Here is a 141,672-nt window from a genome sequence, read left to right on the forward strand (position 1 = left end):
TGGACTCTGCCTCAAGCAATAATTCATCAATACAACAGGAAGGTTAAAGGCTTTGATCAGGAGATCTCAACAATTAGTCCAATAGAATTGCCTTGAAGTGTGAAGCATCCCTTTCATAAATAAATAAATAAATACAATCAAGATATATTCAGCTTGTGCAATATTCTATTTTTAATAACAAGCGATGGTGTAAAACTAGACCGTGAGACCTCAAATCACGACAGGTAAGTGAATTAAGGGGGAAAATATATTAATATATTTATATTTTTATTTCTTCTGGTTGGTTTTCAGCTCTGACTGAAATAGTACCAATATGTGAAATAGGTTTATTAGCTGGAGGCCTCAAAGTCCGGCTCACCTGGAGCTGAGGAAAATGAGAACTAGAAGAATGTCTGTACGACCTGTTTTCAGTCTGACCATCAGATCAAGTAAGATAGAGATCAGGGGAGTTGGCGTTAGGAGCAAACTTGGTAAATAATGATAAAATGGGAAGAATATAACCCCAAAATGAACAAGAAAAGATGCAATAATACCAAAACGACAGTTAAAGTCCACTAAGACCCCCAACATTATCGCTAAATTTATGTAAACGTGTTCAAAACTGTGATCCAAACTGATTATAGTCTGTGAAGAGTCACAGTATCGTCAAATATAAAATCAAAACTTGTACTAAATTACCTTAAGCAATAAAAGACTACAGACAGACATTATTTATCTTGAAAAAAATCTAACTTTAAGAAATAAAATATCCATAGTGGGGGAAAAATATCAGAAAATAACAAAAACTTGGAGGTCAGAGTTACTGTGCCCTCTGTGTGACCTCAGCGGAGGTTCTGGGACAGAAAGGTGTGCAGCCACCTGAGAGAGGCTGCACACCCACCAGGAGAGCATCTCTACTCTAGAAACAAAAGCTGTGCGTATGGAGCTCTACAGCGAAGGTATTTTTATTTTATTTCCTCTCCGAGTGTGGAAACGCTGAAACTGTGTGTCTGCTTCTCTGCTGACCCGAGAACAGTTGCTGACTGCGCTTACCCCGGGTTATTTCTGGGTCAAGTAAAGTTGAGTGGCAACAGAGGGCTATAGGCACGGTCATCGGCTATAAGAGAAAAATAAATAAATCAGTGGAGCAGACATAGTCGGGGGTGACATGTACGCACCTCCTGAACTGCTGATACAAGCAGCGAGAAGTGTCACCGTTTCCTGCATAACCAATGAAAAACGGGCCGCATTCAAAGTCAGAACTGTGTCACTGCATTTTTTTTTTTAGCAAATCATGTGAAGCTTTTAAATGAAAGGCTACGGGTCGGGACACGAAGTGCTCCTGGCCGGGCAAAGCTTGGCCCTGTGGTGGAGCGACAGGAGACGGAGTGAAGCCCTGGTGCAGCCCACGCCCGTGCACCCGGAGCACCGTGTCCGGGAATACTGATGCCGTGGTGCAGGGGCGTAGCAGCCGCCTGCAGGGCCCCCGGGGGGGCACCCGGGTTCTGTGCCACCCACAGATTTATCTGATGTCCTACAACTTTGAGACAAAATAAATCAAATTAAAAAACTACAACTTGAATGTAGAAGGTCAAACCAAAGCATATCAGATGGTAATTGAGATGATGAAAGTGAGACGTTTTTTTTAATTTTGTGAAAACAATTTATCATTTTCTCAGAAGGCTGTAAAACTAGGCGGTACTTTCTTAAAGGGGACCTATTATGGCATCTAATGCCTATTTTAAACAGGCCTTGAATGTCTTAAAAACAAGCTCTTGATTGTTTTTGCTAAATAAATTAGAAATTCAGCCTCTGAGCCATGTCTTTATCATCACAGTCTCTAACCTCATTATCTATGAGGGATTCTGAGTGGGCGGGGCTATGATAATGAGGCTCTGTGCTGATTGGCTGCCTGAATGACGCGATACAACGCTACGAAAATATGGCGGAAGCTCCGGCCGGCGGAGTTACACCGTGTCCTAACTGCATGCGATGCGAGTGAGCATCAGCGACAAAATCAATTCCATTGCTTTATCTTCTATTGGACTGTCCTAACTGGCCGCAGCGACGCAGCGCTGCGCAGCGCGGCGTGCCGTTTTGAGCTGAACATTTGTCGGACGCCCTGCTTCTATTTTCTTCCTGTCGCTGGCGTTGAAAGCCGGTTGAAAGCGCTGTAGGAAACGGTCATGGATGAGGAACGGCTGATCCAGTTAGTTGAAATGAGAAGTTATCTCTATGATTCCTCCTCATTTCACTACAAAAACTTCAATAAAGTGGCAGCTGCTGGAGGGAGATGGACAGAGAGCGTCCGATGTCACGCAGTGCGACACGATAGTCGGACGCTCACATGCAGTTACACGGTGTTTAGTTGTGGGCGTGGTTTGCATTTTGGTTACGTAACGAAAATCAGCAGAATCTGAACGGCTCGTAGATCCACATCACACTGGATGGATCATCCGGGCGGCTGTACAGACACTGCAGAATTTGGTTGCTTTCCTTCTTCTCTGAGATGGCAGGCTGAGGGGAGACCACTTTATATATGTTAAAGCAAGAAAAAACATGTTTTTCATAATAGCTCCCCTTTAAGATGAAACATTTCCTCACTTTCAACACTTTCCAAAGTTGTTCTGTGAATAAAATACCTAAATATTTATCATTTATCATTGTGGGTACAACACTGACAGACAGTCATCAGGCCGAGAAACGCCCAGGGATGGACCAGTTGTCTCCCGTGGGCTCCTGGTCCCCTCCGACCTCCTGTCGGGCTCGTTGCCATGGCAGCGCCTCCTCCCATCTCCATCCCCTGCAGGCCGGACCGCTGCTGAGTCCGTGCCAGCTGGACGGCGGCAGCACCGCAAATAAAAAACACGCAGATGCACACGCACACACACGTGTGCGCAGGGCGACCGAAACACACCCGCAGCAGTCACATAAATCAAACGCTTGGCCGTCCTCTCTGCGCGCGCAGCGTCCGCCCCGGTTACCTGGCAACCGTCCCACCGACAACAGCTGCTGCCACAGCAACGGTGCACAATGCAGGCTTTCCCCTTCCCAGTCCGACTCTTGTTAGTATTTATTTGACAAGACAGAAGACGAAATAAACCAGAAACAGAGCGTCACACAATGCATTTAACACGGCATGGAATTTTAATGAATGCATGGACGTAATCAGAAGCGTTGAATGTATGGGCTCAAATTATATGGGCCATACCTGCCAACATTGGGCTGTGAAAAATAGGGAGATTTTCTGGGGTAGCGGTTGGAATGCTCCACTCACAACATCCCCGCCCTGATATAAACAAGGCGACTTTTAATTAGCTTTAAATCCATAGCTACAATGAAATGTGCTAAAATGTAACTCCCAAAATTATTCTACAGCCTTCTTGGAGCCAAATAAGTTTAGTATTAATAACAATAAAATACAATATTTGTAGAATTTTCCAGGTTCCCTTTGTCACCCAAGGACCTGTTGTAGTTGTAGTTGCAGACTTTGCAGCTTCAATCACTTTCTTGGAGGAACATACTTGTGGCCAGGGCTGGTATGGTTAATCTTGCAAGAAAGGAGTGCGCAAAGAGTAGAATTATCCATACTCAATGTGTTTTCTGTGAGGATCTTTTTCACCATGCTGAATGACCTCTCTGAGCTTGCATTGCTGTGAGGGATGCAGAGCATTGCCTTCATCAGTGATGCCAGATTTGTAAAGCTCTCCTCTTTCCCTAGAAGAACCCAGAACCTTCAACTCTCTCTTCCTGTGGGAGATCCTTGCTTGCTATGACTTGATACTCCACCAACTCTTCCCTCAGCTTTTTTTCAAAGCATTTTCTCAAACAAAACAAATTTTCAAATTTTCAAATAACAAAATAACATATTTTAACCATTTTCCAAACAATAAAATCTGAAAAATGGTTCAAATATGTTATTTTGTAACTTGAAAATTTTAAAATATGTTTATGTAATGCTTTGCTGATGAGAAAATATGTTTCTCTATTTTTCTTATTTTTGTGAGGGGGGATATATATTGTTTTTCGGCACTACCTTGTTCTCTATAGCTGATATAACATGAATTACTGTGGGATCGATAAAGTTCTTATTTTTGCCATCTGAGAAAATTAAACATATTATTTTTGGTGCCTAACTGTTTCCCAAGTATATTAGTGCGTGTGTGAATGAATAAATGAGACGTAAAACGTAAATTTCTTTGTAGAAAGGCGCTTTATGAAAATAAGTCCATTCACTTGTATTAGTTTACAGCGCAGTCTTGCCACATCCAATATGGCGGCGACGTTGACGTATTGGCAGCTCCATGGGGCGGAGCTTGGACGTAGGCAGTGCTTTTGCGTTGGGTTGCCAGGTTTGTCAGGAACCCGTTAATATAATACATCCATGCAGGAACCCCGACACGCGAAACACCATTGACTCATTTCACTTTAAAATCGGGAGATAAGCGGGAGAAATTACAAATCGGGAGCAGGGCGGGAGAAATGGTTGAAAATCGGGAGACTCCCGCTTAAATCGGGAGTGTTGGCAGGTATGATATGGGCTCAAATTAAAGCCATAAATATTTTGTATCTGTAAATAAACTTTGTACTTGTAGAAATATTTTGTGCATGTACAAAATATATTTGTACTTGAAGAAATATTTTGTACATGTGCAAAAAATATTTGTACTTGTAGAAATATTTTGTGCATGTGCAAAACATATTTGTACTTGTAGAAATATTTTGTGCATGTGCAAAAAAAATTGGTACTTGTAGAAATATTTTGTGCACGTGCACAAAATATTTCTCAAATTATATGGGCTCAAATTAAAGCCATAAATATTTTGAATCTGTAAATAAACTTTGTACTTGTAGAAATATTTTGTGCATGTGCAAAACATATTTGTACTTGTAGAAATATTTTGTACATGTGCAAAAAATATTTGTACTTGTAGAAATATTTTGTGCATGTGCAAAAAATATTTGTACTTGTAGAAATATTTTGTGCATGTGCAAAAAATATTTGTACTTGTAGAAATATTTTGTGCATGTGCAAAGAAAATTGGTACTTGTACAAATATTTTTTGCACATGCACAAAATATTTCTACAAGTACAAAGCTTATTTACAGATACAAAATATGTATGGCTTTAATTTGAGCCCATATGAATGTAAAGTAAATAATGTAAAATGTGTGAGTATAAAATGTCAAGGGCAGGCTACAAGAATGAATAAAACATGTTTTGAAAGTATTGTAGTGATAGCAGAAAACTATTTTGCAACGTGAAACTGCAGTTCTGAAAGCAGACCAGGCGTCGTCTGCCCCCTACTGGCGTGGGGGTGTAACAGTTGTGAAATGAAGAAGAAGTGAACTTTTTAGTTGTGAAAATTGTTTTATTGATAGAATCGTGTTTTTTTTGTTTTTCTTTTGTTTTTATTTTTATCCCCGATTTTTTTCCCATTTGTATCACCCAGTGCTCCTGTCGTGCCAAAAAGTGATTGCCTGCCAGAATCTGATTTCTCCCCTGAAAATGGGTCTTTTTACCTGCCAAAAATTGATTGAAGGCCAAATACAATTAATGAAAGGTTGTTTCTACCTAAATATGATTTGATCTCATTCTTGAGCTTCATAATATAAACACTAGAGCTCACAGGATTGCTTTTAACTCTTTTAAAGGACCATTACAACACAAAATAGGCATTTTCACCTGCCAAAAATTGATTGAAGACCAAATACAGTTAATGAAAGGTTGTTTCTGACTAAATATGACTTGATCTCATTCTTGAGTTTCATAATCTGAAAATCTGATATTTTAGCGCTATCGTTCAACGGGCTGCTGTGCGCGCTCCCGCGGCCAGAAATCAGATTCTGGCAGGAAATCACTTCTTGGCACGACACTCCTACCTAAGTCAGTCCTGGACATAGATTTGTGTTTTAATCATTTTCACTTCGTACGGTTACAGAACTGAAATCAAGCACAAAAGTATTGTTTTTACCAAAATTGATATCAGTCTAAAAATAAATATTATCCTACTATGCTGCTTATTTTAACTAGATTTTATAAAGCAATCATCTTTAGTGATTGTTCAAGTGACTGCAAACCTTTTATATGCTGGGCCTAAAACTTAATCAGAGCTACATGTTGCACTCAGAACAACCAAAAACAACCTCAAGAGAACGTTTCAGTTGGTTGGTTCGAAATAACCTTTAGAAAACCGTAAATGTTCCCTAAACGTTTGGTGTTAGTGGGGTAGCACTCAGTAAAGGCCCTGGCACAAGCTTGGCTGTAAACCTGTGACCAGAGGGTGACTCTAGAACCAGATTTTTAGGAGACCTAAGCACCCGGAGTCCTGGCCCGCAAGGCAAGATAAACTTCACTTACATTTTAATGCAAGTTTAGACCATCATTCCCTCATGTGTGAAAGAAAACATATTTTGGTTAGAGAACACTGAGTAAACCAATAAATCTAAGAAAGGTTATTTAAATGCTGAGCTACAGCAAGAGAGGAATGGATAGTAACCATAAAAGAAATGAATATCGTATTTCACCAATTAACAGCCCAGGCGTTTGATTACCATAATCAACTTTAGAAGAACCCGGCAGTTATTCACTGTCTTTATTTTTACACAGACCTGCACCACGACATTATGTGCAAAGTACAAAAGTACTGTTAGGTATAAGGTAAACAAATCTGTAAATACAAATGTTGCAAACCGTATGTATCTATCTAAACAATCGGTAGCCGAGGCTTTAAAAATCTAAAATTTAAACTTTAAGAAATTGATTTCCATAGTGGGGGGGAAAAAAATCATAAAATGACAAAAAAAAAATGTACAAGACATTAAAAAAAGTGCATAGGCAAAAATAAATAGCCACAATCTGAAAGAAAATAATGAAATAAAGAGAAGAAAATAACCAAAGTGATACAAAACAATCTCAATATGAGGAAATCATCTAGAAATGGCCAAGAAATGTCACAAATTGATGCACACTGGCATAAAAGCAATGGAAGATGTACTAAATAGTCACAAGCGGATGCAACAAAACAAATATAGAATAGATCTCTTTATTGTTGCTAAACATGTTTAGTGAAATTAACAGCAACAATACAATAAAATACAATAAAAAACACTTTAAAATACAATACAATGCCTTACAATACTTAAAAATACAGTACAATATTATATTGTGAAATGAAGAGGTGGTCCCAGGAGGTGATTAGTGTCACTAATCAGTGAAGCAAAAGTGTAATGTGACCACTGCATGATGAAAAATGAGACAAAAGGGAAACAAACCCACCAAAAAGACAAAATTAATACAAAACAATCTAAATCTGCTAGAAAAGAGAGAGGCCTAAAATGATAAATGAAAATTATTCAAAATTACGATAATTTGGGGAGATAATCGGCTCCTGAACCTTCTACAACTCTTCGGTTACACATGAAACAGTTTACTGCATCATATTTGGCATCGACTCCTCTTACTCGTTACCACTTCTACACGTCATCACCCCCCCCCCCCCCGCTCTAACGACCGAGTGCTCACTTGAGATGGAGACTTTGACTAATGGGGTGAAAAGTGCATGGAGATGCTGTCGTGGCCCGTGCACCGGCCGGGTCGTGAGGACAGCACCTGCTGGGACATTTAACCTCACCTGGACACGGCCGAGGGGGCAATTAGCAGCAGAACTGTGGGCCGACAACGCTCACATCCAGGAGGGAGGGGGCATTATGTAAAGCCGGGCTCTGCTGGTGCAGCGGAGGGAGGGCAGGGGTCAGGGCCCCTGCAGGCCGTTATGCAACAGCAGAGGCATCTCCACGACTGTCCTCCGGCCACGGCTTCACCCGGTCACAGCATTATCACAAGTGTCCTTTAGAGCAGCGGTTCTCCAATGGGGGTACGTGAAGGCACTACAGGGGGTACGTGAGATTTTAAAATATACATATATTTAAAAAGCAGAGGTGTCAAGTAACAAAGTACAAATACTTTGTTACCTTAAGTAGAAATTTTGGTTATCTATACTTCACTGGAGTAATTATTTTTCAGACGACTTTTTACTTTTACTCCTTACATTTTCACACAATCATCTGTACTTTTTACTCCTTACATTTTAAAAACAGCCTTGTTACTCTATTTCATTTCGGCCTTTAAAAAAATAACTATCCAGTTAAATTGCTCCATCCGGATAGAGTGAATTTGGTTGTGGTTGTTTCAGATGTTCTTGTCCAGTTTTGTTCTTACATCCGTTCCCTCAGATTCCTGCAACTAAACTTGGATGTACATTCCAATAAAGGTTAGGATAAATGATAACATGCCTCTGAAGTTTGACTTTTTGCACCATTACAATACTTATAGGCAATTAGTCATCATATCTCCTGCTCTCTGAAACACATGTTAATGCTCAATAGTACACATATATGGTTCTTTAATATATTTGTATTTGTATATATACTAAGATGCATATTTGTATTTGTATATATACTAAGATGCATTCATTTTCAATGGCTTTTGTCCTTAATGGCTTTTTCCCCCTTACATTACTTTTACTTTTACACTTTAAGTAGTTTTTGAAACCAGTACTTTTATACTTTTACTTGAGTAAAAAAACTTGAGTTGATACTTCAACTTCTACAGGAGTATTTTTAAACTCTAGTATCTATACTTCTACCTGAGTAATGAATGTGAATAATTTTGACACCTCTGTTAAAAAGTAGCATCCATGCAAAAATCCTTTAAAAATAAATATTTCATAAATAATTGAGGAAAATATAAGTCTAAATTCATAAAATTAATTTTATCTTCAGGAGTAGGCTATTCAACTTATTATCCTAAAACTGCAGAGTATCCCCCACACCAGGATGGTTCCACCTAACCTGTCAAATGCCACCTGGCTTCACCTGTCAATCACTTGGACCAACGATGGAGTCGTGGTTGAAGCATAGCAGCAATATTTTTATGTTTAATAAATCAGTTACTGATGGCACAGTGCTCTGTTTTAGGTCTTTTTTTTTTTTACAACCAAAAGTGCTTTGAATGAATGGTTTATTTCGGACAGAATACATTGAAACATTTACATGTTCATTTCACAAATAAAATAAAAGGTAAATAGAAATGTCCGAAAAAGGAGTAGGCTGAGGCCAAGGGCTTATTATAACCTATCCTGTGCAGTGTATATCATTCACACAATATGGCATCCGGTGCATGATATTACACAAATAAGAAAAGAAATATATATATAAAAAAAGAGAGAAACTGTCATTGCATTATATTATATAAAAATAGTAATACCAATAATGCAAAAAGGGGTATATAGTGGTGCTATTTTCATGTTAATCTATAATAGGCTACACCAACATGATTAACAGATTTCTTTACAACTGTTTATCGTTTTATATTTAAACATTTTTTTGAAAACATAAATTGAGGTACACATTCTTAAATCCTTATCACAGCAATTCCACTTTGCGCTGGTTAAGGGGTACTTGGCTGAAAAAATATTTCACAGGGGGTACATCAGTGAAAAAAGGTTGAGGACCACTGATTTAGAGGATGCTTCCCTTTCTGCGTTGGGAACTTTGGCAGAATAAAGCCTCAAAAATGCTCCTCCACAGAGAACAATTGTCCTTGAGCTGCAGATGAGGGAGGTGGGTCCTTGAAAATCCTCCCAGTAATCCACATTTCTGCCAAGAGAGCTGAATATTATGCAGATGTGAGAGGAGCGTCGCGGGACATCTAACTGGCCTGCAGACCCTTCGGGGTGTTCCTCATTACCTGCTGAAGCAGGGGCTTTACTCCTGGCAGTGATGAGTCAGAACAGACGACGCCGGGGCTTAATTACCGTCCTGCGACCACTCCAGCTCCGTCGTCAGCCAATTGCAAGACTTAACAGCTCAAGGACACAGAACCGGCTGAAACATGCAGTTAGCTGAACGCCTCTCTGTCCATCAGTTCTGCGAAGGTGGCTGGTCCTCTCACTGCTGAGGAGAAACTTTTCAGCTGCGGTGCACAAGACCGAGCACCTCGGAGCTCAGGGGAACACATAAGAATACTGTCCTGGTCCTGTCCACCATGAAGGCTGTTAGACCTGGGGCCGGATTCACATTAAACATTACGAAAAAAAATCTAATTTTTTTCTTAAGTTCAGTCTTAAGAAAGTCATATTCTCCAAAAATTCAGTATTTTCTCAACTTTAAGAAAAAAAGGAATAAAATTGTATTCTTGAAATAAGTTCTCAAAATTTCTTTTTTCCTCAACTCTGACAATCTTGACCTGTCTTAAAATTTCTGTGAAAAGGTAATCCTCAAATATGACCTTCCACATTTTAGACAAGGTCATAGTTTGGGTATATACTTTGTAATCAATTACACAAAGAGCCTGTTAACTGTTTAGCATGTTAGTTTCTTAATTTTCCCCAATAGTTTTCGCACATCAAGCTCCTGCATCTTTTTCTTTCCATGTTTAGTGAGTGACTTGACGGTTAAGATGCAAACTACCTGTATATATGTTTGTTGGCACATGCAATGCAATGACATTAAGAAGTTCTTAAGTAGGAAAAATAAAAGAAATCCCTTAGAAATGACAGTTAAGAAAATATTGAGGAATTGCACTTAAGAACTTTATTTTAGATCTTAGACATTTTACATATTGGTGAATCCAACCCCTGGCTTTTACACTAATGAGAATTCTAAAAGGTTCCTTTAACCAGCATTTGGAGCATCAGTTCTCAAAATGAGCAATATTTCATGCCACAGTCAAGATTAACTAGTTTAACAATCCCTTTCTGTATTTTACCACATTTACAAAAAACACACAACACATGATCTGATTTTTTTTAGGGGTTTTATTAAACAACTCTGCACAACAGCGGATGTGGTGACTGTTAACGCAGCAGAGACGGCGCTGGAAGGCCGGGACTTCAGGCAGTCTCTTCCTTGGTAACGCGATCCTTCTTGAGCGGTCCCTGTGGATGAAAGAGGACGCCGTCAGTAACGCGGCAATACTCGACTACTTGGCTGTTTAAATTATTAGATTCAACTGATATGTTAAAGTACAGGGCAACGGATTGCAGTTTATTTAAATGATGGTTATATTTTGATTGTTGTACAGTGACCTTGAGAGCCAATACATTTTATTTGTTATCGTTGTTCCCAGATTGTGAACAGAGAGCCACCACAGACAGGCCGTGCCCCCATGCCTAGCTGGACTTCAATATAGCACTGGAATGGAACCCGGAGTCCAGACTGAAGCTGGACCAGGTTACGATCAGTGCAGGACGACGTCAAAGTCTCTCGTTTGGAGGTTTTGATTGAACATTTGAGTTGTTTGAAAAAGCATTTTACCATGAATGCTTTCTTTTCCTCGATGGTCTGGAAGCGTCCGTGACCGAACTTGGAGGTGGTGTCGATGAACTTCAGGTCGATCTTCTCCAGAGCACGCCGGCTGCTCTGCACCAGCAGAGACTGGAGAGGAAAAGATTTAAAAACTGAGTTTGGGTTCAGGATTACAGAGTTGTTAAGCCAGAAGTGTTGCTGCCATCGGTTCTCACCTTGCGCAGAGTCAGCACCCTCTTCTTGGTTCCCACGACGCATCCCTTCACCATGACGAAGTCGTTGGTCACATCTCCGTAGTGGACAAATCCACCCTGAGGTTTAAAGAAAAGGGTTAAGTCACTTGTGCTTTCCAGCGTTACTGAAGCCTACGTGTCCCGGCCGGGCGTGTCCCTCACCAGGGGGTTGATGCTCTTGTTGGACAGATCGTACTCCGTGGACGCATTGTTCTTGATCAGCTTGCCGTCCTTGGTGTGGTAGCCCTGGCCGATCTTGTAGATCTTCTTGTTGATCTCCGTCCGGTGGTGGTATCCCTTCTGACCGGCGCGGGCCACGGAGAAGGCCACGCGGGCAGGATGCCAGGCGCCGATGCAGGCCACCTTACGCAGACCACGATGGGTCTTACGGGGAAGCTTCTTTGTGTGCCAACGGCTGGTGACGCCTGAGAAAACACCACAGTTGGTCAGAATCACAATATCAGTTTGTTTATACTCTTAATACTGCAGTTAAGAGGTCAGAAAGAGGCCACACCTTTGTATCCGTGACCCTTGGTGACGCCAATGACGTCGATCATCTCGTCCTGGGAGAAGACGGTGTTCACGGGCACGGCCTGCTCCAGCTTCTCGCGGGCCCAGTCCACCTTATCGGAGATGGAGCCGCCGTTCAGCTGCACCTCCATGAGGTGAGCCTTCTTCTGCCTCAGCGGCAGCAGACGCATCTAAACGCAAAAATAAGAAAGGTCAAAACGTGCAACACCAATTACAGAAATGAGAAAAATCATTCTGGCTCTAGTCTCAGAAGGAAGGCAGCATGGAAGATATCCTCATAGAAATCGGGCGCCATGCCTGACGCAGGATCCGTGGTCTCATCAGTGACAGCGCAGAAAGCTAACGACCGGCCGGGTCGGCCACATACCTGTGTGTGGGTGATGATGCGGACGACCTGGCAGTACTTCTTCATGGCGGCGAAGTCCTTCTCCAGCTGCTTCTTGCCCTCGTCGTCCTGCCATTTCTTGGAGTATTTGGTGTAAGCCTTCTTCTTGGACTTGTACCTGAGAGCATGAAGCAGTGCGAAAGTTGGCACGGGTCCCTCATGGCCCCCAGGGGGTCAGCGGAGGAACCCAGCGCTTGGCTGCGAGCGCTCCCTCCAGCAGGAGGAGCAGTACGTCAGCGTCAGGAGGATTTCGGCTCATGGCGCGGTTTCTAAGAAGCACTTTCCACCGGCCAGAGGAGCCCGGAGCTCATCAGGGCACGTGGCGCCTGAGCGGAGCTGCCAGAGGCCACCGGGATGTTAGACGATGTTTCATTTCATCCACCAACTAACATCTGCTTCAAAATACTTCACACACAAATTGTTAACTACAAACACTCACCAGTTCTGGTAGAAGCGGCGCTTGCACTCGTCGCTGATGTGCTCAGCAAAGATGGTCTTGAAGGAGCGGAGGCCACGCGGGGTGTTGACGTAACCGACTACTCCAACCACCATCATGGGAGGGGTCTCCACGATGGTCACGGCCTCCACCACTTCCTTCTTGTTGACCTCTGCACGAAGAAAAAGCACAATACTCAGACCCAGTTCTTCACCGTTAAATCTGCAGCGGTCATTTTAAGGTACAGGGTGCGCTCAGTGCTCGACATGTCAGCATCATGGGTTGTAAAGCCATTCTGTCCGCCCGTCGAGTGTCTCATCACAGGCAGATCACTGTACTGTAGACCTCATATTTTACAAGATGTCGATCCATTTAAATGCAAATGATATAAAGTCTCATTCTAGTGATGCACCGATTGTTCGGCCGAAAAAAAAAACCACTTTCGGTGTTCGATGGAATAAGTGGGGAGGGGGGGGGGGAATTAACAAACAGCGTTGTAATATAAGGAAATAGACTGGCCGCTCACCACAAACATAAATCGTTGGCCAACCAAAAAGTAACCACATAAGAATTTTACCTAACATTCACCAGGAGGTGGAACCAAAACAACATAATGCTGGGAAATTTAAAAAAATGTTTTTTTATGTTCAATAAATATTTTCTACCTTGTAATTTTGTAAAAAAAAAAAAAATCTTTGAAAAGCATGCATAAATCAAATTGATTTGATTTATGCAATGATGAAAAAAATTGGCAAAATAAATGAAAAACTGCCATGTTCGGTATCTGGCCAAGTGTTTATTATTATTTTCGGTTTCGGGCACAAATTTTCATTTCGGTGCATCACTATCATTCATACTCAGCCATGTGGTTTTTACAGATCTCGCAGCACTTACTTGAGCCGGGTCTGTCGACCTCGCGGACGATGTGCGTCATGCCGGCCTTGTAGCCCAGGAAGGCCGTCAGGTGAACCGGCTTGCTGGGGTCATCCTTGGGGAAGCTCTTGGCCTTTCCCCGGTGGCGACGACTCCTTTTGCGGGGCAGGAAGCCCAGGGACCCGTGGCGGGGGGCCGAAAACTTACGGTGGGACTGTTGAGCGAAAGAGATGTCAGTTAGTTAGTGTGTCATCTGTCTGATCACAGTAGTAAATGTACAAAAAAAAGAACCTTGAGTGCCATGAAAGGGACCCAACGCATTTTATTTGTTATCGTTGTTCCCAGATTGTGAACAGAGAGCCACCACAAACAGGCCGTGCCCCCATGCCTAGCTGGACTTCAATATAGCACTGGAATGGAACCCGGAGTCCAGACTGAAGCTGGACCAGGTTACGATCAGTGCAGGACAACGTCAAAGTCTTTCGTTTGGAGGTTTTGATCGAACATTTGAGTTGTTTGAAAAGGCATTTTACCATGAATGTTTTCTTTTCCTCGATGTACAGTAGTAAATGTACAAAAATAAAAGTGCAATATCTCCCAACCTCATACAGGACTGTCTCAGAAAATTAGAATATTGTGAGTTATTTATGTAATGCAATTAAAAAAATAAATAATATCTGATCATGGTTTACAGTTTAAGATTCCCAGAATATTCCAATTTTTTGATAGGATATTGGAGTTTTCTTAAGCTGTAAGCCATGATCAGCAATATTAAAATAAGGCTTGCAATATTTCAGTTGATTTGTAATGAATCCAGAATGTATGACATTTTTGTAATTGCATTACAGAAAATCACAATATTCTAATTTTCTGAGACAGTCCTGTACACATCCTACCTCAATGAATTTCCCCATTGAGGGCAAAATAAAGGATAATCTTATTACTTATTTTCATTCCAATGAAAATACTGTTTATATTTTGTAATTATACATTTTTTACTTTCCTACCCCAGTACACACAAATGTGTGTTGTGCATACTGCTGCTGCAAAAAAAGAATTTCCTTAAAGAGGGAGGAATAAAAGACAATCTAATCCTAACCACCACGTGTAACTGCTTCCTAAAATATATATTTAATTGTTCCTAAACGCATCAGAGTCTGCGTTATATGAGCGTGGGAGTTGAGCCGTGGGCCCAAGGTGGCTGCAATCACAAGCCAACCTCATTACCCGGTAATAATTACTATTTACCGGTAACTGAAAAATAAAAACAGCTGCAGGTTTGAATAATAAGCTTTGTTATTTAACAAGAAGTGGCCTGGTTAAAGCAGCCATTTTGGACCTCGAGTTGCCGGTGTGGTTACTGTCATCTGTTAAAAATAACACTTAAATATCTCAGAAATATTCGTGAAAATCACCTTAAAAGGCTCTGAGATAACAAACTGAGTAATCTATACTAGTTAATTGTAAGGGATGCAACAGATGATGTTGGATTTGCCGATGATGGAGTATCAGACGTGAGCAGTTCAACTCACCATTTTGAGTCCAGTCCGATGAAAGAGGCCTTACAGCGGGTTGACTCTCAATTTATAAGGTGGCAAATATCGCGAGAGTCGGCCCGGGTATTCTTCAGTAAGTCCCGCCCCCGCTCGGACTTTCTCCTGAAGTATTAAAAACTACCACTAGATGGCGCTGCTTGATCAAAAATGAGAGTTAAGTCACAGCAAGCTTCATGAAAGCAGTATTAATAAATATATGAATATATTTTATTATATATTTGGATAAAGTGCTTCGTGCAACTTATAAATATGGTTTTATAACTCATTCATCGGCGAGTGTGAGTGTTTAAGATGTGTAAGAGTGTGTGTGTGTGTATCTTTATGTGTACGGGTATAAGAATAACTTGTTTTGGTGATATTGATATATATATATATCAATTTACATATATACATACATAAACATAAACATATATATATATATATATATATATATATATATATATATATATACATATATATATATACACACACATATTTATTATTTGCTATTTGCTCTTTTGTATTGCACCAATCACCACAACAAACTCCTTGTGTGTGTTAAACTACTTGGCAATAAACTTCTTTCCGATTCTATACACATACATGTGTGTGTGTGTGTGTGTGTGTGTGTGTGTGTGTGTGTATATATATATATATATATATATATATATACACACATACATTATATATATATATATATATATATATATATATATATATATACACACACATACATACTATATATATATATATAGACTGTCTCAGAAAATTAGAATAGTGATTTTCTGTAATGCAATTACAAAAACAAAAATGTCATACATTCTGGATTCATTACAAATCAACTGAAATATTGCAAGCCTTTTATTATTTTAATATTGCTGATCATGGTTTACAGCTTAAGCAAACTCAAATATCCTATCTCAAAAAATTTGAATGTTCTGGGAATCTTAATCTTAACCTGTAAGCCATAATCAGCAGTATTAAAATAATAAAAGGCTTGCAATATTTCAGTTGATTTGTAATGAATCCAGAATGTATGTTGTTTTTTTAATTGCATTACAGAAAATAAAGAACTTTATCACAATATTCTAAATTTCTGAGTCCTGTACTTATGCGCGCGCGCGCGCGCACACACACACACACACACACACACACACACACACACACACACACACACACACACACACACACACACACACACACACACACACACACACACACACACACACACACACACACACACACACACACACACACACACACACACACACACACACACACACACACACACACACACAATAGATGGAATAATTTCATAAATATCTAATTTGATAATTTTAATACAATTTCATTAATACAAAACAAAAGGACACATATTTACATCTTTCAAATTAAGGCAGAAATTGCTTTTGTTTTCATCCAGTGTTCTGGTTTGTTTTTTTATTGTCAATAGAGGAAACAAGCATTTCACCATCAAGAGCCCAACCCGATAACATTTTGACGATAGTTCTGGCTAATTCAGATTTTCCACCGAAATCCATAGTTTTGTGAAACGCTAAACGTGTCATGCACCAACAAAGACGTCGTATAGATTCCAGCAAGGCTTTCCTGAATTTTCTCCCTCTCAAGAGAGGATATCCTCATTAATTAAGACATTATAAGCCATAAACTCTGCCTTTACCCAAAGGCAGAGTTTATGACACAGAAACAAACTATGAGAACAAAACAGAATTATGCATCCAATAAAGAAACAAACAAGTTGTGGATGCCATTTAATTTCACAGCTCATGTGATGCAAATGTACAAAAAAAACAACCCAAAATGTAACACTTCCACCATAAAAAACGGAATTCATTCATCTACCCAGCAGATAGTTGCTCAAACTGTCATGCTCGACTGTAACGGCTTCAGCTGATGCGGTAACGTAAGTGCAGCAGAAGATAGCTGGTCTGGTCTCTGTACTAATCAGGTGTAGATGCACCATGCAGCCCGCTGATGCAGAATGCAGGAATGAGCTCACACACTCTGATTCATGCTACAGTACAGATTCAAATGCAGTATTGAACAGTTTTAACCACTAAAGCGGTGGGAGGACTGAGGTCATGGTTGGACTGAATATGTGACTTCTTTCCCATCACCTGAAAATCTGGAATAATTGAGTGAATGTCTCTTCACTTGAGAAGTTTTTTTTTTTTTGGTTTTATTCCATAATAAACTCTTAAAAACACACATGACGGCTGAAATTCTTCAGTTTCCAAGCATATTCCCGCTCCTCGCTGGGCGTCAAGTCTCTTGTTGCAACGAAGAGCACATTTTTGGGGAGAGGTGCCCCTGCAAAGAGTGTGAATCCTCATCTTGTATTAGGGAAATGGCATGCAGGTCCACCTGTTCACATAGCTTGTGTCTGAGGAGACTCACTCTGGATAATAAAGCCTGAATATCTTTCATATGTAATCACACTGGTGAACAACCACCGTCACACCGACGGCTTCAGGTGACCAGCCGCTGTCGATCAAGGTTCACCTTCTGGAAGAAGGCCTTCCCAAACTCATAGCTGCTTATCATCACAGCGCAGGCCGGGGCCACTTTGATCACTCGGGGCATGAAACCTGGACGAAAAAAAGAAAGAAGCTTTTGCTTTCAAGCAAAACAAACACCATATTTAATTCTTCAGAAGAGACAGAATGTGTGTGTACCTGCAAAGAGGCCTCTGTAGCCCAGTTCAGCGCAGATTTCCTTCATTATGTGCCATGTGGATGCGGCTTTCTTTAAGGGAGCTTTAAGGAATAACAAAAAGGTCACTATGAGTACACTGCACGCCACATAACCGCATAGATTAAACGTGTATAAGCTAGGGGTGTAACGATACACTAATCTCACGATACGGTACGATACACGATATTGAAGTCACGATGACGATACGATATTATAGCAGTATTTTTTTAACAACCTTGAATGAGGAACATAGGACTGGAAAAAATAGTCTTTTATTTGAAAGACACAAAATACAAAACAATACTGTACATTTGTCCTATTGTTACAGTTTGTAATGCTTTATAACTGTTTAAGTTTTAAAGAGAAAGCCAGGCCAACCATTTTCCACAAACTGAACTAAAAGTAAATGTCAGGTTTGCATTATGCATCTTCAGTTTCATACAAGTACAAATATTTTGCCAAAAAAAATAGTTTCTCTCATGTATGATTTTATTTCTTTCTTTTCCAGAAATTTAAAAACTAAAATTAAATAAATAAATACAAGTAAATAAATACATATAATTTTACAACATAAAAAATATTGATTCATGCTAACCTTATAAGTGTAAGAGGAGATTTATTTTTGTTAAGGTTATTTTGGTAATTCAGGGTTCATTATTTTATAAATTCTGATGTAAATCAGGGACTATAATTACACTATTCAGTTTATCTGTAGTGATTAGTCTGTTTTAGATTGGGCGGAGTGATACTCCACAGTACGGCACTAGGTGCTGTGTTGATGTTCTAAAATCCTACACTGTTGAGCAGACATTAAAGTACACTCGAACTCGGAAGAAGTTGTCCCCGTGTTTATCCTACTAAAAAGGTTTAACTTAATAAGGTATGGCTTAACTCTACACCAGCCTTACACAAGTAAAGGTTCAGAGATCAGAACGGGACCGCAAAACGGTACTAAGTTCTTCTGAGCGGAGGAAGATTTTGGTCCGCGGGTCGAGGCGCGGTCGGATGTGCGTTACTAGTCAACACAATAGATTAATATTAATAACCCAATATCGCGATACAGTTTGTCACCTCCACGACACGTTTCGTGATGTTTTTGTATCGCGAAATTTCGTGGAACGATATATTGTTACACCCGTAGTATAAGAACACACCTCCGAGAGTATCCATCTCTCCCAGCTGGATCTGCCTCCGGGTCTTGACCACGTCAAACGGCAGCGTCAAGATCGCAGCAATCTAAACACAGAAACAAGGAGTCAGAACATAAACACCCGGCCAGTTCTTGATAAACATTCATACCGGAAGCTGTTCGATTATTGTTTTAGCTTTGATATATTTAATAACTGCAGTTACTTTTAGTCAGTAACCAAATAAAATATAAAAGTTTCTGAGGCTAAATGGATTGTTTTTAGTTTAAGGCTTCCTTTCAATTTATGTGTGTAAAGAAACAGTATGATGTTTGGGAAAATCATTAAATTAAATAAAGTGGAAAACTTTGTACATGGATAATAAAGTTTCACTGCTGTTCTCTGGATTTGACAATTTCTTCACAATAATAATAATAATAAACTTTATTTCTATAGCACCTTTCATACGAAAATCGCAACTCAAAGTGCTTCACAGTAGCAATACAAACATGTCAAGAACAATGAGAAATAGAGAAACAAACAGCAAATAAAAACAAAAAACACAATTATTTAAGTGCAGCGATATAATACATAACCCTGACAAAATTTCAGTTCCAAATTCCTCCACAGAACAACTACTAAGATAGGATAAAAGCAATGTTGAATATAAAAAGATAAAAATACTGCACTGAGTCGTAGGCAAATGAAAAATAAAAAGATAAAAATATCAACAAATATGAGTACAAGATAAAAATGATCATATAAAAACATTTAAAAGTATAAAAGTAATGCAGACAGTAAAAATCAATTATATATAGATAAAAGGAAAGTGGCAACTAAGGCGCGGTTTGTCACCCGGATATCTCATGCTTGAGTGAAAAGATTTTAGTTTTTTTAGTTTTTTTAAGTTGTCTTTTGAAGTTTAATGTTGATGTTTTTAAAAAGAGGCCCAAGACCCATCTCTTTAATCAGGCTTTTAACTGACTCATTTAACTCTTTTAAATTTTTTATGCTCACCCTTATTTTTATTGGATCTTACTACTCTGTTTTATATTTAGTTTATCCTTTTTTTATCATAATTTATTTTCATTGTTTTGTCTTAATGTTTTATCTAAATATTTTAGTTGTTATTTATGGTCTATTTTATACATTTTACTGTCTTATTCCTTTAGTTTTTAATGTCTTGCTTTTTAGACATACTTTTAGGATTTTACGTTATGTTATACTTTTTAAACTCTATTAGTGTATTTTATCCTGCTTTCTTGTAGCTTTTAGCTCCAGTGTTTCCTCATGGGGGGGGGGGGGGGGATTTGATTTGATTTGATTTGATATCTAAAATCTTAAACTCTGGGTGGATAATTAGCGCCACCTGCTGCTTGTTGCAGCAAAAACAGCTGTGAATAAAAACGTGCCTGTTTAATTTTATTTTTCTAATTTCCAGGAAATTAAATTCATAGTAGAGTTAAATGGAAATACAGTTTCCAACTGTTCATGAGGTCCGATCACCACAGTTATCAAATGTGCAACTATAGAAGTTATGCTAAATAATATATAATAAAATTAAAAGAGTGAGTAAATGATCTTCTGCTGCGGAGCAAAGGGTGGTGTGTGTTTGTGAATACTCACAGCTCCAGAGACGGCGCCCGCAGTAAAGCTGATGGAAAAGTTGGCCTGAGACATTTGATACCGCTCACACAGCCGGGCCTTCACCAGTTCATAATTAAACCAGTACAGCGCTGCAGGGACAAAGATCAACACCACTGTGGCAAACTGCTATCCAATAACAAGAAATAAACCAGTCGTGAAGCGAAGGAGAAAAGGTGGATGGAGCAACGGACATTATTTCACTTTTACAGGACTGAAAACTGGGTGTCACAGCAGGACAATATGGCATAAAAGTTAAATCTTATGTTTTTAGATTTTATTAAATTGTGCTATTAAAAAAAAGACACACAAGTATTATAACCAGTACTGGAGTTGAGGGGGGATGATCTGGGATGGCATCCCTCCTGAAATAAAAACGGTCAAAATCATCCCCCCTGTAAAACTGCCATCCCCCCTTTCCATCCCTTATGTGTCATTTCATCAATGAATGTGGTTTTACTGCTATTTCAACATTTAGAGTCATCACCAGAAAAATAACTTATTTGACAATTTTCACCTGTTTCAAGTAAATTTTCACTTGAAATAAGTAGAAAAATCTGCCAGTGGGACAAGATTTATCTTCTTATTACAAGCAAAAAAATCTCTGGTTCCATTGGCAGATTTTTCTACTTATTTTAAGTGTCAAAAACCAGGAGCCAGTCACCGTACTCACGACCAAAATATGCCAAAGTGCCAGAAAACCATGTATAAACTATGTAAAAAAGAGGATCTGCACACCTGGATCAATGCAAGTATCTTTAATTAACCAAGCTTTCGGTCAGAAGACCTTCATCAGGGTTATGGGACTATTACCGTTACTTATTTTAAGTGAAAATCTACTTGAAACAGGTGAAAATTGTTGTTTTTTCCAGTGATGAGTCTTGTTTTTAGTGTAATGAGATTTTTTTTACTAAAATGAGGCATTTCAACTAGAAATTAAAGCTGCAAGCAGCGATGAACGGGCCCTCGCACTCACCGCCACCGCCCCCCATAAGCATATCAGAAACGATACCACCCACGACTTCCTATGTCAAACCATTCAAAAGTTATAGCAGAAAAAAGGGACAACCAATCAGAAGAAGGGGCGGGGCTAATTCAGGCCAATTATGGTCAAGGACTCAATACCGAGTCCCATGACACCACCCACGACTCTCTATGTCAAACCATTCAAAAGTTATGGCAGAGAAAAGTATTCTAGGGGGCGCTGTTGAGCCGTTAGGCCACGCCCATTAATGCAAACCATGAAATATCAAATTTATCACCAGGCCTGGCTTGCATGCAAAATTCGATGACTTTTGGAGAATTATCAAATATGGACCAATCAGATGAAGGGGGGCACGCTTTTTGGCGTCTAGCGTCGCCACGGTAACACTTTTAAAAGAGAAAAGTAATGCGCGTAGTTGCAAGATGAAGACGCACATTTTGATGTATAACACATCTGGGTTCACGTTACGGTTCGGGCCGTATTAATTCTCGAAGGATTGGCTCATATTGCTCCAAAATTACGCGATTAATTCAGAATGTTCGAAATGGCCGACTTCCTGTTTGGTTTTGGCCATGGCGCCAAGAGACTTTTCTTTAAGTTGCGACATGATACAGGTGTGTACAGATTTTCGTTCATGTACGTCACACCGTATTCTGGGGCTTGAGGCGCAAAGTTTTTTCGGTCTGAACCAACCAGATGAAGGGTGGGCGCGCTTTTTGGCGTCTAGCGTCGCCACGGTAACGCTTTTGAAAGAGAAAAGTAATGCGTGTTGTCGCAGGATGGAGACGCACATTTTGATGTATGTAACACACTTGGGGGCACGTTACGGTTCGGGCTGAATTAACTGCCGAAGGAATGGCATACATTTCGTCAAAATGACACGATTAATTCAAAATGGCCGACTTCCTGTTCGGTTTCTCGACATGACGCCCAGAGACTTTTCTTTAAGTTGCGCCATGATACAGGTGTGTACCGATTTTCGTGCATGTACGACAAACCGCATTGTGGGGCTTGAGGCACAAAGTTTTCAAGGGGGCGCTGTTGAGCCATTTTGCCATGCCCATTAATGCAAACCATTAAATATCAAATTTTTCGCCAGGCCTGACTTGCATGCAAAATTTGGTGACTTTTTGGGCACGTTTAGGGGGGCAAAAAGGCCTTCCTTTTGTCAGAAAAATAATAATAATAACGCGAAGAATTCCTACAGATACAATAGGGCCTTCGCACTGTAAGTGCTCGGGCCCTAATAAGACAAATATTCTTGTTAAGATTTTGAGTTTTTGCAGTGATCCATTTTACTTATCCTGTGAAGGACAGAGTCATATTGATAAGTTCAGAAAACTGTTTTTTATTGTTGTGTTTTGATGTATTTGATGTAAGCCCAGTGGATATTTAAAGCTTACAAAAGGCTGCATTTAACTGCTGCTATGTCATTCCTGCAGTATTTCTGCAGGTGTTTTGGTCACTGCTATTATTTGTAATATATTATATTATTTGTAATCAGCACAAATTATCTGTCCCCATATGATAAAATCCACCATCCCCCCTGATTCTTTTTTACAACTCGAGTACTGATTATAACAAGTAATATCCTCCAGTGTAGTGCAGAAACCAACGAGAGGTTAAGGAAAGAGCACTTTTCCCCCCCTCTGAGATGTTTCCTCAACATATCGGTGTATCTCACCAGAAAAGGGGACATCTCTGAGGACGGTGGGGCCCCAGCCGCGCCACAGCGACAGCAGACCGTCCTGGGCCACGGCGGAGCGGATGCACACCTGCAGCTCGCGGTAGGACAACCGTCTGGCCTGCATCTTGGTCCGGACCAGCTCCAGGGGGCTGATCACCGTCACCGCTCCCACTGCCAAACACACGGTCGTTGCAGTTAAAGAGACGTCGTGAAACAGCCGGGCCGTCGGCGCGGGTGTTCGTATTCTTACATCGGGCGAGAGCTCCAGCCAGGAGAGGGACGTGGCTGCCGTGAAGACCCACGCCGAACCTCAGGAAGTCCCGCAACTGGTCGTAGCAGGTGAAGTAGATGACTGTGGCTGGTACCGCCATGACCCTAAAAACACACCCATAAGTAAAGACCTCAGTGATCACGCCTGCTATATGGGACATAACGGCTTTTAAAGGAATATGTAAATAAAGATGGACCAAGACGTCAGCTCTGTGCTCATGCATGTGTGCACAATGTTCAAAACATCAGTTTAGTGCAGGGGTGTCAAACTCATTTTGCTTGGCGGGCCGGATTTGACAATTTTTTTTCTCGCGGGCCGCGCGCTCAAAATAACAAAAACGGTTCAAAAAGATTTTTTCCAATTCTTTTTTTTTTTTTACTATTGTTATCTAATCCAATATCAGTTTAGTTCATTTTAAAGGAAATATGCACTTTGTTTACACTCTAATTATGTAAATTATATTTCTTCAGGATCTTTTCTTGAAATTTCTCGTTTTTTTTCAAATTATGTTAGATACTTTTAATATCATTTTACAAAGATAAACAGAAACAAGTATGTTTTTTTTATATTTTGCTTTTTTATAGGAAATTTAATTAAAAGCAAAATCTCTCTTATTACATCCGAGAGTGTTTCTTTGTGATTTAGAGATTTTTCCAGTACAACTAAGTGTATTTATTTTTAAAAATTGGCGCGGATATTTACGCCAGTGTGCCGAAAAAGTCAGCACTTCTCTTTTAACTGTTTTACTTTGTCACTCACTATCCTCGTATTCAAAACTGAAATTCTCCGAATAAATATCTTCTATCATCTTTTTTAGCAGTGATATTTTTTCCTGCGAAAATATATAATAGTGGTCAGTTAATAAAAATAAACGACCGTTTACGAAGAAATAAAATCGGCAAATGCATTCTAGAAAACTAAAAAAATGTCGAAAACTGCTCTATTTGTGGAATAACGATGGATTTGTAGAAGAAATATATTATCGGATATGCTGCGATTCATGGCAATTATTTATGCCTTCCTTTTTAGTAAATTAACATTTCGTTTTTTTGCGTTGGAAACTTCTCGCGGGCCGCATGAAAATCTCTCTCGGGCCGCATGCGGCCCACGGACCGCTCATTTGACACCCCTGATCTAGTGTGATGACTGTACTCCTGACAGTAACAGCCAATATTTCTGGCTTCTGTGTTTGTGAGAGCAGATCAATCTCAAAAAGTCAACAGGAAGCGATATTGTCTCTGGAAGACAGGCCATGGTTTTGAGATTGATTTTAGCCAACGTGCTGCTCTCCACACGACTCTTTCAGTTCATGCAGCCAAAGCCCAATCAGATGTGGCTCGTCAGCACGAGTCAACGCACAGAAATGATGATTCTTCCAAAATAAAAACACAAACGCACTGTAACTTCTTGTGGCAGATACCAACTGCGGCTCTCCGGATGTTCAGCCTGCTCTAAACCTGCTGATCAGCAGCTCATGACAATGAAAAACCATCTTGATGAGAAATTCAGCTTAGAAAAAGACATGATAGCTGCCACGAGCGCTTGACCACGATGCCACAAGGGTGTCATGCATTCCTGCGGCAGCTGAACTACAAAGGCTCCAAAGACTGAACACAACAAAACACATTAAATCATTTGCCCCCACGAGGTATTAAACGTGGACAACAGTAAAAATAAGCCTTCATGACCGCAGATGCTCCTTTAAAATTATTAAAAAGGAAAGAAGAAGCTTCAAATGTGTAGTTGCTTGTAGTCTTCCTCCATATTCGTGTACATGAATCCCTCCAAGACCGACCGAATGTGAGTGAGAACAACTTATTTTGCAGACCCAAGGACTTTTGGGATAAGATAAGATAATCCTTTATTTCTCCCTCAATGGGGAAACTCACTTTGTTCCGCAGCAGTACACTTAACACACATGCAGGGGAGGGGGTAAAAAAGTAAAAAATATATAGCAGTCTCCAAAAAAGTAATGGAAGCCATAGAGGCTCACAAAAACGGGACTTTTAACGTCCAGAAACCTGGACATGAAAACAGTGGAAAATAAAGCAGGTGATTAGATAAAAGACTAAAACGGTCATCTTTGTCTCCAAAAAAGTAATGGAAGAAACTCATTATATATCAAATCAAGATGGGAACAAGAATTCTGTCAGAGAGTGATTGGCTTTCCATGTGCAACACACAGCAATCTTCAACTAGTTCGAGAAGATGGCGAGAATTCAGATGGAAAAATCTCATACGCTTTTTTTTAATCACTCCACACATTAAGATTAAACAAACACAACAGAATTGTTGGCGAGGGTGTGTTCATGTAGTAGCCAATCATTCTCATATCTTTTGGACATGTCCAAAAATACAATTATTCTGGCACAATGTTATCCAAACAATGGAGGAAATTCTAAATCTAAGAATACTTAAAGACCCAAGGACTGTATATCTGGGACTTATCCCTGTTGAAGTATTTGAAAAGAGAGACAGAGGTAGATGTCTCAAAATATTCAAAATATTGACTGTTGCTGCTAAAAAGTCCCTGACAAGACTCTGGATGAGAAGCGATCCCCCAGGACTGAGACAATGGCTAGACATTGTTGAAGAAATATACGCCATGGAAAAATTTACTTTTTGTTTGAGAATTAGAGGAAGGGATTTTGCTCAAAAGTGGCAAAAATGGTCTACATTTAAGGTCAAATCCCAGCCGTGCCCTTAAAGAAGGGAAAGAAAAGAATGGCAAAATGTTACATCTCCCCCAGGAAGTTATGATGTTATAATTGTTACTATCATTTTTTGTTTTTATTTATTTTTATTATTTTATATCTTTCCTTTCTGTGAAACTTGAAAAAGACCAAATAAAAAGTATTAAAAAAAAGTAAAAAATATAATAACATTAGATTTTCCTCACCATGCAGGAAGTTCCAGTAAATCTTAACAATAAAGACATAAAACAGATCATTTGACCTGGTTTTAGGGCTGGGCGATAAATCGAGATTTTAATATATATCGATATATTTTCAAATGCGATATGGTACGAGACAATATCGTTTATATCGAAAAAAATAAATAAATATTTTTTTTTTTAATGATTTTGATATAGCTTATTTTGTGACAAATTGACTTGAATGTTTTATTTGAGATTTGCACAAATGTTTTGTTATTTGCACAACTGTCAACCTCAGTGGAAAAGTCTGCCTGTTACTGTCTACATTGTATTAATTGCACAGTGTATTTGAATGTAATTGTTATGCAAAAAAGGGATATTTGTTTTATTTTATTCAAGAAGCATTTTTATTCTATATATGCAGGCAGTTTATTTTTATCTCATTTGTTTTATACATTTTGATATTGTGCAGACCTCTGTTAATAAAGGTACCTGTGTGACATTTGGCATGAGGCTTTGTATTAAAACTGACTGTTTTTTAAGAGTTTGCCTCAGAAAAAAATGAAGCTAACAGAGATGCTATGCTATAATGCTTTGGGGGAAACCCCAATTATGGCACAGAAAAAATATCGATATATATCATGTATCGCCATTCAGCTAGAAAATATCCAGATATGACTTTTGGTCCATATCGCCCAGCCCTACCTGGTTTCTTCTATTTTTCCAGAGAATATGAGGCTTTTAAAGTTTGAGAGACTGGACCCCATCACCTAATCGTCCCTGGTCATGGGGAACAGCCTGAAAGCTGCAAACAGTCTTGAGAGGAAACTCACAGTGTTGGCGGCAGCCCACTCCACAGAGACCGGACTCCCTCATGGCGGGTGATCTTCACAAAGGCGTCCTGCGGCACAAACAACACATCCTGGCTCGTCTTTTGCGTAAAAGTACTGAAACAAATAAAACCAAAACCGGCCAACGTGCTGCTACTCACGAGAGTCCCGCTGAAATGTGTGGGTTTTTTGTACCAGCTGCTGCAGCTGGTGCCATTCTGACAAACGTAGATGTGATCCATCAGGCCGTTGCAATACAAGAAGCATTTCCCTGCGGAGGAGAAGAAGCAGCAGCAGGGGTCAGAAAACAGCCACAAAGCCTGACCTGGGTGTTCGGGACTCCCAGCTGTCTATTAACTAATGAAGGCACCGACAACTCGGTGTGGTTATGTGCACATTTAAATCCAGCTAAAGGCAACAATCTAGCTCAGGATAAGAGATCAGAGAAATCCAAACAAACATGCACGAGGGGGGGTCCCGGGGCAGTCACAAGCTCGGCTAAGCGCGGGTTGCATATACACGCTGGAATAACCCGGATTAGGACGCATTATCTGGTACTAAAAGCTCCATCTCAAGAGCTTCTGTTCTGTTTGACTACAGACAGACTAAGGTGTAAAAATTAGGCCTGTGTTGAAAAAAATCGATTTCCCAATTCTAAATCGATTCTCATATTAATTCCTAAAAATCGATTCATATGTCTAAAGATCGATTTTTTTTAAATATTTTATATATGTTTTTTTTTAAATCCCCAAAAAAGGAATGTTTTGTTGAACACGAGAATAACTGATGTTTTTGCCTTTAAATATGTTTAAAGTTATGAAAACATTAAAGTGTTAGGTTATAATTGCATAAATTGTCGATATTTCATTACTTTATATACTGTCTTGGGGTTACATTTGCAAAAAATGCTAAAAACCAAATGCTCAAAAATTGAAAACCAAAATAGACCGAAAATGGAACAAATAAACAAATAAAACCGATTTCATCCGTCTCCGTTTCCTCCCTGGATCTGTTTGGTAATTCTGACCCACATGATGTTTCTGAAAGCAGTTCTATCAGCATTCTGGGAGCTGATTGGTCCTTACAGCATCATTAGCTGCCAGTACTTGCTGTTCAATCTCAATGTAATACTAGTAGTAATATTTTGCATAACTACAGTCATATAATTCATGCAACAGCTGAAAAACAGTTTTAATAACACTAACCCAAATCAATATCGGAATCGAATCAAATCTTGATAATCGATTCTGAATCTTAAGAATCGGAATCGAATCGATTCTTGACATTTGAATCGATCTCCAGCCCTAGTAAACATGGCTGTTAAACTTCGATATCGGTCGGATTAAGGCAACAATCCGACTTTTTGTTAGTATGTAAACGTACTGAGACGAGTCATTCAGAAGATAACATCAGGGCTATCCCATCACGGCTCACTGACATCATTTCACAACAAGCTGAGAACATGTCTAAGAGGAAAGATGACGAGTGGGCCCAGTGGTGTTTTGTGGTGAAGATGACGCAAATATATATTTTTCTAAAAGCAAATTATTTCAGCATTGCTGGCAGAAGCTGTTTGTTAATCTAGCACAAAACCTTGCACAGAAAGATGTGCCAAGAGTCAGCACGCTGCGGCAGCGGGTGAATAATACTCACACTTGGAAGGGCGGCTGACACCAGCCCATGGAGCAGATTCACAGGCTAAAGCTGGCGGGGGGGCAGAAGCAGACGGGAGGCAGGACATTAATGCACAAGACGACAAGAGTCGTGAGGTTAGTTTCAAGAACCAAAGCTTTGACATAAAGGCAAACTGTACGTGATGTAAAAAGCAAGGCAAGTTTATTTATATAGCAAAATTCAACACAAGGTAATTCAAAGTGTTTTACATCAACGTTAAAAGCAGCAAGACACAATTAAACAGTAACAAGTCAATTAAAAAGAGAAATACAAATAAGAAATAATAATACAATACAATGAAATAACATAGAATAAATAAATAAAATGAAATAAAATGATAAGAAAAGAGGAAAAACAATAAAAAGCACAAGTTGTTAAGAAGTAAGGGCAGCAGAGTACAGCAGGTGAGTATTTTCCTACACTTCAGTAAACAATAATGTTTTTAGGCCTGATTTAAAGGAGCTGACAGTTGGAGCAGACCTTTTAAACGATTTTAAACTCTATCCTTTGACTCACTGGAAGCCAGTGTAGTGATTTCCTGACCGGTGTAATGTGCTGCAGTAAGCAGGAGTAAGCTTTGTTTTCTTACCTTGGTGCAGCGGCCTTTGCTGAGCCTGCAGCCTTATCTTCACAACGTCCAGCGGCGTGACTGTAAACGAACGCACAAGATCAATTACTACAACGACACAAGAGTCACGTAACAAACAAAAGGACAGTGGTTGAGAGATCATTTAAAAAAACATCTGTTAAAAAGTTTGGTTTTGTCTAGTCTTTGTTTCTATAATCTGACCAAATAGAGATGTGAGGAGGGCTCCAGTGCCAGAGGCCAGCATCTGCTGCACTGGAGAGATGGCAGCCGCGGGGCCGCCGACGGTCCGCTCCCCCATCCTGCACACCTGTCAACACCCAAGCAAATGGAAAAAAATAAAACAGCAGGTCATGCCACTTCACCCACTGATCCTGCAGAGCTCTGTTCAGGCCTGGGTGTCCGTGTGTCCGTGTTACGTAAAAAACCCTTCAGAGGGAAACGTCCCAACGGATCAGCAACACACCTGTCAAGTCTCCAGGTTTGGCCGGGAAACTAGCGTATTTCACCCCTCTTTCCCACCGCCCTCCCGTATTAGTATTTTCCCGTTTTATAATATAATAATTTTTGAAAAGTATTCATGTGCCTCTCCAAACTGAATTGTCACTAACCTCGTGAGAACTGCCGCCTGGTGTAGCCTGGGTGGCAGTTCTGGTGAGGTTAGTGGTGACAAGGGGAGCAAACTCTGAACAACAAATCAGAGAGATGGATGGGTGTCACGAGAGAAGACATGTCTGCCAAAAAAGCGAAGAATTCATGTAATTATCTCTAAAAATTGGATAAAAAAAACGCTACTTTTTAAGAGAAGCAAGATGGAGCTCTGAAAGATTCGTAACTGCGATGTTACTGTGTCACACGGGGGAAGGACCGATGTCCGTCAGTGAATGCCAGAGAGCCACATGAGTGAAAATGACAAGTTAAAAGAAATTCTAAATGTTTTACTTGAAGGCCATCAATGTGAATATAAACTGAAAATATTTAAAATAAATAAATGTGCTTTATTTCACTTTTGTGTACAAACACAGAAATATCCACAGCATTTGAGTGTCAAAAAAGGTAGAACTATCAGATTGTGCTCACATAATTGTATTTGGTAAGTGGTTGACAGGTAAATATTTTAGATTTCTTGTAAACCTTTCTTAAAATGTAAGATACTGGACCTTGGATTAGCTGTTGGAGAATGCCTCTTATTTTTAAATCCAAACCTTGACAGGTCTGCTCAGCAGCAACCGTATCCATTTAGAGCGGTTACGCAAGGACAGGTGCGCGTTAAGGCTGATTTATGGTTCTGCGTTACACCGACGCAGAGCCTACGCCGTCGATTTAACGCGGAACCATAAATCAGCCTTTACCTGCTCATAGGGCCGATTATTTCCCTGCAGGCCCAATGACGTAGAGCTGAAAGAGGCTAAACCCGAAGGACTCACAAATAACTGCTCTCTCCCTGAAGTCTGACACGTCCAACGCTGAAATGAGCTTTGGTGAGTCTAGGTCAGGGGTCGGCAACCCGTGGCTCTAGAGCCGCATGCGGCTGTTTAGCGCCTCCCTAGTGGCTCCTGGAGCTTTTTCAAAAATGTTTGACCTTTTTTTTTTCCTTTTTTCTTCCTTATTCCTTTCCTTTTTAATCTTGACATTTCAACTTTTTTGTCGAAATTTCGACTTTTTTCTCGACATTTCAACTTTTTTCTCAAAATTGTGACTGTTTTCTCGACATTTCGACTTTGTTCTCGAAATTTTGACTTTTTTCTCCACATTTTCACGAATTTTTGACTATTTCCTCGACATTTTGACTTTTTTCTCAACATTTCAACTTTTTTCTCAACATTTTGACTTTTTTCTCAAAATTGTACTTCATTATTAATCTCGACATTTCGACTTTTCTCGACATATCGACTTTTTTCTCAACATTTCGACTTTTTTCTTGACATTTCAACTATTATCTCAACATTTCGACTTTTTTCTCAAGATTGTACTTCAACATTAATCTTGACATTTCGACTTTTTTCTCAAAATGCATAATAAAAAAAAAAAATCTTCCCCCAGTCATAACTAATATAGATACATGCAGCATGTGTTAGTTATACAAGACTTTTCATTTTTTGTGGCTCCAGACATATTTGTTTTTTGTGCTTTTGGTCCAATATGGTTCTTTCAACATTTTGGGTTGCCGACCCCTGATCTAGGTGGAGTTGTTGAAACAAACTCCTGGAAACATTTCGATAGCTTATCTGGTGCGTGCAGAGCCTCGCCTGCAACAACACTCTCTCTCACACTGGGGGCCTTTTTGTGTTTCCCACAGCTCGTCCAGTCTCAACACCTTATTATTTTCATGCTTTCAGGGTTTGTCTGGTAGATAAACTGCTTTTTTCAGTGCAAAAAGCCAAAAAATGACCAGAATCTATAATAAAAAACATGTGAAGGCCATTAAAACTGGTCATGTGTCCATCGGAATAAACATTGCTCTCCGGGTGATAGAAACAAAATACACAACAATTGTCGTTTATTTAAGTTATAAATAAAATAAAATAAAATAATAAACAGGAATCTGCACTTTTAAAAGACAAAACGTTCACGTTGGTACATTCTGTCCTTTCATTGCTGTGACTAAACTAAATACATGTTATGCCGCGTTCCATTTGTCCTCGGAAGTCGGAATTTCCCAGTTCACAGTCGGAATTTTCAACTGGAACGCCCCTTGAAGTGGGATTTCCTACTGGGAAAGTGGGAGAAGCTTCACCAACCCCCGAGTTACCATTCCGAGATGGCTGCCATTCCCAGTTCCCAGTTCCGATTTCCGAGGTAAATGGAACGCAGCATTAGACCTCACTAGAGATCTTGAGATCTAGAGCAGGATCTTGATTAAGGATTTAAATGGTTATTTTACTAAATGCACGGATTAAAATGCGTTAAAAACATTTTAAACGGCAAGCATCAGAACGCAAATTGGTAGGCCGTTTAGCTGACGAGCTGCGTCGCCCAACACGTGAATATAACGTTACTCACCTCTATTGTAGCTGCCAGCTTTCTTCAGCACCCATGTTATGTTAGAGATGTGTTACTGTGCTCCCAGTCACACGGGCTGTCCATCCTGGACACGACCCGTAACGTGTTATCGAACAAGGGTCCACCTTTTCTCCGTCAAGGTTGTTCAGTGGTACAAAAACACGCAGCCGTTCGCATGTTATTCAAGCAGACTTCCTCAACATCTGCGCTCAGACTTCCCCGTTCACAACCAACTGAAACGGCCCATCCCGATGGTTTGGAGATCAGCGGTTGCACTTCTTTGGCTCCGCCCACTGCGTCTTTCGCCTCGGTGGCTGCAGCGCCGCCTTCTGGGCGCCAGCATGTAAAACTCGCAGCTGTGTAGTTAATAAATGAACAAGAAGTTAATGAATGAGGTCTATCCATCCATGTAATGATTTTTTACATAAAAGGTTTAATTTAGATTTGAATATTTGTACTAGAGCATCTTTTTTTCTCTTGTAGCCTAACTAGGACCTTTTGGGATGCTTTCCAGTACTGGATAACCTATAATGATCAAACCATTCCTATTCTTACATTTGAAAACATTACATTTGGTTTACAAGTGGAGGACAAAAACATAGACTTTGGAATCAATCATTTAATTATATTGGTTACATTTTTTATTCATAAATGTCGCTTTTTTTTGAATTAATCCAATCTTTATTGCATATCTAAACGAAATAATTCAGTACAACAATTTTTTTTTTAAATCTTGCATGATTGAAAAAGCCCAGCATCTTACTAAGTATCTTTGTACCCTAATTCCTGACTGATCACTTGCATTTTTTTATTTTATTTTATTTTATTTTATTTTATTGTTTATTCCTTTTCTTTCTTTTTCGCTCTGTATCTTCTTTATTTTGTTTTACTCATTGGTCGCTCAGTGTTCTTTGATGCAAATGTTCTTCTGTAATGTATAATGTGCCTTGTTTTTTTATGTAAAATCAATAAAGAGATTGGAAAAAAAACAAAAAAAAAGTTAATAAATGAACAAATGAAGAACTGAAGCAAAGTCAATCTGGTTAAATATCTAATAATATGATTTCATTGACGGGGCAGAGAGTGGCGGGTGAAATTAAACTACCTTGTAACTCTCCCTCGCTCTCTCTCTAGTGGGCGTGGTCTGGACGGCTACAGTACAGTATATGTGTTGAGTGTGTTGAGGTGAGAGTCAGGACTTTCCTACACCTGACAGCGCACAACAGCTCTTCAGTCTTTCACTAAGGTAAGAACAATATGCACTTTGTACTTTATACTCCAGTATCTCACAAAATATGTCAAGGTAATAAAATAATAATAATACTTCCCACTACTGTATGGTCGTAATTAATAAAAAGGAACACGTTTGATTCATTATTTTAGGCTTTCCATGTTTTAGTTTGCAATGATTTAAACACTTAGATAAAGCAGGCTTTTTACTTTTGTGTAAAATATCCCGTTTATTCTGAAAAGTGTCAAATGCAAATTCGGCAAAAGTGAAAGTGTTCACTTACATAAACTTTCAAACTTTGTAGATTGCAGATAAAGATACTGCAAATCATTACAGGAAGCGCTGTAGTGCATCAGACACAACACAATAAGAACTGAAGATGACAAAAGAAAATAACTTTTTAAAACACTTAATTAAGTGCACTTTATTTAATGACCATGGTGCGACCAGGGAATAATATAATAAGGTCCTTATTGATGGACAGTTAAGTCAAGTGAATTTTACAGGACACAATCACATCTCCAATCGTGTCTCAAGCTGTATAAAAAATGCTGGTTCTATTATTTTGGTTTCTTTATATGGTGTCTTTGCTCATGAGGTTTTAAGCTAGTATCTTTTCACAAATAGACTTTTTTTTCAAAGTTTGTTATCTTAAAAATCATTTTGATAGCAGATGTTTTAAGCAGTTCACTGATCTGAAGCATTTGGGTGTAGGTTACTACAGTAGTGAGGGGAAAAAGACATCAGCAATGACCTTTGAAGAATAATTTTTTGCTATCTTTCGATCTTGGAAAGATTATAATACCAACTCCAAGCAACTGGCATTACATAAGAAACATACCGGTAGTTCGAGCTCAATTGGAGTTACAAGTTAGTTTATCTCTTTCCACACATCAGAATTAGTTGAAGTTCTGCAGGAAAGTCTGAGGCGGGTACATTTAAGCTTTGTTTTTTTTTTTGATAACCACCAAACTGTCATGCATAAGTTTCACTTTATGTTTCCAAAGCCTTCTCTGTGTGATTCCCTCCTCCTGCAGATGCAGAGGTGGGTTGTGATCTGTTGGGCTCTCCTTGCCCTGGTGGCTGCTGATGAATGTCCAGATGGCGGGAGCTGTGAAGACGGTCAAACTTGCTGCAACAGTCCAGCTAAAGGCTATGAATGTTGTCCGCTGGATAAGGTAAATACAGTCAAGTGTAATCATTAACCTACCAATTGTAATTAGATATTGATTGAGGATTTTTCATCTCAAAACACTGAGTTGTCTCTAAACCCTAAATGTCAAATAGTTATTAACATAAAACAATATTCAACATTTTATTAAGCCAACGCACCACAGCTGACTGAAGTCGCCATCATATTCATGTTCTGGATCACTTTCGGTAACTCAGATCTGGTTCATTTAAGACATCGAGAGGTCGTTAATGATGTCTGGGCAGAGAATGGACATATTGTTAAGTTACACTTAGATAAAACAGGAAATGACTATGCTAAATGAGCTACATTCATGAGATATCTGTCTTGGATGCTCTACCTGCCCTAGATGAGCTTTTATTGGGGCAATTTATCCGCTGCAAGGGGGGGGGGTGACTCATTTTGTGACTCTGATGAAGGCAAAAGGATCGCCGAAATATGTTGGTAATTAAAAAACCTAAAATGTATTTGTCAGACAAAAAGAATTAGCAAATTAAATTGTAAATCCATAGACAAAATTAACTTTATTAAATCATTTATTGGGCAATTCAGGGGAGTCATTTATCCTGCACCAGGAACAAGATATTTCATCTGGCATGCTGGTTTGAAGTCATTAATCAGGCCAACCGTTTTGGTTTATTACAGGACCCAGGAGGTAAAATATTCATCAATCCAAAGGCTTCTTGATTGATCCCTGACTTCTTTACTTTATGTGTCAAACTGTTTTTGGGCAACACACCAAGAACACTCATAACTTCTGCATGTTTTGTAAGTTGTTTTGGATTAAAGCATGTGCTTAATGAAGTTGGTGAGGAACTTTAAATTATCAGTCACAGCAAAGCACAAAGTAAATGGACTGTAACGGTAAAAGCTCAGCAGAAGTGCAGACTGTAGAAAACAATGGATGAAACATTCGGTCACGTGACCCACGGGTTTCCCAGGGCCAGTTTTGAAGCCTGTTTTTCTTCGTACGGGGTGCTGCCAGGTTACTGCTATTACTACTGTCATTTAGCAGATACCTTTATTCAAAGAGATTCACATGTGAGAGAACAACACAAGCAAGATCACACAGGAGGGTCCAGCATGGATAAGTGCTGGTGCTGCAACATGTCAATCAAAGTTGGCTTAGCTCCCAGCTCCTCCAGCCGAACCTGCATGACAATTATGGTTGAAGAAGTGATGATGGCCAGCCATTGGCTGAGCTGACTGTCAATCGTAGCAGAAATAAATGTGATGCTTTATATTAACTCTCCTGGCGTGGTACAAAAAAATTCAGAGTTGTCGTGGGTGTGAAATCAAACGATTGAGACCAAAAGAATTTTTTGAAACCCCTAAATCTCAGTAATAATAATAATAATGACAATTCGTTTAATTCGTTTAATTATTTATTCAAACAGGTTAAAACAAAGAAAATAATGAGAATACATAAAATTTATATATATAAAAAAAAACATAAGCAAAAACAAAGCAAATTAAAGAGACAAATCTAGATGTAAATAAATATTTCCTGTTTGAAAGGGTGTAGGATGAAGTTTCAAAAAACTTTTCTAGTCCTAGCCCTTCTAATGTTCTGTTTTTACCATTTCTTCATTTCGCAGAACTTATAAAAGAAAAGCATAAAAGAAAAGAAAAAGTGGTTCAGCTGAGCAAGGCACTTTGGTCATTGGCTGTCAGTTCATGTGTCCATTTCCGTTTTGTATCCGTTTTGTAATAATGCAATAATAAGTTGCATAAACATAAATGGATCTAGTCATTGAGACTAAAAAATATAATTAATCCTCTGAATTTGAAATGATCATTAACATGACTCAGCTTTAAGTGTGGTCATTTATCTTTACAACGCTGTACGTTTGTCCAGGTATAGTAATTCAGCCCAGCAGTTCTTTTGCCATATCCTAATTTAAATGAACATACAAGATAAAGTTTCTCTCTCATTTTACATTTAAAGTTGTTCTACAGTCATCCTTGTCATCCCTGCCTCCCTTTTTTTTTTTACTATTTTACAAACCAGATAAAGGAACCAGCCTCATTCAGCCCGTGTGATAGCCGTTCTGAAACTTTGCTAGTCAAAGTGTGTCTACTACCCTTTGTCTCGTCTCTGCAGGCTGAATGCTGCGGGGATCACATCCACTGCTGTCCTGCAGACACACTCTGCAATGTGCAAACATCCCTCTGTGAGAACGCCACCGTGGCCTTGCCGTGGGTGGAAAGGACTCCTGCAGAAAAAGCCACAACCTCCAAAGTAAGATGCGACGCAGATCCCCCTTATTTTCTGTGTGAAAACAGACAGCAGATATTCAGGGAGATGTCTCTGTGCAGTCTTTCAGGATGATCAAGTCCTACATGGGTGAGGACGATGATAACATCTGTCCGGATCAGTCACGGTGCCCTGCTGAGTTTTCCTGCCTCAAAGCTTTGACAAAGTATGGCTGTTGCCCGCTACCCCAGGTAACCTCAAGCACACAGACACAGACATGCAGCTTTCCAAAAATGGACATAAAGGTACTGATTGTATTTTGCTGCTGGTATCTGGGATGAAGAGAGAAGATTTCCTGTCAATGAATTATTGTTAACTTGTGGTTTGACTTTCCCTATTCTACCAAAATTTAAGCATTTCACTTTCTCTTTAAACATTCTTGCCTTAGACTCAAGATTATTTTAATCATGTTGCAACATGGAGCGTCTGTGTATTGCATCACACACAGTCTTTGAGTCATTTTCTTCTGGTCTAAATCCAAATATCGTATGTGCCCCAGGACTTTTCATGTGGTTCTGAATTTCCTCATCAAGAAGCAGGGGAACTCTGCTTCATACATGTTTTTTCAGTCATGCAAAGCAACTTGTCTCCAAAAGCCCACTCACTTCCTGTCACAAAGCATTTATGTTTCCTTTGTTTAGTTTTAGTTTAGTTTATTTTGTTTTGGTCATTTACATTTTAAGATGTTTGCATATACACACTGTATATGTATACACACAGGTATAAATATATATATATATATATATATATATATATATATATATATATATATATATATATATATATATATATATATATATTATATATATGTACACATTTCCTTTTTTTTTTTTTGACCAAAAAGGTATAGGCTGAAGCCTCATGGCTTATTTTGCCTATCCTTTTCAACAAAAGGCAAACTTCAGAAACAAAAGATACTAATAAGAAGAAAACGAAACGAACGAACAAAACAAAGAAAATGAACAAAGAAGAGAAGAAAATAAATGTGGTCACTCACGATTGAGGACAGCTGCACGATTGAGGACGCTTTGCATGTTACATTTAAAAAAAAAAAGGCTGTTTCCCTTCACTGAAGACTACCCTTCAGTACATATGCAATGATAGTCTCAGTTGTGGGAAAAGTCAGATTAGTTTGGCCTCAGTGAGGCTTTTATTCACTGTAAATTAATCTACCAGTTTGTTTTAAAGCGATCAGTTTTATAAACGGTAGAGTTCAGTGATTGAAGCATTGTTTTAACGTTTCTCGGCCACCGACAGGGAGTCTCCTGCTCTGATGGCAAACACTGCTGTCCCGAGGGCCACCAGTGCAGCATGGACAGCCGCTCCTGCATGAAAAAAGGTCCGCCTTCTAATATGTGCCGAAATCTCATCCCTCTATGACTATTTTTTTTTTTTTAATGTTATAATTGTTTTCTATTGCGGCAGAGCTCATGGCTACAGTTCTGTGCAAGGACGGGGTGTCTGAGTGTCCAGATGACAACACGTGCTGTGAAACCCCTGAAGGCACGTGGGGATGCTGTCCACTGCCCAAGGTACAGACGGCTCTATCATTGACAGTCGTTACGCGCTGATACAATTCCATTACATACATGACATTTTTAAAAGAGGTAAAAGTCAAATGATGGATTTGCAAGTCCTGTCTTGATGTCCAGTTATCACTTCCTTATTGTTCCTTATCTATTGTGGTTCTAAGGCCATGTGTGACTTTATTGTCTGAACAGGCCGTATGCTGCGAGGATAAGAAAAGCTGCTGCCCAGAAGGGACCACGTGTGATGTCCAACACTTGAAATGCATTTCCTTATCTACCAAAAAAGAGCTGCCGATGTGGGCCAAGTTCCCCGCCAGAATAAGGGCTGACTGGGAGAACCAGAAAGGTCGGCTCTTCTTGTGTTTAGCTGCAAACGTGCCAGAGCACTTCCTCGTACTGGATAACCATTGTCTGAATTGTTTGTGCTCTCAGATGGTGGGAATGTGACGGCGAAGGCGGTTGATGATAATGACACTGGGAAAGTCCCTGAAGTCACCACAGCCAGTAGCATTCCTCCTCCTAAGACAGAAGTGCCTGTGTCATCTGTTACTAAGGCAGCTGGAGGTGAGATTACAACATTAGAGCATGTCAACAATCAAATGGACATTCAAATGTCTTAATCATACTACAGGCATACACAGTTGCTAACATTTTTTCCAACAGTTCTTGCTTTTGTACTTTATAACATTAATACTGACATGATATTCCATAAAATGCACAAATGGGAAGAAAACTGAAACATAAAGTGTCTTAATTAGATATTGGACTTTAAAAATAGACCATATTAGCGGCTAAAAAGGGAGATTTTGGGCCTTAAAACAAACATCAACAGACTCCCTGGAAAAATAAAAACAAAAAGTCCACAAGTGACGTTGCTCTACTGTTGTCTGAATTAATGCCCTTGTTTGGGGCGCACAGTGACCCCTCGAGCCCTCCGGGGTAAACGGAGCACACGATGGAGGAACCAACAGCCCTCTGGATTGTTGTCCCCACAGCCATCAGGCCATCAGGTTGGACCTGAACGTTTGCAGCCACAGGTCCAAGCACTGGCTGTAATATCTGCCTCCCTGCTTGGGATCCGGGCTTAAAGGAAGCTGGCGGGGCCACAGACTGATTAATTCGGTGTACCCTGTCCTAGCTGATTAATGGACTAGCCCCCCATTATCTGACTGAGCCCCTGCCAGCTCATTGAGATCCTGAAATTAGCTGCTACTGGTCGGCCCCAAAACACGACTGAGGACCAAAGGTGACCTTTCACTTGAGGTTTTTAAATCAGCTCTAAAAACACTTTTTCTCCCTGCTTTTGATTAGTTTTAGTGGATTTTGGCAAAATGTTATTACAAGATTCAAGATTGTTTATTGTCATTGTTCATATTTCATAACAACGAAATCACAGGTGCTTCATCGCAGGTATTTCAAACATATTCAAATTTTTGAATATTATTACTCTTATTTTTTATTTCATTGTATTCTTGTATTTTGTACTCATCTTATTTTATTAGGGCCCGAGCACTTACAGTGCGAAGGCCCTATTGTATCTGTAGGAGATGTCGTTTTTATTTTTATTTTTATTCCGACGAAAGGAGGGCCTTTTTTCCCCCTAAACGTGGCCCAAAAGTCACCAAATTTTGCACGCAAGTCAGGCCTGGTGAAAAATTTGATATTTAATGGTTTGCATTAATGGGCGTGGCCTAATGGCTCAACAGCGCCCCCTAGAAAACTTTGTGCCTCAAGCCCCACAATATGGTTTGACGTACATGCACGAAAATCGGTACACACCTGTATCATGTAGCAACTTAAAGAAAAGTCTCTCGGCGGCATGGCCGAAACCGAACAGGAAGTCAGCCATTTTGAATGAATCATGTAATTTTGCCGCAATTTATGCCATTTCTTCGGCAGTTAATATGGCCCGAACGAACCGTAACGTGCACCCAGGTGTGTTATAGCTCAAAATGTGCGTCTCCATCCTGCGACGATGCACATTACTTTTCTCTTTCAAAATCGTTACTGTGGCGATGATAGATGCCAAAAAGCACGCCCCCCCTTCATCTGGTTGGTCCATATTTGATAATTCCTACTTTCTGCAATAACTTTTGAATGGTTTGATATAAAGACTCATGGGTGGTGTCATCGGACTCAGTATTGAGTCCTTGAACATAATTGGTGCAAATTAGCCCCGCCCCTTCTTCTGATTGGTCAATATTTGATAGTTCCTACTCTCTGCCATAACTTTTGAATGGTTTGACATACAGAGTCATGGGTGGTGTCATCGGACTCGGTTTTGACTCCTTCGCCTTAATTGGTGCAAATCAGCCCCGCCCCTTCTTCTGATTGCTTGATATGTGATAGTTCCGATTTTCTGCAATAACTTTTGAATGGTTTGACATAAAGACTTGTGGGTGGTGTCATCGGACTCAGTTTTGAGTCCTTGAACATAATTGCTGCAAATGTGCCCCGCCCCTTCATCTGATTGGTCGATATCTGATAGTTCCTACTTTCTGCCATAACTTTTGAATGGTTTGATATAGAGAGTCGTGGCTGGTTTCATCCGCTAAATGTCCAGGCCTGAAGAATCTACATGCAAGTCATACAAGCTTCCACTGCAGCCTGAACGTGCACAAGGGTGCGAGGGCCCGTTCATCGCTGCTTGCAGCACTAATTTATTTTATCATTGTAATATAAGCCTATTATTCAGCTGTTTTTAACTGTACAGCACTTTGGTCAACCTCGGTTGTTTTAAACTGTGCTCTATGAATAAATGGCATATAAAATGGGATATTAATGGCAAAATACAGTTGCAGTCCTTAAACATACTTTTCTTCTTCTAGTGAACGATGTCCCGTGCAACGATACCGTGGGTTGTGCGGATAACACCACCTGCTGTAAAACCGCAACTGGAGACTGGGCGTGCTGTCCTATGCCAGAGGTGCGCGTTTGGCTCTCATCCGTCTTTAAAAAAACAATAAAAGTAGTTTTTGTAATAGGTGAAGCCCTAATATTGCCCTGTCATGTCGCCGCAGGCGGTCTGTTGTTCGGACTTCATACACTGCTGTCCAAAGGGGAAGAAGTGCAACCTGGCGGCGCAGACCTGCGACGACAGCACGTGCTCCGTGCCCTGGAAAGACAAGCTGCCCTCCATCCCCAGGCGGAGAGTCGAGACGCGAGAGAAGAACGTCACATGTGACGCAACCACCAGCTGCCCCGACGGCTCCACCTGCTGTAAAACCAAAGAGGGTGGTTGGGCCTGCTGTCCGTTACCGCAGGTCAATAATCAAACCAACATACAGAGCCTGGTTTAAGACAGCATTATCCAGAATTTTCAACTTTGAGGCTTTTACAGTTTATAGTAATATAGTTATATGCACACCCGCCGATAGGGCTGGACAAAGGGGTCTGTTGTCCCGGGCCCAGGGTAGGGGGGGGGGCCAGAACTAAAAAAAAAAAAAAAAAAAAAAAAAAAAAAATTACATTTTTCTTTCTCATTCTCATTAAATTATGGAATTATTTTTCAAAATGTTTCAAAATATGCCTATTTGTGGAAAGAATATGTAGTATTTGAGTTACATAAAAGCTTGTTATTAGTTTTCTGCCTAATTGTCCTTGTGGTCAAGAACACCCAACACAAAAATGGTTTGGCCGCTGATCAAAATTTGATGTTATCATTTAATTCAACCATTAGAATGGTCAAAATGTCCGGTCAGCACAAGTCCGGTGCTCAGAAAAGAAGAGAAAAGAGAAGAAGAAAATAGAGGCCTCAAAGATTCTCTACACAAATATTTTAAAAAGGTGGTGACTAGAATTGGCTGGAATTAATAAAGTCAGCGTAGAGCAAGGTGATAAAACAGCGAAGCCAACGTTTACCAACCTTGTAACTTAACCTAACTGTCTAGCTCTAATGTTAACGTCCATTAGCTTGTATAAAAACCTGAAGAGCAGAGGGAGAGGAGAGGAAGAGGGAGAAGGAGAGATCCGGGTGCAGGGGGGCCCATCTTAGATTATTTTGTCCGGGGCCCCGGCAAGACTGTCAGCTGGCATGGTTATATGTTTTAAGTAGTAAAGACAGCTTTGTACTGAGATGAGTTATGTGTCAGGAAACATGAATGCTGGATGAAAACACTGGTTTCTCCCACGTTTATGTGGCGAGCATGGAGCATATCGCTAATACCCATTCGTATCTTCTTTAATGCAACGAATTAAGTTTAATTAACATAAGAAACTAACTCTGGACACCATTGGTGAGGCACAAACCAAAGGAAGGAAGCAGTTGATGTAGGCAGAGTGACAAAGGTTAAAGGTTTCGGTAGTGTGTGCAGCGGTGAAGGAGCACTGCTTAAGGACTGTTGTTGCTTTGGCAGTAAAGAAGTTGATGATCTGAGGCGTTATTAGGAATTTTGGTTGGTCATTTTGAGTTGTGAATATTCGTATAAAGCCTGCCCTATTAGTTTGGTACGTTTTGTACCGATAGAAATCCCTGTGAACGGGAGGGGTACGAAACCTATTTCAGAGGTTTATTCCAAAGTGAGTGGGTATTGCTGGCCTGGATAGATCACTAGTAGCCTCTCAGGCGACGTTGGCATCAAAGGTTATCTCAGCAAACCACAAAGAATGGAAACATGTATTGTTTTCTGAGTTTTAGGTAATGGTAGATATACAATGGACCTTTTCTAAAAAAAAATTTTTTTATTGAGATCAATAGCCAAAGTAACAATGGTACATACATCTTCATAACTATTTTGATGAAAAAAAAACAATAGAAAGATCACTACATTCAGTGACCGTAGTGTACAAAGTATCACTAAAAGAAAATCACGAGTCAAAGATTTTTTTTCCCTTTTTTTTTTTAACCCCTCCAACATAGAAACATTAAAATAAAATAAAAATAAATGGATATAAAATTATAGCAGGATAAGAATTAATTACGCAAAAAAAGAATAGAAAATTAATAAATAAAAAGAAAATATAAATAAATACATAAATTAAAAAATATATATAAAATAAAATAAAAAAATAAATAAAAAAAAACAAAAAAAAAACAGCTCACTAAACTATTACTCTAAACACCATAATGCAAATACACACCGACACATAAATAAAATTGCAAAAAGGAAAGAAAAAGTATATGAAAACACCTGAATGAGTGCCAAGCACTAACAGGCACCTCTAAGTGGGTAACACTTTTAAGTTTGAAACATACAATGGACCTTTTTAACAATGCTGGTGACTGAAAGTGCTGCTGTCATTTTGTACGAAAAGGCGGTCTGTTGCGACGACCACGAGCACTGCTGCCCCTCGGGCACCACCTGCGACCTGGCGACCTTGACCTGTGATGAAGCGTCAGGATCCACACCCATGGCCCGGAAGATCCCTGCAAATACCACCCCCAGCCCGGTTACCACGACGACAGCGACCACCACCACCACGGCGACCACCACCGCGAGCGCACTTACCATGACGTCAACTACCACCCCGATCCCGGTCACCACCACGACGGTGGCTGCCTTGGACGAGGAGACGACAACGCAAGGGGCGGATGCCGCAGACGCTGGGATGGTGAAGTGCGACAGCCAAACCAGCTGCCCTCCGGACTCCACCTGCTGCCTCATGGCCTCCACCAAAAAGTGGGGATGTTGCCCGGTGCCGGAGGTGAGTTCTGCATCCTCACAACATCTCTGACATCCAGCAATTCATCCGTCACAGACGGGTTCTAATTTCACAAGTGTGCACGGCAGATAAATGCTCCAAATATCCCACGCCAGCATCCCATTGTACGCTAGTTGATCACAAGGACAGTGACTGCGTTTACATGCATCAATAACCCTTTTAAAACCTGAATATTGACAATAACCCGAATTTGCACGGCCATGTAAACACCAATAACCCCTTTGAATAACCCAAATTTGCTCATATTCAGGTTTTTAAAAACCTGAATATGACCCCTGGGTTACTCCTTTTAAAACCAGAATATTGGGTCATGTAAACACCAAACGGAATATCCCCATCAAACGGAACAGGAATTTGTTTTCTGCGCATGCTCTGTTCACAAGGAATCCTGGTCTTTTGAGTCCAGGAAGTTCTTATAAATACAGAGAAACGTAAGACCAGGCCACACTTTTGGAGTGAGGAGGAGATTAATCACTTCATAAATGTAATGAACGATATGAACATTTCTGCATTTGTAGACGGTAGAAAGTACCGGGATAGCCAGATTTACAAGAAGGTGAGCGAAAAGTTGCGCGAAGCAGCATTTGTTTTGAATTTGGATACAGGAAGAAGAAGCGGAAATGACGTTTTCCACGCGTCGCTGTTTTGATCCAGATATCCCGAATGATTAATAACCATGTTTACAGGGATAACCCTGTTTGCTCACGCATGTAAAAGGAATATTCCGAATGTTTCAGTAACCGGAATATTAGCAATAACCCGAATTTTGACTGCATGTAAATGTAGTCAGTGTCACCTGCGAGGTGCTAATCAGTCAAGACAGGATGGATGAATGATAATCACCTGCTTGTGGTTACGACTATGAAAGTATGTTTTTAGTTTGTGGAAGTCGGGGTGGCTCTTATTTGGTCGCATAGTAACATAGCGACCAAAAATAAGTCAGTCAAGCACCTAAAACTCTCATTTCCTTCGAGAGAACCACCTTTTTTGGTCTGATGTGGATGTCAGAACGTTACCTGGAGAGAAATGCAAGAGCTAAAATAAAGGCTAGGTGTTGGTCTGAAGACAAAAACAGGGGAATAAGTCGCTTTAAATTTTAAAATCCCTGCTTGCTTTTAAAGGGAGTGAATAAAAAACTAATAGCTGTGCATTAAAGGTTATGGAAGACAGAGTCAGAACCAATGCAGATGAAAGTATTTTAAGACAAAACAAGAGGTGAACAAACAAAATGAAGTGCATCTGCATCTGCTGAGTGTTTGTCATGAAACCAGTCCGTTACCAAAAACATTATTATTAATAATAATAATAATAATAATAATAATAATAATAATAATAATAATAATAATAATAATAATAATAATAATAATAATAATAATAATAAGTTAGAAAATGAATCTGGAATATTATTTAGCTTTATTAGTTCCAGCCCACAGTAATGCGAGTGAGTGGTGTTCCTTCTTTTTAAAACATTGAATACATTTAATTACTGGAGAAGCATAAAGTCTGCACTTCCCTTTTTCTTCTGAGTCTAAAGTGCAACCGTTCAATGAACATAGAAGCAGAAGTGAAGACAGGATGATGATGTGAAAGCGCCACTTCCCCTCTCACTTCTCCACAGGCGGTGTGCTGCGCCGATGGAAGCCACTGCTGTCCGACGCACTACAAGTGCGACGAGAGCCGGACCTCGTGCATCAAAGGAGAAGTGGTGATTCCCTGGTACACCAAGATCCCGGCCCCCTCGAGCCTGCAGGCCGAGCCCAGCTCCGGGCCGGACGACGACTCGGCTCTGTGTCCCGAGGGCTCCTCCTGCTGCCAGCTCTTCACAGGCGACATGGGCTGCTGCCCGTTGGAAAACGTGAGACGAGTGAAAGAAGTTTTGACGTGACGTTTATTAAGGAGCGATAGCTTCATCAGAGTTGTGGTTTTGTGCAGGCCGTGTGCTGCCCAGACATGGAGCACTGCTGCCCGCAGGGTTACACCTGCGACATCGTCTCCAGGTCCTGCCACAAGCTCATGGAGCTGCAGCTGGAGACCGTCCCGCTGACACCGGTGTACCTACCCGAGTACCAGCAGCTGCCCCCCCCCGGGACACAACTAAGCGTGCAGTGTGACGAGCAGTTCAGCTGCAAAGACGAGGAGACCTGCTGCAAGACGTCTGCAACCGACTGGGGCTGCTGTCCGTCTCCTAATGTATGAAATACTTTATTGTGATCACCGTTGCCATGGAACCAACTTCCAATCTGGGTTAAGGAAGCTGACACCATTTCCACCTTTAAAACCAAACCTACAGTAAAACGTTTCTGTCTAGTAAAGCCTCTAGTTAGTGTTAGGGCAAATCCCAATACACCCCCTACTTTCTACCACTACCCCTAAAAAAGAAGCCACAGATTTTAGGGTACTTGAAATCTTCCCAGGGCCCTGTCCCAATACTCCCACTACTCCTACTTTTCAGCACCACCCCTTAATTTTCCTTTATCCAAATAACGCCTGTTAAGAAATTTGATCCGATGTTTTCGGAGAAAAGCCGCCGGTCCGGGGCGCAGGCACAGCAGCAACTCACGGCCGGGTCAACCTGCGCCGTCGTACCGGGGAGAAACCTGCTCTGTGGAGAATTACCGCTGGCTGAAATAAATCATTTAGGAAAATAAATGTTGGTTTAATAGATGAAATCTAACAGTTGTAGCTACGCCTGTTAAGAAATTTGCTCCGAAAATTTCGGGATCAAAAAATGCCTGCCGGCTCGGGAGCTGATTTATGTTTCCACGTTAAATCGACGCAGAGCCTACGGCGTAGGGTACGGCGTAGGGTACGGCGTAGGGTACGGCGTAGGTTACGGCGTAGGTTACAGCGTAGGTTACGGCGTGCGTCGCTGCATAACCTACGCCGTAGGCTCTGCATTGGTGTAACGCGGAACCATAAATCAGCCTTTATTCTGGCGAGGTTTGAAAAAGACTTCGCAACAACGGGCAAGCGAGTGAATATTATGAAAGTAAAATATATATTTCTCGCTAGAAATGTAACAAAACGCATTTTTATGCAGAAACTAACTCAAAATATTGATTTTATTCACTAAAAAATAAGAAATGTCCGCCATGTTTTTTTTTATTCAGTCCGCAAATGACGACGAAAAGCATTCCGGGAATTTTTTCTGGCCCTAGGTCAGCTAGTCAGCATCGGAAAACCCTCGATCCGTAGGGACAGATTCATAACCACTACGCTCGTTTAAGCCACTACCACTAGGTGAAAAGAGGAATTGGGACACCACTACCCTCACGGAAACACGCAAAATTTAGGGGTAGGGCTGAAAAGTAGAGGTAGTGGGAGTATTGGGACAAGGCCTTAGTAAACACACAAACAGGGGGGCACCAACATGATCCACTGAGCGGTGCGGTGCCCATCACCCCTCCTTCTTTTCCTTTCTCAGTTATTAATTAGAAGTATTTCATAACCAGCATTGTTCTCCATTGTTCTTGTAGTTTGTTGTGCTGGTCTGTCCCCTCCTTTTCTCTTCTGCGCATGTTTGCAGGCCAGAGCTTCATGAGCTGCATGCTCCCCTGCAGTCCCCCCCACTGATCATCCCACTGCTGCTTCCACCTGTCTGTATGGATGTCTGGTAGATTCCTGTTGCCCCCCCCCCCCCCCGACCACCTCAGTGTCTGCTGTCTACATCTGCTTATATTGTCATCCCTGTAGTTCACCAGTTAGCCATTGTGTCTGTGTCTCTCCTTTCTCTGTTCTTCATTCTCTCTGTCTGTTTTCTCTTTTCCTGCTTGGTTTGTTTATGTTTATGAAATAACTGCTCGGGGGTCGTGTTCTGGGTCTCTGGAAAATGCCTAGAGACAACTTCTGTTGTAATAGATGCTATATAAATAAAATTGAATTGAATTAACGTTCAGATAGAACTGAGGATGGGGGGGGGACAAGAGGAAACCGCATCACTCATGAAAATGGGCTAAATGTTAATTTATTTATAGCTATGAAAGTCTTCTTATCGTGGTTTAAAAGGCACGATGCAGTTTCATAGCTGTGCATGTTTTGTCGTAGGTGCAGCGCCGTTCAACCATGTTGTTCACTCCCGGTTTCACTCATGATGTGACTTGTGTGTAAATTACCCCACCTGAACATGTAAAAAAGAAACACTGCGCTGGAAACAGTCCAGAAGCAAAAACATACATGTGCTGCTGAGATCTGAGATCAAAATTCTGATAATGGGAGAAAATGGATGTCCTGCACATGATGCTCGTGTTGGAGATGAGTTCTTCTTCCCTTGTTGTGCTGCTGTGTACAGTAGTAAATACTGCAACTGTGTCCAGTGTTTTGAACTTTTAATACATATGTATCTGCATTTATTACTAAAACACACCATGAGTTCTGAGACTTTCAAATTAGGATTCGAAACGTGCTGAAGGTTTTGAAGGGTTAACTGAAGGTTTGCTGTGTCTCCTCTGCAGGCGGTGTGCTGCAGCGACATGAAGCACTGCTGCCCCACCGGCTACACGTGCACGGCCGAGGGCTCCTGCATCCAGAGCAGGGGGCCGCACTGGCATAGCTGGCACGTTTTCCTGCCCTACAAGAAGAGAGCTCTGACCGTGTGAAACATCACTGGGCACTTACCTCCGGAGGCAACGCACTAATGAAAGTGGAAAAAAGGGATATAAAAAATGATTTTTAAATGCTTAGTCTTAGAGAAATGTGGTTAATGTTCAGGGGAGACACTGTAAAGCTGAAGCACACTCAAGTTTCTGTCTGCATGCATCTAATTTACATCCAATATAAATGAATACATAGATGCCTGTTATTCCAAGCACATGATAAGAATAAAACACTTCCTATTAAACTTGATTATAGTTACGGTCAATCATCTCTCTCTGTATGTCTTGCCAGCTGCCTTGTGTTTAAAATGCACCTCCTTTTCAAATACACCTATAGCTTTGGGTGTAGTTTTACATATCTGTGATGATTTTCAATACGTGACAACACGATGTGAGTGTGTCTGTTGTGGAAACTGTTACATCTTCACTCTTTCATAAAATGACATCACTTGTGTTTACAATAAATCAGTCTGATGGTAGACGACACGAGGCACAGAGAAGAGTTTTATGCTTGAAGTAGCTTAACTCTTTCACAATCACTTATAAAAACATATTTCACTTCTTCTTTTCATTCACTCCAGTCTATGAACCTATTTCTGTCCCCAGGTTACATTAATTTAGATGTTACAAAATATAAATCATGATCACAAGGCACACAGAGAACATCTGCTACTTATGCAACTGTTAAATAATTCTAAAATAAATCAATGATAAATAACAACATAAATAACTATTTCTCCACTATCATACATTGTCACATTTCCAGAATAGTTGAGTAATATCATTTTGGGATTCACACAAGTAACTTTCCACATCAATGTCATTCTAGGATTTAAAAATAAAAGATATAACTGAATAATATACATTTTTAAAAGAAACGTCTTCAACCTGATATTAAAAAAGTATATGGCAAAGATTATTCATATAACAAACTGATTTACTTCCCGAGTCATGCATTTTTTTAGGCTGACGTCAAACTGTAGGTGGATTATTTATTTATTTATTCAGTTCTGGCTTCATTTCTTCTTTTCAAAATAGTGACGTTTTGGTGAGAATGTGGGGATTCTTTCCAGTTGCGAGCAGCAATTTATTAAATTATAGTGGTCGCACACACATTTCCGGTTACTTGTTTCAAAATAAAATTATGTTAAACGCGTAACACTTTTCCCTGATAAGACTGAATATAGGACACTTTACCGTGAGGGAGATAAGACCATAGAAGAGCATCACAACATCACAGGAAATAAGTAAATGAATGAATGAATGAATGAATGAATGAATGAATGAATGAATGAATGAATGAATGAATGAATGAATGAATGAATGAATGAATGAATGAATGAATGAATGAAAAATAGTAAATCCGCTTTGGCAAGTTTCCCATGTGTGCTCTGTTAATACACATAATTGTGATTAAAAAAAAACGGAATTAAAGCACAATTCCAGTGCTTCAACACAGTGTATGTAATATTAAATGCCAAGGTGTATAAACCAGGTGCCATAAAGTAAAAATCCAGTCCAGCAGTTGTTCCAACTGAAGACTTCCATGAGTAAATAGAAAAGTAACAAAAGTATTATGCAAAAAAGCACTTATTCTGAGGTATCTGCACTTTCATACAATAAGTTAGACAGTAACAAGATATTACTTGTTACTGGAGGAAAAGGTATCAGGGAGCCACCCACGCCCGGAGGTCTCATTACTCGCAACCACAAGGGGGGCATCCACAGAGACCATCCCGGCCCAGACGGGTAGAGGAGTCCACACCACAGCGGTGAAGCCGTGGTGCAGAGCTCCACAACCATCCAGGCCAGAACCACCCCCAGGACGACCCCCAGGAGGACGACCCCCAGGAGGACGACCCCCAGGAGAACGACCCCCAGGACGACCCCCTGCAGGCCAGAGTCAGTCCCAGCATGGAAGCTCCCCATGAGGAAACACTGGAGCTAAAAGCTAAAAGAAAGCAGGATAAGATAGGCTATGAATTAAAAATGCACACTAAAAGAGTTTAAAAGTATAACATAAAATCCTAAAAGTAGGTCTAAAAAGCAAGACCTGCTAAAACAAACATAAGAAAGACTAAAAGGAATCTGCTGAAAGCCAATTTAAAAAGGTGAGTCTTGAGCCTGCTTGTAAAAGCATCAACAGTCTCTGCGGCCCTGAGGTTCTCCAGCAGGCTGTTCCACAGACGTGGGCCGTGGTAGTGAAATGATGCCTCACCGTGGGTTACGGTTCTAACTTTGGGAATTATTAAAAGGATAAATTATTGTGGTCAAATGTTTTTAGTTTGCTCCTACTTTGATAATACTACACTGATATTATATATATATACAGGACTGTCTCAGAAAATTAGAATATTGTGATAAAGTCCTTTATTTTCTGTAATGCAAAAATGTCATACATTCTGGATTCATTACAAATCAACTGAAATATAAAAGCCTTTTATTATTTTAATATTACTGATCATGGCTTAGAGCTTATGAAAACTCAAATATCCTATCTCAAAAAATTTGAATATTCTGGGAATCTTAATCTTAAACTGTAAACCATAATCAGCAATATTAAAATAATAAAAGGCTTGCAATATTTCAGTTGATTTGTAATGAATCCAGAATGTATGACATTTTTGTTTTTTTAATTGCATTACAGAAAATGAAGAACTTTATCACAATATTCTAATTTTCTGAGACAGTCCTGTGTATATATATATATATATATATATATATATATATATATATATATATATATATATATATATATATATACACATCTAATGTGATAATAGGATGCTTTTTTTAAACAACATCAAAATTGACCCTCTTAAATATCTTTAGAAATTCTAAACAGATTTAGAATCATTATTATCTTATCCTGGTAAGTGTTTGTGATTTTTTAAAGTGTTTAAATTCAATTTTAATAGCTCTTTTACATAGGGAAAGTGTGCGTGTGTTTACTAATGCGCCCCGCTCAGCTGTGCTTGACGCTTTTATTTTGAAGGCAGACGTGTAGCATATCCGGTATTCCCTCTGGTCCGCTCTCCTCCGCTGTGACGTAGGAATCATCTTCCCCAAGATGGCGAAGCACCTGTCCCTCCACTGTTAGGATACCGAAACAGCTGACGTTTAAGCGATGTCGACGGACGAGCTGTCGGCGTCGGACAGCGAGGCCGCGCTGGCCGGGGCCGGGGAGCGGTGGGCGCCGGTGGGCGCCGTGGCGAGCCCCGAGGAGGAGAGCCGGAGCGCGGCTCCACGGAGCCGGGCGGCGCCGCCACTGGCCCTGGCCGGCCAGGAGGAGATGGCGTCCCGGCTGAGGAAGCTGGAGGCGGAGCAGGACTCGCTGAACTCGTCCCTGCTCGCTCTCACGTCTCACTTCGCGCAGGTCCAGTTCCGGCTGAAGCAGGTGGTGCATGTGCCGGGGGAGGATAAGGAGAGGATGCTGTTGGAGCTGGAGGAGTTCGCCTTCAGGGGCTGCCCGCATGTGCTGGGCTGCAGGGCGGAGGAGCAGCTGCACAGCTCGGTGGGTCCAAAACATGCACACCTGTCAACTCTGGGATTTAAAAATACGGCCCACCGAGGTCCAGTATCTTGCATTTTAAGACAGATTTACGAGAAATACAAAAAAAACTACCTGTCAACCACTTACACATCCCCTCTGTAAAACTGCCATCCCCCCTTTCCATCCCTTATGTCATTTCATCAATGATTGTGGTTTTACTGATATTTCAACATTTAGAGTCATCACCAGAAAAATAACACCAGAAAAATAACTTATTTGACAATTTTCACCTGTTTCAAGTAAATTTTCACTTGAAATAAGTAGAAAAATCTGCCAATGGGACAAGATTTATCTTCTTATTACAAGCAAAAAAATCTTGTTCCACTGGCAGATTTTTCTACTTATTTCAAGTGAAAATCTACTTGAAACAGCTGAAAATTGTTGTTTTTTCCAGTGATGAGTCTTGTTTTAAGTGTAATGAGATATTTTTACTAAAATGAGACATTTTAACTAGAAATAAGACAAATATTCTTGTTGTGATTTTGAGTTTTTGCAGTGATCCATGTTACTTATCCTGTGAAGGACAGAGTCATATTGATAAGTTCAGAAAACTGTTTTTTATTTGTGTGTTTTGATGTATTTGATGTAAGCCCAGTGGATATTTAAAGCTTACAGAAGGCTGCATTTAACTGCTGCTATGTCATTCCTGCAGTATTTCTGCAGGTGCTTTGGTCAGTGCTATTATTTGTAATATATTATATTATTTGTAATCAGCACAAATTATCTGTCCCCATATGATAAAATCCACCATCCCCCCTGATTTTTCTTTTTACAACTCGAGTACTGCTTACGCACTACAATTATGTGCTCAGAATCTAGTTCCACCTTTAGTCCATGGGCCAGACCAGATATCAGTACCACCCAAGGTGACAAAACTAAAGCTTATAATTTTTGAAAAGATCCATGTCTATAGATGATATTTTGGTATGATAACCTTCCTGAGTGGCAGCTGTATCATAGTTATCAGCTCATGAAGTTACCCATCCTCTTCAGAAAATTACATTTTAGATGCTGCTGCATATCCCGGTTTAGACTCATGTACAGGATATCTGTCAATGTTTCACAATATTGTCTTTGGTATCATTTTAAGCATTCATTCAAGCTAAGATGTGAATCTTTCTGACCGACATAGAGGTCACTGCAGCTCTTTAAACTATAAACAACACACATTTTTACACAATTTTTGCCAAAAGATCTACTATCTTCTAGCTCTGTGTCATCTAGGAACAACAGAGACACACAATACAAAGATGGAAATACTCACAGGACCATAAAGATTCAGGAAATGTATAATATACCCGATACTATATCATTGTTGCAGATCATTATGAGCCTTAAACTAGAAGAGCATCATTAGGCTCCTATGAAACTATAACAGCCGCTAGGCCAGTGTTTCCCAACCCTGGTCCTCGTGGGCTCCTGTCCTGCATGTTTTAGATGTTTCCCTGCACAAACACACCTCATTCTAACTAATGGTCCTCATTAGCTTGTCACCAAGGTCTGCACAACTCTGTTGATGACACAGGTACTTGTATCACGGTGTGCTGAAGCAGGGTAGCCTAGTGATTCATGTCCGACTTGTGACACAAGGCTGGTCTGGAGAGGTTTCCAGAGCAGGTGGTTGTGTTGCTTTCTGTTAGTGATGTGCGATCGATATCCATACTTCTGATACCAGATCTGTATGCTCTAGAATCGCTAAAATACGCTCTGTATGCTTCTCAAATGAAAATATCGATACTTTTGATACTTCAGTCATCTGTGGTAATGTATAACATTAACAGGAATACAATGGAAATATTTTGTCTAAATGACACGCTGCTGGTAGGAACTACTTTTTTTCATTTACATTTTTATAGTAGTTCTTATTTTAGTTTATTATTCCCTTATTTATTTTAATGGTTTTATTATTTTGCTTAGGATCTTTTTTTAGTTATGGAAACACCTTTTTCAAACACTCAGTTATATTTTAAATGAGGCCGCTACCTCAGTATACTTCTGACTTTACAATACAGTAAATACCTAAATAAGTTACTCTGATGTTTTGTATTCTTAAGCTATCTAAAATACACACATTTTTTTTAGATTTTCCGGGCACATTAGGTGTATTTGCACAATGTATCGGTATTGCCGATGCCTGCCTGAATTTTATTCAATATCGGATTGGAAAGGAAAGGAAATCAGTATAATTGGCGTCACACACCAGGTTGCTGCGTTCACCCAGCAGCGTGTTTATTTTCTGTGTGGCTCATGGAAAACACCTGCAGCAGATCACTATCTGCGTAATTAAGGCTCCCTGTACTCACATTTACACGAGCTGCGTCCTGTATGATTCCTAAAAGGCCTTTTTTATCTTATTTCTCCCTTGTCAATGCTTCTCCTGCAGGAGGATCTGGTGAGTATGAGAGCCCTAGATGTTTGTGTTTGCGCTCATTCATCAGCCGTGAATGTGTTTTGATTGTGAAAGCCTCTTCAGACGTAAACATTAACCACATCTCCTGTAGAGCCCTAATGAAATTACTGATGTCAGATGAGCTGTACAAATTTAGGAGCCTGTGTTTTGTTTTTCTCCTGTCAGAGCGAGAGAGAGAAGAGAGAGCGTCTGGAGGCTCAGAGGGAAAAACAAAAGGACCTCATCTTCCAGCTGAAGACGCAGCTGGACGATCTGGAGCGCTTCGCCTACCAGGAGGGCAGCTACGACTCCCTGCCGCAGTCTGTTGTCATGGAGAGACAGAAGGTGGGAGCATGCACATGCAACGTTGCTTTCAACCCCTCCACATTTTTTTTTGGAACTTAATTTTTATTTAGTTTTCAACAACAATACACCACACACATTTTCTTCTTTCTTTTCCCCTTTTTCAGCTGCATACAACATTTGTACACATTATACTTACAGGACTGTCTCAGAAAATTAGAATATTGTGATAAAGTTCTTTATTTTCTGTAATGCAATTATAAAAACAAAAATGTCATACATTCTGGATTCATTACAAATCAACTGAAATATTGCAAGCCTTTTATTATTTTAATATTGCTGATTATGGCTTACAGTTTAAGATTAAGATTCCCAGAATATTCAAATTTTTTGAGATAGGATATTTGAGTTTTCTTAAACTGTAAGCCATGATCAGCAATATTAAAATAATAAAAGGCTTGCAATATTTCAGTTGATTTGTAATGAATCCAGAATGTAGGACATTTTTGTTTTTGTAATTGCATTACAGAAAATCACAATATTCTAATTTTCTGAGACAGTCCTGTAAGTATTAAGCAAATAAAACAAGAGAAAACAACAAAATAATTATTCACTCCAAAATATACGTATATAATAACAAACCCATACATTTAAAAAAATAAATAGTAAAGTCAATAATAATAATTGTCCACTCCAAGGTAAACGGTGTGTATAGAAAAGCAGGCACCATATTTACTCTTACTCTACTATTTACTTTAGGAAAAATTGGCATGTGTATAAAATATGTGTAGCCCCTCCACATTTTGATTCAAAATATAGAAGCAGCAGGTTTTAATCAACAGTTTGACTTTTTTTTTTGTTTGTTTTTAATTTCACAGCCTCATAAGTGCACGTGTAATGTGCAGCTACTGAAACAGCTGAGGTTTTCCCACTTTCTGGACTGTTCAGCAAATAACGTGGTGTTTATTTAAGATCGGGTGTCACAAGTCAAACATTTATTCTTACAATTTCTCAGCCCTTGCAGTGATGTCATATACCGACGGCCTTTCCCTTTATTTCAAAACATTTTAATTGGCTGGAGAGCGTTCATCAGCACCACGTCTGCCAGGAAGTTAGAGGTGAACTGTAGAAGTTGTTACCTGCATACACCTTGCTTTGTCTTTGTTCTCTCTTCCCAGCAGGAAGTGATGCTTCCTTGTTTGCGTAACTGAGACGTTCAAGGACATTTTTGTGTTTTTCGGGGTTTTATTCAGCTAAAGGTCAAAGGAAGTCCTAGAAATAGCTGTAGACGTGTTTGTCCGCAATCTTTTTTGACATCTGTTAATCTGACAAATCAGTTAGAGATGTGAGAGAACTCGGCAAGCAAAAGCTCTTATTCACGATGTGTTCCAGGTCATCATTGACGAGTTGATCAAAAAGCTGGATGTGAATCTGAACGAGGACATCGGGAATTTGACGCCCGAGGAACTGAGGCAGAGAGTGGACGCTGCCATCGCTCAGATCGTGAACCCTGCCAGGGTCAAGGAGCAGCTGGTGGACCAGCTCAAAACCCAGATCAGAGACCTGGAGATGTTTATCAACTTCATCCAGGGTATGTAGGCCTGTAAACTGGTGGTTGGTAACTTGTAAGTTGTCCGTATCTCTTGATTTTACAAGTTTTTGTTCACGATTGTGCCCTTTTTTCTCCCAAAAGATGAGGTGGGGAACCCTCTCCTACCAGATGGATGCAGTCAGCAGCCTCAAGCAGCAGGGACCAATACCAAAGCTTCAGGTGTTCAAAGGAAAGGTCGGGCACTTTCTCTAATTGGATTTGTTTGATTAACCTTAGAAAAAAGAAGCACTCAAATCAATTCCTTGTTGTATGTAACATTACAGCCTGTCCTAACTGCACGCGAGCGTCCGACTATCGCGTCGCACTGCGTGGCATCGGACGCTCTCTGTCCACACTGAAAGCGTTATGGGTCCCCACGTTATTTCGACAGCTGAAACTCGCTCTTTAAAAGGCTGATTTATGGTTCCACGTTACACCAACGCGTACCCTACGGCGTAGGGTACGCGTTTACGCAGAACCATAAATCAGCCTTTATTCACCGCACTACCCGCCCGTGCGCTCTTGAAAGAAACTCCTTAGATAACTCCTAAAAGAGTAAGGAGACAAGTTAAAGATGGGTGAGTGCTTGTAATCTTCCTACGTTTGTAATTTCTAAACAGAAAACAAGCTTGATATTGTGATATTTAAATGTTCTTCTATTTTGTACCTGCCGCTCGCATTGAAAGCCGGTTGAAAGCACTGTAGGAAACAGTCACGGATGAGGAACGGCTGATCCAGTTAGTTGAAATGAGAAGTTATCTCTATGATACCTCCTCATTTCACTACAAAAACCTCAATAAAGTGTCATAAAGAAATATTATCTTATTATTATTATTATTATTATTATTATTATTATTATTATTATTATTATTATTATTATTATTATTATTATTATATATTATCTTATTATCTTATCAGAACCTTCCAGCTCCCTGGCGATCTCCCTCCAGCCAGCTGCCACTTTATTGAGGTTCTTGTATTGAAATTACTGTTTCCTACAGCGCTTTCAACTGGCTTTCAACGCGAGCGACAGGAAGAAAATTGAAACGGGCGTTCGACAAATGTTCAGCTCAAAACGGCGCGCCGCGTCACTCACAGCCAGTTTGGACAGTCCAATAGAAAATAAAGGAATGGAATTGTTTTTGTCGCTGACGCTCGCTCGCGTCGCATGCAGTTATTAGGACACGGTGTTAGAAACTATTTCTCTGATTTCCAACATGCTCTGCGTTGCGGTTGTCCCCCTTCACCCCACAGTGGACCCGCAGCAGGCCCAGAGGATGCGTGAGACCGGCCTGCAGCTGATCCAGAAGGCTCTGGCCGTGCTGCAGATCTTCGCCGCCAGCCAGTTCGGCTGCGCCGCCGGCCACGTCCCCCCGAACCTGTGGTCCCAGGAGGCGGCGGGGCAGGACTACGGACCCCTGCTGCAGCGCCTGGAGGCGGCCGTGGAGAAAGTTCGAGTGTTGGGCTCGCGCAGACATCCCTCCGTGGAACACGTGGTCAGCTACACCAGCACCGCCACGCTGGGGGCTCGAGACGAGCTGACCACGGCCGTGAGGAGGGAGCTAGCCATCGCTCTGAAAGACCTGCTGGCTCACGGCCTCTTCTCGCCCTCCCAGACCATGACGCTGGTGCTGGCCCCCATCTCCTGCCTCCTGCCTTACAGACCGGCCGCGCACACCATGCACCCGTGGGAACTCTTTGTAAAGTACTACCACTCCAAAAACGGGAAGGCCTTTGTGGAGACGCCGGCCCGCCAGCTCTCACAGTCCTTCAGTCTGCACGTGGGCGCCGGCCCGGTGACGGTCACCCCGAAGCAGTCGCTGCTGTGGGCCATCCACAGCGTGCTGAAGGAGCACGGGCGCTACAAGCGGGGGCCGGACTCGGAGCTCAAGGCGCTGGTGTGCATGGCTCTGAACGAGCAGCGCCTGGTGTCGTGGCTCAACCTGCTGTGCAAGTCTGGGACGCTGATCCACCCGCACTACCAGGCCTGGAGCTACATGGCCCAGACCGGCTTCGAGGGAGCCCTGCGCATCCTGGGCCGCATCAGCCACCTTAGATTCAACCTCCCGGTGGACTTGGCTGTCCGGCAGCTCAAGAACATTAAGGACGCTTTCTGATAGGACCAAAAAACTGGAAAATTGCATTTCTCGGCATAAAAGTATTTTATCAGCGAAACCATACTGCTCTTACTAAAGTATTCAGGACCAAAAGCATGACTTTGTTTCAAGTATGTCACTTTTTTTTGTTTTTAAACATTACATGAGAAACATCCCATCTGAAGTAAAAGTGCAAGTTTGTGATGTCAGCGATTCGTGCGTCGAGTTTGCGTTAATCTGCATATTCCACTAAGTTTTAAGATGCCAAATATCCAGAAGACTACTTGTACTTGCAAACATGCCTTAGAGTTGAGACTGAGATTACCTCTCCTTTAGCAAAGCCTTCCTAATCTCTGTGAGCCGTTTCCAGCAGTCGTACCTGAGAAGTGCCCTGAGCTATGCAGCCAACGTGGCGAGAGCCAGACTTGTGTAGGAGGCGGTTCTGTAAAGGTTCTGTAACGCCGGGTCCAGTTGGCTGCAGGAGGAAAATTCACTGCTGCTCTTTCCTTCATGCAGAGACCAAGGAGCCGGCATCGGTTATATGTTTATATAAATGCATTTGTCTGCTGTTAGAGAAGAATTTATCCAGCAGGTAAATCAACAAATTGGTTCATGGCAACTAGGGATGGGCGGTATGGACTAAAGAATGTATCACGATAATTTCTGGCATTTATCCCGATAACGATAAAAATTATGATAAAAATTATGATAAAAAAAAAATACCAATTAAACTCCACCTTTGTAACTATAAATCTATCACCACATTCAGTCTTTGGAGCCCCCAAAATACTGCTCTAAAAGATACTAAATACTACTAAACTACACCAATAAATTGAATTAATAAAAAACAATTAAATGAGTTACACCTGTACTGCAAAACTGGAATGAGTCCTCGCTCTCAGTTCTTTCTTTCTTTCTTTCTTTCTTTCTTTCTTTCTTTCTTTCTTTCTTTCTTTCTTTCTTTCTTTCTTTCTTTCTTTCTTTCTTTCTTTCTTTCTTTCTTTCTTTCTTTCTTTCTTTCTTTCTTTACGTACGTTGTACGTGGATTTAACGCAGTACCATAAATCCGGCTTTACACAAAAATGTCATCAACGGGAATTTATCGTTTTTACTGCGAGATGACAAATTCTTACCGTGGGGAATTTTTTTGACGGTATATTATGAACGGTAAAATATCGCCCATTCCTAATGGCAACACTAAACAGAAGCACTCAGGCTGAATTGAAAGGAGTGCATAGAAGGAACCGGGGAAACTTTAAATGTTTGCGTGACTTTTATCACAAATAAGCGGCTTTCAACTATAGCAAACGAAGCTTGTCTTGACTCTTTTTTTTTTTTTTAAAGCGCCTCAGCTGTTCTCGTGTCCGAGGCGTGCGAGCGTTTCAACCCTGTTAGAGCTGCTGCTTTTCTCCTCTTCGGAGGGATCCAGTGTGATATGAATATATCTCATACCTGACGTGACTGTGGGATGTAAAAGTTGTATTCCAGATGTTCTCTGTCTTGAACAGCTGCACGAATCATATCCTTAAGACCTGAATGTATAATCCATTGATGCTGTTTCTGACGTGTTGATGTGGCCACACGCGTGCAACCAATCTCAGACTGTGTTTGTACTTTATTAATTGAAATTCTGATTCCATAGTTGTGCACTTTGTTAAATTTTCATTCTTTTCCACTCGTTTTTCTCCCGTTTGCTTCCACTATTTATTCATTGGATGGTGACGTAACTGCAGGACACATCAGGACGTTTGAAATTGCTGCTGTGTTGTAACTGTAGCAGTCAGTTTGGGAGCAAGACACTGTGTCATTTAAACTGTGCTATTTATGTTATTTTATTTGATCACAGATAATATATTGGGAGATATGAACTTGTGTTAGTTTTGCTTTTTATTGTAATTAATGTATACATGCAGATAAACAAGATAATATAAATAAGCCTCTTGGTTCTTTATTTCTTCATTGTATAAAAGCATCGCGGGAAAGTTCATCCTTGTCTTCTAAACACATGCGAGTGGACTTTAATGTCCAAGCAGGGACACGAAGAACGTGCAACCTGCACAATGAGTTTTAGTCTAGGACAGGGGTCTGCAACCCGCGGCTCCAGAGCCGCATGCGGCTCTTTAGTGCCGCCCTAGTGGCTCCTGGAGCTTTTTCAAAAATGTTTGACCTTTTTTTTCCTTTTTTTTTCTCTTTTTCCCCTCTCTTTTTTTCTTTTTTTCTTCCTTTTTCCTTTCCTTTTTAATCTCGACATTTCGACTTTTTTCTCGAAATTTTGACTTTTTTCTCGAGATTGTTCTTCAACATTAATCTCGGCATTTCGACTTTTTCTCAACATTTCGACTTTTTTCTCAACATTTCAACTTTTTTCTCGACATTTCGCCTTTCGCCATTTGCCTTCATTTTAAGGCTTATACATACAAGACTTTTCATTTTTTGCGGCTCCAGACATATTTGTTGTTTGTGTGTTTGGTCCAATATGGCTCTTTCAACATTTTGGGTTGCTGACCCCTGGTCTAGGAGATGCTTTAATGTGAGGCTGCTAAGATGGACCACGTCATCACTGCCTCCACTTCTACACCAGTAACTTATTGTTTATAATGTATTAAAACCCTCCAAAGCGCAACTGAAAGTCTGATCCGGACAACTTTTAAGGTGTTTGCTAATATAAGGGTGTTAACTGTGGCGGCTGTGGAGGGACAAATAAGTCTTATTTAACACATTTATTAGTAGCTAATTGAGGCCCAATGTATTCTCAGGTAAACAATTATAATTTCACTGCTGTTTCATAGAAAATGTTTCACTTAGCAACAGCTGGCAAAGATGCAGTTTTTCCAGTTTCATCCTCTTAGTGGACTTCCTGAAACTCCAACTCTCTGCTTTGACTGTGGATTTGATGTTCTGTCTTATATTATTAATTGTTTTTGTACATTTTTCAATTATATACACTGATTTATAAAGGACTGAGATGCTTTGTTTGGAAAGTTCTTATCCAAAAAGAATATGTACTACAAATGAGACACTCATGAAGATCTTGCACTGATACTCTGAAAGAGTTTATAATGAATGGATATAATTTGAGAATATACAAAAGATGCCTAAAAATTAACTTAAAGTTTGGATCATCTTCTGGATTATGGCCTTGATAAAGAAAATCAATAGTTGTGTTATGGCATCATGTTGCCGGATACAGAAATCCAGTCGGACAGCATTTTTTTCCCCCTTAGTTTGGTTTGAAATAGAAAAGAAACAACGTATCCATCCTTGTTACATCTTAAGTGTGTGTGGAACAAATTATCTGACGTTTATGCGTTTTATCTGTTTTATAGTGCAGGGATACCAAAATCCAGACCACCAAAATAGTTTTAATTTCCTATCAGTGGTGTGATATTTCTACAATATTTGTTGATTTGCTGCAGTGATTATATGTACAGGTAATGTTGGGATTTCATCGGTCTTTTTTGCAGAGCCCCACACAGCAAGCTCTCCTTATGAGTGGTATATGTTTGATCTCAAATATGTATGAAACAATGTCACATGCAATTTAAGGAAGCCTGTGTAGCCTTGTATATTGTATTTGTATATATTCCAAATATATCAAAACTTGGTGAAGAGCATAATTTAATTGCAGGTAGTATCTGAAGTTATTGCCGACTAAAATCAATAACTTGTGAATGTTGAGCGCTTGTTGTTTATCGGTTTAGTTGAACGTAATTAAAGACGACTTTAACCGTATCACTTTACCAGCTCCAGAATTAGTGTTATATGTTAATTGATAAAATAAAATAAAATATATATATATATTTTATTTTATTTTATTTAACATTTTCAAAAAGTACAATGATTACATATCTTCATATATCTTCACATTATGCAGTGTCAAGTTGAACTATAACATATAAAGAGTATAAGTCAAATAAAATACAAAACAAAAAGCACAACACATTATAATGTCTTAAAATGTAAGATTCTGGATCTCGGTTTGGACTGGTGGGACAGCGGCGGAAATTTAATAATTTATAATAGAGCCTAAATGAAAACACAAGTGAATTAAAGCACATGTATTAATTTTAATTGTTTTCAGTTTATATACGCATTGATTGTCTTCAGGCTTTCCTCTGAACTCTTCCCTTGACCCCTTTTATTAAAATGTTTTATTTTTTTTATTGTTTATCTTTTTGCTGCCCACAACTTTGCATCTTACTTAGTAGCTAGGTTTTGTCTTAGTTTCTTAGTCTTGTTTTTAGTCTTCTTTGTAAAGCGCTCTGAGATCTGTCGTTTCAGGTGAAAAGTGCTATATAAATTGAAATTATTATTATTATTATTATTATTATTATTATTATTATTATTATTATTATTATTATTATTATTATTATTATAACCAGCCAGGGGGGATGAAATTATAACAAAAAGCCAAAACATTTACATACATTTATGGTTTTGATTGCTTTTGAATTTGTAGGAAACTTAATAGAGTCCAGATACTGATTGAATTCAAAATGAAAAGGAGAAAAAAAGAGGGTTTTTTGTGTAAGAATTTGGATTTGTGGATGTGGAAAAACAAAACAAAAAAATAAAATGAGATGCGAACTACTCCCGGATGTGACGTATGCGTTTTCGCGGGTCAAAGGTGACAAAGACCTGACGAACTTCCTTTCCTGTTAGCGGTGGCGTAGAGCAGCATCAGTGAGTGAGATTTCCCTTCAACAATCTTCATCCATCGGCCCTTATCCGATTTATTCTGCAGTATTTATCACCATATATCGTCAAAGAAACATCCCTTGTCTAATATTCGCCATTTATTGTGGAAAGATTATGTTAATTATTGAAGAAAATGAGCAGTTAATAAGCGTTGTTGTCCCGCGTAGCTCCATTCAACATGGCAGCTCCCGCTAACGCATGTATTATTGTCGAAACCACTGGTTTATAATTAAGATTCACAATCAGTCCGTGGGGGTGAAGATCTCCCGAGTATGTTTGAAGGTTACAGTAGCCTCTGAAACGCTGGTGTTTGTTTTTCTTCAGCTAAAGCTGAACTCTGGTAGTTTTAACTTCCAGCCTGAGTCTCGCAAAGTCTCGTGGAATCTCGTGTCTGGTGTCCAGGTCTCGTACTGTTTTGCAGTGATACCTTTTTCTAACAGTGTGTTTTTTGTGTGGCAGACATGGGCAAGTTTATGAAGCCTGGGAAGGTGGTGATGGTGCTTGCCGGACGTTATGCTGGTCGCAAAGCTGTCATCGTAAAGGTAAGAACCTGCATTTGCTCACCTGAAATAAGGGACATTTTCCACCATCCACCCTTCCAGTATCCCTGACATAGTCAGACAGGTAGCTGTGCTCACCCTGCCCCTCCTGTCCCTTTTATTGAGATGTTCACACATAGTCTTTGCTTTTACTTTTGGCAGAAATGCCGTTACATCCATCCATCTCTTACGGTGGCCGAGACCTGCCATTGCTGAAAATAAATGTAACGCTGCAAACAGAAACAAATGCTGTTGCAAATAAAATAAACGCTGCTGCAAATATAAAGAAACCCCGCTGCAAATAAAACGACGCAAATAAAAAAGCCACAACGGAAGTGAATTACCGGTGACTATTTTTTCCGATGCACCGGTGTTGCACATTAAAAACTACACGTAGCGACGTTTAACACTAACCTTTTCACTTATTTTCTTGTTTGTTCTTATTCCTCGCTCTTCTTATTTCTTCCATTTCACTTACGTCGTCTTCTTCTCCTCTCACATAAAAACACCGGTGCATCAGCAAAAATAATCCCCGACAATTCACATCCGCTGTGGCTTTTTTATTTGCGTCGTTTTTTTTTATTTGCGTCGTTTTTTTTTATTTGCGTCGTTTCTCTTATTTGCAGCGGCGTTTCTTTATATTTGCAGCGGCGTTTCTTTATATTTGCAGCGGCGTTTCTTTATATTTGCAGCGGCGTTTCTTTATATTTGCAGCGGCGTTTCTTTATATTTTCATCACTGGCGGGTCTCGGCCACCGTAATCTCTGACCTGTTCTGAGTTTCTAGGTCACCTCTGTACAGACTCATTACTCCGGCACTTTAAAACCAACATGTTGTAAAAAATTTTTTCTTTTAATATTTGTTCTTTTGTATTGCACCAATCACCACAACAAATTCCTTGTGTGTGTTAAACTACTTGGCAATAAACTTCTTTCTGATTCCTGTTGTCACTCCTAACCTCGAAAGAATAGTGACAATTAGGTTTGGATAGGCACAGGAATGCTTTTTAAAAATTATTACATTATAATACGGGAGGATGTAAAAGAGGTGTAAAATAATGGCGTTACCCGGCCGAAACGGGACGCTTGACAAGTACAGCGCTTATTATCAGTGCTCTCAGGTGTGCCAGGTGTTCATTAACCAACGGACGAGTGGGGGTTCTGTGTTATCTTGGGCGTGATTGTAATTGGGTTTCTGCCGTCTCCTGCAGAACGTCGATGATGGCACCGCCGACCGTCCTTACAGCCACGCCCTGGTCGCCGGCATCGACCGCTACCCCCGTAAAGTGACAACCACCATGGGCAAGAAGAAGATTGCCAAGAGGTCCAAAATCAAGGCTTTCGTCAAGGTTTTCAACTACAACCACCTCATGCCCACCAGGTCAGTGTCCCAGACGGGTGTTTAACCATGTGTGGTGTTTTTGTTTTGCCCAAAATGCGATAAAATGACAATACTTACTAACAGCAAAAAGTAAACACGCTTTCTCCATAATCATTTTGCCTTGTCTATACTTTTTATATATACATTGAACATTTGGGTAACATTGGATAAGGAAAACAAACGTGGTCATTCTGTAGCAAGAGATGCTGCTTTAAAAATAAAAGATTTAGTGAGGAAAACGTAGCAGTTCTGCTTCTTGCAGGAAATATCATTAGTTAGTCAAAGGCCATATGACGGGCATCTCTTGTGTATCGACCGTGTCAGTCGACAGAGCGGTGAAATGCTCCTCATCACACAAACATGATCAATTACTTTTAGCAAGCACAGAAATAATACCATGTTTATTTTGCAGTAAAGTGTCTTCACTACCACCACTTACATGTGAGCTTAAGTTGTGCAAAGGGCTGGGGATTAATTTGATTCCGCTTCTGAAGATACAGAATCGATTATTGTGATTTGATCCGATATCGATTTGGGTTAGTGTTTTTAAAAATGTTTTTTGAGCTGTTAACTGATTACATGACCGTGTAGTTATGCAACATATTAAAACTAGTACTAAACTTGACACCATGTTGAATGTTTGATAGTTTCGCACTATGCGCATGCATGAATTAAATGATGTGAATACTGGGATTAACATTCACTGGGCAAAAATTTAGTAATAAAAAAACGATCTTTAGACATAAGAATCGATTTTTAGGAAATTATGAAAATCGATTTAGAATCGGAAAAAAAAAAATTTTTTCAACACAGGCCTAGTTGTGCAGTGTTATACTGTATACTTGATTATAAGTGCAGGATCTTGTATGCTATCTCAACACTGGCACGGACACGTGGAGGATTTGACAAGTTGAATGTTGTCGTTGGATCTGGAGGTCGCAAGTTATTTAGTCAGTGGGGAAAGAAGCAGCTTTGAGAAACAAACGCCTCTTCTTAACCCCCCAGACTGATGGGTGTTGTGATTTGTAAGTATTTAGTCTGCTGTCACCGACAAAGTATGGTTGATGTTCCTCAGATATGTACAGTAGAGCTGCAGCTAATGATCATCCAGATAGATAACTGATTAGTGTTTTGATTAGTTGATTTGAGGAGGAGAGACCTGACATTGCCTGTATCTGCTTGATACTAAAATTCCTTGTCGACCAAATTTCATAATCAGTGTAATGTCAGCTGATTGTCGCAGCACCGGCCCACAGGTCCGATTTGCACGTTGTGGAGAAGTTTGACCACCACGCTTTGTTTTTCCTCATGCACTTTTTTTTTGTGCATGTAGACTGCAGACTCGCATTTGGTCAAATCTTGAGGGAAATGGTTGAATCGGATATTGGTCTCGTCAGAAACGTGTACACTGCTTTGGAAATGTCCTCTTGCAGATTTATTTGTTATTTTCAATTAAATGTTTAATTTCGTCAGTGAAAATGTGATTTGAATACATTTGTTTTTGCTATGTTGGCAGTTAGGGCTTTAATTATTGTTAACCGCTGTGCTTCTCCTCCCTCAGATACTCTGTCGATATTCCTCTGGACAAAACTGTCGTCAACAAGGACGTCTTCAGGGATCCTGCCCTCAAACGCAAAGCCAGGCGGGAGGCTAAGGTCAAGTTTGAGGAGAGGTAAGTTGTTAGTGTAGTTGTGTTAACACTGGACTTTAGTCCAGATGTGAATAAGTGCAGTTGAGCTGGAACGTTACTAATGTGTTGGATAAATCCTTCCTGAAACTCAAATTCTGTCTTTCGTTCAGATTTTCTAAGTGTCTCTTTTTGTCGTTTGCAGGTACAAGACGGGCAAGAACAAGTGGTTCTTCCAGAAGCTCAGATTCTAACTTCACCCAATTTCACAAATAAATGTTTAAAAAAGGATATTCTTGACTTTTGTCCCTTTTTTTTTTTTTTTTTTTTATTTATTTCTTAAATCTTCATGGAGGTGATGAGGGAAGGGTCTTGTCTTCATGTCCATCAGTGTCCTCGCATCTTTCGCAGGGGTCAGAGCGTCAGGACTGGACTTATATAAACATACATTTAAAATCAATGGATATGTTTTCTTATGGACGTTTTTATTTTTTCTCAACTTGTGGATTTAATTATATTCCGTTTATACATATTTGATAACCTGCTGCAGAGTAAATCAGTTAAAATTGCATTTTCTCCAATACTTAATGGGGAGTTTGAGTACTTTAGTGTTCTGCTTCTTTTAACAAACTATTGTAGTTTTTAATGGTCTCACTGATTTGTGACGGCAAAGTCAAATGCATTATAAACTTTGTCCTGTACTTTTGGATATTGATCGTATTTATCTTTGGTATAGTATTTGACTCTGAACAACAGTCATGTTCAGGTCTCTGAACAACAATAAAAAAACTGATCGAGACATTTGCATTGGAAAAAGCAAAACCAAGTTATTCTGTACATGCTGAAAAAATCTGTTTTAAGGTCATTTGTGACCTTTTTTAAAGTGTTTTTTGGGAGGAAAGTGCATCAGAACCACTGCTGTCTTTAATCAATCCATTATTATTATCCATTTTTAATTTGAATTTATACCTTTTAATAAAATGTTGCCACAGCCTGCAAACATGATATCCAAGCACTTGTGCAGCTTTTCCTTCAAACATTGTGATAAACTGGGAATTTACATCAAAGCTTACATGGTTCTTGGGATGAAAAAACAAACATCGGATCGCAGCTGCTTGAAAAAGCGTTCATGGAAAATATAAAATGTAGATGACGGGTAGCTTTCAATACAGGACTGTCTCAGAAAATTTGAATATTGTGATAAAGTCCTTTTATTTTCTGTAATGCAATTAAAGAAACAAATGTCACATTCTGGATTCACTACAAATCAACTGAAATATTGCAAGCCTTTTAATATTTGCTGATTATGGCTTACAGTTTAAGATTAAGATTCCCAGAATATTCACATTTTTTGAGATAGAATATTTGAGTTTTCTTAAGCTGTAAACCATGATCAGCAATATTAAAATAAAAGGTTTGCAATATTGCAGTTGATTTGTAATGAATCCAGAATGTATGACATTTTTGTTTTTGTAAATGCATTACAGAAAATCACAATATTCTAATTTTCTGAGAGTCCTGTATACTCGCTTAAAATTAATAATTTAGCAGGAAAAAAGCATCCTCTGGGTCCTGCTGTCCTATGTAAATCAATTATTGTGATTCCTGAACCGAAGATGAAGTGTAGTGTTCAAATCAAAAACCATTTTATATGTTAATTTAATTGTATTGCAAAATACTTTTAAAAAGAAAAAAAAGGCTTAAATGTCGAGACTGAAGGCTGATTTATGGTTCCGCGTTACAGCAACGCAGACGATACTGCGTAGGCCTGCGTCGATTTAACGCAGAAGCATAAATCAGCCTTCATGGATTTGAAAGAGAAGCACGTCGGCTCAACGCGCCTGCGCAGCGCCCCCTGCTGGACAGAAGCGGGGCGTGCAGGTCTCCACTTATGAGAAAGAGAAACTGAAACATAAAAGTCACTTCAGAGATCGAGGAGTAGAGGTAAGTCCGCAACAAACTGTGTTTCTTAAAATCTCATTTCACTACATTTAGCTGAACACTTTATTATAAGTCGAAGTGTAACAATGTACGTTTTCATCTGGTATTTGTTTCCGAGGACCAGGAAGTTCAGCTGTTATCAGAAATTACTTTCTCGCAGGCAGCTCAGGCCTGCCACAGATTTCTTTGTTTTCTTTGCTGACACTCAGTTTTGTAACATATTTTTGTTTATATGTGATACTTTCATGCTGGGTGACAAAGTGCGCAACTATTTCTGTCTGATCTGTTTTTATCTGGATGGATTATCTGTTTTTATTATTTTTCGTTTCAGATCATTTTCAGTATGTCATCAGAGGAGGTGAGACGTCATTTTTTCCTATCAACATAGTTTGCAACACTTTAATCTTGTGAACTGTAACCTTTTGCTGAAACACACCTGATCACTTACCATATTGTAGACTTGTAGTCAAGACCAGTACTCGAGTTGTAAAAAAAGATCAGGGGGGGTGGTGGATTTTATCATATGGGGACAGATAATTTGTGCTGATTACAAATAATATAATATATTACAAATAATAGCAGTGACAAAAACACCTGCAGAAATACTGCAGGAATGACATAGCAGCAGTTAAATGCAGCCTTCTGTAAGCTTTAAATATCCACTGGGCTTACATCAAATACATCAAAACACAACAATAAAAAACAGTTTTCTGAACTTATCAATATGATTCTGTCCTTCACAGGATAAGTAAAATGGATCACTGCAAAGACTCAAAATAAGAATATTTGTCCTATTTGTAGTTGAAATGTCTCATTTTAGTAAAAAAAAATCTTATTACACTTAAAACAAGACTCGTCACTGGAAAAAAACACAATTTTCACCTGTTTCAAGTAGTTTTTCACTTAAAATAAGTAGAAAAATCTGCCAGTGGAACAAAATTTTTTTGCTTGTAATGAGAAGATAAATCTTGTCCCACTGGCAGATTTTTCTACTTATTTCAAGTGAAAATTTACTTGAAACAAGTGAAAATTGTCAAATAAGTTATTTTTCTAGTGATGACTCTAAATGTTGAAATAGCAGTAAAACCACATTCATTGATGAAATGACATAAGGGATGGAAAGGGGGGATGGCAGTTTTACAGGGGGATGATTTGGACCGTTTTTATTTCAGGGGGGGATGCCAACCCCCCTCAACTCCAGTACTGGTCAAGACCACTTAAACCCAGACAAAGTCAAGACCAAGTCTAGTTCAGCTCAAGGAGACCAAAAACAAACGTAGTTATTTCCTGATCCTGCGTGATTGTAGAACATCATCCTGGTTTCCATATGAGGCTGTATTGAACTGCAGTACAATAACACAGAGAAGTGGATGATGATGTTGAACTCACTATAAATGTTTCCATCCATCAGCTGAGATCAGATATGTGTGGCGACTGCACTACCGCTATTTCTACACTATTGGAGGATTGACTCCAGTGCTTTTAAGGATTGACACGACTACTAACTAGTCCCAAAGTCCTCTAGCAGAATAACCAGCTCCAACACCCCCCTCCACCTCAGAAAAGGAATGAATAGTAAATGATACTGATTTAAATTGGACTTAATTTGGAGATGAAACGTGAATTTTAAATATTAAAGATAAACACAATTATCGACTTGAACTTGCATTATTTACAATTATAGTCATCAGATTACACCGTATATCAGCATAACTGAAATAGACCTGATGCTTAATCTATCACAACAATATGCAAATATTATTCATATACAGGACTGTCTCAGAAAATTACAATATTGTGATTTTCTGTAATGCAATTACAAAAACAAAAATGTCATACATTCTGGATTCATTACAAATCAACTGAAATATTGCAAGCCTTTTATTATTTTAATATTGCTGATCATGGTTTACAACTTAAGAAAACTCAAATATCCTATCTCAAAAAAATTAGAATATTCTGGGAATCTTAATCTTAAACTGTAAGCCATAATCAGCTAAATTAAAATAATAAAAGGCTTGCAATATTTCAGTTGATTTGTAATGAATCCAGAATGTATGACATTTTTGTTTTTTTAATTGCATTACAGAAAATAAAGAACTTTATCACAATATTCTAATTTTCTGAGACAGTCCTGTATTTATTTAAACAAGGCCGTTATAAACACAAAACTGTAATTAAATACAGACACACATGCAGATGCACCAACACATGAAATCAGATACAAAATACAAATAGTTTACAAAACTGTACATTAACAAGAGGAAGAACTGCTGATCATCACCTTGGTGTGCAACGGCATCTCAATTATCCGAGACAAGACCGTAGACTGTCGACAAAAAAGTGGTCTTTACACCAAGACCGGTGTCTACCAGATTGTAATAGAAGCTGTCTGTGTTGTAGGATTTCTCTTTGGTGGTGGAGCCACTGATGTCCGAGGACACCTTGGAGGGAGTCGTGGGCTTAATCAACAAATACAAGGTGCACAATTCCACCTTCCACTCTCAGATTGTCCAAAAGCTGCCCGCGGATGGTGCTTCAACAGGCCAAGAGTGCACAGAAACTCTGCTTGTGTCCACAGAAAGACTATGAGCGGCTGCAGGCGGAGCAGAAGGAGCTGGTGGCCTCCAGAGATGAAAGCCGGGATCGGACCGAGGAGTTCAGGCTTCGATGTGAAACACTGAGCAAGAGTCAGAGCACGGACGAGGACTCTCAGAGACAGAGGCTTGCAAATGAAAAGGTGTGTACGGATGACAGAGTCAGAACAAGAGCAGATGTTATTGGGCAGTTTTTTAATTTTGTTGCTGTCTGACCTTCTAGGGCAGGGGTCGGCAACCCGCGGCTCTAGAGCCGAATGTGGCTCTTTAGCATTGCCCTAGTGGCTCCTGGAGCTTTTTCAAAAATGTTTGACCTTTTTTTTCCTTTTTTTCGTCTGTTTTTCTTTTTTTCTTCTTTTTTTCTTCTTTTTTCTTATTTTTTTTCTTTTTTTTCTAACTTTTTCCTTTCCTTTTTAATCTCGACATTTTGACTTTTTTCTCGATATTTTGACTTTTTTCTTGACATTTCCACTTTTTTCTCGACATTTTTACTTTTTTCTCGACATTTCCACTTTTTTCTCGAAATCTTGACTATTTTCTCGACATTTCGACTTTATTCTCGACATTTTGACTTTTTTCTCGAAGTGCACAAGATGTCCCTCTTCTATAACTAAGACTTTTCATTCTTTTTTTCGTCTGTTTTTCTTTTTTCTCTTTTTCTCTTTCTTTTTCTTTTTTTCTTCTTTTTTTCTCTTTTTTTCTTCCCTTTTCCTTTCTTTTTTAATCTCGACATTTTGACTTTTTTCTCGATATTTTGACTTTTTTCCTGACATTTTCACTTTTTTCTCGACATTTTGACTTTTTTCTTGACATTTCGACTTTTTTCTCGACATTTCGCCTTTTTTTCGAAATCTTGACTATTTTCTCGACATTTTGACTTTTTTCTCGAAATTTCGACTTTTTTCTCGACATTTCGACTTTTTTCTCGAAGTGCACGATGATGCCCCTCTTCTATAACTAATATAGAAACATGCAGCATGTGTTGCCTTCAGACATATTTGTTTTTTGTGTTTTTGGTCCAATATGGCTCTTTCAACATTTTGGGTTGCCGACTTCTGTTCTAGGGGAAGCTGGATGTGCTGAAGCAGGAGGAGACGGTTCTGAGGGAGGAGATTCAGAAAGTGCAGGATGCTGTGAGGGAACAAGAGGCCCAGAACGCCGGCCTGAGAGAGAAGGCAGACGTACGTTGACCCTGACCCCGCGGGCCAGATCCAGAACATTCCTCCCGTGAAACCCGCGCTTGTCTGTTCCAGGTGTTCTCCTCCATGCCGCAGAAGAAGTTTGTCTTCAGAGGCGCGACACAAGACGCAGACGACTGGCAGACGCTGGAGATGAAGCCGCACGTCATTTATCCGATGGAGGGAGGAACGGCGCTGATCACGTTTGAGGAGGAGGACGGTGAGTTTGTATCCCAGGATGCATCATGTTTTGTTACGCTGTGAGTTACAGCCGCGCAAAAAATACAGGTTCAGACTTCATCTACTTAAATAAAATTAAAAAAAAACAACCTCTATTTAAAAAAAAACAAAAAAAAACAAACATTTTCATTTCATAATATGACCTAATAAGGCACCTTTTTAAACATAAAATTGCAGAACTTGATAATTTGCTGCCTCCTCTGGATCCGACTATACTTGTTCTACCATTTTTTGAATTTGTAGAATGACTGTAAACTTTTATTTTGACGTTCGGATTTGCGCTTAAACCGGAAGCAGGTCTAGAAAGAATGAAAAGTACAGTTCTGATAAATTAAAATGTGATATTATCTATGGAAGTCATCAGTGCTGTTTCAACAAATACATACTTGGCCATTAAAGCTGATTCTGGTTCTGAAGTGCAACGTCACCGGGCTGCAGGCCACTGATCGGCCACTGATCGGCCAGAGAGTCTCGTAACTCCATCACACCCAACATTTGTTCTTTTATTTGTGATCATTTGTTGTGTTGACCCCGTCGTGCTGGACGAGCTATAGTTGAAACATGAATTTGTGGGACCTCTGCACTGATACCATGTGAACATTTTTATTTTATTTTTCACATAATGATACAACTAATAACAAAACATTGTTTAGAAACTGATAAGACAGAATTGGGGGCATTTATAATTTCAACATAAAAGTATGATTCTCTGTGTATTATTTCTCATGGCAGACATTAAATGGTTAAAAAACTACCATAAATCTCTATCCTTTTTCATTAGTTTTCGTCTAAAATGATGCTGGAACATATTAGATCTTATTAGGGCTAGGGATGGGCGGTATGGACTAAAAAATGTATCACGATAATTTGTGGCATTTATCCTGATAACGATAAAAATGACGATAGAAAAAATACCAATTCAACTCCACCTTTTTATCTATAAATCTATCACCACATTCAGTCTTTGGAGCCCCCAAAACACTGCTCTAAAAGAATATTAAATACTACTAAACTACACCAATTAAATTGAATTAATAAAAACCAATTAAATGAGTACACCTGTACTGCAAAACTGACTCAAATGACTCAAATGAAACAAGTTTGAAATGTAAGAACAGATTCAACATTTATTCAAACTGTATGGCTTAAACAGTGGGATAACAGTGCAAACAGCAAAAGTACCATTGTCCTTCAAGTAAAATATCACCCATTCCTAATTAGGGCCAGATTAAAGTATTACAGGGGTCAAATCAGTTTATTTGTTGTGAAACCAGGTGGAAAACCGATTCTATGTGGACGTAGCGTCGGGTTAGGTTGAACCAGCAGGGGGCAGAGAGGAGCCACAGGCCTCGGTTCCTTCTCTCCATCACTTCACAGTTGTTGTGTTCATGTTTCCTCAGTGGCAACAAAGATCCTGGACATGAAGACACACAAAGTGGATCTGGGAGGCGAATGCAGCATCAGCGTGGAGGCGAGACCAGTTCACCTGATGCTTCCCAGTCTGGTGGAGGTAACAATAATAATAATAATAATAATAATAATAATAATAATGGTGGAGGTAACAACACTCAGGCCGAGAGAGACTAAACACACGTTCAAGCACCCAGAGGTGTCTTCAGTATTCACATTCATGACTCAGGTAGAAGTATAGACACTAGAGTTTAAAAATACTCCTGTAGAAGTTGAAGTATCAACTCAAGTTTTTTACTCAAGTAAAAGTATAAAAGTACTGGTTTCAAAACTACTTAAAGTATAAAAGTAAAAGTAATGTAAGGGGGAAAAAAGCCATTAAGGACAAAAGCCATTGAAAATGAATGCATCTTAGTATAATGCAAATATATTAAAGAACCATATATGTGTACTATTGAGCATTAATATGTGTTTCAGAGAGCAGGAGATATGATGACTAGTTGCCTATAAGTATTGTAATGGTGCAAAAAGTCAAACTTCAGAGGCATGTTATCATTTATCCTAACCTTTATTGGAATGTACATCCAAGTTTAGTTGCAGGAATCTGAGGGAACGGATGTAAGAACAAAACTGGACAAGAACATCTTAAACAACCACAACCAAATTCACTCTATCCGGATGGAGCAATTTAACTGGATAGTTTTTATTTAAAGGCTGAAATGAAATAGAGTAACGAGGCTGTTTTTAAAATGTAAGGAGAAAAAGTACAGATAATTGCGTGAAAATGTAAGGAGTAAAAGTAAAAAGTCGTCTGAAAAATAATTACTCCAGTGAAGTATAGATAACCAAAATTTCTACTTAAGTAAGGTAACAAAGTATTTGTACTTCTTTACTTGACACCTCTGCAAGCGCCCCCTCGTAATCTGTGCTGGTCTGCTTTCCAGATCGACTCCGATGTCTGTCATCGGCGCATTTTAGTGTCCGACCTGCCGGCGATGGACACGGACACCCTGCTGAACAAGCTGGAGATCCACTTCTCCAAGAGCAAGCACGGCGGCGGGGAGGTGGACTCCTGCGAGTTCCTGGCCGACTCTGGCACGGCTGCCATCGCGTTTGTCGGGGACGGCAGTGAGTGTTAGGAAAATGCTTGAAGATGGGACTTATTTTGAACATTGTGTTGCTTTTTCTTTTTTTATATATTTTTATCAGGGGGTAAGGCACAGTAGAACATACAGTCATACAACATACAGAATATACAGCCTACCTCCTAGGATGTGTTTTTTTTTTTTTTTTATTCAACAGAACAAAAAATCCACACAAAATAATGACAAATAAATGAAAATTATTCCAAGTAATATTCCAAGTAATATTTAAGTAATATTTAAGTATCAATCGGAACTGGGAACTGGGAATGGCAGCCATCTTGGAATGGTAACTCGGGGGTGGTGAAGCTTCTCCCACTTTCCCAGTTGGAAATCCCACTTCGAGGGGCGTTCCAGTTGAAAATTCCGACTGGGAACTGGGAAATTCCGACTTCCGAGGACAAATGGAACGCGGCCCAAAGCTGCACAGTATAAATTAAAAAATAGATGAATAAAAAGGGGGAGAGAAAAAAAAACCCCAAAGCAAAAAAAAAAAAAAAACCCCAAAAAACAAAGGGAAAGTAAATAAATAGATAAAAAGGAGGAAGAAAGAGAGGAATGAGAGAAGAGAGGGATGGGGGATCCGTCAATCAGGAGGCAGGGACTGGAGAGAGTGGAAGAATGTAAGAAAGGGAAGCCACTTATTATAACATTTGTTACAACTAGCCTTCAGTGAATATCTAATCTTTTCCAGCTTCAGAAAAAACATGTTAACATTGTGTTCCTTGTACGTGTGAAAAGTTTAAAGAGAAATCTCTCTCTTTCAGTTGCCAAACGTCTCGCAGAAGTCGAGTACCACGAAGTGAAGCTACAGAAGAAAAAGCACAGAGTTCGAGTTACTGCTTTCCTGAATGGACAGATTACGAACCTAAAGGTGAGTTTATTTGTCAGAAGAAACGACTGATAGCGTTTACTTTGATGAAGGATGTCTGACTTCTGTCTGTGGCGTTTTCCCCGTCAGACCAAGATGACCACGTGCCCTCGGACGGTGCTGCTGACGGGGATACCCAACGTCATGGAGGAGGAAACCATGCAGGACCTGCTGGAAATCAACTTCCAGAAAAACGCCAACGGCGGCGGGGAGATCGAAGCGTTCCTGTACAACCCGCTGGGCCAGCAGGCCTCGGCCGTGTTCGGCGGCGCCTCCGACCGCACGGAGGAGTAACGTAACTAACGTAACACTCAGATCAAGTGTTTTAACTTCTTCTTTCGGGCATCGATTGAATCAGAGATGGTTTTGGGTTGTTTTTAACACAATTTTTGAAAATGGATCATGTATTATTCAATCAAAGAGGAAACCATTCAACCTGCATGTTTTCTGCCTGAATGTGGTGTAACTTGTTAAAACTTGTTAATTTAGTTAAACTAAATTATTGACAGGTATCAGATTATCATGTGACACAATCAAATCTAACATCTGTAGCAACTCTGGATTATTTCCAGCCAACTGTGCTAAATGTGAGGCGAGCATCGTGGGCTGACCTCGTCTTCCACTCTTGTGCCTTTTCTTCTCCCTCTTTCTTTTTAATCACCAACTCTGATATCAAAGTTGAGGTGCTACGTTGAGTTGCGACAAACAAGCTCTGCCTCATGACCCTGTCAGGTTTCACCCCAATAAAATCAGAGTAAATGTTTATTATTTAACTATATTCAGTTCATTTCTGTTATATCGATTGTCAATATGGCAAAGGCTGTGCTAAATGGTGAAAGATGAAGGTTCAAGTGTTGCACTTTTCATCATCAGAGCCTGTGAAATAAAGATCTCAGTGAACAGCAAAAAGTTTTGCCTTTTTTTTTTGGTGCTCTTAGACAATGTTGATGTTTAATTTAGAGGACAAACCTTCCAACCTCCATCCACCAGACTGAACAATACACCGCGTGGCCACACGGGGGCGCCGTTTCCAACGTTTCTAATCAAAGTCGGTTTGAACATTTATGGCCCCTTCACATGTCTTTTGCATTTCTGGAAATGTTTCGAGTGTTAGGGCCAAACTAAGACAAAAAAAAATGGAAATTACGAGAATAAAGTCGTAAAATTACGAGAATAAAGTCGTAATATTAAATATATTATAAATATAACTTCACAAGATGCTCAATATTCCTCATTTTTACACAGGGAAAAGAGTTCTCATAAATTATATTATATATATAAGATTTCATTCTTGTAATATTATGACTTTATTCTCGTAATATTACGACTTTAATGTCATATAACAACTTTATTCTCATAATACGACTTTATTCTATTACGACCTTATTCTCGCAACATTATGACTTTATTCTCATAATTTTACGACTTTATTCTCATTATATTATGACTTTATTCTCTTAATTTCCCATTTTTTTTGTCTTAGTTTGGCCCTAATACTCCGTCGTAGTTTCCTGATTAAGGTTAAGAAAAAAAAAATAACAGCAAGAATCACAGAACTCAAATCAAATTTATTGTAAAAAAAAAAAAAGTAAAAGTAACAGCACATATAAAATAACCACAACCAGATTGATTTTAATATCCGGCTATATTCACTAGCGTACTAACAAATCACCACCTGCATAAGACGAGAAGTCCGAGTTAATCGACAGGATTTAGGCACTTGGAAGACGGGACAGGAGTAATGTTTACGTGGAAATAAAATACATTCAAAGAGGAGGAAAAACAACAACATCAAGGGGTATGAAGTGAGAACACAGCAAGACAGAACTTCGGAAGACAGTCGGCCAAATTTCACACCAACACATGGTTAAAAGAATAATTTAGAAACCTCTACAATAAAATCTATTTAGTAACTATACATTGTTCTCATGTTAACACACAAGCGTGTGCAGTAACAGCCTGCTCCTAACAGTCTCTCCTCGTTCATGGAGGCTCCCCGTCCGTCCGTGCGTGCTGCTGTCCGACCTCCGACCTCCGGATTCAGTTTTTGTGCATTAATCACGAAGAAAACCGACAAACAAGATAATAACAATAAAGAGAATAACGCTGGTGTTTCTTTCCTGGCGACGTTAAGCGACGTCAGTGCAGACGCTGGTGAGGAGGCCCCGGCGGGAACCGCAGCAGTTCATTAGTGCACGGGCGGAGACGAAACTCGCCATGGACCAACGCGTTTAACGTCCAGGAGAAAAACACCGCCGGCTGTGCTACGTGGCGTCGGTTAATCATTTGCTGATGAGAAACGGTGCCTGAGGCTGCTGCATCCTGCCGGGAGACTAAGCGTCTAATATTAAAGTCCTACACAGCGAACATGTAAAATCTCCCCTAAAGCGCCACAGACGCGCCGGGTTGTGCCTACTTTCACCTCGGAATGATGAAAATAGATGTTTGTGCCACTAAAACATGAGCTGACTAACGCTTGAATGTCTGTATTGATAGTGTCGTACGTGTAATATCTGTTTCGTCGACGTTCGATCTCCCCGTTTCTTGTATTTGCGCGTATTTCTCTCTCTGTCTCTCTCTCCCCTGCGTGAACATGTGTAGAACATTGCATGTTGTTGTTAATATTACTTTCCAAGTCAAACTGTTACATTCAAACCAGCAAACGTTGTCCGGTGAGAGTCTGCAGAGAAGGAGGAAGTTGTGAAAGCCGCCCGAGAGGTTGGTGCGGCTGCTGGTCGTCCGACCGTCGAGGTAAAAGCAGCTCTTTAGACGACCAGCGGCGCCCAGTCGTTCAGCTTGCGTCCGTACTGGTGGAGGCGAGAGGAGAGAAGAGGAAAGAGGAAATAATGAGTCAACAAGCAGGACACGAAGGCTTTTCACCAGATGTTGTGAGGTCTCGTATGAAAGAACGTTACAGCTTAGAGACACTAAGCACAGCGAAAGCGTCACGGCATACGGCTGCCATTAACTTTCTATGAAAGCTGCAAGAGGAGGTGTCCAGAGCATCAATTTGAAGTTTCTACCTGAACTAAATGTTTTAACCTGAACTAAATGTTTTACCTGAACTAAATGTTTTCACCTCAACTAAATGTTTTCACCGCAACTAAATGTTTTTTTACCTGAACTAAATGTTTCTACGGGTCTATTTGATGGTGATGAGGGTAAACCTTTGTCAGAGAAGAAAACAATATGAATCAAACTAAATTGTGAAAAGAATACGTGTTTGCAGCAACAAATATAACTGATGTAACAAATATAACTGATGTAACTAACGTTAACTGATGTAGTAAGTCGTAGTAACTAATGTAATTGAAGTTACTAATGTAACTGATGATACTAACGTAACCAATGTAACTGAAGTTGAGTGATGTAACTACTGTAACTGTTGTAACTAATGTACAGGGGCCTCATTTAAAATGGAGTGCGTAGGATTCATACTAAAAGTGCACGTACGCCCAAAAGCCGAAAATGGCGGGCGCAAAAAAAAATCTGGATCTATAAAACCGCGTGCACGCAGACTTCCACGCAATGTTCCCTTTATGAATCACAGTCCACCTGGAAAGCTGCGCAGCTGACTCCGCCCCATATCCCGCCCTCAACACGCCCATAAATCCATATGGATGAGCCTACTGAGCATGCGCAGTGGCTTCCTGCAGCCTGTTAGGGATGAATCCGGATGAATGCGTCAGAATGAATGAACGTGTCGAGCCACCGTGCCACTGAATTTCGCTGAGATCTGAGATCTAGATGTTGTGGATGATGTGGAGAGAGGACAGTGAAACGAGATTATTTGGTGGTCACAGTAAAAGTAGGAAAAGTATATAAATAGTATAAAATAAAGCGAGTGAGTGGCAGCACGTCATTGCTGCCCGTTAGTGCCACGATCGCACGACGCAATTTCCACTGGGGGCAGGGGGAACATGTCCCCCCCACTTTTCAAAATGATGTATTTGTCCCCCCCACTTTTTACAGTTTAAAAATTAACGGTAGGCTCAGCAAATCATCAAGACACTCGGGACGGCGGCCCGGCAGCCCCCGCTCCCCCTCCTCCCTCCCGTCTCCCCTCAGAGCTGCTCTAGGCTGTTTTATGGTTCCGCGTTACACCAACGTAGAGCCTACGGCGTAGGGTACGCGGCGACGCGCACCTACGCCGGAGCCTACGGCGTAGGCTCTGCGTTGGTGTAACGCAGAACCATAATTCCGGCTTAAAAGTAAACAACATGAGCGCACGTACCTGTGCATGACAGGCAGACACACATGGGGAGAAGAGACTATTTCTTTAATTTTAATTTTTTTTAAAACTTTATCCTTATGAACGCAATTGTTATATAGTCCAACTTTCCTTATTTTAATCAGAACACGTTCTTTTTTCCTCTTCGGCGTGGAGTAGTGGGTTCGGAGCGGCAGCCCCCCCCCCTCCCCGCCGCCGCCTGCTCCGTTATCAGCACTATTTTATTATAAGTCTGATATGTTGTGATATGTGATGACATTATTAAGAGTATGACATGAATCTGACTTCATTTCACCACCTCACAGCCTGCGTGGCCAGTTCCCCGTGTCTTAAGTAAATTCTTACGGGAGGGTCGGGGTTGCCGTAAAGATAAGCAGATTTTTCGGTTAGTTTTTTCTTTTTAGATCCGAGGATTTGCGTAGAAGGTGGTTCCGCAACTTTCAGGCGCTTTTTCTGCGCAAGCAAGCTTTATAGATGAGGCCCCAGAATATTATGTAGTAATTCTACAGAATGATTTAAAGGAATGCACAAATTTACTTAGGTTCAAAAAAATGTATAAAGATAAAATATTTAAGTTATATGATCATGAATAGGCTGGGACTTAAACAGTATTATTGATATATGTGGTTGGTTTCTATTTAAGTGTATATTTTAGTGTAAATATTGGTTACATTGACTGTTCTTTTTGTTTTGGTATTGAATAAGGGGCAGGTAAAATAAGACTTGTCTTCATCCTGCTCCTTTTCAGTCATGGGTGTGTAGATTGACCACCATGCACAAAATAAATAAATAAATAAATAAATGTAACCGATGTAACCGATGGCAGCACTCGGCTCAGTCAATCTGCACCAAAATAAATTCTTATCTTACAAAACTCAAAAATGTTATTGCACTTAAATGACGGACAGACAAACCAACTTTAACTATTAAAGCGTAAAGAACGTGTATAAAATAAACTGTTAAACGGATGCATAAACATCTCTTTCTGCTTCATCCAAGTCAACGAGTGAACGATCTATCACCAATCGATACAGACGGAGGAGAGTTCATCATCTCTGCTTCCATCACCTGCTTGTGTGGTTATAAATATCTATAATATGACACGCGGTTGTTAAATGGTCGACTTACGTGATCCTTTGTGGTCCATTTATAACAAGTGGTTCAACATTAATGATTCAACTACAAGCCGTTTAAAGTTGACTTATTGCAGCTCTGCTGCAGCTTTACAGGCTGCAGACTGGACTGGACTCTCACCTGAATGTCAGTCAGCTCTTTGTAGAACCTTTTTGCCAGATCTGGACCGTTCTTCATGGTGGGGATCTGGTACGTCTGAGGGAAACAGAACAGTGTTTTCAGTCGGGACACTTTCAGTGAAAAGTGTCGTCTGTGAGAGATTGGTTAGAAAAGACATATTTCTCCAGTAAGAAGGGAGTTGTCTTTAGCAACGGCGGCCTCTTTGCAGGGTTCCACCGGCCCCCTCTCGACACCAAGAACAAAAGAGCTGTTGGGTGAATAGCTCGGTAATACCCAGCAGCTGGAGCCGGGCGGCAGCTCTGGGCTGCAACCAGGTCCAGTCCGGAGCTGGATAAACCCGCTAAGAGCGGCAGAGCCACGTCATTAACTCTCTTATGAAGCTCTCTCTCCATTACGTTATATTTTCAACAAAATAAAAGTGTCTCTTTTCTATTTCCAGAAACTTAGTTGCATATAATGATGCTATGAGAATCTTACTCAAAAGGCCTAGATCAGGGGTCGGCAACCCAAAATGTTGAAAGAGCCATATTGGACCAAAAACACAAAAAACAAATATGTCTGGAGCCGCAAAAAATTAAAAGTCTTGTATCAGCCTTAGAATGAAGACAATGCATGTTTCTATATTAGTTATAACTGGGGGAAGATTTTTTTTTAATTTTGCACTTCGAGAAAAAAGTCGAAATGTCAAAAAAAAAGTCGAAATGTCGAGAAAAAAGTGGAAATATTGAGAAAAAAGTCGAAAATTTGAGAAAAAAAGTCGAAATTTTGAGGAAAACAGTCGAAATATCGAGAAAAAGAGAAAAAAAAGGAAAAAAGAAGAAAAAAAGAAGAAAAAAAGGGAAAAAAGGTCAAACATTTTTTAAAAAGCTCCAGGGAGCCACTAGGGCGGCGCTAAAGAGCTGCGGGTTGCCGATCCCTGGCCTAGATGGTGCAGTGCAAGTGAGATGTTTGTGGCTGCAAGAGTCAATACTCTTCAAGCTGTTCTTAGAAATGTAATGCACAGTTTCATGTGCCGTTTGGATTTATTAAATGTTTTGTATGTATTTTGTTCTATGTAATTGGTTTGTTTTTTTATGGACCACGAGTCTGCAATAAAACTTCTACTACTAGTACTACTACTATTTACCTTTTTACACAGCGCCCAAACCTGCAGTCGCTACCAAAGACTGAGACGTCAGTGTGACGCACACAAGAAATGTTTCATACTCTAAAACATGTCCAGCTCTACGGCGACGGGAGTCAGATGACTGATTAGGTTTTCATAACCGACCTTTCCCTGGTAGAGGAGGCTGCCGACCGGACAGACGACGCAGGCCGTCCCCGCTCCAAACACCTCCAGGACTCTTCCAGCATCCAGGGCGCCCAGAAACTCCTTCATGCCCATCGTTCGCTCCGTCACCTTAAACTCCCCCTGTGATGGAGCACGGAGGCAAACAATAAGTGCTTATGTGCAGTACTCGAGTTGTAAAAGAAAATCAGGGGGGATGGTGGATTTTATCATATGGGGACAGATAATTTGTGCTGATTACAAATAATATAATATATTACAAATAATAACAGTGACCAAAACACCTGCAGAAATACTGCAGGAATGACATAGCAGCAGTTAAATGCAGCCTTCTGTAAGCTTTAAATATAAAGTAAAATGGATCACTGCAAAAACTCAAAATCTTAACAAGAATATTTGTCTTATTTCCAGTTAAAATGTCTCATTTTAGTAAAAAAAATCTCATTACACTTAAAACAAGACTCATCACTTGAAAAAAACAACAATTTTCATCTGTTTCAAGTAGATTTTCACTTGAAATAAGTAGAAAAATCTGCCATTGGAACAAGATTTCTTTGCATGTAATGAGAAGATAAATCTTGTCCCACTGGCAGATTTTCCTACTTATTTCGAGTGAAAATTTACTTGAAACAGGTGAAAATTGTCAAATAATTATATATTATAATAATTATTATTTTTCTGGTGTTATTTTTCTGGTGATGAATCTAAATGTTGAAATAGCAGTAAAACCACATTCATTGATGAAATGACATAAGGGATGGAAAGGGGGGATGGCAGTTTTACAGGGGGGATGATTTGGACCGTTTTTATTTTAACTCCAGTACTGGTTATGTGACATCTACATCTGTTGAGTCAAACAAATAAAAACCAACACAACAGTGGGAGACTGGTGAGGTGACTCGTCTCAGTTCGCACGTCCTAACTTATTTAAGTCTGGATCATCTTACCCAGGCTCTGCCCAAGTCCAGCAGGGACTGCCGGGTCACTCCGGGGAGAATAATGCCGTCCAGGGGCGGAGTCATCAGCTCTCTCTCTGCAAACACGCAACCACACGACTAATCAAATATTTCCGCACCAGCGCTTTCATAAATCCCACACAGAGGGAAAGCAAATGTCCGACCTCCGTCCTTGTTGTTCCAGAGGATGAAGAGGTTCATGGTGCCGACCTCGGTGATCTCCTCGTCCGGTCCGTACAGCCAGAGCACCTGCTGGCAGCCCTGCTTCAGCGCCTCGTTCTGCAGCGCTATCGTCGGCCCGTAGTTGCTGAGGAGAGACAAAGAGGACCGTTGTTTTGTTTTTTTTATACTTTTCATTTTGTCTTTTTCAAGTTTCACAGAAAGGAAAGAGAAAAGGCAATAAAAATAATAATAATAAAAAAAAAGATAGTAATAATTATAACATAACTTCCTGGGGGAGATGTAACATTTTGCCATTCTTTTCTTTCCCTTCTTTAAGGGCATGGCTGCGATTTGACCTTAAATGTAGACCATTTTTGCCACTTTTGAGCAAAATCTACGTTGGCCGAGACTCGCCATTGCTGAAAATTAAAGAAACGCTGCAAATATAAAAGAAAACGCCCCTGCAAATAAAAGAAACGCTGCAAATATAAAAGAAACGCCCCTGCAAATAAAAGAAACGCTGCAAATAAAAAGAAACGCCGCTACAAATAAAAAGAAACGCTGCTGCAAATAAAAGAAACGCTGCAAATAAAAAGAAACGCCGCTGCAAATAAAAGAAACGCCGCTGCAAATAAAAGAAACGCCGCTGCAAATAAAAGAAACGCCGCTGCAAATAAAAGAAACGCCGCTGCAAATAAAAAGAAACGCCGCTGCAAATAAAATAAAAAAACTACGCAAATAAAAAAGCCACAACGGAAGTGAATTACCGGGGACTATTTTTGCCGATGCACCGGGGTTTTTATGTGAGAGGAGAAGAAGAAGACGAAGAGGACGTAAGTGAAAAGGAAGAAATAAGAAGAGCGAGGAATAAGAAGAACAACGAAGGAGAAAATAAGTGAAAAGGTTAGTGTTCAACGTCGCTACGTGTAATTTTGAATGTGCAAAGTTTCCAATAAGTGATGTCGGGCCACAAAATATAAGATGACTTTATTTAAACTATATTTATGCATTAGGCTGACAACAACAACATCTGGAAATGAAACGCTCCACATGCACACAGCTGCGTGGGAGGTTCTGAAACTCAAATATACGTTAAATAAACACCATAATAGAGCAGATATAGATATAAAGCTAAAAAACACTTGGCGGCTGCTGTATTACACTATTACACTCAGCGACCCTGGAGTCTGGAGACCGGTGCCAAAGGCTCGCTGGCTGAAACGTCCCAGCCAGCGTTTTGGTGAGAGAGCAGCAGATTTTTGTCGGCTTAGGGGCTTAGCGGGTCTTCGTTGTGGTTATGCAATTGCACGGGAGGCGAGCAGGTGTTACTTTAGGTCAAGCAGAGTCACGTGGCTGATCCCCGACCATGTGGAACGATTACGGTAGCGTAGAAGAATCTGTGGTGCAATGAACCGAAGGGGCCCCACACCTTTCCCTCCTGCACCGTTAATACTTATGCACTTCAACTTTGTTTCTTTCTTTTAACTCCTAACAGTCTGAAACGCCCGTTCTTGACTCACCACGGCAGGACGCATGTATCTGGGCGACTCCACTGACACACTGGGGTCAACAACGGGCTGATTTAAACGCAGATGTGTCTCATTTGTCTTAAAGGAAACCGAGAACCTCCCCAACCTCCTGAGAAGTCACATTTAAACCAAACAGGACAGTCCAAATAGTTGTAATTGTTTAGGATCAAAGGCTGAATGAAAACTTTACCCAACATTTACTCCAGCTACACTGTCTCTACCCCCCCGGAACATGTCTTCCTAAATGTAAATTTATAGAAGGTAATTTTAATTTGAAACTAAAATTCAGGCATCTTTTTACAGATTTAATGGTGTTGCTGGGCAGAACAGGGACTTGCTGGTTCCCGGTTTGACTCCAGGGGGAGTTTGCAGGTAGCCCCCCCATCCCCCCGACCTTAAAGTCCTCCCACACTCCAAAAGCATGCATGTCAGGTTGCTAAGGTTCCCACCGACGTGAGTGAGTGTGAATGTTTGTCTGACGACCCGTCTCCTGTAACTGGCCGGCTCCAGCAGATGCCCCCCCCGGCCCCGGACCCTGAATAGGAATAAGTGGGTATGGATAATGGCTGGGTGGATAACTATGTTGCAGTTACATCACAACTATGCATTCAAAGTTTTGTACTTACAGTGAGTGCTGTCGGATTTGGATTTTTTGACATGGTTTTTTGGACTGGTACCCAGTGACACACTTTTGGTCTTTTTGAGTGAGCACGCCAAGTCTGCCAGTTACATCACATGCCACGTGGTGACTACACTCCCCTGCCTGAGCAGCAGGACAATGAGCACAGCCACGCCACAAAAACCTTTCAGGAACAGTTGGAAGAACATTCAAACTTCAAACTCTCAGTGATTCAGAGCCTGCAGGACTTTAAGCAGCCTCCGCCAACACCCCAGTGAGGTCCTGTGTCCTCGCTCAACCAGTCACCGGCGTTACAGGGTCACAACCACGGACGGTACCCCTCCCTCAGCGTCCCTATGCAGGTTAGCTGCATCCACCGTCACTGACTGAATACACGCTACCGTCCCATCACAGTCTTTCGGATCCCCCGAAGCTATTAAAACATGATTTGTAATGTGAATTTGCAACACTTTAAACTAAAAATAATAGTTTTTTGACGTGACATCAGAGATTGCGCATGCTCTCTGTGAAAGGATGAGGCAAATCGGGTCGTAGCTGCTTCAACTGTGCGATACCTTCACGAGGAGCGACCAGGATTTCAAACATGTTTGATTTTCTTGCGAGCACACGATTCGTGATGGGGAGCTCGTCGTGAGGTGTTACTCTCTCGTCGTTACCCCACGTTTACTGAGGTGTTAATCTCTCGTCGGTCGCGTATACTGCACGAAGCACGACAAACGGTTGGGTCGAAATCCAACCCGATCAAAAAAATAGTTGCACAAGTGGAAAATCGGTTCAAAACGAGCCGACAATCGCACAGTGTATGCCCGGGTTAAATTCTGTTTTTGTCTGCTAATTTGGACGTGACGGATAACGATTGCAGCTGGCAACAAAAAAGAAAAACCTCACAAAAGAAAATACATGAAGTCAAGGATGAGAGATCCACAAACACCAAAGAGGACGCTGATGGGGATGTTTTCACACCGACGGGAGCAGATTGTTTAAGCACGGTATCAACAGACGAAAGACACAAACTCACCCTCCCATTTTGTACGCCCCGACGCCTCCTTTCCAAGCTCTGACAAACGAAGGGTCTGCAAACAGAGAAACGGGGTTGAAGGATCCTGTGGCAAAGTAGGGTCCCACTGGGCCGATGATGACAAAGATTAGTGCACTTCCGGCTCGAGAGACACCGAGAGATGGCTGGACGAGGGGGGAGAAGGAAAAAGAGGAGGTCATCATTGCATGGCACCACAGGTTTGTAACGCTTGACCCTCTCGGCTGAGGGGGAGACCTGCACGGGCCGTGGGGCCGCAGCTCACCTCGGTGCCGATGAAGGTGGGTCTGATGTAGAGGCTGGCGTCCTGGGAGTACGGGACCCACTCCTGGTCGACCTCCACCAGCTTCCTGATGCACTCCAGCAGCTCGCCTTTATCAAACAGCTGCACAGGAAACAAGAACAAGACGGGTAGCAGGTGAACATTTAGTAGTATTATTATTATTATTATTATTATTATTATTATTCTGTGACAAGGTTCTTGTGTGTATCTGCAGCTCTATTTCAGATAATTTTGTCTGTATTAGGTTTTTTTTTATCTTTATTTTAAACAATTATAACACAAATAAACAATACCACAAGCACAGAACTGCCCAGTATGGGGGAACATTTCAACAGGGCACAAAAAACTGAGAAATACTAATATTGAAAAACAAAAAAAAAGTTATAAATTAAAAGTATACACAACATACAGATACACACATACACCAACATATAAGACGAGACAGACAAGACAGAGGGAACCAGACAACGGGGAACACAAAAAAACGAGAAAATGATGAGGAAATCACATTAGGTCTTTTAGCAAATCAGCAGTACAACGGCAAGAATCAATTTTTTTTTTTTACTTCTTTATACCAGATGATGTTGCGGTTTTGTTCTCTAAACCTCTTCGTCTGATTGGACGATCCACCACAGTGTCAGATTCAGATGAATAAGGCTGCTGTGTCTGTCCTAGTGTGCTGCAGTCAGTTTGGACAAGGTCTCTGTGTCCCTTCACCCTCTAAAGAGCTTGCTGCCCAGATTACATTCATAGGCACCAACAATAACAACAAAATGCGGTATTCAACATCAACTATAGCCAGTACTCGAGTTGTAAAAAAAAAATCAGGGGGGATGGTGGATTTTATCATATGGGGACAGATAATTTGTGCTGATTACAAATAATATAATATATTACAAATAATAGCACTGACCAAAACACCTGCAGAAATACTGCAGGAATGACATAGCAGCAGTTAAATGCAGCCTTCTGTAAGCTTTAAATATCCACTGGGCTTACATCAAATACATCAAAACACAACAATAAAAAACAGTTTTCTGAACTTATCAATATGACTCTGTCCTTCACAGGATAAGTAAAATGGATCACTGCAAAAACTCAAAATCTTAACAAGAATATTTGTCTTATTTCTAGTTAAAATGTCTCATTTTAGTAAAAAAAAAATCTCATTGCACTTAAAACGAGACTCATCACTGGAAAAAACAACAATTTTCACCTGTTTCAAGTGGATTTTCACTTGAAATAAGTAGAAAAATCTGCCAGTGGAACAAGATTTTTTTGCTTGTAATGACAAGATAAATCTTGTCCCACTGGCAGATTTTTCTACTTATTTTAAGTGAAAATGTACTTGAAACAGGTGAAAATTGTCAAATAAGTTATTTTTCTGGTGATGACTCTAAATGTTGAAATAGCAGTAAAACCACATTCATTGATGAAATGACATAAGGGATGGAAAGGAGGGATGGCAGTTTTACAGGGGGGATGATTTTGACCGTTTTTATTCCAGGGGGGATGCCATCCCCCCTCATCCCCCCTCAACTCCAGTACTGCCTACAGCGGTGCGGGACACAGACTCACAGGAAGGCAGCTTCTTTCTGCACTCCGATGCATCCGCTCCATGTTGTGCATAGGCCTGAACAGACGGACGTGGTTGTCGACTCCACGGAAAGCCTTCATGCCTTCGAACAGCTGGGCAGACAAATACAACGCTTGTTTTCATTTGTTTATTTAACTGCAAAGTAAATAGCTTGTGAAGGCCCAGAGCAAACGCGTTACCTCTATGGAGTAGTGCAGGGCAGAGGTGGCCGGGTGCAGCGACAGGTTCTGGAAAGGCTTGATCTGCGGCGCGTCCCAGCCGCTCTTCTCCGACCAGCTGATGGTCAACATGTGGTCAGAGAACTGTTTGCCGAAAAGCAGCGTGGAGGGGTCGGGCTTCGGCTTGCATGCTGAGTTGCGTTCGACGGTGAGGTCTGCCGCCTGGGGTGGAGACGGACAAGCGAGGCGGAGAGAAAGAAAGTGGACGATACAAGAGCAGAGCGAGCCACGAATACAGTGATTGTTTGTAAATCATAGCTGTTGTAAGGGCATGCGTTGGAACATTTAGTGGAGTGTTACACAGAGTCAGTTGAGGTGCTGACCGGTCAATTAAACGTAATTAAATAATTACAACAGGAAGACAGGGAGGAAAAGACAGAGGAGGGAAAAAAAATGTAAATACAAGGTAATGTGTCCCAATTCTACGTCCCTCTCTCCATCCTGCTTTATAAACATCTTGTGCATTACAAAACAGCAAAGTATGTACAGTCACACCAACGTGTAAGCCAAGCTGAGCAGTGATGATGCAGGTCTTATCTGATACGACTCACACACACACAAAACTTACCTTAAAGGAGCTGGCGAACCGCAGTGAGCCAAAGGAGAAAGGGAGGGCCTGAACAACTCGTGCATGGAGTGCCTGCAAAATAAAATATGTCAAAGCTCCTTGCACAACCTGGGACAGTTTAAAAAAAACAAACTTTACCAGATGACTTGCAATAATAATTAAGAAGCTCAACCTTCTTTAACTTATCAAACATTGCAAAGCTACACCGTTTAGTGTCTGTGGGGTGTGCCCCCAAGCACCAATCAGTTTGTCTGGACGTCACATTGAAAGTTGGTGCCAAGCGGTGGACCATAAATAGAATCATGCAGGCTATTCTGAAGAAAGGGGAATGCAAGGTGAGAGACTAGTTGACAAAGGACATGCATAATTTTAATTAGAAATGTGCAGCCAGGTGTTGGTTTTTTTTCACGCCAGTAGTTCCAGAGAGTTTTCTTTAATCCTGTGCAGCTCTATGATGCTGATAACATATAATAAACAAGTAATTCTGCTCCTTATTTCTCTGAAAAAGGCAGATGGAGCGTGCAATATGCATTTCCTACTTGGGTATGAATAAAGTTAGGGTTTAAGTTTACACTTCCAACATGTTGCTTAGCTAACTGCAACATTCATGTCTGCAAAAAAGCTGCAGTAACCCAGGAGTACTTTTGTTTTTTGTTTCTGTTTTTAAATGGATGATGCAAATGCTTTCATTATTGCATCATGACTGTGTGTGTAGCTGAACATAACGTGACAATTGTACATTTTTTTTAATGACAAAGGTTTGCAAATATGATTTTATTCTTTGTGATTTCTTGTCTATGACTGAAACTGGGCAGATATTGCATCAGCAGTTGCTTTGACTTGAAAAAAAAAAAACAGGGAGAAATTATATGAAATTATACAGATATAAACATGAAATCTAGGCATTGAGGGTCAAGACGGCTAAAAGCGACAATTTAAACACTTCTTGTTTTATGTGCAGCCATAGAAACAGACGATTGATGATTTTTCCATTTGGACAAAGTCACATTTCATATACTTTACCAAAAAAAAATCGTTATTATTAACATACCACCATTAACCATTAAGATGAACCGAATGTGCAAAGTATAAACCATTAAATTGTATAAATTATGATCTAAATATTTAGCCTAACTGTCTGCCGAATGTGTTGCCAACAGTTTAGGATTTATATTCTGATATCCGTCGTGTTTTGCGATGCTTCAATTTTCGGGAATTGGAAAATACAATCTAAATGCCCCTATTTTTGCATGAGGTTTGGTTCCGTCGGTCCCTGGCTGCAGCGCCGGTGCTGGCGGGGCAGAGTCCGGGCGATTATGCACTAAACCTTATCTTAGTTCCTCACTCGCGGGTGTTTTATCGATAAGATGTATGAATCATTAACTCGGACAATCACTGTAAACAGATAATACACAGCAGACAGCCAGTCAATGAACTCACCGTCCGGAGGGCTGCCATCTCCTCTACGTAGCGCCGATTAACCGGGATTATTTGCTCGTGTGGAAACAAACACTCAAAGTTTACTTGAGTTCCGCTTAGCCGGAGCGAAATGAAGAACTAAAACAAACACAAAAAACCTCACTAGGAGGCACTTTATATTAAAACTTGACTTAGTTACTTATTAATCTTTTTTTTTTAACAATCAATGACGGGTCTTATTGCTTTTATTTAAAATCCCTTTAATGTACTGTAAAAACCGCTGTGACTTTGACTGTTCTGTGACAAAAATATTAATGGTTTACAAGAGCAGCAAAATACATGTAAATAAAATTGTTGAGTAGTTATATTGACTGTTTTTATTACCCAGTATTAGTATTTAGGCGTAATAAAAGCCTTACTTTTGTCTGGTGAAAAAAGACAAGGGGTTATTGTAAATCGAGGAAGTGGATGGTGATTGGTGGATCAGAGGGGAGTGGTACAGGTCATCCTACAATTGGCCCAGAGGGCAAAAATGTCACTTCAACCAGCAAATCTACAGAAATATCTAAATTAAATGACATTTAGTTTAACTTCCTAAGCAACTTCCTTGTTTTTATAAGCGGTTAATATCAAATCTAGTCACGTAACCAGTACACATCCGGCGACCTTGAGTGCCATGAAAGGCGCCTAACAAATAAAATGTATTATTATCATATATGCGAAGTTAATCTCTTAAACCAACAGTTTTAAAACCAAAGGAAACTTTAGAGAACCAGGCCTCTTGATCGTCTGTGGTATAGAGGACCAAAACTGACATAATTGAAAATAAAAGTAGAAATATAAATGTTTTGTTTTTCCTTTTCCTTATACGTGCATTCCTTGTTTTTACATTCCCTCATCTCCTCTTTTTACTTATCTTATGCATTTCAAACAGCTCTCAATTAAGATATTTATTATTGGAGATTCATAGCAAACGTACACACAGACCTTTTCTGTTCAGCAGAAAACCTCCTAGAAAAGACCTGATGAAGAATGTGCATTTTTATTTTTTACTGACAAAAAAGCAAATATTTAGATATAGGATTATAATATCATTGGCTAAACTGATGGAGAGGAAACGTGGTTTACACTTAGCCCTTCCTTCATTGGAGCCTTGATTGGTCCCAATCACTTGTCTATCTTTGTCTTCTTTCGCTCCCCAAACATCGTGGGTTTGACCTTGTACTCAACCACTCTACACTGTTTTTTTTTAGATAAAGGAACTTCTTCAAAGTATTAAGAATTAACCTACGCAAGCCTGTGTGATACCTTCATATGAGAAAGATTTAGCCTGCATAACAATGTGAGCAAGGTCACACATCTCAATTGATGTTTGGAACCTTTTTAATCTATGTTTTAGTTCTTTGTAACTGCTGCAAAAGCTAAAATATATTCCCAACACTCTTCTGCAGTCATTCCACAGCCTCATTGGCTAAACTGATGGAGAGGAACCGTGGTTTACACTTAGCCCTTCCTGTGTGACGTGTTAAGATCTGACTGAACAGGTTACTTCAAGGTCCAGTCAGATGTAAGGAATGGCATCCAAAATAAAACATAAGACAAATCAAATGGATCGTTGTAAAAACTGAACATGTTAAAATATCAAACTTGGACTAACATCAGAAACGGAGCAGATGGAGATTTTAACAACATGGAGCTGGAGATTAACTTTACAAAGAGAGATGAAGAAAGAAACGGGAAAAAGGACGTGTGAGAGAGGCTTTGTAGATGAACGAAATAAACTGACACGTTTAAAGAAACTTCAACACATACTAACAGCTCTTTATTTGCACCGTGGAGACGGCAAGTTACCAACAGCAACAAATAATACGATTTTAAAAAGGAGCAGAGATTCAAACAACTTCAATGCAGAACTTTAAAAAAATTACAGAACCACATAGTTCCCTTTGCGTCAAGTTGATGGAGAAGCATAAATCCGGGTTGAACTTCTAACCCTTGTGGGGAGGGGATTAGGCTCATCAGCCACAGCAGGTGGTGGTTGGATTTCTTCGTCTCTTCTTCTGTGGGTCAGACAGGAGTGGACAGCTGCCCCCGGAGGACAACATGAGCTCCATTTATCACAAATCACCAGACTTCTCCTCCTGGTGATTTTTCATGTGACTCAGCAAATTATATTTGCAGCTAAAACCTTTGTTGCACGTCTTGCACAAATACGGCATCTCTCGTGTGCGTGGTTATGTGGCGTTTAAGATGTGTTGATTTAGTAAAGCTTTTGCCGCAGGTGTTGCACAGGTAGGGCCTTTCTCCGGTGTGGGTCCTTGAGTGAATCACCAGGTTGGAACGATCTGTGTAACTTTTTCCACATGTTTTGCAGATGTAGGGCTTCTCGCCCGTGTGCGTGGTTATGTGGCTTTTAAGATGTGACAAGTTAGTAAAGGTTTTTCCGCAGGTGTTGCACAGGAACGGCTTTTCGCCGGTGTGGGTCCTTGAATGAACCAGCAGGGTGGAACGTCGCCCGTAACTTTTTCCACATGTTTTGCAGACGTAGGGCTTCTCGCCCGTGTGCGAGGTTATGTGGCGTTTAAGATGTGATAATTGAGTAAAGGTTTTGTTGCAGGTGTTGCACAGGTATGGCCTTTCTCCGGTGTGGGTCCTTGAGTGAACCACCAGGCCGCAACGTTGCCTGTAACTTTTTCCACATGTTTTGCAGACGTAGGGCTTTCCACCCATGTGGATCATTTTCTGCTTTGTGAATGTTGATGAATTTCTAAACAATATTTGGGTGCTGGTCAGCTCTGATTTACAGTTGCTGTCTGACGGGACAGCAGTGTCTTCGTGGTCACCGTGTCGTCTCATTGGCTCCAGACCTGCAGTTTTACTGGAGTCTAAGTGTAAACTTTCAGTTCCTTGCTCATCTTTGTTTTGAGATTCAGGAGAAGTGTGAAACAGCAGCTGGTCAAAGTTTGGTCCGGGTTCACCATTTTCAACTTTCACATCAGCGAGATTGACCAATGAGACATCCACCTCTACGTCCTCCTGCTTCATCTCCTGACCGCTGGAGTCTTCCTCCAGTTCTGTAGTCTGTGGATTCCCTGGTTCCTCCTGGTCCGGGCTGCAGCTCCTCTCCAGGTTATCGAGGTGCTGGTCACTGAAAACCCCGTCCTCGTCCACCATACAAACATTTTCTTCTGGGAGGTCTGGAATTGCAAAAAGGGACAAAAAGATAAGGATTTTAACAAGTCAAAAGTGCAGTTTTGATTGTTTGGTTGTATTTGTGAGGTTTAAAGTTGGTCCTGAACCTTCGGTCTTCCCTTCATCCAACTACAAGTACTGCATATGAACTCCTATATAAACATCCTCCAACGATGATTATCATCGGGGTTTTTTGCCAGTGTCATCTCATGATTAAGTGTAAAGCATGAAATAAGAACATGGTCCAGAATAGGGATGGGCGGTATGGACTAAAAAATGTATCACGATAATTTCTGGCATTTATCCCGATAACGATAAAAATGATGATAAAACTGCAAAAAGGAATGTATCCTTTTTCTTTCTTTCTCTTTCTTTCTTTCTTTCTTTCTTTCTTTCTTTCTTTCTTTCTTTCTTTCTTTCTTTCTTTCTTTCTTTCTTTCTTTCTTTCTTTCTTTCTTTCTTTCTTTCTTTCTTTCTTTCTTTCTGGCTCATTTCTATTTCTTTCTTTCTTTCTGGCTCATTTCTATTTCTTTCTTTCTTTCTGGCTCATTTCTTTCTTTCTTTCTTTCTTTCTTTCTTTCTTTCTTTCTTTCTTTCTTTCTTTCTGGCTCATTTCTTTCTTTCTTTCTTTCAGGCTCATTTATTTCTTTCTCTTTCTTTCTTGCTCATTTCTTCCTTCCTTCCATCATCAACGGGAATTTATCGTTTTTAGCGCGAGATGACAAATTCTTACCGTGGAGAATTTTTTTGACTGTATATCGTGAACGGTAAAATATCGCCCATTCCTAGTCCAGAGTCTGAATCTACCATGAAAGGCAGCAACAAGTAAACAGAACAAGTTAGTTCAGGATGTTTCCTAAGTTTCCTTTAGTTTGTTTGCTTCATCACCACGGCTTTTAACTCCAAATAAACTCTAAATCAGGGGTGTCAAACATACGGCCCCCAAGGAGGTTCGATCAGGCCCGCGGGATAATTTAAAAGTGAAAAAATGCATAAAAGACATGGAATTAAAATTTTTAATAAGATGCATTTCATGTATTATCCGCTAGGGGGCGCACTGTTTTGATCAGAGTAGAAGACAACAGCGGTATCAATGTGCCATCTGCTTCTTTATAAATCTCATTTAATCTTAAAGTGCATTACTATATTTTTCAATAACAATTCATTGTTAAAGTTTTGTGCCTTTGCACAATCAGTGGGATCAGTTGCAATGCATATATGTGAATGATAAAAGTAAATTCAATGAACTGGTGGACTTCAAAACTGCACAGCTCATGTTCAAAATCAACAATAACATGCTGCCAGACTGTATCCAAAATATGTTCAATTTAAGACAAAGCCATTACAACCTCAGAGGCGAGAGCATATACAGAAAATCAACAATCAGAACCAACACTAAACTGAGATGCACTACAGTGGCAGCGGTGGATGTATGGAATAAATTAGATATAGATTTGAAATTATGTAGAACTTTAACTTTATTTAAAAAAAACATTGAAAAGAAGGATGATTTCCTTATATTCAATTAATGAGTGGCTTGATGTTGATTTGGGTATTTGTTTAATTGGTGATTTGCTTTGATTTTTTTAAGGATGAAGGTAACATGTAGACTGCACCTTTATTTTAAAAATCTTTTTTATTTTTTTGAGGAATTTTTGTTATCCCCACAGAGGCAATTTGTTTACCGGCAGTATTTCTCTTACTTTTTGCTTTTATTTTATTAATTTAATTAATCTTTTTGAGGGTAGGCAAATAATAAGCTTTGCTTCAGCCTACACCTTTTTCGGTCTAGATGTTATTTGTTTATTTGTATACTGGAAACTTTTTTGTTATGTTTTCTTTGAACAGTTGAACGTTTTCTTGTTGTCAGTTTTATCCTTTGTTTTTTTATTTATTTTTTTGTGTCATGACCGAAAATAAACTAAACTAAACTTAAAAAAAAATTGCACATTTGTCTAAGGAAATATGAGGTGTTCCATGAAATCTTTTATAAAAGGAATGTTCATTAAATTTCAACATTTTTCTTCAACATATTCTTGCGCTTTTTTACACCAAAACAAAGCAAAGACATGATATTTTGAGTGCGACTTCTATGCATATATTATATAGCATGTATGGTATAATTTTAATGGTCCGGCCCACTTGACATCTACCGAGGCCGTATGTGGCCCACGATGTGAAATGAGTTTGACACCCCTGCTCTAAATAAAGGGATCCTGTAGGAGTCATACTGATGTGTTCATTCATTCATCTTTACAGAGTTACATACCGATTCTGTTTAGTTTTATTTCAGGTTTCCAGGCGAGGTCCAACAGTCTGCGCTGACGGTCCAGCTCTTCTTCATACTCCAAGATGGTTTTTTCAAACTCTGAGAATATTTCTACAGCAGCTGCTGTTAGTCGCTGACCGATAAACTCTCTCAGATGATTAACTTTAGACATTGTTGAAGAGAAAAAAGAAAGTAAACAACAGAACCGTCCCCCACAAAGGAATCTCTGCTCACGTGATCCGTTCGCGCAAAACTTCCGCTCTTCCGCCGGTGTTACAATCTGGAGTTCCGGTAGAGCTCACGGTTCTTTTTTTTTTTTTTCTTTATTGAAAATATATTCATATACAAACAACAAGGCGTCCCTTTTTTTTTCAACATGTATCAGGGAAAAAGTGCATAAAGAGAGAACAGAAGGAAAAGAAATAAAATAAAAAAAGGAAAATAACTTAAGGGGTTAGGGCTTATCCAATAAATTATATTCTTCAATTGTGTTCCAAAGTTGTATTGCATTTCTTTTTGTCATGAGTTTAAGGGCTTTAAAAAAATGGAGGAATTCGTTGTGGAATACACAAAAACGAGGTTTCACCTTCATATACTTAGATTTGTGGATGTGGAATTTACCTAGAATTATAATATTATTGATAAGGAAATCATCGATGTTATTGTCCATTGAAAGTCCAAAAATAATAGCTTCACGTGAGAAGTCCTGCAGGTCAAAAACCTTTGGGTGAAGCCAGTCATGTACATCCTGCCAAAGGGTTTTAGAATACATACAATCAAAAAATAAATGATCAGTAGTTTCACATCCATCACAGAACATACAGTTATTAGTTTCAATACCAAATCGTTGTCGCAACAGATCACTGGATGGATATATACACTATTTAAGGTTTTAAAATTGAGTTCTTTTGCTTTGGGAGCGATTGGAAATTTTAAATATTTTGTTCGTAACATGGTGATGATATGTTTGGGGTAAAATTGTAAGATTGAATTTCTATAGGATACCAAGGGGTATGAAATTAAATTAAACATATTTCTAATTGATTTGTTTGGAATTTTACCGTCGTTAAAGTCACAGCCACCAACCAAAAGTTGTGGAAAAAGAGGGCTAATAGGAGCAGGGTTAGTTACAATAATACCCTTTATTAAAATCAAAATAGATTTGGGGATGGCCTTGTTGATAGATTTAAATGTCGTACGGTTGCAGCCTAGGTCATATTTAAGGCAAAAGTTCTCGTATGATAACAAATCACCACCACTGTCAACTAAGTGAAGGACAGACCAAATATCCTTTTCCATCCAGTTCTTGTTGTACAACGACTTGTTTCTGACTGTGATATATCGATTGTTCCATATTAGACTATTGTGGGGGGTAAAGTTATGATTATACAATAGTTTCCAATACAAAAGTACCTGCTGAGAGCTCACGGTTCTACGGATAGTTCCTACTCGCAGTGACAGTATTTAATTTACCCTGTCATTACCCGATGTGAGTCGCTACCCGATTTGAGTCACACATGCGCAGTTGCATTATGAATGTAAAATGATTGTAATGTAATGTTAAAAATGTGTTAGTTTATACCATTCCCAACTGAAAAAATATGAACATATCTATGCATCTCTCTCTATCTCTATATATTATTTTTATTGTCTACATTTTTGGGGTAATATTAAACTAATGAAAATGGTGTTTCTTCTCATTCATCATTAGTAATATATCAAAGGGAACTTTTACTTATTTCATTAAAATTCAGACCAAATAGGAAAAGCAATCATGTAAATAATAATATCCCTAACTTATTGTGAGAAGTGTATATCAAAACAAGTGTGTGTTTAGATCTTGTCTATCAAGTCTGGCAACGTAACTGTAGTTTGTCCAAGCGACTGCGCATGTGTGACTCAAATCGGGTGCGACTCACATCGGGTAATGACATACCCATGAAAATAATTAGAACAAAATGCATACAACATTTTTTTCATCACTGGTTTACTACTACTTTAGTCATTTTACGCTTTTATCCAAAGCAACTTGAGAAAACAACACAAGCAAGAAGGTTTAAACAGAGTTTTATTTTTTCCGATGACGCAATTTAAACGATAAGCCTCTGATTATTAATATCAATAAATAAAAGAAAAATATTTTTTAATTCATGTGTACTTTATTATTTGTCATAAAACATTTATGTTGTTAAGAAACTTTTATTGCAATGGGCTTCAAAATAATACACATGATAAGTCTTTGAGACATTAAAACATTTAAATATCCAACTTAGTTTACTTCAGCTCTTCCAGAAAGTGGATTTATCATTGACGTGCACATGCAGGACTCATGAGTCACCGTTTGGCATTAAAATAAAAAAGTAAGTTAAGTCAGAGGGAAGGTAAACTTCAGATGGTACGACCAGAGGGAACACAGGAAATGGAATGAGGATCAATTAACATGATTTTGATCTGAAATATATAGATATACAAAACACATTTAAAGCTGCAGTTTCCAAGATTTGACCACTAGAGGACATAAAGATCCCAAACTAACCACAAACTCTTTTTTTCCAAACTTTATTGATAGCCTGCCAGCATACAGACATTTATTTTGTATGTAAAATAAAATCTTTCTCAGTGTAGATATTTACTATTGGATAAAACATATATAAAAACACAAGAAAACATATAAATTAAAATAAAGCACAAAATATCTCCTTATTCTGGAGTTACTGAAAGTAAGTTATTGAAGTACAGCAGTGTTCGTTCACTTTTCTTATTTGACATTAGCTTTAAAGTGTTTATATAAAAGTTTAATTCCACTGTAAATATATCAACGTAACTTAATCTTATGAATATGAAATTTACCCATCAGAAGCATAAGATTTGTTATAAAGCATATTGGTTTGTCATCAATTTCAATATCTTTGGGTGTGATTTTGATGGACAGTCCAGTTTTATCACAGATACATTTTTCCCTGTTTCCTCCAAAATACAGTTGACGATGGGCCAACACAAAACAAATCTTCTCTGGCTCATCTACACAAAAAAAATGCACATTTCATCCACTTCATCAAACCTAGAAATTAACTTGTTACAAAAGTAAATACAATGCAAAATTTTCAAATGAACCTCTCTAATTTTATTTGAAATACAAAATTGAGAGGGACACAGCCATGTCTTGCACCAGTTTATACCGACCAACTGTGAATCCCAAAAACACTTCCCTCTGGGCAAAATCTTATGTCCCTGTAATGATTTCTTTATATGTTTGTTTTTACATTTTCTGTCTTTTATGCCAATCCCTTCGACCTTTAAAGAAGGTGTCTGAACAACAACTTTATAATAACTTAAATTACATTTTATTAATTTAATCATACCAATGGGAATAGCCTTTACAATGTAAGCAAACTCTCTGTATTTGACTGGAAAGGTTTTAGCTTTTAAGAAGTCTTCATAACTATAAAGATTTCCATTATCGTCAAACAAGGCCACCACAAAGATTATGTCCCTCTCAAACCAGCTCTCTTTATATACACTTCTGTTGTTTATAGTGATATGCCCATTGTTCCAGAGTATTTCTATGTGTGGAAAAAAGTTGTGGACATAACATATTGGAGAGTAAAGCCTGTTAAGATTTAGAAAATTTTAGTGGTAAACTTTAGTGGTTAAACTGCACCTTTTAAAGCTTAAATCAAAGGTTTGGGTTTATTCTTCCCATAAATGGACATGAATGCACACCATTATTTATTGCAAGTGTGTGGTTAAAAAAATAAAATAATTCAGTATATGTTTAAATTAGATACTGGTCTAAATTTTAAATTTAACATTATGGTAAATGTGTAGAATCATAAAAGGATTAACGAAAAGAAAAACTGAGCTCATGATATTGCTTTGACTCAGTTTTTCCCATGAATTATCACGATTATCTGATATACGTGCAGCTCAGATTTTAAGATGCCTAAAGACTTTTACAGTTTTCAGCGAACTATGTATAACATAGCAGTATACTGCAAAATTTGGATACGCTATATCGTATTGTGACTCAAGTATCGTGATGTGTATCCCACATCACTCATTTCCTCATTCAAATGCAAACCAAATGTTCTTGTTTTCTAAATAAAGGCATTTTAAAGGCAAGGCAAATTTATTAATATAGCACAATTCAACACAAGGTGATTCAAAGTGCTTTATATCGACATTAAAAGCAGCAAGACATAATTGTACAGTAAATAGCAAATAAAATGAAATAATGAGAAAAGAAGGTAAAATAATAGTAAAAAAAAATAAGGGGAACTAAAAGCAAACCGTATCTGACTGCACTGACTTCTGAAATTGTCAAGGTTTTTTGTTGAATGTTGCAAACATTAAAGTTTATAAAATGGTGACAAATGGTTGGCTGTTCTGTTTTCTGATTTGTTAATGGTTCCGTTTCTTCTTCTGTCCTCGTTTCTCTGCAGTTTCTTCATGTTTTTCAGAGGAACGTTGTAAAAACTGAACATGTAAAAATATCAAACTTGGACTAACCTCTGAACGGAGCAGATGGAGAGAGTTTAACAACATGGAGCTGCAGATTAACTTTACAAAGAGAGACGAAGTAAGAGACGGGAAAAAGGACGTGTGAGAGAGGCTTTGTAGATTAACGAAATAAACCGACACGTTTAATGAAACTTCAGCACATACTAACAGTTCTTTATTTGCACCGTGGAGACGGCAAGTTACCAACAGCAACAAATAATACGATTATAAAAAACAAAACCACATCGTTCCCTCTGCGTCAAGTTGATGGAGAAGCATAAATCCGGGATGAACCTGCAACCCTTGTGGGGAGGGGATTAGGCTCATCAGCCACAGCAGGTGGTGGTCGGACTTCTTCGTCTCTTCTTCTGTGGGTCAGACAGGAGTGGACAGCTGCCCCCGGAGGACAACATGAGCTTTATTTGTCACGAGTCACCAGACTTCTTCTCCAGGTGAACTTTCATGTGACTCAGTAAATCAATTCTGCGGCTAAAACCTTTGTTGCACGTCCTGCACAAATACCGCCTGCACGTCTGCGTGGTTATGTGGGTTTTAAGATGTGCTGATTGAGTAAAGGTTTTGCCACAGGTGTTGCACAGGTACGGCCTTTCTCCGGTGTGGGTCCTCGAGTGAATCACCAGGATGGAACTTCGCTTGTAACTTTTTCCACATGTTTTGCAGACGTAGGGCTTCTCTTCCATGTGTGTGGTTATGTGAGTTTTAAGATGTGATAAAGTAGTAAAGGTTTTGTTGCAGGTGTTGCACAGGTACGGCCTTTCGCCTGTGTGGGTCCTTGAGTGAATCCACAGGGTGGAACGTAGACTGTAACTTTTTCCACATGTTTTGCAGATGTAGGGCTTCTCGCCCATGTGTGTGGTTATGTGGCGTTTCAGATTTGATGAATTAGTAAAGGTTTTGCCACAGGTGTTGCACAGGTACGGCTTTTTGCCAATGTGGGTCCTCGAGTGAACCAGCAGGCTGGAATTATACCTGTAACTTTTTCCACATGCTGTACAGACGTAGGGCTTTTTGCCCATGTGGATCATTTTATGCTTCTCGACTGTTGAGGATTTTCTAAACCATTTTCCGCAGGTGTTACACAGGTACGGCCTTTCGCCAGTGTGGATCTTCATGTGTTCCACTAAAATACTACTTTTACTGAACTCTTTCCTGCAAGTTCTGCAAGAAAATGCCTTCTTCCCCGTGTGGGTGCTGGTCAGTTTCGATTTACAGTTGCCGACTGACGGGACAGCAGTGTCTTCGTGGTCACCGTGTTGTCTCATTGGCTCCAGATCTGCAGTTTTACTGGAGTCTGAGCGTAAACTTTCAGTTCTTTCCTCATCTTTGTTTTGAGCTTCAGGAGAAGTATGCAACAGCAGCTGGTCACAGTTTGGTCCTGGTTCACCATTTTCAACTTTCACATCAGCGAGATTGACCAATGAGACATCCACCTCTACGTCCTCCTGCTTCCTCTCCTGACCGCTGGAGTCTTCCTCCAGTTCTGTAGTCTGTGGATTCCCTGATTCCTCCTGGTCCGGGCTGCAGCTCCTCTCCAGGTTATCGAGGTGCTGGTCACTGAAAACCCCGTACTCCTCCACCTTACAAACATTTTCTTGTGGGAGGTCTGGAATTACAAAAAGGGACACAAAGATAAGGATTTTAACAAGTCAAAACTGCTTCCCAGTGTTGATTGGTTGTATTTGTGAGGTTTAAAATGTGTCCTGAACCCAGAGCCGGCCCGTGGCATAGGCAGTATAGGCAAATGCTAAGGGCGCCGTCCATCCAGGGGGCGCCACAAATGGGGGAAGAAAAAAATTAATTTCCACTATTCTTAAAACTAGTTGGTATTATGTCTTAATATGAAGATAATGAGCCCACATCAATTTAACTGCATAGCAAAGCCTATTAAATAGGAATAATAATAATAATGATGACACTTTCCTTAAACACCCCCCCCCCGACTAATTTGACTGTACCTGCTACCTGGGGGAGGCGGGGCTTTTTTTGATGTGACACAAAGGCAAGCTCGTAAACAAAATGTCAAAACGTCCTAAACTCTCTGGCGCCCAGGGGAGGAAAAGAAGAAAAGAAGAGGAGGAAAAAAGAGACAAAGACAGAGGTAACCTTACAATAAGGATGATGTCATGAGTCATGACATTATTTGTCTGTTGCAGAACGATGATAACGTCGTTAACTATTAGCATAACATGGTTTGCTAATCAATAAATAGCTAGCGTTAATTGTTCGTTTTGACGTCAGTTAATGTTATGGAAGGGCCTAAGCTGTTATGGAAAACAGTAATGTAACTACTCCCACCTTACTTTCCTCAGGGAAATATGTAAATAGCAGATCTATTCAGCAGGTGTTATAATCTAAAATGTGTTTATTTTGTACATTTTTATTGACATCTGGTTAGCTCACGTTTTCTTAGCTTGTAATAATCAAAATGTTATTCCTTTTCCACCCTTTTATTATAGTTGTGAGCCTAGCTGTATGTTGTGTTACAGTTCATATTGTCTAAAGTGTGTTTATAGTGTTAAACTTTACATCAGTGTTAAAGTCCACATCTTTGATGTTATAGCATAACTTAGTATTCCCGCATTCTGTATTATACTGCAGTTTACTACTTCTTTGCATTCTGCTAATCAGCATTTCGTTGTAATGACAATAAAATTGAATCTTATATAATTTGCATATCAGAAAAAGTACATTGTATATTATACATGTACACTATAGTGAACATCATGCATGTATCTCTTAGATTTTTCATTTCATTTTAATCTTGAAATCATATTATGTATCATATATTTATTATTAGACTGGTGTCATATATTCCTCTTCTCTCTTCAGATGCACTGTTGAGGTTTCTCAGTCCAACCCCTGCAGATCTTGGGCCAACTACATCAAGCACTCCTCCTGTCGCCTCCACCTCAGGTCTTTCTAAGATCCCCTTTTTTCCCCCTTTTTATTTAAATACTTGTAATTTTTTTGACAATACTGGTTTCTTTAATATCTTTTTGTGTGCAGTGCCTTATTTATTTATTATATTATTTATTTGTTTATTGTATTTATAATTTATTTTATGTCACTTGTTTACACTTTATTTTGTGGGTATTTAAATCTTATACTTTATGTAAGCTATCTATATTGTATTTTTCATATATTCATTTAATATTTTTTTGTATTTCTTTCTAATTCTAAAAGTATTTTGATTGAGCAATTGCTTTCTTTAAATAAAAGAATGTCCAAGATAAAGCTATTCAGTTTCTTGTGAGTATATACACCAGCAGTGGAATTTACTGCGATGCAAGAGGGGCGCCACCTAAAATCTTGCCTAGGGCGCCAAATTGGTTAGGGCCGGTGTCGTGCCAAAAAGTGATTGCCTGACAGAATCTGATTTCTCCTCTGAAAATTGGGTCTTTTTACCTGCCAAAAATTGATTGAAGGCCAAATACAGTTAATGAAAGGTTGTTTCTACCTAAATATGATTTGATCTCATTCTTGAGCTTCATAATATAAACACTAGAGCTCACATGATTGCTTTTAACTCTTTTAAAGGACCATTACAACACAAAATAGGCATTTTCACCTGCCAAAAATTGATTGAAGGCCAAATACAGTTAATGAAAGGTTGTTTCTGCCTAAATATGACTTGATTTCATTCTTGAGCTTCATAATCTGAAAATCTGACGTTTTAACGCTATCGCTCAACGGGCTGCTGTGCGCGCTCCCGCGGCCAGAAATCAGATTCTGGCAGGCAATCACTTTTTGGCACGACACCGGGTCTGCCTGAACCTTCGGTCTTCCGTTTCATCCAACTACAAGTACTGCATATGAACTCCTATATGAACATCCTCCAACGATGCTCATCATCGGGTTTTTTGTCAGTGTCATCTCATATCTTACACGGAGCCACTGTTATCTGCATCTTTTCTACAAAATAAATGATTAAGTGTAACGCATGAAATAACAATATGGTCCAGAGTCTGAATAGACCATGAAAGGCAGCACTAAGTAAACAGAACAACAAGTTAGTTAGGGATGTTTCCTAATCCACATCAGCAGCTGGTTGAGCTGGGGAGCGTCCCATTTAGTTTGTTTGCTTCATCACCACGGCTTTTAACTCCAAATAAACTCTAAATAAAGGGATCCTGTAGGAGTCATACTCATGTGTTCATTCATTCATATTCTGTCCTCGCAGTACGTTTCAGCTTGTACAACTAGACAGATAGCTAACATTCTGAAGAAAAGGAGAGGTTGAAGAAATTATTTTGTTTGAGGATTTCTTCTCTTTTGGTCCTCAGTTTTATTTCTTGTATTTCTCTCCAGTTCAGTCAGTTATTTTTTGTAAGACTGCAAACAAATAAACAAAGATAAACATTACTACAAATAATGTCTGTTATATCTGGATGCTTTTCACACAAACATATTTACATAGTAAAATGGAAACAAACATAAGCAGTAATAACATTAATGTCACTTTTTCTAACGCTATTACTTAACTATTAAACTATTACTATTAAACAGATAAATAAAGCCAGCTAAATCGGCTGTGACGGACTAACTGGCGCCCTCTGGTGGACAAATAAAAACAGTGCGCTGTCACGATAAAACGATAAAGGTGACAAACTACGTTAAGAAATAACAACCAAACTTGAACTGTAAGTAAGATTGTACACTACAAATCATAATATACTTAACAATATAACATGTCATTACTTACAGACAAAGATTTACCAAGCTCCGTTTGAGAGACAACTTGTAACTGTTTTCATGCTGCGTTTTCCAGCCCCGTTGGCATGGTAACTGTTAACGTCGCCGGAGCTGCACGGGTCTGTCTCAGAAAACGGTCAGACTAGGAACGTTACTAGTTCACCGCATGGCGGAACAATTCAACTTTACAGAGTTACGTACCGATTCTGTTTAGTCTGATTTCAGGTTTCCAGGCGAGGTCCAACAGTCTGCGCTGACGGTCCAGCTCTTCTTCATACTCCAAGATGTTTTTTTCAAAAACTGAGAATATTTCTACAGCAGCTGCTGTTAGTCGCTGACCGATAAACTCTCTCAGGTGATTAACTTTAGACATTGTTGAAGAGGAAAAAGAAAGTAAACAACAGAACCGTCCTCCTCAAAGGAATCTCTGCTCAAGTATTACGTGTTCGCTCAAAACCACCGCTCTTCCGCCGGTGTTACAATCTAGAGTTCCGGTAGAGCTCACGGTTCTACGGATAGTTCCTTCTCGCTGTTATTTTAAGTATTTAATTTACCAACGAAAATAATTAGAACAAAATGCATACAACATTTTTTCATCACTGGTTTCTTCTTCTTCTTCTCTAGGTTTAATGGCGGATCACAACCAACGTTATTAGGTTATACCGCCACCTGCTGTACCGGAGTGTGTAACTTCAGGATAATTAGTACATAAGGTTACAATCTAACTTAAAAGGGGCAAAAAAAGGAAATGCATAAATAAAATAAGATAACCACATTTATATCCTATTATCTATCCCTGCATCTTTGAGAAAGACAAGGATTTCCTTATAACAATCCCTCATCATCTCACTCCTCCCTAATAACCCGACTAATCTCCATTCCCTTCCCAGCTCGTACATCCTGTCTCTTAAAGCGTTCCTTTCTACCTCATACTTGCCACATTTAAGAATCACATGCTCTACACTCTCTATGACATCACACTCATCACATTTATCAGACACAGCCTTTGACATTAAATACAGAGTTGATTTTAAACTAGTATGACCTAATCTTAATCTAGAAATGATTGCTTCCTCTCTCCTACACTTTCCTTTGAAAACCTTCACGTTAATTGACTTCTGTATGCTATAAAAAAATGTCTCTCTTTTACACCGTTGTCCCACACTGGTGGTAGACTGGAAGGACAGGAAAAGACAAAGAAAAATAAGGTTTTGTATATAAATGTATAGTTTTTTATAATTTGTATATAGTTTGTTTTTATTTTGTATATATTTGTTTATCATGTGTGTATTGTTTTTCTTTTTGTATTAATAAATGTGCTTTGTTTTTCTTGAAAACTTCGAAGCTTTGTCTCATTCCTTGTTAAACTATAGATAAATATAGTTTGATTATCCATTTGAAATGATTGTTAATTACATGATTGGAACAGATGAGATCCCATTGAAAAAAAACTCAGGGAATATCTTTAATTGTTCTTGTTATAAATGACATAAATAACAAGAAGAACTGGAGTAAGTAGCCAAAACAGGATCTGGTTTATTTATATATACTATTTATTTTTGCAGCTTTACTACCCAGAGGGGACAGATTCTTGGCAGGTATGTCGCCTGGTTGTTCTCCGGGCCCACGCACATGAAAGAGAAACACATTTAATATAAACCATGCTATGGTTTTAAATATTTAAACATGTTATGGTTTTATCTATCTTTATCCTCGGGGCAGGCAGGGCACACTGTCCTGCATGTTTTAGTTATTTCCCTTCATAATCACACACCTGATTCTAATTAATGATTGATTGACTGATTCTAATTTCAATCTAATCTAATTAATTGTCATCCGTTGTTGACAAAATTGGGAACCGCTGAGACATAAGACATAATTGTACAGTAAATAGCAAATAAAATGAAATAATGAGAAAATAAGGTAAAATAATAGTAAAAAAAAATAAGGGGAAATAAAAGCAAACCGTATCTGACTGACTTCTGAAATTGTCAAGGTTTTTTGTTGAATGCTGCAAACATTAAAGTTTATAAAATGGTGACAGATGGTTGGCTGTTCTGTTTCTGATTTGTTAATGGTTGCGTTTCTTCTTTTGTCCTCGGTTCTCTGCAGTTTCTTCATGTTTTTCAGAGGAACGTTGTAAAAACTGAACATGTAAAAATATCAAACTTGGACTAACCTCTGAACGGAGCAGATAGAGAGAGTTTAACAACATGGAGCTGGAGATTAATTTTACAAAGAGAGACGAAGTAAGAGATGGGAAAAAGGACGTGTGAGAAAGGCTTTCGTTTACGAAATAAACCGACACGTTTAAAGAAACTTCAGCACATACTAACAGTTCTTTATTTGCACCGTGGAGCCGGCAAGTTACCAACAACAAATAATGCGATTATAAAAAGGAGCAGGGATTCAAACAACTCAATGCAGAACTATAATAAAATTACACAACCACATCGTTCCCTCTGCGTCAAGTTGATGGAGAAGCATAAATCCGGGTTGAACGTGCAACCCTTGTGGGGAGGGGATTAGGCTCATCAGCCACAGCAGGTGGTGGTTGGACTTCTTCGTCTCTTCTTCTGTGGGTCAGACAGGAGTGGACAGCTGCCCCCGGAGGACAACATGAGCTTCATTCATCACGAATCACCAGACTTCTCCTATGGGTGAATTTTCATGTGACTCAGTAAATCAATTCTGCGGCTAAAACCTTTGTTGCACGTCCTGCACAAATACCGCCTGCACGTCTGCGTGGTTATGTGGCTTTTAAGATGTGATGATTGAATAAAGGTTTTGCCACAGGTGTTGCACTGGTACGGCCTTTCTCCGGTGTGGGTCTTCGAGTGAACCCAAAGGATGGAACTTCGCTTGTAACTTTTTCCACATGTTTTGCAGACGTAGGGCTTCTCTTCCGTGTGCGTGGTTTTGTGCTGTTTAAGAGCTGATAATTTATTAAAGGTTTTGTTGCAGGTGTTGCACAGGTACGGCCTTTCTCCGGTGTGGGTCCTTGAGTGAATCACCAGGTTGCAACGTAGACTGTAACTTTTTCCACATGTTTTGCAGATGTAGGGCTTCTCGCCCGTGTGCATGATTTTGTGCTGTTTAAGAGCTGATAAATTATTAAAGGTTTTGCCACAGGTGTTGCACAGGTACGGCCTTTCGCCTGTGTGGGTCCTCGAGTGAATCACCAGGTTCCAACGTTGCGTGTAACTTTTTCCACATGTTTTGCAGATGTAGGGCTTCTCGCCCATGTGTGTGGTTATGTGCTGTTTAAGAGCTGATAATTGATTAAAGGTTTTGTTGCAGGTGTTGCAAGTTCTGCAAGAAAATGCCTTCTTCCCCGTGTGGGTGCTGGTCAGTTTTGATTTACAGTTGCTGTCTGACGGGACAGCAGAGTCTTCGTGGTCACCGTGTCGTCTCATTGGCTCCAGATCTGCAGTTTTACTGGAGTCTGAGCGTAAACTTTCAGTTCTTTCCTCATCTTTGTTTTGAGCTTCAGGAGAAGTGTGCAACAGCAGCTGGTCACAGTTTGGTCCTGGTTCACCATTTTCAAATTTCCCATCAGCGAGATTGACCAATAAGACATCCACCTCTACGTCCTCCTGCTTCATCTCCTGACCGCTGAAGTCTTCCTCCAGTTTTATAGTCTGTGGATTCCCTGGTTCCTCCTGGTCCGGGCTGCAGCTCCTCTCCAGGTTATCGAGGTGCTGGTCACTGAAAACCCCGTACTCCTCCACCTTACAAACATTTTCTTGTGGGAGGTCTGGAATTACAAAAAGGGACACAAGGATTTTAACAAGTCAAAACTGCTTCCCAGTGTTGATTGGTTGTATTTGTGAGGTTTAAAATGTGTCCTGAACCCAGAGCCGGCCCGTGGCATAGGCAGTATAGGCAAATGCTAAGGGCGCCATCCATCCAGGGGCGCCACAAATGGGGGAAGAAAAAAATTAACTTCCACTATTCTTAAAACTAGTGCATAGCAAAACTTTGCATAGCAAAGCCTATTAAATAGGAATAATAATAATAATAATAATGATGACACTTTCCTTAGATGCCGCCCCCCCCCCCCCCCAGCATTTCATTGTAATGACAATAAAATTTAATCTTATATAATTTGCATATCAGAAAAAGTACATTGTATATTATACATGTACAGTATAGTGAACTGTTGAGGTTTATCAGTCCAACCCCTGCAGATCTTGGGCCAACTACATCAAGCACTCCTCCTGTCGCCTCCACCTCAGGTCTTTCTAAGATCCCCCTTTTTCCCCCTTTTTATTTAAATACTTGTAATTTTTTTGACAATACTGGTTTTTTTAATATCTTTTTGTGTGCAGTGCCTTATTTATTTATTATATTATTTATTAGTTTATTGTATTTATAATTTATTTTATGTCACTTGTTTACACTTTATTTTGTGGGTATTTAAATCTTATACTTTATGTAAGCTATCTATATTGTATTTTTCATATATTCATTTCATATTTTTTTGTATTTCTTTCTAATTCTAAAAGTATTTTGATTGAGCAATTGCTTTCTTTAAATAAAAGAATGTCCAAGATAAAGCTATTCAGTTTCTTGTGAGTATATACACCAGCAGTGGAATTTACTGCGATGCAAGAGGGGCGCCACCTAAAATCTTGCCTAGGGCGCCAAATTGGTTAGGGCCGGGTCTGCCTGAACCTTCGGTCTTCCCCTTCATCCAACTACAAGTACGGCATATGAACTCCTATATGAACATCCTCCAACGATGCTCAACCGCGGTTGAATTGGTTTGATATTGGATATTGGATATTCAACATTCAAAGACATCCATTTAACTTGTGATATATACTACCGATTTTGGTCATATTGCTTGTGATGTGTTCATGGTCATCTAGACTATATATCACAAGAGAGTAATTATTATAAAATCATCTTGTGGGCTGATTTAATGTGGTTTTATGATTTCAACACCCAGATTTAATGTGGTTTTATGAATTCAACACCCATATAACTTGTGATACATACCACTGATTTTGGTCAAACCACTTGTGATGTGTTCATGGTATACATCAGCCCATAGTATGATTTTATAATAATTACAGTCTTGTGATATATAGTCTAGAATCTAGACTCTAGATGACCATGAACACATCACAAGCAATATGACCAAAATCAGTGGTATGTATCACAAGTTTTATGGGTGTTGAATTCATTAAACCACATTAAATCAGCCCATATATATGATTTTTTAATAATTACTGTTTTGTGATATATAGTCTAGATGACCATGAACACATCACAAATGGTTTGACCAAAATCAGTGGTATGTATCACAAGTTTTATGGGTGTTGAATTCATAAAACCACACTTGTGATACATACCACTGATTTTGGTCAAACCACTTGTGATGTGTTCATGGTCATCTAGACTATATATCACAAAACAGTAATTATTTAAAATATGGGCTGATTTAAAAATCATATATATTGGCATATATATGGGCTGATTTAAAAATCATATGGGCTGATTTAATGAGGTTTAATGAATTCAACACCCATAAAACAATCGGTGTTATGTATCACAAGTTTTATGGGTGTTGAATTCATAAAACCCCATTAAATCAGCCCATAAGATGATTTTATAATAATTACTCTGTTGTGATATATAGTCTAGATGACCATGAACACATCACAAGCAATATGACCAAAATCGGTGGTATGTATCACAAGTTTTATGGGTGTTGAATGTCGAATATTAAACCAATTCAACCGCGGGGTGTTTCCTAATCCACATCAGCAGCTGGTTGAGCTGGGGAGCGTCCCATTTAGTTCGTTTGCTTCATCACCACGGCTTTTAACTCCAAATAAACTCTAAATAAAGGGATCCTGTAGGAGTCATACTCATGTGTTCATTCATTCATCTTTACAGAGTTACGTACCGATTCTGTTTAGTCTGATTTCAGGTTTCCAGGCGAGGTCCAACAGTCTGCGCTGACGGTCCAGCTCTTCTTCATACTCCAAGATGGTTTTTTCAAACTCTGAGAATATTTCTACAGCAGCTGCTGTTAGTCGCTGACCGATAAACTCTCTCAGATGATTAACTTTAGACATTGTTGAAGAGAAAAAAGGAAGTAAACAACAGAACCGCCCTCAAAGGAATCACTGCTCAGGTGTTCCGTTCGTTCAAAACTTCCGCTCTTCCGCCGGGTGTTACAATCTGAAGTTCCGGTAGAGCTCACAGTTCTACGGATAGTTCCTTCTCGCTGTTATTTTAAGTATTAAATGTACTACCAACGAAAATAATTGGAACAAAATGCATACAACATTTTTTCATCACTGGTTTCTTCTTCTTCTCTAGGTCTATTGGCGGATCACAACCAACGTTATTAGGTGCATACCGCCACCTGCTTTACCGGAGTGTGTAACTTCAGGATAATTAGTAAAAGAATATGGGCAGAAATATGTGCCACTAGAAACTGAATTTGAATAATTTATATTTGAATTTGAATTGCTCAACTTGAATAATTGCATTAAAAAACTGAATCTGAATCACATAATTTGAATTTGCATTGTTTAATTTGAATCATTGCATTGAAAAACTGAATCTACATTCAGTTCTCACAATTCAAATTCAGTTCTTGCAATTCAATTTCAATTTCACTGTGCCAGACATCCCCATGTTTAAATATCTTATTAAAGCCGTGTTTTGTTCTGTGTGTGTGTGTGTGTGTCTTTTTAAGGTTGAGTCGGCCACAGAAGCTACAATGACTGAAATGATTGAGGAAATTTTCAACGAACAGTTTGCTATGTTCAGAAAATTGCATTCCTTTAATATGAAACAGTATTTAAATCCAGGAAAAGACAACACTATAACACATTAAGATATCCATCACAGCCAATATCTATTCTCATATCACTATATTGGTGTAATAGTGATATATTGCTCAGCCCTATCTGTGAATATATATATATATATATATATATATATATATATATATATATATATATATATATATATATATATATATATATATATATATATATATATATATATATATATATATATATATATATATATATATGAGGGATGATGAGGGACCAGCGGGTCTTCATGATCCTCGCATGTGTGTGGCGGCAGGATGGAGTCAGCGGAGCCGGCTGCAAACGGCCTCCACCAGGCGGCTGCATCTGGGTGAGATGCTGTTAAAATACCGCAGAGGGCAAAAGGAGGACCAGATTTGTTTGAAATGAAACTCACCGCTGGAGACTTTCTTTCCCAGGACAGGAAGTGATCTTCCCCTTTGCTGCCTTGAACCCTTGTACCCTCTGTTCTGGTGTCTGGACGTGTAGACGACTCGCCGCTTGTCGCCATCTCACCTTCGCTCACTGAGCCCACACAACTTACGATCATTTTGGCTGCCATCATACAGTTTAGACTGGAAACGAGCAGAAAACAGTGATGTCACAATCAAGTATTTATCAGTGATCAGACAATAATGGCAGGATGAGCATGTTACAATCATGTGATCACAGTGAAATTAAACAAATCTCACGTCACATACAGTCATCAATGGGTAGACGACTCTCTGTCGACGCGATGAGTCTGTCTACCCTTCTCTCTCCGAGCCCCTGGAGAATCCTGGCTTCCACCATCTTCCATCTGCCCTTGCCAGTTTCAGGACATGCTGAAATCCTGACTGGCCATCAGGACCCTGGACCTCCTCCAAAATGCAGACGCACGTCTGGTCTTCAACCAACCCGCTGCTAATCTCCCTGCTCTGGCTTCCAGTCGCAGCACCAAGTTCAAAGCTCCGGCTTACCAAACAATTACCCCAACGGCTCCTTCCTACCTTCACTCCTTCATCCAGTGCTACTCTCCCTCTACCTTCACTCCTTCATCCAGAGCTACTCTCCCTCTACCTTCACTCCTTCATCCAGAGCTACTCTCCCTCTACCTTCACTCCTTCATCCAGAGCTACTCTCCCTCTACTTTCACTCCTTCATCCAGAGCTACTCTACCTTCACTCCTTCATCCAGAGCTACACTCCCTCTACCTTCACTCCTTCATCCAGAGCTACACTCCCTCTACCTTCACTCCTTCATCCAGAGCTACACTCCCTCTACTTTCACTCCTTCATCCAGAGCTACACTCCCTCTACCTTCACTCCTTCATCCAGAGCTACTCTCCCTCTACCTTCACTCCTTCATCCAGAGCTACACTCCCTCTACTTTCACTCCTTCATCCAGAGCTACACTCCCTCTACCTTCACTCCTTCATCCAGAGCTACTCTCCCTCTACCTTCACTCCTTCATCCAGAGCTACTCTCCCTCTACCTTCACTCCTTCATCCAGAGCTACTCTCCCTCTACCTTCACTCCTTCATCCAGAGCTACACTCCCTCTACTTTCACTCCTTCATCCAGAGCTACTCTACCTTCACCCCTTCATCCAGAGCTACTCTCCCTCTACCTTCACTCCTTCATCCAGAGCTACTCTACCTTCACCCCTTCATCCAGAGCTACTCTCCCTCTACCTTCACTCCTTCATCCAGAGCTACACTCCCTCTACCTTCACTCCTTCATCCAGAGCTACTCTACCTTAAACACGGGCAGGTAAAAACTCCCCTGGACGTAATACATGGTCATATTTGAAAAAGTTGCATAAAGTTAAATTATTTATAATAACAGTGTTTAAAATGTCAGGTTAATAGGTTCATATCACATTTTTAAAAGTTAGAATCATAACTGACAAATATTTGTAATTGTCGAACAATGTTATGATAATTTGCTGGTTGCACTGCACATGCGTGCGATGTAAACCAACCATGCTCAGCGTACTATCCAAGCAGGTGAAACCATAGACATACGCATACGTATATGTCTATGGGTGAAACTATGTAGATGCCCCATCAAGCTGCTGCAATACGTCAACGTCGCCGCCATATTGGATGTGGCAAGACTGCGCTGTAAACTAATACAAGTAAATTGACTTATTTTCATAAAGCGCCTTTCTACAAAGAAATGTATGTTTTACGTCTCATTTATTCATTCACACACGCACTAATATAGTTGGGAAACAGTTAGCACCAAATATAATATATTTAATTTTCTTAGATGGCAAAAATAAGAACTTTATTGATCCCACATAGGAGTAATTCATGTTGTATCAGCTATAGAGAACAAGGTAGCGCCAAAAAACACACATATATATATATATATATATATATATATATATATATATATATATATATATATATATATATATATATATATATATATGGTATATACTGTATATATATATATACAGTGTATATATACAGTGTGTATATATATATATATATATATATATATATATATATATATATATATATATATATATATATATATATATATATATATATATATATATATATATTTTGTGAGGGGGGATATATAATATATAAAAATAGAGAAACATATTTTCTCATCAACAAAACAAATATTATTTTTTTCAAGTAACAAAATAACATATTTGAACCATTTTTCAGACAATAAAATAACTGAAAAAATCAGAAAAATTGTTCAAATATGTTATTTTGTTACTTGAAATTTTAAAAATATGTTTATGTAAAATATGCTTTGTTGATATATATTGTTTTTCGGCGCTACCTTGTTCACTATAGCTGATATAATATGAATTACTCCTATGTGGGATCAATAAAGTTCTTATTTTTGCCATCTGAGAAAATTAAATATATTATATTTGGTGCCTAACTGTTTCCCAGGTATATTGAGAGGGGTCTGGCTGCAGACCTCTGGCGTCAGGCCTCTCCCTGTGCAGGCCTCTCGTCTCAGGCCTACCTCCTGCGTGAGGCCCGGAAATTAAAAAAAATGCCACGCCTCCAGTGAGAGTCAAACATTTTGACCGACCACCAACGCCAGAGAAAACATCGCTTACGACCTTTCAGTAATACCCGAGCTACAGTTGTGACAGTAAGTGAAACTTTAAAAAAATGAAGGTGCATGAGTTATGTTTGCACGTAACTACCTAATTAAGTTTATTAGTGAGCTGTGTTAAGCACAGTAAGGAATAATTGGTGAGGACGTTGTTGTGGATAATTAAACCCTGATATAATTAATGGAGGGGGTTTATTTGTAATGCGTTAAATAATTAATTTGAGACATAGCTAAAAGTTGAACAAAATACGAGTTTTATTGACCGCGGTGAAGTTAGCTTTACGTTGGATATTCGTTGGATATTCGACAGACATTCGCTCTGGGTAAACCTCTCATGGGTCCAGGGCGGCTCTGAGCGGCTCTGAGCGAACATTTCAAATGCGCACGTATTACAGACTTTACAGTAAACACAGGCACGCAGAAAAGGGCTGAAGCTGTCCTGACTTCATGTTTTCAAAATGAGATGTGAGATATAAGCATAGATACTGTGTTTAGAGTTGATTAGGAGCTAACAAGCTATATTTAATAAATATCATAATGTATACAAAAATTATGAACATATTTGAAATAAAAAATAAAGAGGCGTATCTTATGCAGCCAGAGTAGTACTATGATCCAACACTGATTTTGAGTCAATAAACCAAATTCCTTTGAAACTATTGCGCTAAAAGGCTAATATTGTATATGAAATACACCTCTATACATATAAAAAAAAATAAGAATTATGACAAGGTTTGAAATATGAAACCAGGGGGCGTATCTTATGCAGCCAGAGTGGTACTACGATCCAACACTGATTTTGAGTCAATTGACCAAATTACCTGGAAGCTATTGAGCTAAAATGCTAATATTGTATATGAAATACCCCTCAATACATATGAATATTAATAAAAATTATGAACAGATTTGAAATATGAAACCAGGGGGCGTATCTCATGCAACCAGAGTAGTACTATGATCCAACAGGGGTGTTTCTTGGGACTGAGAACATTGGGGGCTGAGCCCACACCCTTATAGGGAAGCCTATGGGATCCTACCTGGGGAAAAAAGCTCAATGCTTTCTTGAGCCTTATTGCGTCTTGTCTACAGCCAAACACTGCCAAAATGTACCAGAATAAAACATATTATATTGATAGAAACAGGATGATTCACTTATAGATAACACAGGAATTAAAGCAAAAAAAGTCAATATTTTGACTGAAGCCAAGTCATATTATATTACCCCTCATTTATTTTTTGTTTTAAATGTTAGGTTACATGATTTGCGATTTTTGCTTTTTTTCTTTAAACACCACACCATGTGAAAAAGTTGATTGATGATGCCTACACACTAGGGCTGCACGATTCTGGACAAAATGAGAATCACGATTTTTTTGCTTAGAATTGAGATCACGATTCTCTCACGATTTTTTTCCAATATAACATTTATTGCACTTATTGCTTTAACTTTGCAACAGCTGAACAAAAATATAATAACAATAAACATCTCTCGTCTTCTTTACACAAACCTTTGAATAATTTAAACAATAATAACAATTTTGAACAATATTTGTTCCTCCCTGAGTTGAACACCCTTTCAGAAAGGGGACTTGTAACAGATCCTGTAGTTCTGAGGCAACAAATGATTCCTCTGGCTGGGATGAACCCCCCATTGCCTTTTGCTGCTATTAAGAAGCTGCCGATACAAAAGGTAAACGTTACAAAAAATATGATGGTGCCTGATAAAAGACTGGCATCAACTTTGTAACAGCTGACATTGAACATAAAAACAATAAACATCTCTCTTGTCTTTAAATAATTTAAACAATAATAACAATTTAACAATATTTGTTCCTCCCTGTAACCCCTGCCTCTCACCTAAAATAAGCTGGGATAGGCTCCAGCAGACCCCCGTGACCCCGCAAGGGATAAAGCGGGTAAGATAATGAATGAATGAATGAATGTTCCTCCCTGAGTTGAACACCCTTTCAGAAAGGGGACTTGTAACAGATCCTGTAGTTCTGAGGCAACAAATTATTCCTCTGGCTGCTTTTTGCTGTAATAGCTGACATTGAACATAAAAACAATAAACATCTCTCTTGTCTTTAAATAATTTTAACAATTTTAACAATATTTATGTGCAATATGTGTCAGGTGATGAGAAAGGTAGATGTTTCTCCAAATGTAATCCACAATCATTAACAAAATATAACAAACATGACAACATGACAGTTGACCATGACAGGACTACAACAACCTAGAACATAGGCCTAGTCCTTTTTTTATGCAACCATCTTTTATGCAACCAAAAAAAAAAAAAAAAAAAAAATTTAAATCGTCGTCATTTGGAAATGAGATCGCGTTCAAGCATGAATCGAGATCGCGATTTTTTTTAAGGATTAATCGTGCAGCCCTACTACACACTATATCAGGACTCATATTTCCCCAAAAAATGCACATCACATGCGTCATTTTAAGATTTATTCAGTAAATTTTAACTTTTTTTTTTTCTGCTGCCGTTTCTGTCCAGGAGTTGCTCTCCGTCACACATCTATAAAAAAAAAAAAACAGATTAAGTCTGTTTAAAGAAAAAAGTTAACTTATTTCAATAATTCAACTAGAATATGGTGTAAAAGTTAAATTATTTCAATAATTCAACTAGAATATGGTGTAAAAGTTAATTTATTTCAATAATTCAACTTAAAAGGTGAAACTAATATATTACCTAGTCTTATTACAGGCAAAGCAAGATATGTTGAACCTTTATTTGTTATAATTTTGATGATGGAATTGTTTATTGATTGATTTATTGACTTACGTCATGTGAAGTCACATCCGCAGCCCAGCGCGAGAAATTTGGGCCCGAATTGCAGCACATTTTGCAGCACACAGCCTGTTCAAGGCAAAGGAGAGATACACTAGAGGGCTCATTCTTTTGGGTTTGGAACGCTTAATCTGACATTATTACTAGAAAACTTAAAACGTATACGAATTTTTTTCATAAATTCTGCCTCAATCCGGCCTCAAGCTCCTTTAACGCGGGCGCAGTTTTCTTTTCGTCTTTTCAACTGAGCACGCAAACACAAACTGAGGGTGCAATGCTTGCTTATGCACCCACGAGAACCAGGCCTGGCATAATATATGTCCGTATTGGTTCAATACGGAACTTTTAATTCCCAATTCCCAAGCCCTACCTGGAGGTGAAGCCCGAGTCCTCCCGGCTGTCTGGCACACACATAGAAAGATCTGGGCACAGACACAGCAGGTCCTGTTGTCCCGACACAAAGATTTTGCTGGCCTTAATGTTTACTGTGTTTTATTTTGTTCATTATTGTTAAATTTAGTGTTGATGTGTGTGTGACAGACAGTGTGTATTGGGCGTTAATGAAAATACGGGACAAATCGCGTCCCGTATTAGTTCAATACGGGACGCAACATTTTTTTCTCAAATAAAGGACAATTCCGTATTTTACGGGACGGGTGGCAAGGGGTGGCAACCCTACTGACGCAATCCATCTCTCTGATTGGTCTTGGTGTCTCGACGTCATCCCCTGTTGCATTCACTGCAACTTCTTTAGTGACTCGTGTACAGTTATGATTTTTTTTCTTCTGAAGTTGAATTATCCGGGGCTAAAGAAAAACCGTCCGGGGCTAAAGCCCCGGATGCCCAGGCCAGGCGACGCCACTGGCCTACTGTATGTAACATCACAATCAGTCCGAAGCTGTTTAACTTGCTTCACAGGGTATACATTTTTACCAACTGAAATAAAATATTTTATCACTTTTTTGTGTTATGTAGATGCATCACTCCATTTTTCCATCGAGTGAGGGCTATAAAGTGGAGCGCTGCACAGTTTGTTGCAAGCTTTTTAGTGTATATTAGTGCGTGTGTGAATGAATAAATGAGACGTAAAAAACATACATTTCTTTGTATAAAGGCGCTTTATGAAAACAAGTAAATTAGTTTACAGCGCAGTCTTGCCACATCCAATATGGCGGCGACGTTGACGTATCGCCGCAGCGCTCGATGGGGCGTCTACGTTTTTATGTCTATGGGTGAAACCAGAGCAATGGATAAAACATTTGGCCGACGTCGCTGTTCTGTCCTGTAAACCGTCAAACTGCTGGATATTCTTATGAATAAAGGGCCGTATAAAGGTTTGAAGATAACTAATATTTCATTCGATACCATTTTATGTAATTACAAAACTTTTTATCGTTACACTGTATCAAAATAAATGACCTTTTACAACGCTGTAACTTACTTCTTAAATAATGAGATTTGTGTTAATGATATAAAGAAAAACTAAATTAATTGGTAATGCATTTGTATTGCAAAGCAAAGTAATTAAGGGGCTTGTATGTAGGCCAGGGCTCTCAGACTCAGTCCTACATGTCTTAAATGCTGCCCTGCTGCAGCACATGGTGATACAAGGAGCTGTGTTGATGCAGGAAACATGTCAAACATGCAGGACTGACACCCTGATGTAGGTGTGTGTTTTACCGAGCAGGACCTGGAACTTGACCAGGACCAGGACCAAGGCCTGTTCCTGGACCAAGACCTGGTCAGACCTGCCCTTATTTATGCGGATTTTAGTTAATTTTTTCTTGTTGTTTATGCTTCTAGCTCCTTGTTTTTATTTGCTTCTAGTGTTAATATTATTATTAAATGCATGCCTTGTCACAAGTTTTTAATTGCTCAATACAACCTTGTGTTACTGCTGCAGATGACAGTAAAATTCTTGAACATGTTTGTAAACTGCATCCAGAATAACTACCCTCTTCTTAAATCGTGTCTTCATTGTCACAGCTGAGAAAAAAACCTCCAACCTCCGCCGGCAGGCTGCAGGAGAGCGGTCAGACAGCGACATCAAGTGGCAGGCAAGTGACATTACATCAACATCAAAAAACAAAAACGACTTCCTTTTTATTTCAGTTTAAAACAAAAGATTATCAAAGCAGAAAAACATTTCTTCAGCAATGCTATCACTCACATGCACTTAATTTAAATACAGAGGCTCTAAGCAGAACTAAAGAACCCCAGAGCGTCTTCATGTCCGATCCAGATCTGTTCTGCAGTGCAACAAACAGCCAGGTTTGTGATCCAAGCAGGACACGAGTATCTCCAGGCCCGGAGGAATCCAGATTAGCCTTCTGGTTTATGTTACTGGAGAACTATATACTGGAGTTCTCAGTCCCTGAGCAGGTTTTATTCATGGTTTACTGATACCCGCCGTCTCGGGTTACTGTGGGGGAGGGACGCCATATCAGCCCGTCTTTGTCTCTGCAGCCACCCAATCACGACTGAGAGCCTGCTCTCTCTCCCGTCAGCCCACTGCATGTTTTAAAGAAAAAGCTGAGGCTAAATGTGACGGATCAGAACCAGATCTTGTCACATTGGGAAATGGATGAGTTGTTAAATGTATATATCTGTGCAGTGAAGTTGTAATACTTGTTTTTGAGTTGTTTTTCTCCCATTAGAGCCCATTTCTGCCCTCCGGTAGGGCAACCATGTGACTCCACGGTGGGATACCCGGTGTAGCTAAATACGGTTCACAGACACCTCTCTGTTGTGTTACTTCGGTAGCACATATACTAAAATTGGAACGATACAGAGAAGATTAGCATGGCCCCTGCGCAAGGATGACACGCAAATTCGTGAAGCGTTCCTCATTTTTCCTTTTGATGCGTCCACCAACTCAAATATAGTTTTATATTAGAGTTGGTGGACCGTCTGAGACTGTCTGACCTGAGTTTAATCGCAGATTTTAGCTAGAATGTTCCCTCAGTTACAAGAATCCACAATCTTTCTCCAAAGAAAAGAAAATCTTCATCCCAGAGCCTTTTTCAGAGTAAAAAGTTTTGTATTTAACATCAAACATAAAACCTTTAGGCTTCAGCGAAAGCTCTGGTTACACACAGACTTACAGGAAGCATAGGAGGATGCGCTAGTTTCAGATTTTGTCATTTGCCAAGAAGTAGTAAGCAGTCCCTCAACTCTAACTGTAGAATATCTGATTATATGTGTTTAACCGTTTAACCGTGACACCACCCACGAGTCTTCATGTCAAACCATTCAAAAGTTATAGCAGAAAATAGGGACAACCAATCAGAAGAAGGGGCGGGGCTAATTTTCACCAATTATGGTCAAGGACTCAATACTGAGTCCGATGACACCACCCACGAGTCTTTATGTAAAACCATTCAAAAGTTATAGCAGAAAATAGGGACAACCAATCAGAACAAGGGGCGGGGCTAATTTTCACCAATTATGGTCAAGGACTCAATGCCGAGTCCGATGACACCACCCACGACTCTCTATGTCAAACCAATCAAAAGAAGGGGCGGGGCTAATTCAGGCCAATGAAGGTCAAGGACTCAAAACCGAGTCCGATGAAACCACCAACGGCTCTCTATGTCAAACCATTCAAAAGTTATAGCAGAAAATAGGGAAACCAATCAGAAGAAGGGGCGGGGCTAATTTTCACCAATTATGGTCAAGGACTCAATACCGAGTCCGATGACACCACCCACGAGTCTTTATGTCAAACCATTCAAAAGTTATGGCAGAGAAAAATTTTCTAGAGGGCGCTGTTGAGCCATTAGGCCACGCCCATTAATGCAAACCATGAAATATCAAATTTATCGCCAAGCCTGGCTTGCATGCAAAATTTGGTGACTTTTGGGGAACTATCAAATATGGACCAATCAGATGAAGGGGAGGCGCACTTTTTGGCATCTAGCGTCGCCCCAGGGTAACGCTTTTGAAAGAGAAAAGTAATGCGTGTCGTCGCAGGATGGAGACGCATATTTTGATGTATAACACACCTGGGTGCACTTTACGGTTCGGGCCTTATTAACTGCCGAAGGATTGGTATAAATTGCGCCAAAATTACGCGATTAATTCATAATGTTCAAAATGGCCGACATCCTGTTCGATTTCGGCCATGGCGCCAAGAGACTTATCTTTAAGTTGCGACATGATACAGGTGTGTACCGATTTTCGTGCATGTACGTCAAACCGTATTGTGGGGCTTGAGGCACAAAGTTTTTTCTGTCTGAACCAATCAGATTAAGGGTGGGCGCGCTTTTTGGCATCTAGCGTCGCCACAGTAGGCCGTCAGGTCACCCACCTTTTCGTTTCATCTCGCGCCCACGTCTGGGGTCTACATTCTTTTCACTTAAAAAAAAAAGAACTATTTATGTTAAAGGAGCATGAGGCAGGATTTATGAAAAAAATTCGTATACGTTTTAAGTTTTCTAGTAATAATGTCAGATGAAGCGTTCCAAACCAAAACGAATGAGCCCTCTAGTGTATCTCTCCGTTGCCTTGAACAGGCTGTGTGCTGCAAAATGTGCTGCGATGCGGGGGCCGAATTTCCCGCGCTGTCCTGCGGATGTGACGTCAAATGACGCTGCATGCGCATTCTCCCCGTTCTCCCGTGCCGGCTTCGCTGTTGGCTGCAGTACCCCCAACGGCCGTCGTGGCAAAGGGTTGGCGCTAATGAGTCTCATTTCTTAAAAGGAGCCTCATGCTCCTTTAAGCATAGGATAAAAAGTTGAACTTGGATTTCTAGGAAGTATTTTCACAATCGTTATTTTAATAGCGGGACTCTTTCCAGCGGCGCCTGTGTCGAGGAGCGCTGCGGCTGCGTCACGTGATCACGCTGGAACAATAACAGCGGCCCCTGATGTAAACAAACCTGACGTAAACCAATGTGGATGCCACCTTGTCTTCCCAAATATGTAGAAAAATACAATATAATGAGCCGAAAAGTGCACAAAAACGACTAAAAACAGTGTTATATGATGCCACAACGAAGATGAATTATAAACTAAAGTAAAATAATAAAAAGTGCCCATAATGTGATTTCGTTTTTATCATTGTGTATCTATCTTTCTCCTTAGACATCTCTATGCAACACTATCCCATTAATGTCACGACCATGATAAGTAATATACCTAACCTCAAGTTAATATAAAACCATTATGTATAACACATGTAAAGTATATTTATTTGGGGCTATTTCAGCATATCTTGATTGAAATTAAATTAATAACAATCATGGCCCTGTCAGTGAAATGGATTTAAAGAATAAAAATAAAAATAATTCCTACAGATACAGTAGGGCCTTCGCACTGTCAGTGCTCGGGGCCCTAAATAAGTGACAGATGTGATGTTGAGGCCAGACAAAAACATTGTACGGTGTTGCAGAAAATCTACATAATTGAGAAGCAAACAGCATTCTTAATATCGTGTTGTTTGTGGCTGCTTCCGATTTTATTTGTTCACAACGGTATTTTTCTTGTTCATTTCCTCCTCAGGAGGAGGTCCAGGGTCCTGAGGGCCAGCCAGGATTTCAGCATGTCCTGAAACTGGCCGGGGCCCTGGTGGAAGCCAGGAGTCTCCAGGGGCTCGGAGAGAGACGGGTACACAGACTCATCGTGCTCTGGCAACGCCTGCCAGAGCGCGATGAGCAGAGAGTCGTCTACCCATCCAGACACCAGGACAGACGGTCCAAGGGTTCAAGGCAGCAAAGGGGAAGAACACTTCCTGTCCTGGGAAGGAAAGTCTCCAGCGGTGAGTTTCACTTCAAACAGATCTGGTCCTCCTTTTGCCGTCTGCCGTATTTTAACAGCGTCTCACCTCCACTGTCTTCCAGCTGCTACTCCGACTCAACTCCTGGTGGAGGCCGTTTGCAGGTTTTTACCCCGACTGGACTCCGAGACGGTAGTTTTTACTGTGAACTGGACTCTGAGACTGTGGGTTTTCCCGTTTTTAACGCTGAATTGAAGTCCCTGACCGCGTCTCCCCGATGGCCGGTGCTGTGGGTGAGCTGACCCGGGCTCCGGTACCGTTCGGCTGGCAGGCCGGCCCCCAGCTGTTCCTGTGGCTTCAGGAGCCGCACACCGAGGACAGGCTGGGCGTCCTGGATTCACTCTGCGATGTCCTGCGTGATCCTCCTTCACAGTCCGTCAACAGACCACTCACATTGGGGGCGTCTTACTGCCAAGTCTGTGGCGGACTGGAAGGAGGAGATAAAAGGACGAAAACAATAAGGTTTTGTATGTAAATGTATATAGTTTTTTTTTTATATAGTTTGTTTTTATTTTGTATAGACATGTATATTTTTTTTTTTTCATGTGTGTATTGTTTTTCTTTTTGTATGAATAAATGTGGCTTGTTTCTCTTTCAACTTTGAAGCTTTTTATCGTTCCTTGTTAAATTATACATATATACATATATACTTTGATTATCCACTTGAAATGATTGTTAATTATATGACTGGAACAGAAAAGATCCCATTGGAAAAAAACCTCAGGGAATACCTTTTAATTATAAATAAATAACAAGAAGAACTGGAGTAAGTAGCCAAAACAAGAAGGCAACAAGACCAAATGACCAGGATGACTGAGTGGAAGCAGGATCTGGTTTATTTATAAATATAATTTATTTTTGCAGCTTTACTATCCAGAGAGGACAGATTCTTGGCAGGTACGTTGTCTAGTTCTCCGGGTCCACGTATCTGAAAAGAGAAAACACATTTAACATGCTTTATGGTTTTATCTAGAACGTTCCCCCTCCTCTCCGTTTGTTGCAGTGCATTTATTCGTCCAGCAGATCTTCTGCAACACAGTACAATGTTTTTGTCTGTTAAAGTCAGCTGTGAGTGGTTACCTCAGAATCTGAGGATGCTGTGGAGCAGGAGACCGGTTTCCAGAGGTTTCCAGAGGTTTCCAGAGGTTTCCAGAGGTTTCCAGAGGTTCTGGGAGAGTCAGGGGCGGCTGGACCCGATGGCTCAGACCTGGGTGCCTTTTAAATCACATAAGAATGAAGGAGAGAGAGAATGATGACTGCAATAAAATACAACTTACAATCATTCTTGCTGCCATTATACAGTTTAGACTGGAAACGAGCAGACGACAGTGATGTCACAGTCAGATATTGATCAGTGATCAGTATAGTGATCAGACAGTAATTTTTATTTATTTATTTATTTGCACAGTGATAACAGTAATTTTTTTATCATACAAGGACAAATAATTTGTGCAGGAGAGGAAAAGAAGCCCGAAGGGCTTATAAAAAATCCTCCCCTCAATACAAAATCACCAAAACAAATCAGTCAATAGCAAAAGAATAGAAAGGAAAAAAAGAAAAGGTAAAGAAACAAAGAAAAATACAATAAGTACACAAACAAAAATATCCATGAAATGGCAATTTCATTTCAGTAAGAATAGCCTGTTAATTTTGTCTAAATAAAAGATACCCCACCAAGCTGCTCCTAAACATTTTTAAGGATGACGCTAACTTAAGAGATCTATCTAAACATGTTCCAGAGTTGAGGGCCATGGAATTTGATAAAGGATTGGTGACTGTGGGTACGACAAAGAGGTAAATGAAAGTTCTTCCCACCTCTAACTGAATAAGAATGAATATCTGATGATAACAGAAAAAAATTATGAAAAGTGCCTGGAATGTCTTGTTTGAAATGAATGAACTTAAACATAAACAGGCATGTTTGAAACTTGTTAATAGAAAAAATTTGTTCTGTTTAATCTCCAGTTTGTTTTGCTCCTGTGAAGCACAGCATTATTATTTTACGTTGTTTTCACTGCTTGTTAGTCTGATGCTGCCATGGCAACCAACGGTCGCCAGTAGATGGCAGCATTGGACCGTTGGTTGGACCGTTATTCAGAAAGACGCTCTTGGCAACGGTAACGCAATCCAGGGAGAGAGCGTTTAACACCTCACAGAGCCTCAAGATTGCCTTTAAAGCATCGTTGGTATGTTTTTAATTGCATTTGTGGATGATTTTGATGCTGAGAAATATTCGGGTTATTATTATATGGTTATAAATATTACATAATTCACATTTCTCTGTTAAGGTAAATAATAACCTGACGTCACTCTGACGTTCCTCTGACGGACTGTATATAATTTAAGTCTACCTTATTGTATATTTGTTCTAAATAGATTGTATTCTATTCTGTTTACCTAGTTTTACCCAACTTCATCGTATCAATCATAAAAGTTCAAAGGAATCAGAACTTGTCTCCGTGGTTTTGCTTTGAAGAGGAGTTATCTGACTGTTGACCCTGGCAAGGCGTTGGGGGAGAACAGTTCAAAATTGATAATTTAAATTTGCTAAATAAGGGTGCAGAAGGTGCTTGATGAGAAGAATATGAAACCATTCTCAAGATAATACAAACATATTGTTCTCTGTTGCAAAGTGGCAGGATGAGCAGGTTACAATCATGTGGCGTAATTAAACTAATCTGACGTCACATACAGTTGTTACCGGCCAGCCCTGTCCCGTTAAGGCGGGGTGTGTGTGTGTGTGTGTGTGTGTGTGTGTGTGTGTGTGTGTGTGTGTGTGTGTGTGTGTGTGTGTGTGCTCGGGGAAATGTCGCCATCTGCTGGACGAAAAAATGCACCACAACAACAAACGGATGGATAAAACGATAATACTGTAAAGCATATTGGTTTGTCATCACATTCAATACCTTTGGGTGTGATTGATGGACTGTCCAGTTTTATCACAGATACATTTTTCCCCTGTTTCCTCGAAAAATACAGTTGACGATGGGCCAACACAAAACAAATCTTCTCTGGCTCATCTACACAAAAAACATGCACATTTCATCCACTTCATCAAATCTAGAAATGAACTTGTTACAAAGGTAAATACAATGCAAAATTTAAAAATTAACCTCTCTAATTTTATTTGAAATACAAAATTGAGAGGGACACAGTCATGTCTTGCACCAGTTTATACCGACCAACTGTGAATCCCAAAAACACTTCCCTCTGGGCAAAATCTTATGTCCCTGTAATGATTTCCTTATATGTTTGTTTTTTACATTTTCTGTCTTTTATGCCAATCCCTTCGACCTTTTAAAGAAGGTGTCTGAACAACAACATTAAAATAACTTAAGTGACTTCTCATTAATCTAATCATACCAATGGGAATAGCCTTTACAATGTAAGCAAACTCTCTGTATTTGACTAGAAAGGTTTTAGTTTTTAAGAAGTCTTCATAACTATAAAGATTTCCATTATCGTCAAAGAAGGCCAGCGCAAAGATTATGTCCCTCTCAAACCAGCTCTCTTTATATACACTTCTGTTGTTTATAGTGATATGCCCATTGTTCCAGAGTATTTCTATGTGTGTGGAAAAAAGTTGTGGACATAACATATTGGAGAGTAAAGCCTGTTAACACTTTGAAAATTTTTGTGGTAAACTTTAGTGGTTAAACTGCACCTTTTAAAGCTTAAATCAAAGGTTTGGGTTTATTCTTCCCATAGATGGACATGAATGCACACCATTTTTTATTGCAAGTGTGTGGTTAAAAAAATAAAATAATTCAGTATATAGGACTGTCCCAGAAAATTAGAATATTGTGATGAAGTTCTTTATTTTCTGTAATGCAATTAAAAAAACAAAAATGTCATACATTCTGGATTCATTACAAATCAACTGAAATATTGCCAGCCTTTTATTATTTTAATATTGCTGATTATGGCTTACAGTTTAAGATTAAGATTCCCAGAATATTCAAATTTTTTGAGATAGGATATTTGAGTTTTCTAAATGAGGTCTAAATTTTAAATTTAACATTATGGTAAATGTGTAGAATCATAAAAGTATTAACGAAATAAAAACTGAGCTCATGATATTGTTTTGTCTCAGTTTTTCCCATGAATTATCACGATAATCTGATGTACGCGCAGCTCAGATTTTAAGATGCCGAAAGCCTTTTACAGTTTTCAGCAAACTATGTATAACATCGCAATATACCGCAAAATTTGGATACGCCATATTGTATTGTGACTCAAGTATCGTGATGTGTATCCCACATCACACTCATTTCCTCATTCAAATGCAAACCAAATGTTCTTGTTTTTTAAATCAATAAAAACATTTTAAAGGGGAAAAAAAAGCAAACCGTATCTGACTGCACTGACTTCTGAAAACTTCAAGGTTTTTTGTTGAATGCTGCAGACATTAAAGTTTATAAAATGGTGACAGATGGTTGGCTGTTCTGTTTCTGACTTTGTTGCGTTTCTTCTTTTGTCCTTGTTTCTCTGCAGTTTCTTCATGTTTTTCAGAGGAACGTTGTAAAAACTGAACATGTAAAAATATCAAACTTGGACTAACCTCAGAACAGAGCAGATGGAGAGAGTTTAACAACACGGAGCTGGAGATTAACTTTACAAAGAGAGACGAAGAAAGACGGGAAAAAGGACGTGTGAGAGAGACTTTGTAGATGAACGAAATAAACTGACACGTTCAAAGAAACTTCAGCACACACTAACAGCTCTTTATTTGCACAGTGGAGACAGCAAGTTACCAACAGCAACAAATAATACGATTTTAAGAAGGAACAGGGATTCAAACAACATCAAGGCAGAACTTTTAAAAAGTACACAACCACATCGTTCCCTCTGCGTCAAGTTGATGGAGAAGCATAAATCCGGGTTGAAGCTGCAACCCTTGTGGGGAGGGGATTAGGCTCATCAGCCACAGCAGGTGGTGGTTGGACTTCTTCGTCTCTTCTTCTGTGGGTCAGACAGGAGTGGACAGCTGCCCCCGGAGGACAACATGAACTTTATTTATCACAAATCACCAGACTTCTCCTCTGGGTGATTTTTCATGTAACTCAGCAAATCAATTCTGCGGCTAAAGCCTTTGTTTCACGTCTTGCACAAATACGGCTTCTCGCCCGTGTGCGTGGTTATGTGGCGTTTAAGATTTGATGATTGAGTAAAGGTTTTGCCACAGGTGTTGCACGGGTATGGCCTTTCTCCGGTGTGGGTCCTTAAGTGAACCACTAGGGTGGAACGTTCTGTGTGACCTTTTCCACATGTTTTGCAGATGTAGGGCTTCTCGCCCGTGTGCGTGATTATGTGGCTTTTAAGATGTGATAAATTAGTAAAGGCGTTGCCGCAGGTGTTGCACAGGTACGGCCTTTCTCCGGTGTGGGTCCTCGAGTGAACCACCAGGCTGGAACGTTCTGTGTAACTTTTTCCACAAGTTTTGCAGACGTAGGGCTTCTCGCCCGTGTGCGTGTTTATGTGGCGTTTAAGATGTGATGATTTAGTAAAGGTTTTTCCGCAGGTGTTGCACAGGTACGGCCTTTCACCTGTGTGGGTCCTTGAGTGAATCACCAGGCCGGAACGTTGCCTGAAACTTTTTCCACATGTTTTGCAGATGTAGGAGTTCTCGCCCGTGTGTGTGATAATGTGGCTTTTAAGATGTGATAAATTAGTAAAGGCGTTGCCGCAGGTGTTGCACAGGTACGGCCTTTCGCCAGTGTGGATCTTCATGTGATCCATTAAAATACTACTTTTACTGAACTTTTTCCTGCAAATGCTGCAAGAAAATGTTTCCTTCCCCGTCTGGGTGCTGGTCAGCTTTGATTTACAGTTGCTGTCTGACGGGACAGCATTGTCTTCGTGGTCACCGTGTCGTCTCATTGGCTCCAGATCTGCAGTTTTACTGGAGTCAGAGCGTAAACTTTCAGTTCCTTCCTCATCTTCGTTTTGAGCTTCAGGAGAAGTGTGAAACAACAGCTGGCCACAGTTTGTTCCTGGTTCACCATTTTCAAATATCTCATCAGCGAGATTGACCAATGAGACATCCACCTCTACGTCCTCCTGCTTCATCTCCTGAACGCTGGAGTCTTCCTCCAGTTCTGTAGTCTGTGGATTCCCTGGTTCCTCCTGGTCCGGGCTGCAGCTCCTCTCCAGGTTATCGAGGTGCTGGTCACTGAAAACCCCGTCCTCCTCCACCTTACAAACATTTTCTCCTGGGAGGTCTGGAATTACAAAAAGGGAAAAAAGATAGGATTTTAACAAGTCAAAAGTGCTTCCCAGTTTTGATTGTTTGGTTGTATTTGTGAGGTTTAAAGTTTGTCCTGAACCTTCGGTCTTCCCCTTCATCCAACTACAAGTACTGCATATGAACTCCTATATGAACATCCTCCAACGATGCTCATCATCGGGTTGTAATTGTAGTTGTGAAGAGGGGTATATGAGGTATTGGGTGAAATTATGGGAGAATCAATTTTTATAGTCTCTGCAAAACAGAGCTTGAAGCAAAAAAGCGAATGCCTTTTTTAGAAAAGTAAGGTGTTTGAAGTTTAGATGTTAATATTTCAATATTTGTACAGTAAAAGTGTTTGAAATTCAGCATGCTTGTAGTGATTGTAGTTGTGAAGAGGGCTATATGGGGTATTGGGTGAAATTATGGGAGAATTAATTTTTATAGTTTCTGCAAAACAGAGCTTGAAGCAAAAAAGGCGATTGACTTTTGTAGAAAAGTAAAGTGTTTGAAGTTTAGATGTTAATATTTCAATTTTTCCACAGTAAAATTGTTTGAAATTCAGCATGCTTGTAGTAATTGTAGTTGTGAAGAGGGCTTAATGAGGTATTGGGTGAAATTATGGGAGAATTAATGCAAAACAGAACCTTAAATAAAAAAAAATAAGTGTTTCAACCTTTTCTTTCACAGTAAGTGTGTAAATATAACGGTGGAAGTATGGGTGTAATCAGGGTAATGAAAAATATATATGAAAAAAACATCTGCATTATCTCAAACTCAGTACAATATTTTTCCGTTTCTGAGCCGCTTTCATTCATTTGCCGTAAAGACTGGAATAGGAGCACATGAACATTTAGGAGCGGCTGATTTGACCACGTAATGACAGCTGATTGACCGCAGTATCAGCAGCTGGTTGAGCTGGGGAGCGTCCCATTTAGTTCGTTTGCTTCATCACCACGGCTTTTAACTCCAAATAAACTCTAAATAAATGGATCCTGTAGGAGTCATACTCATGTTTTCATTCATTCAACTTTACAGAGTTACGTACCGATTCTGTTTAGTCTGATTTCAGGTTTCCAGGCGAGGTCCAACAGTCTGCGCTGACGGTCCAGCTCTTCTTCATACTCCAAGATGTTTTTTTCAAACTCTGAGAATATTTCTACAGCAGCTGCTGTTAGTCGCTGACCGATAAACTCTCTCAGATGATTAACTTTAGACATTGTTGAAGAGAAAAAAGAAAGTAAACAACAGAACCGTCCTCCTCAAAGGAATCCCTGCTCACGTGTTCCGTTCGCTTCCGGTAGTTCCGGTAGAGCTCACGGTTCTACGATTTATTCCTACTCGCAGTTATTTTAAGTATTTAATTTACCAACGAAAATAATTAGAACAAAATGCATACAACAATTTTTCAATCACTGGTTTACTACTAATTCTGTCATTTAGCAGACGCTTTTATCCAAAGCGACTTACATCTGAGAAAAGAACACAAGCAAGAAGGTTTAGACAAGAGTTTTATTTTTTCCGATGACGCAATTTATACGATAAGCCTCTGGTTATTAATATCAATAAATAAAAGAAAAATATTTTTAAATTCATGTGTACTTTATTTGTCATAAAATATTTATGTTGTTAAGAAACTTTTATTGCAATGGGCTTCAAAATAATATATATGGTAAGTCTTTGAGACATTAAAACATTTAAATATCCAACTTAGTTTAGTTCAGCTCTTCCAGAAAGTGGATTTATTATTGACGTGCACATGCAGGACTCATGAGTCACCGTTTGGCATTAAAAGAATAAAGTGATTTAAGTCAGAGGGAAGGTAAACTTCAGACGTTACGAACAGAGGGAACACGGGGAATGAAATGAGGATCCATTAACATGATTTGGATGTAAAATATATAGATATACAAGACACATTTAAAGCTGCAGTTTCCAAGATTTGAGCACTAGAGGACATAAAGATCCCAAACTAACCACAAACTTTTTTATCCCAAACCCTATTGATAAACTGCATACAGACATTCATTTTGTATGTAAAATAAAATCTTTCTCAGTGTAGATATTTACAATTGGATAAAACAAATATAAAAACATAAGAAAACGTATAAATTAAAATAAGGCAAAATATCTCCTTATTCTGGAGTTACTGAAAGTAAGTTATTGAAGTACAGCAGTGTTGAATGCTGCAGACATTAAAGTTTATAAAATGGTGAGAGATGGTTGGCTGTTCTGTTTCTGACTTGTTGATGGTTGCATTTCTTCGTTTGTCTTCGTTTCTCTGAAGTTTCATGTTTTTCAGAGGAACGTTGTAAAAACTGAACATGTAAAAATATCAAACTTGGACTAACCTCTGAACGGAGCAGATGGAGTTTTATAACATGGAGCTGGAGATTAACTTTACAAAGAGAATGTGAGTGAAGAAGAAACAGACGGGAAAAGGGACGTGTGAGAGATAGGGCTGCAACTAACGACTATTTTAATAGTCGCCTAGTCACCGACTATTGAAACGATTAGTCGACTAATCGGATAATTAGTAATTTTTTTTTTAATTTAGTATGAGGTTGCATTAATTATGTGGCAAATGATAATAAACAAAAGAAAGATGGCACTAGAGCCCTGCTATAGCGGGACTGTTTTCTTCATCCTGCTCCCGCTGCATTGACCATTACCGCCTGCAACATGTGTGTTACACTCCCGCGCCTCCCGCAGAACTCATGAATTCATGCCCGCACGGCGCACAATAATAGAGATGCATTGTTTTAGTGTCTTCTCCCGTCCCGCAAGAGAAATGTCCAGACAAATCCATCTGATTTAATGTTAACATGATCATTGTGGTGTTTGATGGATAATTGACAGTTCATAGGCACCTGACTGAAAGTTAGATGCAAATCCATCATTGTCATCAGCGCACAGGCTTTTTTTCGCCTTTCGCGCTGCATCAATTATGTGATTGAGGTTTTATCCACGAGAGTAGGCTGTGAGTGGCTCAAATAATACTATTATACTATACTAAAATAAACAAAGTTTAGAATGAAACAAATTAATTTAACAAATAATCGCTTGGCCATTACATTGCTGTGGAGGGAGAGAATGTTGCTGACCGACTGCGGTCCCAATCCCGTGCGTCTCTCTTCCAAGATGCTCCACAGACACTAAACGAAGTTTCTCCAAATATCTGACTTAATTTAATACTTTGTCAGGCATAACGTTAAAGCTCTCTTTTAAAGCCAAAATACGCTTAATATCTTACCAAGGCGAGTCTGTTTCGTTCAGCACTCCGACGTGCTTTCTCTTCAAATGCATTACCGACGTGCTCCCGTGAAAAGCAACGTCGGCTTTGCAAACCTTGCAAGTCATCTTTTTATTCGCCGTATCGAGGCTAAAATGATCCCAAACTTTTTATTTTATTTTTTATCGAAGTTTTATTACCCACAGCTGCGCTCAGACGCTGTCGTGGATGCGCGACTCGACAGAGATTGTATTGAAGTGATACGCCTCACTCCATTGGAAAAACACGTCTGGCGACAATTGTCGACAATGGAATTCATTGTTGACAATTTTGATTATCGATTTTTGTCGACAACGTCGACGAATCGTTGCAGCCCTAGTGAGAGAGACTTTGTAGATGAACGAAATAAACAGACATGTTCAAAGAAACTTCAGCACATACTAACAGCTCTTTATTTGCACCGTGGAGACGGCAGGTTACCAACAGCAACAAATAATATGATTTTAAGAAGGAGCAGGGATTCAAACAAACTCAATGCAGAACTATAATAAAATTACACAATCACATCGTTCCCTCTGCGTCAAGTTGATGAAGCATAAATCCGGGTTAAACCTGCAACCCTTGTGGGGAGGGGATTAGGCTCGTGTGGGTCCTTGAGTGAATCACCAGGCCGCAACGTTGCCTGAAACCTTTTCCGCATGTTTTGCAGATGTAGGGCTTCTCGCCCGTTTGCATGATTATGTGGGTTTTAAGATGTGATAAATGAGTAAAGACGTTGCCGCAGGTGTTGCACAGGTACGGCCTTTCACCCGTGTGGGTCTCTGAGTGAATCAGCAGGCTGGAATGTTGCATGTAACTTTTTCCACATGTTATGCAGACATAGGGCTTCTCGCCCGTGTGGATCCTTTTATGTTTCTTGAGCGTTGATGATTTTCTAAACCATTTTCCACAGGTGTTGCACAGGTACGGCCTTTTGCCAGAGTGGATCTTCATGTGATCCATTAAAATGCTACTTTTACTGAACTCTTTCCTGCAAGTGCTGCAAGAAAATACCATCTTCCCCGTGTGTGTGCTGGTCAGGTTTGATTTACAGTTGCTGTCTGACGGGACAGCAGTGTCTTCGAGGTCACTGTGTCGTCTCATTGGCTCCAGATCTGCAGTTTTACTGGAGTCTGAGCGTAAACTTTCAGTTCCTTCCTCATCTTTGTTTTGAGCTTCAGGAGAAGTATGCAACAGCAGCTGGCCAAAGTTAGGTCCTGGTTCACCATTTTCAACGTTCACATCAGCGAGATTGACCAATGAGACATCCACCTCTACGTCCTCCTGCTTCATCTCCTGACCGCTGGCGTCTTCCTCCAGTTTTATAGTCTGTGGATTCCCTGGTTCCTCCTGGTCCGGGCTGCAGCTCCTCTCCAGGTTATCGAGGTGCTGGTCACTGAAAACCCCGTCCTCCTCCACCTTACAAACATTTTCTTGTGGGAGGTCTGGAATTACAAAAAGGGACACAAAGATAGGATTTTAACAAGTCAAAAGTGCAGTGCTGATTGTTTGGTTGTATTTGTGAGGTTTAAAGTTTGTCCTGAACCTTCGGTCTTCCCCTTCATCCAACTACAAGTTCTGCATATGAACTCCTATATGAACATCCTCCAATGATGCTCATCATCGGGTTTTTTGCCAGTGTCATCTCATATCTTACACAGAGCCACTGTTATCTGCATCGTTTCTACAAAATAAATGATTAAGTGTAAGGCATGAAATAACAATATGGTCCAGAGTCTGAACCGACCATGAAAGGCAGCAACGAGTAAACAGAACAAGTTAGTTAGGGATGTTTCTAATCCACATCAGCAGCTGGTTGAGCTGGGGAGCGTCCCATTTAGTTAGTTTGCTTCATCACCACGGCTTTTAACTCTAAATAAAGGGATCCTGTAGGAGTCATACTCATGTGTTCATTCATTCAACTTTACAGGGTTACGTAAACTGTGTGAACTTGCTAACCTGCAAAACTCGAGTAGGAAGCTGCTTAGAGAGAAGTGTCCTCCTGTGTTTTCTACTCTTAACGTTAATTAAACTGTGAGAAATGTAGTGAACTCTGCTGAAACTATGGAACCTTGCTTTTCTTCTTGTAAACAGCCTGGTTTAGAAGGAAAGAAGGCTATAGCATGTTGTGACTTTACACTTTTGAAACCAAATACCTAGTAATGCATTTATTTATTAAAATATGAAAATGTATTTATTTATTTTCTACATTATTTATTTAAAAATATTTTTATTTGCAGCCTATGCAGACATTGTTTCAGATAAACATGCATTAATCACAATCGAGGTTAAAAAGTTCAATTGATCTTGATTTAGATTTTTTCCATAATTGCTCAACCCACTGATGCCTTTTAAAAATGAAAATAAGGGAGAAGAAGGTGAAAGAGACAACCAATTAAAGCAATGTATTACTCTTGTGGTAAAGGACAAAAATAGATTTAAAAAAATCAAACCGAGGTTTACCCCCTTCTCCCCAATTTTCATTTGTATTTTATTTATGTGGTCTTAAAGCAGCCCAAATCAGCTTTCATTTTTTGTTGAGTTTGGCTGTGCTTGTGGACAAAAGCAGTAATGTTTAACCTGAAGGAAGGTTCCATTTTTATTTATTTTTGTTTTTTTCAGTTATTTTTTATTTATTTATTTAGACAATGTTGAGTGGTCTTAAGACAAATGTTTACTTTTTGCATTCTGGATAGTTAAGAAATTATTAATAAGTACACTTAATACATTTATTGTGTAAGTTAATATAATTTAAATTATGTTCAAATATTGCATTTTAAATTGCTAATAAAATTCTGGAATATTCTGGAAGTTTTCAAAATGTTTCTTTAGTAGTTTTTGAAAACAAAGGTTTGAATCGAACAGTGTATCAGGTGAACCAATACACATGAAAGTTAGTATAAGGGTCAATGACGTGACGCCTATATTTTCCGAAAAACAGATTTTTTTTTTCAATTAAAAAAAAAAAAGGTTTAAATTGATATAAAAATACCATATATATGACCTACCTGTCCCACATGTGGACACACTTGAATTTTACAAAAAATACTAGTTATTTGGGATTTTGTTGTTGTTTTAAGCGTCAAAATGTCATGTGGTGCGACCGTCCGACCATGACTCTTGTTTTGAAAACTTTTTTTGAAATCACTCTAAATGTATTAAAATCAATCTTCTGCTCTATCTGGCACAATTTCCAAAATGTCTTGTAGTGTATAAGATTAATATACATTTATATTTATATTTCCATCATAATATACAAACAAAGTTTGACTGATGTCCATTTTATGAAATATCATGTGGCACGAACATTAAAACAACCATTTTTGTATAATACTGAAAACTTATAAAAAAAAAAAAGATGTCAAGATGTTAAGGAAATTAATTTATTTTGACATGAATCATTGTTGCACCACATGACTTTTTTTTAAGGCTAGTGCCAATTCATCTTGACAAAAATCACTTAATTTAAAAGTTTTATATGAATTTATGTGTACACAACATTCTTAATGTTTGAACTACTGCAATAGATATTCTTTTTTTTATTATTTTAAAATTGACCTGTTGAAAATCCTTATTCGTCATTGACTCATAAGTCAATACAGATTTATTTTGCATTGATCATTTAGCCTATCAATTAATTAGGTTCATGTTCGTGACCCCCGTTCACCCAATCTGTTTGGTCTTATTAATGTCCCGTCCCCAGCAAAAAGTGTACATGCAGGTTATGCTGTTATATCGTCCCTACCAATGTTGAGACCAAACCTACGCCCTTGTTACTTTACAGAGTTACGTACCGATTCTGTGTAGTCTTATTTCAGGTTTCCAGGCGAGGTCCACCAGTCTGCGCTGACGGTCCAGCTCTTCTTCATACTCCAAGATGGTTTTTTCAAACACTGAGAATATTTCTACAGCAGCTGCTGTTAGTCGCTGACCGATAAACTCTCTCAGATGATTAACTTTAGACATTGTTGAAGAGAAAAAAGGAAGTAAACAACAGAACCGCCCTCCTACAAGGAATCTCTGCTCACGTGTTCCGTGTTCGCTCAAAACTTCCGCTCTTCAGCCGGTGTTACAATCTGGAGTTCCGGTAGAGCTCACGGTTCTACGGATAGTTCCTACTCAATGTTAATTTAACAACGAAAATAATTAAAACAAAATGAATACAACATTTTTTTCATCACTGGTTTACTACTACTTCTGTCATTTAGCAGACGCTTTTATCCAAAGTGACTTACACCCGAGAAAACAACACAAGCAAGAAGGTTTAGACGGATAAAAATCTGACACGATGAGGGCTGACGCAATTTATATGATAATGTGGGAGTGCGGTTGATGTAGGCAGAGAAACGACGGAGATTAATTCCTCTTTGGAGAGCACTCCATTTAATTCAATTAACCAGTGAATAATCAAAAACCACCAAACAGCAAACTCTCGCGCAGGTAAAGACGTGAACACCTCCGAGGTGTGTCTCTACTCTTAAAGTAGCACGTATAATTAAAGGGAAGAATATCCCTTGTAAAAGGAACAACAAGGCATTGTAACATGGGCGAGGTCGCCGTGAATTATAACTCTGAGAATTAACAATTGTCCTGTGTGTGTATATCCACCACAATAAGACACTTTTGACTTTTGGAATTTTGAAAAAGAAAAGTTCTTTAATCTCTGTTTTTTCTATTTCAAAAGGTTCATCAATTGGTCTGGAACAAAGATCTTAGCATAGCTTTGATTGTACTTCATGATCATTTTGATATTATGATGCTTTTTTTCAAATTTGTCACAGCCAAATGTCATTACCATTATCATCATCATTATCAATCTTTTGAACCTGCACCTGATAAACCTGATAAAAGGTATTTGTTTAATTTTATGTTGCACGCAGGTCATTTATGTTATGTTCATTGCTCGAAATAAATATGAATTGATTGATTGATTGATTGATTACCATCACAAAAAACAAAACACTGATTTTAATACAAAATTATTTGACAAGCAAAGTTTTCACAATCATTCCAGTAAGTACAAAACATGCTCTAGAATCATGTTCTAAATATTTGTAAGTACATTTAAAATAAATTTTAACACCATGTTCTCTCTAACTTTTTAATATATTGCCAAAGTATCCAAAGTGACTTACATCTGAGAAAACAACACAAGCAAGAAGGTTTAGACAGAGTTTTATTTTTTCTGACACAATGAGAGCTGACGCAATTTATATGATAAGCCTCTGATTATTAATATCAATAAATAAAAGAAAAATATGTTTTAATTCATGTGTACTTTATTATTTGTCATAAAACATAGAAACTTTTATTGCAAAATAATACGTATGGTAATTCTTTGAGTGTGTTTAAGATCTTAAAAATGTTGACATTGCATTTATTCAAATTCGTATACATTTATCTTACATTCTACTTAAGTTTTAGGCATTCCATAAATTTTTTTAATATCATTAATCTCCACAACTCAAAATATTAATGAGTTCACTAAACCTTTTTCAGTTCAATTCAAGTAACAGTTTTTAAGGTGAAGTGTGAAATGTTCAAAATAAAATAAATTGGGACATGCCTCTTGTTGATGCACTAAAGTCTTTTTTTATTTGTGTTATTATTATAATAATAATAATTATTATTATTATTACCACGATAGATTATTCACTCTTGGGTTTATGCTGAGCTTTATAAACTCACCACTAGGGGGCACTGGTGCTCTTTCTAAATATGGAGAGTGTAATATTCCAGAATTATAAACAATAAAATAATTCATCCATCTAATGACTTAATTACACTTTTCATTATTATTTCTGACTAAATATGAGTTGAGGTAAAAAGATATTTACTTCTAAATGGATGTCTGATATAAAAAAATTGTTGTCAGAGAAGAGCTGTGCAGCCCTGATGAACTAGCTGTCTCCCTGCGTCCTTTTTATCTCCCCCGGGAATTCCCACAACTGTTTCTTATCCTGGCTTATATTCACCCTAAAGCAAACGCATCTGCAGCAACAGAACATATTAAAAACATGTTGGACACATTTGAACTCACATCCCCAGATGCTCCCAAATTCATTATGGGTGATTTTTAATCATTGTTCAGCTGAAAAATCACTGAAAGGATTCCATCAGTACTATGTCAGATGTCCCCCCCGCAGGGGGAAAATACTGGATAAATGTTTTGGTTCAGTCCCAGATGCCTACAGAGCTGTCCACCTCCCCCCGCTCGGCTCTGCTGACCACATTTTTTTTTTCATGATTTAGTTTAGTTTATTGGTCCTTTCAATTCCCACAAACACAAAGTACAAGTGTAATTCGTCAGTGTTTTACAAAAACACATATATATATATATATATATATATATATATATATATATATATATATATACAATTTTAACTAAGCCTAAGCTTATGACGCCTACCCTTTTCACAAAAAAATGTTAGCTTTTATAAACTAGTGCAAAGTCATTAATAAATATCATTCCATACAGTATTTGTATAAGCAATAATACAATAGTACATACACACACCTACATATATATATATATATATACATACATACACACACACTTACACATGCATATATACGTACATACATACACATGTCCATAGGTACCTGCCTATGTGTACTATCCCTTTGTTTTATATTTATTAATCATTTTGTATTTATAGGTGCTTTTGAATTGTAATAACGTGCTACACATTTTCATTTCTGTATTTAAGCTGTTCCACAGATTAACTCCTGTCACTGAGATCATCGTTGTTTAACGTTGGTTCTTGCCTTTGTTTTCCTTAACATAAATGTTTCCCTGAGTTCATATTGGCTAACTCTGCTTTGGAAGAGCTTCTGAATACTGTCAGGAAGTGTTTTATTGTTGATTTTGAAGATAAATTGCGCTGTTTTAAGGTCCACTAAATCTCTGAATTTAAGCACATTTGAATTTATGAATAATCTATTAGTTGGTTCTCGATAACTTGCTTTGTTTATAACTCTAATGGCTCTTTTTTGTAAGATAAAAATCGGGTAAAAAAACATAAATAAAACAAAGGAGATGATCGTGACTTTCTCACAAAAACAGAGACAGTTAGCAGAAGCCGTCACCGCCATCATTCAGGGGAAACCGGTAGAGATTGTGGAGGAGTACAA

At 39.4% G+C, this 141,672-nt stretch overlaps 11 protein-coding genes, 1 long non-coding RNA gene, 4 other non-coding genes and 1 pseudogene across 17 annotated transcripts; 6 read left to right on the top strand and 11 right to left on the bottom strand.

Annotated features, from left to right (window-relative positions):
* Positions 1-10,781: 10,781 nt before the first annotated feature.
* On the bottom strand, positions 10,782-15,326 carry rpl3 (ribosomal protein L3). Its single transcript, XM_061712675.1, has 9 exons — positions 15,280-15,326; positions 13,769-13,961; positions 12,878-13,046; positions 12,421-12,556; positions 12,037-12,223; positions 11,685-11,947; positions 11,505-11,600; positions 11,299-11,418; positions 10,782-10,919 (listed from the first exon to the last, which is right to left on the bottom strand). The coding sequence occupies exons 1-9, from the start codon at positions 15,280-15,282 to the stop codon at positions 10,875-10,877; spliced, it is 1,212 nt and encodes a 403-aa protein (XP_061568659.1). The 5' UTR covers positions 15,283-15,326; the 3' UTR covers positions 10,782-10,874.
* Positions 11,099-11,230, bottom strand: LOC133422843 (small nucleolar RNA SNORA54). Its single transcript, XR_009770779.1, has one exon. It is a non-coding gene; the product is annotated as a small nucleolar RNA SNORA54 (small nucleolar RNA).
* LOC133422844 (small nucleolar RNA U83B) lies at positions 12,293-12,384 on the bottom strand. Its single transcript, XR_009770780.1, has one exon. It is a non-coding gene; the product is annotated as a small nucleolar RNA U83B (small nucleolar RNA).
* On the bottom strand, positions 14,081-14,212 carry LOC133422842 (small nucleolar RNA SNORA54). The gene has a single exon (XR_009770778.1). It is a non-coding gene; the product is annotated as a small nucleolar RNA SNORA54 (small nucleolar RNA).
* A 1,278-nt stretch (positions 15,327-16,604) lies between the features above and the next one.
* Positions 16,605-32,895, bottom strand: slc25a39 (solute carrier family 25 member 39). Of its 2 annotated transcripts, XM_061712682.1 has the most exons (12): positions 32,680-32,895; positions 29,881-29,986; positions 29,680-29,739; positions 29,070-29,120; positions 27,578-27,687; positions 27,420-27,487; positions 23,691-23,815; positions 23,438-23,611; positions 20,751-20,860; positions 19,152-19,233; positions 17,979-18,059; positions 16,605-17,891 (listed from the first exon to the last, which is right to left on the bottom strand). In XM_061712682.1, exons 2-12 carry the CDS (start codon positions 29,975-29,977, stop codon positions 17,773-17,775), a joined length of 1,077 nt encoding a protein of 358 aa, XP_061568666.1. In that variant the 5' UTR covers positions 29,978-29,986; positions 32,680-32,895; the 3' UTR covers positions 16,605-17,772. The 2 variants fall into 2 exon arrangements, with proteins under 2 accessions (XP_061568666.1, XP_061568667.1); XM_061712683.1 differs by lacking the exon at positions 29,070-29,120.
* A 951-nt stretch (positions 32,896-33,846) lies between these two features.
* Positions 33,847-49,630, top strand: grna (granulin a). The gene is made up of 14 exons (XM_061712655.1): positions 33,847-33,925; positions 34,948-35,088; positions 37,207-37,344; positions 37,422-37,550; positions 38,617-38,698; positions 38,785-38,891; positions 39,081-39,234; positions 39,321-39,452; positions 41,717-41,814; positions 41,909-42,151; positions 44,142-44,531; positions 46,168-46,404; positions 46,482-46,739; positions 49,001-49,630. The coding sequence occupies exons 2-14, from the start codon at positions 34,948-34,950 to the stop codon at positions 49,142-49,144; spliced, it is 2,253 nt and encodes a 750-aa protein (XP_061568639.1). The 5' UTR covers positions 33,847-33,925; the 3' UTR covers positions 49,145-49,630.
* A 2,570-nt stretch (positions 49,631-52,200) lies between these two features.
* On the top strand, positions 52,201-61,017 carry rundc1 (RUN domain containing 1). Its single transcript, XM_061712663.1, has 5 exons — positions 52,201-52,655; positions 55,270-55,428; positions 56,779-56,977; positions 57,080-57,172; positions 58,232-61,017. The coding sequence occupies exons 1-5, from the start codon at positions 52,269-52,271 to the stop codon at positions 59,092-59,094; spliced, it is 1,701 nt and encodes a 566-aa protein (XP_061568647.1). The 5' UTR covers positions 52,201-52,268; the 3' UTR covers positions 59,095-61,017.
* A 2,675-nt stretch (positions 61,018-63,692) lies between these two features.
* Positions 63,693-67,608, top strand: rpl27 (ribosomal protein L27). The gene is made up of 5 exons (XM_061712694.1): positions 63,693-63,756; positions 64,231-64,313; positions 65,521-65,690; positions 67,252-67,362; positions 67,523-67,608. The coding sequence occupies exons 2-5, from the start codon at positions 64,233-64,235 to the stop codon at positions 67,569-67,571; spliced, it is 411 nt and encodes a 136-aa protein (XP_061568678.1). The 5' UTR covers positions 63,693-63,756; positions 64,231-64,232; the 3' UTR covers positions 67,572-67,608.
* A 1,590-nt stretch (positions 67,609-69,198) lies between these two features.
* ifi35 (interferon-induced protein 35) lies at positions 69,199-77,614 on the top strand. Its single transcript, XM_061712680.1, has 10 exons — positions 69,199-69,261; positions 69,590-69,616; positions 71,662-71,739; positions 71,840-71,998; positions 72,920-73,036; positions 73,109-73,253; positions 74,674-74,783; positions 75,628-75,811; positions 76,593-76,699; positions 76,787-77,614. The coding sequence occupies exons 2-10, from the start codon at positions 69,602-69,604 to the stop codon at positions 76,988-76,990; spliced, it is 1,119 nt and encodes a 372-aa protein (XP_061568664.1). The 5' UTR covers positions 69,199-69,261; positions 69,590-69,601; the 3' UTR covers positions 76,991-77,614.
* Positions 77,615-78,244: 630 nt separating this feature from the next.
* Positions 78,245-91,985, bottom strand: bcat2 (branched chain amino-acid transaminase 2, mitochondrial). The gene is made up of 11 exons (XM_061712679.1): positions 91,899-91,985; positions 90,459-90,530; positions 89,852-90,052; positions 89,654-89,764; positions 88,058-88,177; positions 87,775-87,938; positions 84,590-84,732; positions 84,417-84,502; positions 83,452-83,592; positions 82,182-82,256; positions 78,245-79,503 (listed from the first exon to the last, which is right to left on the bottom strand). The coding sequence occupies exons 1-11, from the start codon at positions 91,914-91,916 to the stop codon at positions 79,462-79,464; spliced, it is 1,173 nt and encodes a 390-aa protein (XP_061568663.1). The 5' UTR covers positions 91,917-91,985; the 3' UTR covers positions 78,245-79,461.
* A 1,697-nt stretch (positions 91,986-93,682) lies between these two features.
* Positions 93,683-97,586, bottom strand: LOC133422656 (zinc finger protein OZF-like). Its single transcript, XM_061712678.1, has 2 exons — positions 97,339-97,586; positions 93,683-95,074 (listed from the first exon to the last, which is right to left on the bottom strand). The coding sequence occupies exons 1-2, from the start codon at positions 97,508-97,510 to the stop codon at positions 94,059-94,061; spliced, it is 1,188 nt and encodes a 395-aa protein (XP_061568662.1). The 5' UTR covers positions 97,511-97,586; the 3' UTR covers positions 93,683-94,058.
* Positions 97,587-101,496: 3,910 nt separating this feature from the next.
* LOC133422645 (zinc finger protein 501-like) lies at positions 101,497-107,155 on the bottom strand. The gene is made up of 2 exons (XM_061712669.1): positions 106,753-107,155; positions 101,497-103,462 (listed from the first exon to the last, which is right to left on the bottom strand). Exons 1-2 carry the CDS (start codon positions 106,922-106,924, stop codon positions 102,264-102,266), a joined length of 1,371 nt encoding a protein of 456 aa, XP_061568653.1. The 5' UTR covers positions 106,925-107,155; the 3' UTR covers positions 101,497-102,263.
* A 1,752-nt stretch (positions 107,156-108,907) lies between these two features.
* On the bottom strand, positions 108,908-112,873 carry LOC133422651 (zinc finger protein OZF-like). The gene is made up of 2 exons (XM_061712673.1): positions 112,469-112,873; positions 108,908-110,308 (listed from the first exon to the last, which is right to left on the bottom strand). Exons 1-2 carry the CDS (start codon positions 112,638-112,640, stop codon positions 109,206-109,208), a joined length of 1,275 nt encoding a protein of 424 aa, XP_061568657.1. The 5' UTR covers positions 112,641-112,873; the 3' UTR covers positions 108,908-109,205.
* An 8,765-nt stretch (positions 112,874-121,638) lies between these two features.
* On the top strand, positions 121,639-125,253 carry LOC133422676 (uncharacterized). Its single transcript, XR_009770754.1, has 3 exons — positions 121,639-121,980; positions 124,768-125,023; positions 125,106-125,253. It is a non-coding gene; the product is annotated as an uncharacterized LOC133422676 (long non-coding RNA).
* LOC133422852 (U6 spliceosomal RNA) lies at positions 122,015-122,120 on the top strand. The gene has a single exon (XR_009770787.1). It is a non-coding gene; the product is annotated as a U6 spliceosomal RNA (small nuclear RNA).
* Positions 125,254-129,757: 4,504 nt separating the features above from the next.
* LOC133422644 (zinc finger protein OZF-like) lies at positions 129,758-132,552 on the bottom strand (annotated as a pseudogene).
* A 2,382-nt stretch (positions 132,553-134,934) lies between these two features.
* Positions 134,935-138,582, bottom strand: LOC133422662 (zinc finger protein 501-like). The gene is made up of 2 exons (XM_061712684.1): positions 138,333-138,582; positions 134,935-135,983 (listed from the first exon to the last, which is right to left on the bottom strand). The coding sequence occupies exons 1-2, from the start codon at positions 138,502-138,504 to the stop codon at positions 135,106-135,108; spliced, it is 1,050 nt and encodes a 349-aa protein (XP_061568668.1). The 5' UTR covers positions 138,505-138,582; the 3' UTR covers positions 134,935-135,105.
* Between the last annotated feature and the right edge of the window lie 3,090 nt (positions 138,583-141,672).

The sequence above is a fragment of the Cololabis saira genome, chromosome 21 (assembly GCF_033807715.1).
Source record: "Cololabis saira isolate AMF1-May2022 chromosome 21, fColSai1.1, whole genome shotgun sequence".
NCBI lineage: Eukaryota > Metazoa > Chordata > Actinopteri > Beloniformes > Belonidae > Cololabis > Cololabis saira.

Coding starts and splice junctions, on each gene's coding strand:
- rpl3 (XM_061712675.1), bottom strand. Junction 12,557..12,877: donor CGCCGCTTCTACCAGAACTG/GTGAGTGTTTGT, acceptor TCATGCTCTCAG/GTACAAGTCCAAGAAGAAGG. Junction 11,948..12,036: donor CAAGGGTCACGGATACAAAG/GTGTGGCCTCTT, acceptor GTGTTTTCTCAG/GCGTCACCAGCCGTTGGCAC.
- slc25a39 (XM_061712682.1), bottom strand. CDS start 29,977: ATGGGGGAGCGGACCGTCGGCGGCCCCGCGGCTGCCATCTCTCCAGTG. Junction 27,488..27,577: donor CACATTTCAGCGGGACTCTC/GTGAGTAGCAGC, acceptor TTTGTGCCGCAG/GACGCCTTTGTGAAGATCAC. Junction 17,892..17,978: donor CTACAGAGGCCTCTTTGCAG/GTACACACACAT, acceptor TTTTTCGTCCAG/GTTTCATGCCCCGAGTGATC.
- grna (XM_061712655.1), top strand. CDS start 34,948: ATGCAGAGGTGGGTTGTGATCTGTTGGGCTCTCCTTGCCCTGGTGGCT. Junction 39,235..39,320: donor TGACTGGGAGAACCAGAAAG/GTCGGCTCTTCT, acceptor TTGTGCTCTCAG/ATGGTGGGAATGTGACGGCG. Junction 42,152..44,141: donor CCTGCTGTCCGTTACCGCAG/GTCAATAATCAA, acceptor TTGTACGAAAAG/GCGGTCTGTTGCGACGACCA.
- rundc1 (XM_061712663.1), top strand. CDS start 52,269: ATGTCGACGGACGAGCTGTCGGCGTCGGACAGCGAGGCCGCGCTGGCC. Junction 56,978..57,079: donor GTTTATCAACTTCATCCAGG/GTATGTAGGCCT, acceptor TTCTCCCAAAAG/ATGAGGTGGGGAACCCTCTC. Junction 57,173..58,231: donor TTCAGGTGTTCAAAGGAAAG/GTCGGGCACTTT, acceptor TTCACCCCACAG/TGGACCCGCAGCAGGCCCAG.
- rpl27 (XM_061712694.1), top strand. CDS start 64,233: ATGGGCAAGTTTATGAAGCCTGGGAAGGTGGTGATGGTGCTTGCCGGA. Junction 64,314..65,520: donor GCAAAGCTGTCATCGTAAAG/GTAAGAACCTGC, acceptor CGTCTCCTGCAG/AACGTCGATGATGGCACCGC. Junction 67,363..67,522: donor AAGGTCAAGTTTGAGGAGAG/GTAAGTTGTTAG, acceptor TGTCGTTTGCAG/GTACAAGACGGGCAAGAACA.
- ifi35 (XM_061712680.1), top strand. Junction 73,037..73,108: donor GCCTGAGAGAGAAGGCAGAC/GTACGTTGACCC, acceptor TGTCTGTTCCAG/GTGTTCTCCTCCATGCCGCA. Junction 73,254..74,673: donor CACGTTTGAGGAGGAGGACG/GTGAGTTTGTAT, acceptor ATGTTTCCTCAG/TGGCAACAAAGATCCTGGAC.
- bcat2 (XM_061712679.1), bottom strand. Junction 84,733..87,774: donor GGGGCGTACAAAATGGGAGG/GTGAGTTTGTGT, acceptor GTCTCTCCTCAG/CAACTACGGGCCGACGATAG. Junction 79,504..82,181: donor AAGAGCTGACTGACATTCAG/GTGAGAGTCCAG, acceptor CGCCTCCACCAG/TACGGACGCAAGCTGAACGA.
- LOC133422656 (XM_061712678.1), bottom strand. CDS start 97,510: ATGTCTAAAGTTAATCATCTGAGAGAGTTTATCGGTCAGCGACTAACA. Junction 95,075..97,338: donor AATAAAACTAAACAGAATCG/GTATGTAACTCT, acceptor TTGCAATTCCAG/ACCTCCCAGAAGAAAATGTT.
- LOC133422645 (XM_061712669.1), bottom strand. CDS start 106,924: ATGTCTAAAGTTAATCACCTGAGAGAGTTTATCGGTCAGCGACTAACA. Junction 103,463..106,752: donor AATCAGACTAAACAGAATCG/GTACGTAACTCT, acceptor TTGTAATTCCAG/ACCTCCCACAAGAAAATGTT.
- LOC133422651 (XM_061712673.1), bottom strand. CDS start 112,640: ATGTCTAAAGTTAATCATCTGAGAGAGTTTATCGGTCAGCGACTAACA. Junction 110,309..112,468: donor AATCAGACTAAACAGAATCG/GTACGTAACTCT, acceptor TTGTAATTCCAG/ACCTCCCACAAGAAAATGTT.
- LOC133422662 (XM_061712684.1), bottom strand. CDS start 138,504: ATGTCTAAAGTTAATCATCTGAGAGAGTTTATCGGTCAGCGACTAACA. Junction 135,984..138,332: donor AATAAGACTACACAGAATCG/GTACGTAACTCT, acceptor TTGTAATTCCAG/ACCTCCCACAAGAAAATGTT.